The sequence below is a fragment of the Podarcis bocagei genome, assembly GCF_964188305.1.
Source record: "Podarcis bocagei genome assembly, contig: HAP1_SCAFFOLD_119, whole genome shotgun sequence".
NCBI classification, from domain to species: domain Eukaryota; kingdom Metazoa; phylum Chordata; class Lepidosauria; order Squamata; family Lacertidae; genus Podarcis; species Podarcis bocagei.
In genome coordinates, this window is record NW_027670313.1 from 9,547 (window position 1) to 151,388 (window position 141,842).

At 48.5% G+C, this 141,842-nt stretch overlaps 3 protein-coding genes and 2 long non-coding RNA genes across 25 annotated transcripts in view; 1 reads left to right on the top strand and 4 right to left on the bottom strand.

Moving 5' to 3' along the window:
• Window positions 1-12,286: 12,286 nt before the first annotated feature.
• Window positions 12,287-13,552, bottom strand: LOC308579524. Its single transcript, XR_014004517.1, has 2 exons — window positions 12,746-13,552; window positions 12,287-12,583 (listed from the first exon to the last, which is right to left on the bottom strand). It is a non-coding gene; the product is annotated as an uncharacterized lncRNA (long non-coding RNA).
• Window positions 13,553-26,804: 13,252 nt separating this feature from the next.
• Window positions 26,805-109,849, bottom strand: LOC308579517 (uncharacterized protein). Of its 21 annotated transcripts, none has more exons than XM_081214079.1 (7): window positions 109,643-109,849; window positions 79,543-79,608; window positions 77,610-78,102; window positions 42,346-42,427; window positions 41,974-42,056; window positions 34,739-34,865; window positions 26,805-29,227 (listed from the first exon to the last, which is right to left on the bottom strand). In XM_081214079.1, the coding sequence occupies exons 3-7, from the start codon at window positions 78,009-78,011 to the stop codon at window positions 27,507-27,509; spliced, it is 2,415 nt and encodes an 804-aa protein (XP_081070205.1). In that variant the 5' UTR covers window positions 78,012-78,102; window positions 79,543-79,608; window positions 109,643-109,849; the 3' UTR covers window positions 26,805-27,506. The 21 variants fall into 21 exon arrangements, with proteins under 21 accessions (XP_081070205.1, XP_081070197.1, XP_081070192.1 ...); XM_081214071.1 differs by lacking the exons at window positions 77,610-78,102; window positions 79,543-79,608; window positions 109,643-109,849 and adding exons at window positions 55,308-55,529; window positions 64,874-65,000; window positions 71,981-72,040; XM_081214066.1 differs by lacking the exon at window positions 79,543-79,608 and having other exon boundaries at window positions 109,524-109,849.
• On the top strand, window positions 26,901-88,749 carry LOC308579525. The gene is made up of 2 exons (XR_014004518.1): window positions 26,901-27,007; window positions 88,570-88,749. It is a non-coding gene; the product is annotated as an uncharacterized lncRNA (long non-coding RNA).
• LOC308579519 (uncharacterized protein) lies at window positions 87,830-109,605 on the bottom strand. The gene is made up of 6 exons (XM_081214086.1): window positions 109,497-109,605; window positions 107,826-108,318; window positions 100,049-100,130; window positions 99,676-99,758; window positions 98,381-98,507; window positions 87,830-90,437 (listed from the first exon to the last, which is right to left on the bottom strand). The coding sequence occupies exons 2-6, from the start codon at window positions 108,225-108,227 to the stop codon at window positions 89,107-89,109; spliced, it is 2,025 nt and encodes a 674-aa protein (XP_081070212.1). The 5' UTR covers window positions 108,228-108,318; window positions 109,497-109,605; the 3' UTR covers window positions 87,830-89,106.
• Window positions 109,850-127,468: 17,619 nt separating the features above from the next.
• Window positions 127,469-141,842, bottom strand: part of LOC308579520 (zinc finger and SCAN domain-containing protein 16-like) — a 21,916-nt gene continuing 7,542 nt past the window's right edge. The window contains exons 5-7 of the mRNA XM_081214087.1: window positions 136,494-136,620; window positions 129,813-130,382; window positions 127,469-129,225 (exon numbers count right to left, since the gene is read on the bottom strand). Of these exons, the coding sequence (XP_081070213.1) occupies window positions 129,215-129,225; window positions 129,813-130,382; window positions 136,494-136,620 (708 nt within the window). The 3' untranslated portion in view covers window positions 127,469-129,214. The remainder of the gene's footprint in view (window positions 129,226-129,812; window positions 130,383-136,493; window positions 136,621-141,842) is intronic.

A 141,842-nucleotide genomic window follows, 5' to 3' on the forward strand; every position in this document is an offset into this window, starting at 1 on the left:
CTGTTGCAACAGTTCAATAAAGGCCAAGCCTACAGGCTGCTGTTTTGCTCCAAGTTATCCTGGTTGGTGTCTTTGTTTTTGTCCAAGGGAGCCCTCGGATTTTTCCGTTAAGACCCCCAGGGCTGGACTCGAGGGGTGACTGCCGACCCCCCCGCTCCACTGCATGGCGCCCCTCCCACCCCTCCTCACAGGCGCTTGTCAAGGGGACGTTGCCTCACTGCCGGGAAGCCCAGGGAAGCCCAGCGCTGGTTGCCTTTCCTTGCCCGCAGGGGTCTCCACCCCTCACTTTCTGCGCAGACCCCATCCTAGGCTTGGCTGCGCTCGGGAGTCCAAGGCCCCTCCAGGGTGCAAAGATCTGCCCATTCCCCCAAATTTAGTTAATTTCAGTGCGCGGCACCGTGGAGAATTGTTAAGGGAGAAATCTGAGGCTCCCTTGGACAAAAAACAAGGACACCGGGCAGGAAGAGCAGAGCGAATTGGTCTGGATTGAAGACTGTCGCGACAGGACTCCCACCTGCCACCAGGTGGAACAGGATGGAAGCCCTGAACAAAAGAGAACCCAAAGTTTTATTAGCTGCTCATCCCCAAGTTACACCCCCCCCCAAAACTGCATCACTCCTACACCTGGTGGCAGTAATCATGAAAGGGGAGGTCTGGTGGCAGTAATCTGAGCATCCTGGACCCTGCCCCATGGTTCCCCTTGCCCTCCACCAAACACCCAGCGAGTGTCACAAAAGAGATCTTTACATTTCCCGGTTTCCCAGCCAAGTTCATCACCCCCTTTTGTCTTCCTCTGGGTTTGTTATTTCTGGAATGGCTACCTCTCTGGCACTCAGGTCTCAGGAGGCCAGGGATTATCCCTCAGGCAGAGGGGCTGCTGAGGAGCTGAGCTCACAGGTCTAGATGAATTTCTGAAGTTTCCCCAGTGAGCCAGTACATAGAGACATTGATCAGTGAATTCTTACATTTGGTATCGTGCAGCAGAGGCCCTTTGAACAGAGAGGTAGAAACTGCGATGAAGTGTTTTGTGGGGACAAGTCACAAAAGTGATGGTGCTGATTTTGGGGGTGGGCTGCATGTGCATGATGTCTGCTGGAGGGGCAACCCCTCCCTCCCCCAACCTAGACACAAATTCCTGCAACCGTTTGACAAGCGCAGCTGCTGGCGCGGCGCATCTTTGGTAAATGAGCACACCCAGTCTCAAGTCCTTTAGAGATAAAGTAGGTATACATCTCAGTAATACCTGGGTATATGTGTATTTTGTTTTTCTAGCTTGATCAAAATTATTTATTACTTCTTAACAGGTAGATGGCTAAGAGCTTAGGGGGCTTCAGTGGCCGCCCCTGGCCCCCACCCCTTGCACCCCCCAGGTAAAGACGGCCCTGGCCCTCTCCGAGGGTCCGTCCAGCTCTGGGCTGCTGCTGCTGCTGCTGCTACTCACTTGCAATCATAATTAAAGCCTGCTGCGTGTCCTCTGTTTTTTTCTTTTCAAGGGAGGGTAACAAAATCAGACCAATTGCATTTCTTCCCTTTGAATGGCGCAGAGCCAGCCAGGCAGGGAGGGGAGAGGGCAAAGCGACACATCAGCGCAGCTCCCCCTCCCCTCGAAGGCTCGGGGTACGCTTGGAGTTGCGGGCGCGGGCGGGCGGGCGGCAGGACGAATGTCACCCCCCTCAGGATGGCACCCGGGGTGGTCCAACCCCACCGCCCCCACCTTGTCCCCCCTCTGTTCCCCTGGCCTGGGGTTCCCTCCCTTGGGGGTGGGATAAACGTTTAGTTGGGGCTGGGGATTAGTTTAACTTGAGTATAAATGTAAGTTTTTCTGTGTTGTTGTTATTGTTAAAATTAGCTTCTACTGACTCTTTGGGTTATTGTATAGTTTGTATTTGGTTCTTAAGGGGAGCGGGCCAGGGCTGCCGGGAAGGGGGCCCCCGCCAACAGAACGGCTGGGACAGAACCCACCCGGCCATTCCAGCCGTGGAATATGATTACAGTGGTGCCTCGCAAGACGAAATTAATTGGTTCCGCAAGTTTTTTCTTCTTGCGAGTTTTTCGTCTTGCGAAGCATGGTTTCCCATAGGAATGCATTGAAAATCAATTAATGCGTTCCTATGGAAACCGCTTGCCAGGCTGGCGGTGCGGAGAAGGGCTTTTCTCCCCACCGCAAGCCTTCAGGACAGGTACGGGAACAGAGGGGAAGGCGCGCAGCGCTTTCCCTCTGTTCCCGGGGCTTTCGTGGGAGGAGGGTTTTTCCTCCCCGCCGCCAACATTCAGAACAGCATTGTGAATGTTGGCGGTGGGAAGGAAAACCCTCCTCCCACCCCAAGTCTTCAGGAAAGCCATCCGATGCCGCGCGGCGGGAGGAGGCGTCCCCCCCAGCCCGGCATCGGAGCTTCGTTCCGATGCCGCGCGGTGGGAGGAGGCGTTCCCCCCCACCCGGCATCGGAGCTTCGGAGGAGGTCCGAGGACAGTGGGGAAGACGCGCTGCGCTTCCCCGCTGTCCCGGAGATTTCCCTATGGGCTGTCGTCTTGCGAGGCAAGCCCATAGGGAAATTCGTTTTGCGAAGTGCCTCCAAAACGGAAAACCCTTTCGTCTAGCGGGTTTTCCGTCTTGCGAGGCGTTCGTCTTGCGGGGTACCACTGTATATTGAAACTGCCTTTTGCACAAAGGAGTAACATGACATGGAGCTGAATCCTGTTGAAATATAAAATAAATGAATAAATAATGCTTCAGTATCTGGGAAAAGATCACATGCGGAAGGCTTCAGTTTGGGCTGACGTATTTATGTATTTGGTGGTTTTACATTCCCATTAATGAAGCAAATTCTGCCCACACCTTTTGCTGTCACACAACCCCAGATCATCACACTAACTGGGTGCTTCAAGGTAGGTGTAATCCAAGTGGGATGTAAATCTTCTCCGATTCTTCTTCTCACATATTTTTCTTTTCTTCTATTATGTTCTTCAAACTCACAAAATGAAAGAAGACAAAAAAACAACCAACTTGTTAGGAAACACATAACAAGTCAACCTAAGCAAGTTGTGCTTCCTTATTTTATTTATTTGGCTATAAATTTTGATAGAATACAGGTAATTGCATTCTTGATTATATTATCTTTCCATTGATACATCATTTTATGATATTACTCCAAAAGAAGTAGTGTTATTGTCCGGAGCGCATGCCGGAGCCAGGCCCTGGGACCGGTAGGGCTTTGCAGGACTAGGGCTTTCCTAAGTTTGTTCTGAAGAGGCAAGGCAGGGCTGCACAGGTGAGGCCGATTGGTAACTCACAGCACCTGCTGGCAAGAAAGAGCCGGAAAGGGATATAAGGTCAGCATTTCCCTTTGGCTCTTTGCCACAGCAAAGCGTTTCCTTCCTTGGGCTTCTTGACTCCTGGCTTCCGGATCCTCGGACCCTTGGCTTCTTGACTCCTGGCTTCCGGATTCCCATTCCTGCTCCCACCCCACCGTCTTGCCCCCGGGTCCTGATGTCCTCCACCAGGACTTTGACCGCCCATAAACCGTAAAAGTTTGCTATGGCCAACCTATGTCCCGGCCAGGGGGTCAGATGGACGGAGCCCAGCCTATAGATCTCACCAGGGTGCTGCGGAACCTCTACACCCAGGGAGCTATGTTCTAGGGGGAGGTTCAAGCACTTTGAGCGGCCCCAGCCTGACGTGCTCCCCTGCCCCATAACCAGAGAGGTTCAGGGGGGAGCATGGTGTTGGGATTTGTCCAGCTCTGGCCCATCTGGAGCCTGTACTGGCTCGTCTTCTCTTTAGCCCAGCAGAGCGTAGTCCGCAGACGAAAGGATAAAGCAGTATGTGCCACATGCTAATCTTTATTTCTCAACTATACCGAGAACACGCAAACCTACATCTTGCCTCTGTGAGAGCAGAGAAGAAACTTACTCTCGACACAAAGAAACCGAGAGAACACTGAAAAACCGGAAACCAGTGTATGTCACATCCAGTCTCCCATTCCCGTGGGAACCCAACAGGAACTTGGACTGTGGAATGGAAACAATGTCTTGTGACATGCAAAATAAAAAAATTGCTTCTAGTAGCACCTTAAAGACCAACTAAGTTAGTTCTTGGTATGAGCTTTCGTGTGCATGCACACACTGAAGAAGTGTGCATGCACACGAAAGCTCATACCAAGAACTAACTTAGTTGGTCTTTAAGGTGCTACTAGAAGCAATTTTTTTATTTTGACTATGGCAGACCAACACGGCTACCTATCTACTATTGTGACATGCAGTTGCTGCTCAGTGAGGGAAATAGAAACCAACACATGGGGCCTGTTATGTAGTGTAGTTCACCCTGGGCCAACAGGGGGATACTGTATATAGTTTTCACTCAGGTCTGTAGGTAGTTTTCACTCAGGTCCGCGGCAGTTAGTTTAGGCGGGAACTCTGAGCTGTTGTGGTTACAATGTTGACAGCCGGCTGCCTATAAATACAGGCCGGTTGAGCTGTTCGCAGTCAGTTCTATTCCAGCTTATCTTAATAAAAGAGCTACTTGAAGAAATCGCTGTGCCGGCTGCTATGTCAATCCACTACTTAATACTGGCGACGAGGGTGGGATTGGATGGACATCAGAGCACAGCCAGATGCGGCCAGCCTCTGAACTGAGCTAAATCACAGAGCGAAATTACTGAGCGAAATCACTGAGCGAAATCACTGGGCAGAACCAATTCAGAGCTGACTGTTCTGGCTAGAGCACTGTGTTCCATCCATCGCCCTTCACGCCGGCATCGGAATCATGGCTTCATTTGTGCCTCTACCGCCGTTTGCGCCAGCCTCTGAGTCATGGGACTCCTACCTCGCTCGGTTCGACTGCTACCTCCAAGCCAACGAGCTGACAGCAGTATCAGTGGATCGGAAGCGGGGCCTATTTCTCAGCCTCTGTGGGCCTGAGGTGTTTCAGACGGCCCGAGCATTGGTTGCGCCTGAAGCAGTCCAGGAAACACCATGGGACACGATCCAAGAGAAGCTCCGCAACCACTACGCACCAAAGCCGTCCAAGATTGCTGCCCGCCATGCGTTCTACCACCGGAACCAGGCAGAGGGGGAGTCAATCAACAACTACGCCACCGCCCTGCGACAGGCTGCAATGCACTGTGAGTTCCGAGACTTAGACGATGCCCTGATGGATCGAATCGTCTGCGGGGTCCGGGACATCCATCTGCAACGGCGTCTCCTAGCCAAGCCAGACCTCACGCTACAGAAAGCCATTGAGGAGGCTGTGGCCTCAGAAGCTGCTGAACGCTCCGCCCAGGAGATCCGCAAGTCCAGCAGCCCGTGTCTTGCTAGGGGGCCAGTTCCGGTGCATCATGAAGAGGCCAGCAGTGATGAGGCATCCTCCAGTGAAGACGATGACGTGCACCAGACAAAGCGGGAGCGCAGGAAGCTCCAACAGAAGTCCAAGGGCCAACCGGAATGTGCTGGCTGCGGAGGCGACCATTCCCGTGCCAAGTGTCGATTCAGAGATGCCATCTGTAGGAGGTGTTCCAGAAGGGGCCACATCGCTAAGGTCTGCCGATCGGCTCCGTCTGACACCCCCCCTTCATCGACTCGCAAGTTCAAGTCTTCACTCCAGTCTGCCAAGGAAAGTTGTTTCGCTCTCACCAACTGCCGCTGCCCGTCTGGAACCACGATTGGCCAAACCGACTCGTCTACGCGATGCAAGCTGAACGTCACGGTGCTCATTGAAGGAGCTCCATGTGACATGGAGATCGACACCGGGTCTGCCCTGTCCGTCGTGTCATGGAGCACCATCAAAAGACTGGTACCCAGAGTATCCAAAAGGCAACTCGACTCTCACCGCGTACACCTGAGAGACTACCAGGGAAACGACATTCCCGTGGTAGGCGTTGGCCGGTTCCGGATCGCCTTCAAGGATTTTTCGGGCCTGCTCCGGTTGGTGGTGGTCGAAGGTCAGCGGCCAAGCCTCCTAGGGCTAGACTGGTTTGATGCCCTCGGCCTGGAAGTCACCGGCATCAACTGCATCTCTAACGCAGAGACTGAGGGTCTGGTCAAAGACTTTGCCGAGGTTTTTGACGGCACCTTGGGACAATATACTGGTACGCCCATCTCCTTTAGCCTTGATCCACAAGTCGCTCCCATCAAGCTTAAGCCACGCCGGGTTCCCTTTGCTCTCAAGGCTAAAGTGGACGAACAACTGGACAAACTGATCGTCCAAGGAGTTTTGGAGCCCGTTGACCACGCAAAGTGGGAAACCCCCATCGTCACGCCTGTCAAGCCAGATGGGTCGGTGAGAATCTGCGCTGACTACAAGTGCACAATCAACAAGGCACTTCAGCAGCACGCTTATCCGGTTCCTGTTGTCCAACACCTGCTGCATTCCCTAGGTGAGGGTAAGGTCTTCGCTAAGCTGGACCTTGCCCAAGCCTATCAACAACTGCCAGTCGATGATGCCACTGCTGAAGCCCAGACAATCGTCACCCACCGGGGGGCATTCCGTTGCCGCCGGTTGCAGTTCGGGGTGAGTGGGGCTCCTGGCATCTTCCAAAGCCTTATGGAGCGTCTCCTGCAAGGGCTTCCGGGCGTGGTACCATATTTTGATGACGTCTTGGTGTCTGCAGAATCACACCAGCAGCTGTTCGAGCGCCTCCGTGCCGTGCTGACCAGGTTCCAGGAGGCCGGGCTCAAGGTAAAGAGGGAGAAGTGCCTGATTGCCGTTCCACAGGTAGAGTTCCTGGGCTATCTTATCGATGCCTCCGGCCTTCATCCAACCACATCCAAGATCCGCGCTATCCAGCAGGCCCCCACCCCAAAGGACAAAACGGAGTTGCAGGCATTCCTGGGGCTGCTGAACTTTTATAACATGTTCCTGCCCCACAAAGCCACTGTGGCTGAGCCTCTTCACCGACTCCTTAGCACTAAGACGCCTTGGGCCTGGGGTCATCGAGAGACGGCGGCCTTCAACGCGGTCAAGGCTCTCCTTTCTTCAGACAGTGTGCTGGTACAGTACAGTGAATCCAGGCCGCTGGTCCTTGCCTACGACGCCTCACCTTTTGGCATCGGTGCTGTCCTTAGTCACCGTTTCCCAGATGGAAGAGAAGCACCGCTCGCCTACTTTTCCAGGACACTATCTCCGACGGAACGGAATTACAGCCAGCTCGACAAGGAGGCATTGGCACTTGTGGCTGGAGTGAAGAGGTTCCATGAATACCTCTATGGCAGGACTTTTGACCTCATCACTGACCACAAGCCACTCCTGGGCCTCCTCGCCGGTGATCGTCCAACTCCACCGGTCCTCTCACCACGCATGCTGCGATGGACTGTTTTCCTGGCTGCCTACCATTACCGGCTCATCCATCGCCCGGGGAAATCGATGGGCCATGCCGACGCCCTCAGCCGTTGCCCTCTTCCAGCATTTGTGGAAGACCCGGCTCCAGCTTCATCGCTCCTCCTGATTGAGGATCTTCCGGCAGCGCCTGTATCGGCTGCCACTGTGGCCTCCGCGTCTGCCCAGGATCGAACCATCAGCCAAGTGCTCAACTGGGTGTGGAGGGGGTGGCCACAAGGGCCTTTTGCATCGGAGTTCCAGCCCTTCGCAACCAGACAACATGAACTCTCAGCTCATTGCGGCTGTCTGCTGTGGGGAGACCGCGTCGTGATTCCCCAGGGACTCCGTCAGCGCGTCCTGGAGGCTCTGCACGTTGGCCACCCGGGAATTGTCAAAATGAAGGCGTTGGCTCGGTGTTACGTCTGGTGGCCTAATATGGACGATGCCATCACTGCCTGGGTATCCGCCTGTCAAGCGTGCCAAGAGTCGAGGCCTGCACCACCGGCAGCTAAGGGACACACCTGGAAGACGCCAAAGACACCCTGGTCGAGGGTGCACATCGATCTGGCTGGCCCCTTTCACGGCCGGACCTTTATGGTAGTGGTGGACGCCTATTCCAAATGGTTGGAGGTCGCCCTGATGCCCTCCACCACTACCGAAGCTGTCATCCGGGTGCTGCGAGGCCTGTTTGCAACGCATGGGTGTCCTGATGTCCTTGTCTCTGACAACGGACCGCAGTTCACGTCAGGCACGTTTGAGCGGTATCTTTTGGGACTGGGCATCCGCCATGCCCTAACGGCACCTTTTCATCCATCCAGCAACGGGCAAGTGGAAAGAATGGTGCGCTCGACAAAAGAGGCACTGGCGCGCCTGGACCGGGGAGACTGGCATGAGCGGGTCGCCGAATACTTGTTCGTGCAGCACATCACTCCTCATGCGGCCACAGGGAGGAGTCCTGCTGAACTGCTTATGGGCCGCCGCCTCAGGTCACCGCTCGACCGGCTACACCCAGACTTTGCCGTGGCTGAACCCCCAGGCTGTGCCAACGCACCACGGTCATTTGTCCCAGGAAACCAGGTCTTTGCCCGGAACTATGTGGGGGACATTCCTTGGGTGCCAGCCACAGTAGTGGGAGTCACTGGACCTCGCTCGTACCAGGTGGCACTCGAAGACGGACGTTTGTGGCGACGGCACATAGACCAGCTTAGGCGCAGGGTTGGCGACTTAGACACTACCGAGGTGCCCCCAACTGCGCTTGCGGCTCCAGAAGAGACACGTACAGATGGCGAGGCCCCACCTACACCTCCCTCGCAAACTGCCAGCGTGGAGCCGAACCAAGCCGTCTCAGAACAGACTCAGACCACTCCACTTGCGGAGGCTCCACCCACAGCAGCGGATCCAGGGGAGTTGGTTCCAACGCCACCTAGGGTTGCACCACAGCCTCAGCGAGAACTGTGTGGCCCTCCGGACTTGGCTACCAGTCCCCGGCGGTCTGGCAGAGTTTCCAAGCGCCCAACTCATTTAAAGGACTACGTTGTTGGACAGGTATCACTGTTGGTCTAAGTATGGGAAATGTAACCGATATGCTTTTGTGCCTAATTGAACCATTACGTGTAGTGCTGTATATAAGGAAACCATTACGATTGTAACTAACGCCTTATCTCGGTGGGGAGGGGTGTTATCTAGTGTAGTTCACCCTGGGCCAACAGGGGGATACTGTATATAGTTTTCACTCAGGTCTGTAGGTAGTTTTCACTCAGGTCCGCGGCAGTTAGTTTAGGCGGGAACTCTGAGCTGTTGTGGTTACAATGTTGACAGCCGGCTGCCTATAAATACAGGCCGGCTGAGCTGTTCGCAGTCAGTTCTATTCCAGCTTATCTTAATAAAAGAGCTACTTGAAGAAATCGCTGTGCCGGCTGCTATGTCAACCCACTACTTAATAGGGCCCTTCGAGGCTTTGTCAGCCAGTGTTGGCTGATGTCCGCCACCTGTGCAGCAGACTTTCCCACCCCACGGAGCCGCGTGTGCTTTATGGTCAGCCTCTTCGTGGGCCCGGCACTTTCTCGGGTCTCTCCGTACCTTGAGGGCAGCGACCATCTGATGGGGAATTTGGATGAATTGCCACCCTTCATTGCCACCCTGGAGGGCACGTTCGGGGAGCTGAATCGTGCCCTGGCGGCTGAGATGGCCCTGCAGAACCTCCGGCAGGGGGCTTGCCCAGTTACCGAGTCCGCCGCAGAGCTCCGTTGGTGGGCTGTGGACACCCTGCTATGCAGCTGCCTGACGGTTCCACTTCCATCAGGGCCTTCATCCCTGCCTTAAGGATCAACTGGCATGGGTGACCCCCCCTCACCATTTCAGTGGTGGGTCTGGAGGGGACCCCCCTCGCATCCGGACCCATTACCCGTGAGCCCTGTCCACTGGCCAGGTTAGTGGCACCCCTGCACCAGGAACTGTTAACGTTTCAACTAGTCCAGACGCCACATTTCCCTCTGGTCCATGGAAGTCCATGAATGTATCCTTTTGCCTTGACAGCTCAGGGAAGATATCTCACTTTATAAATCATATCAAATCAACTCCAGGAAGTGCCCAGAGGTGACAATTGCTGAGCTGATTATTGGAAAGCCTCATCCCATCCCCAGACTTCCCAAGGGGTCCAGACATGCAAAGGAAGTTCTGTTGTACTTTTGGGTGGTGGGTACTTGAGACTTGTTTGCCTATGCTAATCCTATCCTTGGGTCTTGCACTGACTCATTTTCCTTATGTTAATCTTGGGTAACCCTCCCCTTTCTGACGTTTTAGTGGTGTAGCAATGACGTATTGATGATGCTGTACGAACTGCATTCTGGGATATGGTGGGAAGCTTTAAAAGTCAATGTCGCCCCATTGCTCTGGGTTCCCTCGCTGCTCTTGAACCTGTTGCGCAACCAGAAAGGATCTCAGTCTACTGGCTGCTGTTTTGCTCCAAATTGCTTGGCGGGAATTTCCTTCTTTTACTGACCGCACGGACCCATGGGGGACTTTCCCCTCCATACTCACAGAAGCGTTGTTTAGAGTATGGAATGCTGATCATTGTTTTGTTGATTTCTAGGGAATCTAGTTCTCTCCGTTTTTGTTCTATAGCTTTAAGGACTTTTTTAAGATCCTGTTTGTTTGTAGCGTGATGAGAGGGCCGTGATGTCTTGTTCTGTCTTGCTAACTTTTAAGGGGGTTTGTTTTTTAAGGGATGCTTTTAGCAACTTGTAAGAGTCCCTAATTGTTGGGGTTTCCTTCGGAGGAAGGTTGCCCATGGGGTTGTAGGGGGGGTGTCTATCAGGGATATGCTTTTCATATTTAGGTTGAGGTCACCCCCCCCCCAGAATTGCTTCCCCTTCGGAGGAGAGGAACTTGTTTAATGTGTTTTGGATGAACTCTAGCTTTTTCAAGTTTGGGGCATATATGGAGCCAGTTGTCAGTTTAGTTTTGCCATCTAGTGTCCCTTTAGCAAAAATGAGTCTGCCTCTTTTGTCTTTGAGGACTGTTGTGGCTTTGAAGTTCAGGACTCTACTGAGTATTATGGCTACTCCACAGGACTTCGCTGAGCCAGATGACTGAAGCAGGGATCGCTCAGGAGTTTGGGAGGGTTGTGTATTGATTGTAGGAAGGCGATGTGTGGTTTCATGGTGTTTACATACAAGGTGATGCATTTTCTTTTGATGGGGTTTCCCAACCCCCTCACATTTAATGTAATTGCTTTTAAGCTAGCCATCTTGCTTATCTACTATATAGGGTGATTCCATGCCAGCCCGTCCGGGTTGCCCTGTGTCTCTCACCTTGTATTGTCTATCAAACCAGTGAAATTGCGCTGACCTAGAGGTTAAAATTAGATTTGGGTTAAAGAGTGGGGGGTGGGTTGCAGAAATTATCCCCTATGTAGTCATATAGGTGTTTATTATGGCTAGATGATGCCGCATTCTGGATTAGTTGTAGTTTCCGGGTCAGCTTCAAAGATAGCCCCACCCAGAGCGCATTGCAGTAGTCCAAGCGGAAGATAACCAGAGCATGCACCACTCTGGCGAGACAGTCCATGGGCAGGTAGGGTCTCAGCCTGCGTACCAGATGGAGCTGGTAAACAGCTGTCCTGGACACAGAATTGACCTGTGCCTCCATGGACAGCTGAGAGTCCAAAATGACTCCCAGGCTGCGCACCTGGTCCTTCAGGGGCACAGTTACCCCATTCAGGACCAGGGAGTCCTCCACACCTGCCCGCCTCCTGTCCCCCAGAAACAGTACTTCTGTCTTGACAGGATTCAACCTCAATCCATTAGCCGCCATCCATCCTCCAACCATCTTTGTGATGCCTATGTTGGATATTTTGGGGAAATTAATCCTGCGTCCAGTCAGCGCTTCACCTGCACAGCTCTGCTTGGGGCTTGAGGCCGACCTGAGCAGGAAGAGCAGAGTCACAGCGGTCCTGCCGTCCGTGTGAGATAGAGGGATAAATCAAGTCCAGAGACAGTTCGTTCTTATCTCTAGAAGCATTTATTTACAAGCCATAAATCAGTCACATTCCATTGGAGCTTTCCGGCATCTTTCCTGTGCTCCAAAAGCACACACGCAGCCTCTGAGCTGAGCTGCGTCTCTCAGTCTCAGTCAGAGAACTCTGAACAACAACACAGACAAAGACAGACAAAGCCTGTGACGTCCGGCCCTGTGTCAGGTGCCTCCCAGATACAGGACACCACGGAGTTTTAACCCTGTCAGTTCCAAACTCCACATAGGGTCCATAAGCAATGTTGCTCATGTTATTAACATCACTGGTAAGTTGGGGTAGGGACGAGGGTGTTGATATCCTCTGGCAGCCCCAATGTGCTGCTTGTTTGTCAGATTTTAGCCTGTTTGTGGATTGTTTTATTGAGGTTAGCGTGAAGCAGGACCACCTGGAGGAATTCTACCCTTATGCTTTTCATATAATCAGTTAGCCATATAACCATATATCCTTATAATGATTTTTATATAATCCATGTTTGAATCATGACGGCTTCTGCAAAAGCTTATAGCAAATTGCTTAGATCGGAAGAATCCGAAATGAACTCTGCCCCAGTTCGCTTCCCTTGTTCTTCTCAATGTCTCGCTAACATAAGAGGGAAGCAATAAATCTGCTGTGCTGGCACTTTCCCTCCTGTCCAGACAGGGTCCCGAGTAGCTCAAACAGGAAGATGCTAACCGCAGAATGTCCCGGTATAGCAGATGGCCGCGTAGGAGCGTAAGGGCCGAAGTTCCTTCTTCTTCCTTCTTACCATAAATCAGGGGAAAGGTTAAATGCATGTTCAGACTGAAAAAGCAGACGTTGGGAGGGAACTCTTTACATGATCAGGGGGCAAGGCTTGAATGCGCTCATTGGTTTTCTTTTTGCTGCTGTGTGCGATTGTATCGATTATTTCATGTATGTACTCAGGTATAAAGCCTCAGGGCGCTGGAGCCCGGGGCCCAGTCTTTGGGAAAGGATTCCACTGGGTCACTTATTGCTCAGCAATAAATATCACTTTCTTTTTCCCCACTGCTGCGTCTGTCAATTCTGGGACACAATTTGAGTGGCTCACTGGTACCTTAAAAATCCTGGCAACAAGGGGAATTATTTTACTTAGTAAGGAGTGGGGAGGGGTGCTGAGAGTGAGTTGTAGATTGTTGGGTAATGGGGAGTGTCTTTTTATGTACCTGGACTGGTGTTGGGTGGGGATCTCTGTGGAGGTGTGAGGCTGGGGGGAATATTGATCGTGTTAGCTGTATTGATGGCTTGGGGGAGAGGAAAAGGAGGAGGGGGTCACCAGTCCATCGGGTTGAGGTGATTTCTGGTTGCTTCATTCTGCCTTCTGCCACATTGGCCTCCGCTCCCCGTTTGGTGTCGTCTGCAAATGGGATGAGCACCCCCTCAGTTCCTTCATCCAGGTCGTTCATAAAGACGTTGAACAACAATGGGCCCAGGACAGAACCCTGCAGCACCCCTCTTGTCACTTTCCCCCAGGATGACGAGGAACCATGGAGGAGGACTGTTTGGGTTCGGTCAGTCAAATCCACCTAACAGTTTCCTCATTCAGACCACATTTTAGAAGCTTAATCACAAAAATATTATGGGGGACTTCATCAAAAGCCTTACTGAAATCAAGATGCATTATTTCCACAGCTATTCCCTGGTCAACAAAGTTTGTAACTCCATCCATAAAAAGGGGAGGAGAGATTTCTCTGGCTTGACTTGTTTTTGAGAAAGCCATGCTTTCGACTTCCGGTTCCGGTCGCGACCAGCGAGGAAGCGCGGAAAACCTGCTCTCGGTTTTTCGGGCTCTGCAGAGGCTTGGGGGAGACGCTAGGGCGCAGCGCACCCCAAAAACCCCAAGGGGGGCACCCTTGGTGGATAGGCACCCAGCAGCGAGGTAGCGGTCATGCCATTCTCCCGAGTTTGTGCGAGGAGAGACGAAGGTCCGCAAGCGCGAATTGGGCGAGGCAACGACTCTGCAGGGCAACGCCTCGAGCTTCAGCTGAGTTCAAGCGACAGGCCTCCTTAAGAAAGGAATGGAACCCCCAGCGTTTTTTTTTTTAACGTGTTTTTCTTTTAATGAGCAAGGCGTTAAGCTAGTTTTGTAGCTGGGCGATTCCTGGAGAACTTTGGACTGTGTATGGGAGTCCGTCCGGTGGAGGAAACAAGACGGTGCAGTCGGAAAGTTGATGATTTGAAGAGGTTTTTGAGAGTCTGACTGAGTAACATGTTGTGAGGACTTAAGAATTGCTAGAATCGGATATTTAGGACGAACTCGTCCCTGGTGAGTGTTACAGTTTGCTTTGTGGGGTTGTTTTCTTCGTCTTCTTTTGTTCACGTTGTGGCGCAGGGGCGAGTGGTCTCCGGTGTCTGCAGACCACAACTTTACAAGTAAGACCTGGAGCGTGTGTGATATCCTTGGAAGGGAGTCAAAGACAACAACAAAGGAGATAGCAGGCACAAGGCATAAAATGAAAGGACTTTAAAGACTGTAAAGACTTTATGCCTGCAGCTGCACTTTATCTGCTCTGCCTCCTCCTTCTTCCCAACTGTGTTGGTCACCCCTCCCCTGCGACGGGAGAATATGATACGATGGTTGGAGCTGAATAGGAAGATTTAATGCCTCTCCGCGGCTCAAGAGACTGGTGTACTTTATAACCTGGAATTTTGCTACAAGGGACAAAGTGGATTAACCCGGACTAGATACCCTTAAGACTTACTCACCTTCCTGTGGCTTAAAGAGGTTGGTGTAGTTTACCTGACTCGGATTTCTACTGGGGGGGGGGGTTTGGAACCTGAACTGTGATCATAACCTGGAAGTCATCTATAATTTTGAACTGGGCTACAAGGGCTGAAAGTGGATTAACTTGGACTAGATACTCTCAAGATTGGACCCCTTACGCACTGCCCAGGGTTGGGCTAGGTGGACCAGTCAGGGGTAAAGAACGAGAACGCTAGGAGGTGTAGGAGGCTCTCTCCCCAACCTCTCCTAGTGGATTGACTGCAGGATTTTCGCCCTAGGTTGCCTGAAAAATCTGCCTGGACATTGCTAAACTTCGAGGGGAGTATCCAACTCCGCCTGGGTTTTATTCTTATTTCTTGAGCTCACTTTGGGAGATTACTATTGACAATTCCTGCCGACGACGGTTATTAACAGGGGGGTCAAAAAGGGAAGGAAGTAACGGAAGGGGGGGAGTGAGGGAAGGGGGAAGGGGGCGTGAGATCAGGTGATGATGGGTAGGGAGGGGAAAGAGCCGAAGAAAGGGGGAGGGACCCCGGGAGAAAGAAAGATGTCGCGGCAGGAGGAAATTAAAGATTTAGATAACCTGTGGGCCAAAATAAAGGAGGAGTTTAAGCAAAATGTATTATACATGGAAAGTAAATTAGGAGAGGTCCAGGAGATGATCGACCAAAAGATAGAGGGAGCAGTGGGTGAACTCTCAGCCAAAATTCAAGACCTCTCAGTAAAGTCCAAAATGATTGAGGAATCTAACAAAAAGCTGCAGAAAGAAATGAGGGAACAAAAAAAGGAGACACTGAAGGTAAAGGAAGAACTGGGCGAGCTAAGCATCTCTCAAGACAGGATTTGGGATAATCTAGCCATGGCGGATATGCGGTCAAAACAGCTCCATCTTAAATTCAGGGGAGTAGCAGAGGGGAGAAACGAAGATATTAGAGGGAAAATGATAAAAGAACTCTCCAATTGGTTAAATTTAAAGGAAGAAGAGGTGGCAGCTACTGTGGATAATGTATACAGAATGAGTAGGCCTAATCATTTGAAAGCGAGTAAGTTCTTGGGGGATTGTTTGGTGATTTTTAACTCTCCGGAAATGAAAAATTTAATTTTGAGAAAGAGCTATAATAATAGACTTAGAATTGATGGAAGGCCTATTATCATTTATAAAGAAATACCGGTTAGGCTACTTCGTAAAAGAGAAGGATATAAACAGGTGGTAGCAGCTCTGAAGAGAAATGAGATCCCATTTCGCTGGGAGTTCCCGGAGGGGATCAGTTTCTTCTATAAAGAGAAAAAATTTAGACTGCTGGATACACAGGAGGCGGATAAGTTTTTGAGAAGATACGAAAAAGATCTGGGAAAGATAGAGAACAGACTAAGGAACAGGTTGGAAAAAGAGGATGGAGAGATAAGAAACATACACGAGGAGGAGAGGAGCGCAGAGGGGGAGGTGGTGGAGTCAGATGAAGAGGATGAGGAGACCGCAGTGGGAGCGGAGATTGCAGAAGAGGGGGAGCCCTCAGGAAACAGGGGAGAGAGACTATAGTTGTTGAATACGGTTAAAGGTTTAGAAGTAGATAAAAGGTAAAGCATTACACACTCATTGAAATTTTTATCTTGGTAATATAACCTAATGTTTGGGACCGCAAACCCGCACCTTTCTCTCGAATCTGTTAAATATTTTAGCTTTACTCTGGCCCTCTTCCCCTGCCAAATAAACTTGGTCAGGATTTTCTGCCAGTTCTTAAAGAGGGAGGTGCCTTTAATTATCGGAATATTTTGAAAAAGAAATAGTAATTTCGGGAGGATGCACATCTTAATAGCTGACATCCTCCCTGTCCAGGAGAGTTTTAATCTGTGCCAGGTATCTAAGTCCTTTTTAATTTCCTGCCACACCTTACTATAATTGTCCTCGACCAAGTTTATGTTTTTGGGTGATAACCAGATTCCCAAGTATTTTACTTTATTCACAACTTCAACGCCAATCTTTTCTTCCAATTGAAGTTTCTCCTGTTCGGTCATGTTTTTTGTTAGAATTTTTGTTTTCTTCCTATTTAATCTGAAACCGGACAGCCTACCAAAATCCTCTAAAAGTTCAACCACTCTACTTGCACTTTCCACTGGATTCTCCACCGACAGCACCAGATCATCGGCATAAGCCTTAAGCTTAAATTCTTTCTTCCCAATTTTTATCCCCTTCACATTCACTGCCTCCCTTATTCTATTTGCAATTACTTCTAAGACCATTATAAATAACAGGGGGGACAGAGGGCAGCCCTGCCTTGTACCCTTCTGGATCTTGAATGATTTCGTCAGATTGTCGTTTATGATCAGCCTGGCCTGTTGTTCTGAATATATTGCCCTGATACCTTTCAAATAAGAGCCTTCAATACCTGCCTTCGCCAGGCATTGTAGTAGAAATTCCCAGGAAACGTTATCGAAGGCCTTTTCGGCATCTATAAAGATTAGTGCTGCGGGAACATCTATTCTCATATCCAGGTATTCGATGATGTTTAATATGTGGCGGACATTTTCTTTTTGATGTCTGTTTGGGAGAAAACCCACTTGATCTTTGTGTATATACTTCATTAGAAGCTTCTTGAGTCTACTGGCCATAATGTCCGCAAAGATCTTATAATCGTTGTTAAGCAAAGAGATTGGCCTGTAGTTTTTTATATCTGTTTTTTCTTTCTCTGTTTTTGGGATTAAGGTTATATAAGCCTCCTTCCATGAGGCCGGGGTCTTCCCCCCCTGAAAGATATTGTTAATCACATCTTTTAAGACCGGGGCTAGATGTTCTTCTAATATTTTATAGTATTTTGCGGATAGACCATCCGGCCCAGGGGCTTTCCCGGTCTTCATTCTACTAATGGCCTCCTTGATCTCATTTATTGTGATCTCCTTATTCAATTCCGTTCTATCCTCTTCTAAAATGTATTTCTTTTCGTTTTGTTCCAGGTAGCTCTTAATCTCTACGTTACTTTCCCCTCCTTTTTCATATAGCTTTTCAAAAAATTGAGTAAACCTATTTTCTATTTCCTCTGGGTCTTCTATGATATTATCATCCTGTATTATTTTATTTATCATATTTTGTTTCTTTCTTTTTCTTAACTGCCAGGCAAGTAGCTTCCCCATTTTGTTTGCCGACTCAAAATACCTTTGCTTTGTGAATTTAATTTTCCACTCTATCTCCTGATTTAATATTGCTGAATATTGAGACTGTAGCACCTTGGAGGCCCGATTAGTAGCTTCGTCTGTTGGGTTTCTAGTTAGTTTTTTCTCAAGGTTCCTTAATTGGGAGAGGATCTCCTCTTTCTTACGCTCCCTTACCTTTCTTCTATAATTATTTTGTTGTATTAGGAGGCCCCTCAGAACCGCCTTACTGGCGTCCCAGACTACATCTATAGGGGTTTCTTTATTCAAGTTTAAGTTTAAATATTCTTTTAAAGTATCTTTAATTCTTTCCCTCACCTCTTCATTATCAAATAGATTCTCACACATCCTCCATCTATATTGTCCCTTCACTTCATTTTTTAATTCCAAATCTAAGGCACAGTGATCTGATAATGTCCTGGGATGGATCTCATATTTCCTAACTCTGATAGAGAGTATTCTTGTCATCCAAATCTGATCTATTCTACCCCAGCTCTGATGGGGTTCGGAGTAATGGGTGAACTGTTTAGAGGTGGGGTTTTGGTGTCTCCAGATATCAATTAAGTCTAGATTTTCTTCCATATCGCTAAATGATTTCGGCAATTTTCCCCTATTCTGTGTTCTCTTCTCTGTACTCCTATCCATATCCGGCGCTGGGACGCCGTTCATATCCCCAAGCAGAATTAATTTATTGGTGTCCAATTCTAGTAACATACTTTCTAGTTTTTCAAAGAACTCCATTCTGTTTGTATTTGGAGCGTATACCGTAACGACACTAATTTTCCCCCCCCCGGAAATTTAATTGGATCCCTAAAATTCTTCCTTCCTCGTCCTTACAAATCAAAGTTGGTTCCCATTTCTCTTTAACATATATTGCTACTCCTCTTTTTTTCTTAACATCCGAGTTGATAAATTCTACCCCTAGTTTTTTATTCACCAGGATATGTTTGTGTTTTTTAGCGATATGAGTTTCCTGAAAGCAGATTACATCATATTTCTTATTTTTCAAAACTTTCTCAATTTTATTCCTTTTCACTTTCTCGTTCAACCCATTTACATTCCAGGATAAAAATTTCAGAGATTGTGTTATGATTTACTTTTTGCCTGCCTCTAAACCTCTAACCTTATTCAGCGACTATACTCTCTCTCCCCTGCTAGCCGAATACTCCCCCTCCTCTACCATCTCCGCTCCCACTGCGGCTTCCTCATCATCTTCATCTGATTCCCCCACCTCCCCCTCCACGCCCCTCTCCTCCTCAAGTTTATTTCTTATCTCTCCATCCTCTTTTTCCACCCTGTTCCTTATTCTATTCTCTATCTTTCCCAAATCTTTTTCGTATCTTCTCAGAAACTTATCTGCCTCCTGAGTGTCCAATAGTCTAAATTTTTTCTCTTTGTAGAAGAAGCTTACCCCCTCCGGGAATTCCCAACGAAATGCGATCTCATTTTTCTTCAAAGCTGCTACCACTTGTTTGTATCCTTCTCTTTTACGAAGTAACCTGACCGGTATTTCTTTGTAAATAATGATAGGCCGTCCATCAATTCTTAATCTATTATTGTAGCTCTTTCTCAAAATTAAATTTTTCATTTCCAAAGAATTGAAGATCACCAGACAATCCCCCAAGAAATTTCTCACTTTCAAATGGTTAGGCTTAGTCATTCTGTATACATTATCTACCGTAGCTGCCATCTCTTCTTCCTTTACATTTAACCAATTAGAGAGTTCTTTTATCATTTTCCCTCTAATATCCTCGTTTCTTCCCTCCGCTACTCCCCTAAATTTAAGATGGAGCTGTTTTGACCGCATATCAGCCATGGCTAGGTTGTCCCAAATCCTCTCTTGGGAGATGCTTAACTCTCCCAGTTCTTCCTTTACCTTCAATGTCTCCTTTTTTTGTTCCCTCATCTCTTTCTGCAGCTTTTTGTTAGATTCTTCAATCATTTTAGACTTTACTGAGAGGTCTTGAATTTTGGCTGAAAGCTCCCCAACTGCTCCCTCAATCTTTTTGTCAATCATTTCCTGGACCTCTCCTAATTTACTTTCCATGTATAATACATTTTGCTTAAATTCCTCCTTTATTTTGACCCATAAATTATCTAGGTCTTTAATTTCTTCCTGGCGAGACAGCTTCCTCTCCCCTGGGGTCCCACCCCCTTTCTTCCAATCCTTTCCATCCCTTCCCGCCATATTCAAAACTCTCCCCCCAGAGTCTCTTCAACACAAGTTTCTTCGCCCTTTAAAGCCCCCAATTGTCGGCAATTATAAGCAGAAAAAAAAGGTAAGTTTCCAAACCAACTTAACCAGTCCTTTCGTAGCAATATCCAAACGTAATCCCCAAAACACCCCAGAGCGAAGATAAAAGTTAACCCAATAAAAGATACCAGCAAGGGGTTGCAGAGCAGTACCACCTAGTATATAAATGTTCTCTCTCAATTCTCAATTCACTCTTACTGAGCCGATTATCTCTGCCAATCTTGAGACCCCGGAGCGGTAAGGGTTAACTTCCTTGGTAACGGATTGTCCAGTTTAATCCTGTATATTCCAGTTAGTCCGGTTAAGGGTTTCTTTCTTTTCTATACTACAGTCCGGGTCCAGGTCGTGATGGTATACACAGTTCTTGTCTACTTTAGCTCCCCTTGGTCCAAATCTAGCCACCTTCTCACGAGGAGGCAAGCAGTGCAGGAGAGAGGCAGGGGGAGGCGACAGTGGACGAGTCTCTAGAGTCCTCTCACTTTAATCCTTTCTCTCTCCTCTTAACTATAGGTTACGCTGCCGCCTCAACTAATACTCCGTATTTCTTTCAGAGGAGGTAAAAGGGCTCCTGAGGGCTTAATTATAAACTATCGAAACCAGAGGTAGCCTATATAGCACGGAAACGTGAAAATACTTGAACCGCGTGAAAGCAAAGAGCGGCTTAAAAGCAAAAAGCAGCTTAAAAAGCGGCGTAATCCATATAGACGACTCACATATCCAAAAGAAACAGCAAAAAGAAAAGTCTCTATTAGTTTCGATTAGTCCTTAATGTCCCATAGTATTTTATAAGTCCTTATATCGACATATTTAAACCGTTCTCAGTCCTCCAACTAAGTCCATCTGAGTTGTACTCACTCCAGCAGACTTTCCAGGACTTCCTCATACCATCGACTTTTTCCTTGCGCCATTTTAAATCCGCCACCGAGTGAACTCCCCAAACACACACACACAAAAAAAACGGCCGGGCACCTCCCCGCTTCACTACTGGCTTTACGCTTTTTTTTTTTTAAAATACGTTTTATCAAAACGTTAAAAAGAGAACGCCGAGGGTCCCGTTCTTAGTTTAAAGAAGCCCGTCGCCCTACCAGCTGGAGCTTGAGGCGTCGCCCCGCGGAGTCGATGCCTTCCCAAATCGCGCTAGCGGCCCTTCGTCTTCTCGTCTTCTCGCCCTTCGGCAGCGAGAGACGGCACAGCCGCTTCCACGCTGCTGGGAACCTGTCCCCTAAGGGTACCCCCCTTAAGGTTTTTTGGGGTGCGCTACGCCTTAGCGTCTCCCCCAAGTCTCCGCAGAGCCCAGAGAACCAGGAGCCTGGTAATATAACCAGCAGCAGCGTGTATTTGCTGGATAAAGGAATGGGCCACCCTCAGAAACTCAGATCTCTTGGATTTGGAGGGATTTGATATAAGATTTGGGTGGCATGCCTACCTATGGCAAGAGAAAGGGCAGGTCCACAGAGGATTTTCTAATCATATAATCAGAGGCCCATTACTGGAAGTATGGAAGAGGTATAAAAATTTGATTGAGAAAGGTATCCCCTGGTGGCTCTCCCCATCCAACATCGTTAAAATAAAAAAAATAAATATGACGGAAGAAAAATGTACGTATGAGGACATTTTGGAAAAGATAGATACAGGATGGAGGCTGAAACCTTATGAAGAACTGAAAGACAAAATAAAAGAATGGCTCCATTTTCACCAAATCCATGCTTTATGGGGTGAACATAAGAGACTGGGTATGAAGGAAAAAAAATCGTGGTTTCAGGTTGAAATCCTGGAAAGTAATGATAAACTCCTCTCAAAAATGTATAAACGATTATTGGAATGGGACACCAAAGAAGATCGGGTGAAGGGGGCCATGGTAAAATGGGAGAAAGACCTTGGGCATAAGATAGACTATAACAAATGGCAAATACTTTGGACGAAAGGTATAAAATTCACAGCTTGTGTAGCCTTGCGGGAAAATTTGGAGAAAATGGTATACCGCTGGTATCTGACCCCAGCAAAGCTAGGAAAAATGTATAAAACTGCTGATAACACCTGCTGGAGATGTAGAGATAAGGCTGGGACCTTTTTCCATATTTGGTGGACCTGTGATGTAATAAAAGAATTCTGGAAGCAGATTCATGACGAAATGAAAAAATTTTTGAAATATAACATCCCTAAATCCCCAGAGTTGTTTCTCTTAGGGTTGATTGGTAAAGAAATAAAGAAAATAGACCAAAACTTTTTCCAATATGCCATGGCCGCGGCGAGGATCCAAATAGCACAAAAATGGAAAACCTCGGAACTACCGACGGTGGCAGAGTGGCAACTGAGGTTATACCAATATATTGAACTAGCGAGATTGACACAAAAAATAAGACAAAACAACACTAGTAAGTTTAAAGATGAATGGAACAAATTCTTAACCTATTTAGAAAACACACAGGGAATAAATAATTTATCAGTAGACGTTGGTTAAAATCATCGATGTGTATTTGCTTTGTTAGAACTGCAGAAGTAATGTAAGAATTGGAAACTCCAAAACCGAGTTGGACGGAAGTTCTGCTAACTGTATTTGTGTCTTTTATCTTTTATCTTCCTTTTTCTGCTTTTTTATTCTTTTTTCTTTTGTCTTTTTTTGCTCATTATCTTTTTGTTGGAACATTTTTTCTGATGAATTTCGTCTTTTCTGTATGTTGGTATTTGTAATTTGGTGTAAATTATGTATGCATGTGTGCTTTTTCATAAATAAAAATTTATTAAAAAAAAAGAAATTTTTATCTTGGAATGTAAATGGGTTGAATGAGAAAATTAAAAGGAATAAAATTGAGAAAGTCTTAAAAAATAAGAGATATGATGTAATCTGCTTTCAGGAAACTCATATTGCTAAAAAACACAAACATATCTTGGCGAATAAAAAACTAGGGGTAGATTTTATTAACTCCGATGTTGGGAAAAAAAGAGGAGTAGTAATATATGCTAAAGAAAAATGGGAACCGACTCTGATTTGCAAGGATGAGGAAGGAAGAATTTTAGGAATTCAACTAAATTTCCGGGGGGAAAAAATTAATGTCGTAACGATATACGCTCCGAACACAAACAGAGGGGAGTTTTTTGAGAAACTTGAAAGCATGTTATTAGAACTGGATAACCGAAAATTAATCTTGCTTGGGGATATGAATGGCGTCCCAGCGCCGGATTTGGATAGGAGTACAGAGAAGGGAAAACTGAACAGGGGTAAATTGCCGAAATCATTTAGGGATATGGAAGAAAACTTAGATCTAATTGATATTTGGAGACACCAAAACCCCACCTCTAAACAGTTTACTCATTATTCCGAACCCCATCAGAGCTGGGGTAGAATAGATCAGATCTGGGTGACAAGAGCACTCTCCATGAGAGTTAAGAATTGTGAAATTCACCCTAGGACATTATCAGATCATTGTGCTCTAGATATGGAAATAAAAAGTGAAGTGAAGGGACAATACAGATGGAGGATGTGCGAGAATTTATTTGATAGTGAAGAGGTGAGGGAGAGAATTAAAGGCACCCTAAAAGAATACTTAAATTTAAATCTGAACAAAGAAACCCCCATAGATGTAGTCTGGGACGCCAGTAAGGCGGTCCTGAGGGGTCTCTTAATACAACAAAATAATTATAGGAGAAAGGTAAGGGAGTGTAAGAAAGAGGAGATCCTCTCTCAATTGAGAAATTATGAGAAAAAATTAATTAAAAACCCAACAGATGAAGCTGCTAACCGAGCCTCTAAGGTGTTACAATCTCAATACTCAGCGATATTAAATCAAGAGATAGAGTGGAAAATTAAATTTACAAAGCAAAGGTATTCTGAGTCGGCAAATAAAATGGGGAAGTTACTCGCCTGGCAGTTAAGAAAAAGAAAGAAACAAAACATGATAAACAAAATAATACTGGAGGATAACATCATAGAAGATCCAGAGGAAATAGAAAATAGGTTTACCCAATACTTTGAAAAGCTATATGAAAAAGGAGGGGAAAACAGTGTAGAGATCAAGAATTATTTAGAACAAAACGAAAAGAAATACATGTCAGAAGAGGATAGAATACAACTGAATAAGGAGATCACAGTAAATGAGATCAAAGAGGCCATTAGTAGAATGAAGACCGGGAAAGCCCCCGGGCCGGACGGTCTGTCCGCAAAATATTATAAAACATTAGAAGAACATCTAGCCCCGGTCCTAAAAGATGTGATCAATAATATCTTTCAGGGGGGGGAAGATCCCGGCCTCGTGGAAGGAGGCCTACATAACTCTGATCCCCAAAACAGAAAAAGAAAAAACAGATATAAAAAATTACAGGCCAATTTCTTTGCTTAACAACGATTATAAGATCTTTGCTGATATTATGGCCAGTAGACTTAAGAAGCTCCTAACGAAGTATATACATAAAGACCAAGTGGGCTTTCTACCAAACAGACATCAGAAAGAAAATGTCCGCCACGTATTAAACATCATTGAATATCTAGATATGAGAATAGATGTCCCGGCTGCACTAATCTTTATAGACACCGAAAAGGCTTTCGATAATGTTTCATGGGAATTCTTATTACAATGCCTGGGAAAGGCAGGCATTGAAGGCCCTTACCTGAAAGGCATCAGGGCAATATACTCAGAACAACAGGCCAGGCTGATTATAAATGATAATCTGACGAAACCATTTAAGATTAAGAGGGGTACAAGGCAGGGCTGCCCTCTGTCCCCCCTGTTATTTATAATGGTTTTAGAAGTTATTGCAAATAGAATAAGGGAGGCAGTGAATGTGAGGGGGATAAAAATTGGGAATAAAGAATTTAAGCTTAAAGCCTATGCTGATGACCTGGTTCTGTCTGTGGAGAACCCAGTGGATAGTGCAAGCAGAGTGGTTGAACTTTTGGAAGACTTTGGTAGGCTGTCCGGTTTCAGATTAAATAGGAAGAAAACAAAAGTCCTAACAAAGAACATGACTGAGCAGGAGAAAACTCATTTGGAAGAAAAGATCGGCATTAAAGCTGTGAATAAAGTCAAATATCTGGGAATCTGGCTCTCACCTAAAAATATAAATTTGGTGGAGGATAATTACAGTAAGGTGTGGCAGGACATTAAAAAGGACTTAGATACCTGGCATAGATTAAAACTCTCTTGGACAGGGAGGATGGCAGCCATTAAGATGTGCATCCTCCCGAAATTATTATTCCTCTTTCAGAATATACCGATAATTAAAGGCACCTCCCTCTTTAAGAACTGGCAAAGAACCCTGACCAAGTTTATTTGGCAGGGAAAGAGGGCCAGAGTAAAGTTGAAAAATCTAACAGACTCGAGAGAAAGGTGCGGATTTGCGGTCCCAAATATTAGGTTATACTATGAAGCAGCTTGTATCTGCTGGATAAAGGAGTGGGCCACCCTCAGAAACTCAGACCTCTTAGATTTGGAGGGTTTCAATATAAGATTCGGGTGGCATGCCTACCTGTGGCAAGATAAAGGGGAGGTCCACAGAGGATTTTCTAACCATATTATCAGAGGCCCATTATTGGAAGTGTGGAAGAGGTATAAAAAACTGATTGAGAAAGGTACCCCATGGTGGCTCTCCCCAACCAATATTATTAAAATAAAAAAAATAAATATGGCAGATGAAAAATGCACGTATGAGGATATTCTAGAGAAGACAGAAACAGGATGGAGGGTGAAGCCTTATGAGGTACTGAAAGATAAAATAAAAGATTGGTTCCACTTCCACCAGATTTACGCCTTATGGGGTGAGCATAAGAGATTGGGCATGAATGAAAAAAAATCGTGGTTTCAGGTAGAAATCCTGGAAAGTAATAATAAATCCCTTTCAAAAATGTATAAACAATTATTGGAATGGGACACTAAGGAAGATCGGGTGAAAGGGGTTATGGTAAAGTGGGAGAAAGACATTGGTCATAACATAGATTATAAAAAATGGCAAATACTTTGGACGAAAGGAGTAAAATTTACAGCTTGCGTAGCTTTGCGGGAAAATTTAGAGAAAATGGTTTACCGTTGGTACTTGACCCCAGCAAAGCTAGGAAAAATGTATAAAACTGTTGATAACACCTGCTGGAGATGTAGAGATAAGGTTGGGACCTTCTTCCATATTTGGTGGACCTGTGATGTAATAAAAAAATTTTGGACGCAAATTCATGACGAAATGAAAATTTTTTTGAAGTATAACATCCCCAAAACCCCCGAGTTGTTTCTCTTAGGGCTGATTGGTAAAGAAGTAAAGAAAATAGATCAAACCTTTTTTCAATATGCCATGGCTGCGGCGAGGATCCAAATAGCACAAAAATGGAAAACCTCTGACTTACCTGATATAGGAGAGTGGCAATTGAAGCTATACCAATACGCTGAACTAGCGAGATTAACACAAAAAATAAGACAACACAACTCAAGTAAACTTAAAGACGAATGGAATAAATTTTTAATTTATTTTGAAAACACCCAGGGAATAAATAATTTATCAGTAGACGATAGCTGAAATCATCGATGTATTTTTGCTTTATTAGAACTGCAGTGGTAATATGGGAATTAGTAACTCCAAGACCGGGTTGGACGGAAGCTCTGTTAACTGTATCTGTATTTGTGGTTTTTTTGTTTCTCTTTTTTCTTTTTTCTTTTACTTTTCTCTCTTTTTACTTTTATCTTTTTTGTTTTTCTTCTTCATTTCTTGCCCTCCTGACGGGACGACTTTGTAGCCTGATGGAGGATTGTTCCTTTTTGATGGAACTTTTTTTTTTCTGTATGTTTGTACTTGTGGTACTTGTAGTATATTGTAATCTGTGCATTTTTTCTTAATAAAAAATTATTAAAAAAAAGAGAAAGCCATGCTTTCATCCTGTATGTTTCTGTTGTGAAATCTTCAGATGAAAGGCACATAAATATTAAAAATGATAATGAATAAGGATATTGACAAGCTGGAACATGTGCAAAGGAAGGCGATTTATGTCTATATTTAATTTATATACCACCCGACCCAGTGGTGCCAACTTGAATAAAATATTGGTGGGAGGGGAGGGAGGTAAGGCCTGCCTTGCATAATCAATCACATGATGCATAAAGGGCATTGGAATGGCATTGCCTATCAACTGGGGGGGGACCCTCAAATATACTATTGGGGGGCAAAAACTCCTTGGTCTCTAAATGTTGACTCCTGTTCCCACATGTCTCAGGACAGTTACAACATAAAAACAACATAAAAACACAAAATACACATCAGTAACTCAACTCTCCACCACATTTTAAAAGGGCATTAGATGTCAATCAGCCAAAAGCCTGGTTAACAAGGTGCGGATTTGCCTGGCTCCTAAAGCTACAGAATGAAATATTTTTCCGACCTTTGTATGAATTCTTTGATGGGAAGTGAGAGAGGAGTTGTGACTGAATATCTTTCCACATTCCACACACTGATAGGGTTTCTCTCCTGTATGAATTCTTCGATGGGAAGTGAGAGAGGAGTCATCAGTGAAGCTCGTTCCACATTCCATGCACTGATAGGTTTTCTCACCTGTATGAATTCTTCAATGTGAAGTGAGATCACTCTTGTGACTGAAGCTCTTTCCACATTCCCCACACTGATAGGGTTTCTCCCCTGTATGAATTCTCTGATGCTTATTGAGATTGGAGCCCTGACTGAAGCTCTTTCCACATTCCACACACTGATAGGGTTTCTCTCCTGTATGAATTTTTCGATGGGAAGTGAGAGAGGAGTCATCAGTGAAGCTCTTTCCACATTCCATGCACTGATAGGGTTTCTCCCCTGTATGAATTCTCTGATGGGAAGTGAGATCACTCTTATGACTGAAGCTCTTTCCACATTCCCCACACTGATAGGGTTTCTCCCCTGTATGAATTCTCTGATGCTTACTGAGATTGGCGCTCTGACTGAAGTTCTTTCCACATTCCCCACAATGATAGGGTTTCTCCCGTGTATGAATTCTCTGATGCTTAGTGAGATTGGCGCTCTGACTGAAGTTCTTTCCACATTCCCCACACTGATAGGGTTTCTCCCCTGTATGAATTCTCTGATGCTTAGTGAGATTGGCGCTCTGCCTGAAGTTCTTTCCACATTCCCCACATTGATAGGGTTTCTCCCCTGTATGAATTCTCTGATGGGAAGTGAAATCTGAGCTCTTCCTGAAGCTCTTTCCACATTCCCCACATTGATAGGGTTTCTCTCCTGTATGAATTCTCTGATGGGAAGTGAGAGTGGAGCTTCTAATGAATTTCTTTCCACATTCCCCACACTGATAGGGTTTCTCCCCTGTATGAAGTCTTTGATGGGAATTCAGACTTTGGCTGTGACTGAAGCTCTTTCCACATTCCATGCACTGATAGGGTTTCTCCCCAGTATGAATTCTCTGATGGGAAGTGAGAAAGGAGCTCGTACTGAAGCTCTTTCCACATTCCATGCACTGATAGGGTTTCTCCCCTGTATGAAGTTTCTGATGCTTAGTGACAGCAGAGCTGTGACTGAAGCTCTTTCCACATTCCCCACACTGATAGGGTTTCTCCCCTGTATGAATTCTCTGATGGGAAGTGAGACTGGAGCTTGTAATGAATTTCTTTCCACATTCCCCACACTGAGAGGGTTTCTCCCCTGTATGAATTCTCTGATGGGAAGTGAGATTGGAGCTCTGATTGAAGCTCTTTCCACATTCCCCACACTGATAGGGTTTCTCCCCTGTATGAATTCTCTGATGGGAAGTGAGACCCGAGCTCTGCCTGAAGCTCTTTCCACATTCCCCACACTGATAGGGTTTCTCCCCTGTATGAATCCTCTGATGATAAGTGAGATGGGAGCTCCAACTGAAGCTCTTTCCACATTCCCCACACTGATAGGGTTTCTCCCCTGTATGAATCCTCTGATGGGAAGAGAGATCATGGCTGTGACTGAAGCTCTTTCCACATTCCAAACACTGATAGGGTTTCTCCCCTGTATGAATTCTCTGATGCTTAGTGATATCAGAACTCTGACTGAAGCTCTTTCCACATTCCACACACTGATAGGGTTTCTCCCCTGTATGAATTCTCTGATGGTAAGTGAGATGGGAGCTCCAACTGAAGCTCTTCCCACATTCCATGCACTGATAGGGTTTGTCTCCTGTATGAATTCTCTGATGCTTAGTGAGATTGGAGCTCTGAGTGCAGCTGTCTCCACACTCCAAATTTTTGCATGGCTTCTCCTCTCTGGGGATTTTGTCGTGTTCACCTTTGTTCTCGATTTCCAATTCATCACAATCTGCAACGGAGACAAAAAGGGATTAGAGCCTCGGGAACAAATGAAGAAGAACTGAAGGGAGTTGGGTGTGTGTTCATTACCTTTGTGTTTTGTCATTAACCAACATATTTCTTATTAGATTCTGATGGGTTGTTGAATGTTATTTTCTTTGATATACTGTAGTGGTAAAATTGAGAAAGCCTTTCAGAAAAAAGTGCATTTCAGATGTTTGATGGCTCATAACACCACTTCCAACTGTAACCTGAGGTATGACTGTAATACCATAATATTATATAGCAATGGAAAGATAATTTAATCAAGAATGCAGTGTAACAAAGTTTGTTCAATTATCTGTATTCTATCAAAGGTTATAGACATATGACCCGAAAAGGGAAGCACAACTTGCTTAGGTTGACTTTTGTCAGTGTATTATGGGAATGCTATCAATTTGGTTGGTCTTTTTGGTTTTCATTTGGTGAGTTTGTAAAACGTAATAAAATAAAATAAAAGGTACAAAGAGTTGACTAGTTACCCAGAAAGAGATGTAAAATCGTACTATTAGGGACACGACAAGGCTGCCCAATTTCCCCACTACTTTTTATTTCGGTCCTGGAGGTTCTGTTAAATATGATTAGAAGGGACCATTTGAATAAGGGTATAACGGTCGGAGCTAAACAATATAAATTGAAAGCTTTTGCAGATGACTTAGTATTGACACTACAGGAGCCAGAATCTAGTAATAAAAGAGTATTAGAACTGATCCAAGAGTTTGGTCATGTGGCAGGATTTAAGTTGAACAAGTTAAAAACTAAATTCCTTGAGAAAAATTTAACAACGATTGAGAAAGAGAGGTTTCAGAATGAGACAGGTTTAACAGTGGTTAAGAAGGTGAAATACTTGGGGATTAATATGACAGCTAAAAATGGGAACTTATTTAAAGACAATTATGAGAAATGTTGGTCGGATGTTAAAAAGGATTTAGAAATATGGTCAAATCTGAAGCTTTCCTTGTTGGGTCGAATTGCTGTTATAAAGATGAATGTACTGCCAAGGATGTTGTTTCTGTTTCAATCATTACAAATTTTGGAAAAGATGGACTGTTTCAAGAAGTGGCAGAGAGACATTTCTAGATTCGTCTGGCAGGGCAAGAAGCCCAGAATTAAATTTTAAATACTAACTGATGCAAAAGAAAGAGGGGGATTTGCCCTGCCAGACCTTAAACTCTATTATGAATCAGCAGCTTTTTGCTGGTTGAAAGATTGGCTGCTTCTTGAGAACACAGACATTTTGGATTTAGAAGGTTTTAATAATGTTTTTGGGTGGCATGCATACTTGTGGTATGACAAGGTTAAAGCACATAAAGCATTTAAAAACCATATTGTCAGGAAAGCATTGTTTAATGTCTGGATAAGATATAAAACTTACTTGAAAATGAGAATTCCGGAGGCGGCGCCAACGGCAATGGCGGTCTCCTTCTAGCTCGGAGGGAGAAGCTCCGCGGAAACCTGGTCTTACCGCTACGGTGAAGTGGGGACCCTGTCAGAAACCACAGGCGGGTGAAGCCTGTGGCCGTGGGACTCGGCGGGCACCGAAAGCGCCTCCCCAATTTGCAAAGGGACCCCGTGAGGGGTTCCGGAGCGGAATGGGGGTGGCGCGGTGCTGAGAGTCGATCGCTACTTCCGTGGAGTGAAGCCGCGCAGCTGTTGCCGGAGAGCGCTGACCTTTTTTCCTCTGACAATTCGGCTGTCAAACAACAACCCGTGAGTAGGTCAAGCATTAAGACTGAAAGCTTAAGGAAAATTAAAGTAAAATTTGGTACTGAAGCGGGAAGGTGCAAAGAGGAAGTCCACCTTCTGGTTTGTATAAAGATCAAAGGAAAGACCGTCCAAGCCAAATACCGGGCGAGGAGTGTTAAAAAGATTTAAATCCTAAATGTCTAACTAAGGAACTCCCTCCCTAAAATGAAAGAGAGGGAGGGAAGAAGGGACAGTATTTCTTTTGCCTATTTAAAAATTTAAAAGAAAGGAAGAGACACAAGACCACCTCTCAATTCCTGGGAACAGACTGCCAAGACTGAATAGATTTGTTGCATTGAGAACAGCACTCTCTATGAACAATGTAACTTGCTGACAGTTAACCCTGCAAGTGAGACACTTTGAAACTGTTAAAACTGTTATTTGTTCTGCTGAAGGGGGCTTTTGAAAGTTTGGCAAGACATTTTGTTGCATTATTACTGACTATTACTGTGTCCCCCTAGAGGCTTATTGAAATTGTTACAACTGGCCGGGGAATTTTCCACTTAGCACCAGCCTGGGAAAGCCCAACAGCAAAACAAGTCTGACTGTGGGAGCGACCTTGACTTCCAGATAAAGTGCCATGGATGAAAAGCAAACAAATCGGATGAAAAGGTAACAAGATCAGGCAAAGTGAGACACCAACCGACCAGTGCAATACTGCAGCAGCGTGGGGCATCTGCCTCTGACCCTCCTGTGCCACAAGGGGAAGACCCAGTGCAAGCTGGGTCAAAAGGGATGACAGAAGAAGGATTTACTTCTGTTTAAAATAAGATTTATGAAACTTTGGACAAATCAAGTAATCAAGTTGCTAAAGCAACAAATAAAATTGACCAGAATACTACAAGTATTAACAATTTGGGGCAGAAGGTGAATTCTAATACAGATTCAATTGAAAAATTACTGCAACAGTCAGAATTAAACCAAAAGACGGCCCAGGAAGCAATAGAAAAAGCAGCTGCTGTAGAAGAAAGGATAACGCCGATAAGTAAATAGCTTGGGGACCATCAGGTACGGCTTGGGGACCATCAGGAACTTCTGTCTATGATTGAGTTGAAGGAAAAACAGACCAATTTGAGGGTCAGGGCGGTACCTGAACTTGAGAAAGATAGCTTGAGTGACTATTTGACACAGGAATTTGCAGACTTTTGGAAATTGGAGGACAAGCAAGACTTCAAAATAATAAACGCCTTTAGACTTGGGAAAGGAGGGAGAAAGAACAGAGTGAGAGACTGTTTGATTACTCTTCGATCTAAAGAGGAGCGAGATAAAATACTGAGTCTGCACTATCAGAATACCTTGATAATGCAAGAGTCAAGAGTAGAAATATTTAAGGACATCCCGAAACATCTACTGGAACTCAGCTCCAATTACGGAGACCTGGTGACTTTGCTGAGAGGAAACAGAATTATTTTCAGGTGGGAATTCCCTCAAGGCCTATCTTTTAGCTTTAAAGGCAAGAAGTTTAAAATAAGATCAGTGGAGGAGAAGGAATTTTTTTTGAGAGACCACCAAGAAGACCTGCAAAAAGGAGCGGAAGGAGAGCTTAGAGCCTTACCACCAGGATTACTAGACAAAGGACTACCACTTTTGGGAGTGGACAAGACAAAGAAAGTGATACCACCGTCAGAAGAAGAGGAATTATTGGGAGCAGTTGGAGGAGAGTAAATTTAAATACATCATGTCTCTGCAACTATTAAGTTGGAATATTCATGGATTTAATTCCCCGGAGAAAAGGAAAAAGGTCTTTCATATACTTAAAAAGGAACAATTGGACTTAATTTGTTTACAGGAAACACATGTGACAAGGCTACAGAGGAAAATATTGACTAACAAAAGGTTGGGCCAAGAATTTATCTCATCGGACAATGTTAAAAAGCGAGGAGTGGTCATATATGCAAAAGAGAGCCTGTCACCGAAATTTGTTTTTAAAGATGATCAAGGAAGATTCATAGCAATTGAAATTCAAACACAAGGAGAAAATTTTTTGATAGTAGGTGTTTATGCACCGAATGAGGGGAAATCTACATTTTATAAGAAGTTGCATGAGACACTATTGGACTATATGGACTATAACATCGTTTTGATGGGAGATATGAATGGGGCGGTATAAACAAACATGGATAAGTCACAGAGACAGGTAGTTACCAAAGATGGCAGACTACTAAAAACCTTTTTTGAATTGACTGACAATATGGACTTGATTGATATTTTGAGAATCAGGAATCCCTTGGGATGATTGAAAGATGGAGTTAATTTTAAACTTTTTCTGTTTTCTTTTTATATATAGCTATTGTCATTTCTTTTTTTATATATATTCACTTTTTCTATGTGTTTTTTTTTTACTCTTTTATATTTTTTAGACTGTTACTTATGATTTTTGTGAATTGTATTGTGTAGCTCTATGTCCGTTTTTAAAATATTAATAAATATTATATTAAAAAAAATGGGCACAGGATGTTGGACATAACATTATGTTTGCTGACTGGGAACAGCTGTGGACCACAGGTATGAAATTCACGGCATGTAATGCCTAAAGAGAGAATATTATGAAAATGATATACAGGTGGTACATGACACCAGTCAAGCTATCAATTTGGTTGGTCTTTTTGGTTCTTTCATTTGGTGAGTTTGTAAAACTTAATAAAATGAAAAAATGGTACAAAGAGTTGACTAGTTACCCAGAAAGAGATGTAAAATCGTACTATTAAGTGAACAAGGCTACAGGTATGAAGAAATTAGAAGAAAGATTGGGGAAAACTTAACCAAAGCTGGTCTATATTTTTGAAGAGGTATAAGAGACTCAGTCACTCCAAAATCAGACTGGTAAAGGCAGGAAAAGGTGCACAACAGCAAGTGATGATCGAAGACTGGAGAGACTGTGCCTGCATGACAGAAGAAAATCATTACATTCTTCATTAAATTATTTTTCCATTGATATGTAGTTTTATGCTGTTACTCCCAAAAAAGTGGTGTCATGAGGTATCAAAGCTCTGAAATACACTTTCTCCAAAAGGTTTCCACAATTTTGGCCACTAGTGTAAGTTGTTCATTTTAAAGTTAATGTACTTTTTATATGGGGACAGATTGTTATGATTAATGTTTCATGTTTTTATATGTGTTGGAAGCTGCCCAGAGCAGCTGGGGCAACCCAGCCAGATGGACAGAGTAAAAATAAAAATTATTATTACTATTATTATTATTATTACTTCTACTACTACCTGAGATTCAATAAGCCTGGCTCTTCTCTGGGACGGATTTTGTTTGGCCCAGTCATGGCATCCCCTCCATCTCCAATGTCAGTCGTCTCTCTGGTCAACCCAAGACTGACAGCAGCAAAAACAAAAACAGAAAACTTGACAGAAGCTACTTATCTTTCCGCACAACTCTGAAGCTAAATAAAAAAAATTCCTTCCAGTAGCACCTTAGAAACCAACTGAGTTTGTTATTAGTATGAGCTTTCGTGTGCATGCACACTTCTTCAGATACCAACACTGAAGCTGACATTTAAGATGCCTTGGCAGTTCAGAGACCCAACTGTGGTAGAAAAAGGCAGAACTGGAGGAAGATGGTTCACAGAAAAAACTGGAATTTGCTGTTCAAGGTTTATTGTGGGAGTGTTAGGTTCCCAGGTGTTGTATTGGGCACTGTTGAGCTATGTGGAAATGTATGAGGCTTGTCACACAGAGGTATTTTTTGAATATCCAGGCAGATAGGACGATCCCACAGGGAGCCTTACCAAGAGAGGCCAAGATCCCACGATTCTCCTCCATGACGTCCTTATGCAGAGCTCTCTGGTCAGGATCCAGCAATGCCCATTCCTCATCCGTGAAACAAACAGCGACATCTTCAAAGCACACTGGACCCTAAAAGAAAAAGGAAATGTCCTCTTCTGAGACATCAGAAATATGATCTGCTACACAATGCTCTGTTCTTTCCTTCCTCTTAATTGCTGTGTTGTTTTGATAGGATTGCTTTCAATAGGATTGACACTTTGACACGCATTCTGGAAACGTATGTCTAGATGCTTGGTTCTGGCCTTCAACTGCCCAGATTCTGCCAACTTCAGACAGGGTTGATTGTCTTCCCAAACAGTGATGGGCAGGCAACAATCCCCATAGATCTCTTGCACCAGGCATCTATAGAACTCCAATTCCCTGCACAATTCCGACAGTGCAATGAACTCAGCCTCAGTAGAGGACAGCGCAATGAAACTTTGCTTCCGGGACTTCCACCCAACTAGAGATTCCCCAAGGTTTATTACCATCCCAGATACGGACTTCCTGTCATCCAGATTCGCCCCGTCGCTATCTGCCCAGAAAGTAAGCGCCATCTCAACTGCAGCTGACAGCTTGAGACTGAAGTCCTTGGTATCCTGCAGGTAACGCAGCACCCGCTTGATACCATGCCAGGCATTTACACTGGGCTTTGATGCTTCCCTACTGAGCAGATTGGTAGCAAAAGCAATGTCCGGCCTGCTCCATTGGGACAGATACAACAGACTACCCAGAGCGGACTGGAAGAGCTCAGCGTTCTTGCACTCAATGCGTTCTGCTAGCCGACTGTCTTTCATGTAGCTTGTCTCCATGGGTGCCCTAACCCCTGCACAATCAGACATTCTGAACTTCTCAAGCAACTGCTCAATCTTGCCTTTCTGACTGAGCAAGAAGCTTCCATCTTCAGTCCTGTCTATCTGAACACCTAAGTAGATCCTTACTGCACCCAGGTTCTTGAGCTGAAACCGTTTTCCAAGCCCTTTGGCAAACTTCTGCACCTGTTTGTTTGCCCCTGAGATGTGAATGATGTCATCAACAAAGATCAACACCATTTCCTGTGACTCTCCTGACCTTTTAAGGTACAGGCAGCTGTCAGCAAGACTCTTCTTGAAACCTAGCTTCTCTAAGGCTTCATTCAGACTCTTCTTGAAACCTTGCTTCTCTATGGCTTTAAGCCATAAATGGACTTGTGAAACTTCCATACAGTATTCGGCTCATTGCCCTCAAATGCTGGAGGAGGAAGCATGTACAGATCCTCCTGGAGCTCTGAGTTCAAATAGGCCACATCCACATCAAAGAGATTCACCTGAAAAACTCTGTGCAGCAATGGCTAAGAGCATGTGCAGAGTTTCACTTTTGGAAGTGGGGGCATATACCTCAGTATAATGCAGCCCCTTTTGCTGCGTGAACCCTCTGGCTACTAGTCTAGCCTTGTACTGTGGTTCCCCTGTTGCTGTGGGTTTAAGACGGTAAACCCAGCGGCTGCTCACGGCCTGTTTGCCCACTGGCAACGTTGTGAGGGCGAACACACCTAGAGACTCCATTGAGCTCATCTCCTTCTGCATTGCCTCATGCCATTTCCTGGCTTCTTCCTGAGGCAGTTTCTGAACACCCTCAAAACTCTCGGGTTCACACTGTGCCATGCCAACCCACACACTTGTGACTGCAAACCTGTCAGGAGGTTTACCTTTTGTTGTGCGAGCTGAACATCTCAACCCAGTTTCAGGTACCCCCTCAGACCCACTAGGACCAGCTAGAACGTCCTTGGCCTCAGAGAGCTCCCCCTCTGACTTGCTGCGCCATTTAGATTTCTCAGCTGAACCTGTGGGTGAGGAAGGAGCACTTCTCTGTTCAAGCTTCACAGCTTTAGGAGAAGTTCTTCCCTCTACCTGCTCTGGGTCAGGACTCTGTGCCTCAGCAGCAGGTTCAACCTCTACCTCTTCCTCATCAGCAGAGTCTTGTAGACTCTCTGAAAGATCAGGGTTCCCATGTATGCGTGTCCATCCATTCTACTCACAGAACTCAGCACTGCTGCTGAGCAGAATCCTGGACTGACTGCCTGTTGGATAGGCAAATCTCCACCCCTTGGTCCGTGGCTCATACCCACAGAAAATCATCTTTTGGGACCTAGGGCCACCCTTTCTGAGCTTGGCCTTTGGCACAAGGACCCAGGCCTCACAGCCTGAGTACAGCTGGGTTAAAGTGGTTCTATTATGTCTTCTGTCAAGGTCATGCTGACTATAAGAAGAGGCCAGAAGGCCTATCACTGAAATTCTTATTTAAAGATGATCAAGGAAGATTTGTAGCAATTGAAATTCAATCACAAGGAGAGAAATTCTTGATTGTAGGTATTTATGCACCAAACGAAGGAAAATCGGAATTCTTTAAGAAGTTACATGAGACTCTGATGGATTACATGGACTATAATATGATCTTGATGGGAGATATGAATGGAGTGGTGTCTACAAATATGGATAACGCACAGAGACAGGTAGTCACCAATGATGGTAGACTACCAAAAACTTTTTTTGACATGACTGAAAATATGGACTTAGTTGACATTTGGAGAATGAAGAACCCTCTGGGAAGAGAGGGAACTTTCTTCTCTGAGGCTAAAATGACATGGACAGGAATTGACCAAATCTGGGTAACCAGGGGATTGGCTCCGAAGATCAGCAAAGTGGAGATTTGCCCCAAAACTTGTTCTGACCATAATGCGGTGAAGATGGAAATGAAATTGACGCCAATTGGTTCCTTTAGATGGAAGATGAACGACACTCTGTTTAGGAATGAAGAGGTGACCAAGAAGGCCCAAAAAACTCTAAGAGACTATTTTGAGATAAACATGAATACCACAGTGGAAAAAAGAGCAATTTGGGACGCAAGCAAAGCGGTTATGAGAGGATTCCTAATACAACGGAACGCAATTAAGAAAAGAACTCAGAATGAAAAAAAGGATAAAATCCTGGGAAAGATAAAGGAAGGAGAGAAGAAACTGAGAGCAAAACCAAAGTCACAGGAGATTCTGAAAGAGATACCGTTATATCAAGTACAATATGCGAAGCTGATGAATCAGGAAATAAAATGGAAGATTAAACAGATGAGGCAAAAGACATTTGAATCGGCAAATAAGTGTGGAAAATTGTTGGCCTGGCAAATAAAAAAAGACAAAAACTCAATACTATTACGAATTTGGAAGTGGAAGGAAAGAATATACAGAACCCAGTGGAGATAAGGAAGTGTTTTCAGAGGTATTTCAAACAACTTTATATACAGGAGAAGCAGAAAGAAATGGACATTGATCGATTTTTGAAAATAAATGGATTACACAAAAGCTCTCAGGAAAAACAGCTAATGTTGAATTGTAAAATAACAGATCAGGAGGTGGAAGGGGCCATCCAGAATATGCAATTAGGTAAATCTCCAGGACCAGATGGTTTGACTTCAAGATATTACACATCCTTGAAAGAATGGTTAATACAACCATTGAAGGAAGTCTGCAATGAAATATTGGAAGGGAGAAAGGCACCAGTCGTGGAAAGAGGCTTACCGTATTTTTCGCTCCATAGGGCGCACCTGACCATAGGGCGCACCTAGTTTTTAGAGGAGGAAAACATGGAAAAAAATATTCTGAATCAAATGTTGTACTAAACTATTTAAAGGAGCAAAGCAGGTGGCTCCTGTCCGCTTTGCTGCTTTAAAGCGAGCCTCAGAGGAGGGAAGGAAGGGGAACCATGGCTTATCTAAGTCCAGTTAATAATGCTGAGCCTGACTTTATATGCATCTCAAAGCCCTTGACATTTATACATTATAATGACAGGCCGAGATAGGCCTCCTGCAGAGGAGGAGGGGAGGGAGCCATCACAGCTCAATGGGCAGAGCATGGAGAAGATCCCAAGTCCAATCCTTGAAAGCTTCTCCGGGTAGGGCTGAGGGTGGGTCTCCTGAAACCCAGGTGAGCCTCTGCCCATCAGTGAAGACAAGACTGAGCTCAATGGGCTCAGGGGTCCTGACGTGGTACAGGGAAGGTCCCTCTGTTCCTCTTTAAATTAGCCCTTTCTTCAGAACCATGGGGACTACAATCTTTGTTTTTAAAGGGAACAGCTGTAACCTCAGTGGCTTTGCATGCAGAACACCACACGCTCAATCCCCGGCTTCTCCAGGCCTGAAACTCTGGCAAACTGCTACCAGTCAGTGTTGACGTTACTAAGCTAGATGGAGGAGTGGATCCAACTCCTTATCAGGCAGCTTCCTAGGTTCCCATTTATGCTTCTGATCTGGGCGTGAGGCCTGCTGTCACTTTTAGTGTCAAGAGGGTGGTTCTTTGCACATCTGGAAGACGACTGTGTCACCTCCCATCACCCTCTTGAAGGTGCTTTGACAGCTCAGGGGAAAGGGCAGGCAGTCCCAGCATCTGTAGACTGTAGCATCCTGAATTAAGGGAGGGAGGAATTCCCCTTGCAGCCAAAGGGTTGTTTGAGGCCACCACGAAAGAGCTGATCTTCAGCTTGAAACCAGGACTTGCTCTTTCACCAGGCCACTCCTCCAGCTGCCAATGCCATCCATGTAACCTGTGTGAATATCAAGTGTGGGTTGTGTCCAGGAACCTGGGAGGATGTCTTTCACATGAGTGCATGTTTTTGTCTTTAAATAAACAGCCCATGCAGGTTTCCAGCTCTTAGGGCCATGCCTGGCTGCCTCAGTGGAAATCTGAGGAGGCTGAGGTGGACTTTCCAGTGGTCAAAGTCTTCCTGCCCGGCATCTATTTCCTGCCCTCTTGCCCCACTGAACTCCCGCACCCGGCTTCAAAGCAAGCTACGGAGGGGATTCCCTCTGCTTTGAAGCAGGAAAGTGGGAGAGGAGCTGCTTACACGAGTGTAAGCTGCTCCCCTCCCACTTTCCTGCTTCAAAGGGAGTCACGGAGGAGGGAATCCGCTGCAGCCTCGAGCAGTGAGGAGGACCTCTTCCGTGGTTGCTCTGAAGCAGGAAAGTGGGAGAGGAGCTGCTTACACGAGTGCAAGCTGCTCCCCTCCCACTTTCCTGCTTGAAAGCGAGCCACGGAGGGGAGAGGGACCAACGGAATCCCCTTCCCTCCCTCCTCCCCGGCTCAGCTCAGCAGCCGCGGCTCTTGCTGGCTTTACAATGAGCCGGAAGGAGGGAAAGACGGCAGTCCCGCCTCCCGCCTCCCTGTAAACCCAGCCAGAGCCGCAGACACACTCTGCGCAGCTCTTGCTTTAAAGGGAGAGCCGCCCAGAGCTTGTCGGCGGCAGCGGCTCTTCCTGACTCCGCTCCATAAGACGCACAGGCATTTCCCCTTACTTTTTAAGGGGGGGGGAGTGCGTCCAATGGAGCAAAAAATACGGTACATAACACTTATACCGAAAACAGAGACTGAAAAGACACAGCTCAAGAACTACCGCCCCATATCGTTGCTTAATGTGGATTACAAAATTTTTGCAGATATTTTGGCTAAAAGATTAAAAAAGGTGTTAGTAGAAGAAATCCATAAAGACCAAGCGGGCTTTCTCCCGGGCAGACATCTGTCTGATAACATGAGGAATATAATTAACATTCTAGAAAAACTACAAGTGAATATCAACACTAAGGCAGTTTTGATATTTGTGGACGCGGAGAAAGCCTTTGACAATATTTCTTGGAGTTTTATGAAGAAGAATCTACAGGGGATGGGGGTAGGTCAAGGGTTTGAAAATGGTCTAGGTGCAATTTATTCAGAACAAAAGGCAAAATTAATTGTGAACAATGTAGTGACAGAAGAGTTTAAGATTGAGAAAGGGACACGGCAAGGCTGCCCAATTTCTCCATTGCTTTTTATATTGGTCCTTGAGGTTTTGTTAAACATCATAAGAAAGGACCAAGAGGTTAAAGGTATACAAGTGGGAGCTAAACAGTACAAACTGAAAGCATTTGCTGATGATTTAGTATTGACCTTACAGGAGCCAGAATCCAGTACTAAAAGGGTATTGGAACTGATTCAAGAATTCGGACAGGTAGCAGGTTTTAAGCTGAATAAGACGAAAACTAAGGTTTTAGAGAAAAACTTAACTGTGAATGAGAGAAGTTTCAGGAGGAGACAGGACTAACACTGGTTAAGAAAGTGAAATATTTAGGGGTTAACATGACTGCCAAAAATGTGAATTTAGTTAAGGATAATTATGAAAAATGTTGGATTGAGGTGAAAAAGGATTTAGAAATATGGACAAATTTGAAGTTATCATCGTTAGGCCGAATTGCTGTGATAAAAATGAATGTGCTGCCAAGGATGCTGTTTTTGTTTCAAACATTACAAATTTTGGATAAGATGGATTGTTTCAAGAAGTGGCAGAAAGATATTTCTTTGGCAGGGCAAGAAGCCTTGAATAAAATTTAAGATATTAACTGATGCTAAAGAAAGAGGCGGATTTGCCCTGCCAGACCTTAAACTTTATTATGAATCAGCTGCTTTTTGTTGGCTGAGAGAATGGCTGCTTCTTGAAAACACTGATGTGTTGGATCTAGAAGGTTTCAATAATGTATTTGGCTGGCATGCATATTTGTGGTACGATAAGGTAAAAGTACATAAAGCGTTTAAAAATCATATTGTTAGAAAAGCATTGTTTAATGTTTGGATAAGATATAAAGATTTGCTGGAAAAGAAAACCCCAAGATGGTTGTCACCAATGGAAGCGAAGGCACAGAAAAACTCAATATGGAGGCCAAGTCCCCTCCTCTCTGGGGTTTCTGGCAAGCGATCCAACAGTGCGCCAGTGTGCAGCCTGCCTTTGCTCCTCCATGTTAAACCTCTCTTCCCTCAGAGAGACAAGGAGGGAGGGTGGTTTATGGCAGAAGGAGAGGGAGCCCCCAGTGGCTCCTCCTTCTCCTGACTCACCTCTGCCTCTTGACCTCCCTCCTCCCACTCGCCTCCTTCCTCTTCTGCCTCCGATTCTGGACTGCATTCTGCAACAGAGTCTCCCAGACCCCATGCCCTGTTGCCCCTTCAGCTTCTGACACCTCCTCTTCCCAGACTTCTCCCTCTTCTCCCTTTCACTGCTCATCCTTCCTCCACCTCCACTCCTTCGGCTGAGACATCTTCCCTTCCTGGTTCCCCGGCTGCTTCCTCCCACCATTCCTCTGTGCCCAACCAGTCCATGACATTGCTCCATCCCTCGGCCTCTGTCCCCACAAGGCAGCTTCCCCTGACCTGATCTGGTTCCACAGCCGCTGCTTCCCTTCTGCCCCCATGAAAAGACGGATCAGGAGGTCTTGCTGGCATCATTCTGTCTCCTGAAAGAGAAAACAGGTAAGCAGGATGCCAGGCATGCCCATGTCTCTCACAGGGGAAACAGGGCATCTCTAACTATAGATGGGCCTTTCAGAAAGCCTTACCTGCTGAGTGCAGTTGGACGTTTGTGCCCATTTCATATGTTAGTCATGCAGAAATACATCTCTCCTCCTCTGGACCCTTCCTCCCAACTACCCCCCCCAAAAAAAAAACTTGATGAAAAGAACCCAGAGATTATATGGGAAACCAACAGAATGAGACCAAATGGAGAAAAACCTCCTTCTTCCTTACCCAGTGGCCTCTCTCTGGTGTCCAACAGAGGCCTCTCTGCCTCACAGGAATCCATGTCCATTTCCTCAAAACAATCCTTTTCCTGAAAAAGCAACAAGGATTCAAAACAGAGAATGAATGACAAGAAATAGCAGAAAGATAATGGAAAAGTAAAAAACTTTAAGGGTGTGAGATCTCATTCCATGGATGCCTTCCCAGAAAAAGCATGGGCCATCAGCAGAGCATTATGGGATGTTCTCCATCCTCTTTGGAGCCCCTAATAATAATAATAATAATAATTTATTATTTATACCCCGCCCATCTGGCTGGATTTCCCCAGCCACTCTGGGCGGCTTCCAAAAGAATATTAAAATACTGTGATACATCAAACATTAAAACCTTCCCTAAACAGGGCTGGCTTCAGATGTCTTCTAAAAGCCTGGTAGTTGTTCTTCTCTTTGACATCTGGTGGGAGGGCGTTCCACAGGGCGGGCACCACTACCGAGAAGGCCCTCTGCCTGGTTCCCTGTAACTTGGCTTCTCGCAGTGAGGGAACCGTCAGAAGGCCCTTGGTGCTGGATCTCAGTGTCCGGGTAGATCGATGGGGGTGGAGACGCTCCTCCAGGTATACTGGACGGAGGCTGTTTAGGGCTTTAAAGGTCAGCACCAACACTTTGAATTGTGCTTGGAAACGCACTGGGAGCCAATGTAGGTCTTTCAAGACTGGTGTTATATGGTCTCGGCGGCCGCCCCCAGTCACCAGTCTGGCTGCTGCATTCTGGATTAGTTGTAGTTTCCGGGTCTCCTTCAAAGGTAGCCCCACGTAGACCACATTGCAGTAGTCCAAGCGGGAGATAACCAGAGCATGCACCACTCTGGCGAGACAGTCTGCAGGCAGGTAGGGTCTCAGCCTGCGTACCAGATGGAGCTGGTACACAGCTGCCCTGGACACGGATTTAACCTGTGCCTCCATGGACAGCTGTGAGTCCAAAATGACTCCCAGGCTGCGCACCTGGTCCTTCAGGGGCACAGTTACCCCATTCAGGACCAGGGAATCCTCCACACCTGCCCGCCTCCTGTCCCCCAGAAACAGTACTTCTGTCTTGTCAGGATTCAATCTCAATCCATTAGCCGCCATCCATCCTCCAACTGCCTCCAGACACTCACACAGGACCGTCACCGCCTTCACTGGTTCTGATTTGAAAGAGAGGTAGAGCTGGGTATCATCTGCATATTGATGGACACCCAGCCCAAACCCCCTGATGATCTCTCCCACCGGCTGCATGTAGATGTTGAAAAGCATGGGGGACAAGACAGAACCCTGAGGCACCCCACAAGTGAGAGCCCAGGGGTCTGAACACTCATCCCCCCCCACCACTTTCTGAACACGGCCCAGGAGGAAGGAGCAGAACCACTGTACGACAGTGCCCCCAGCTCCCAGCCCCTCAAGATGGTCCAGAAGGATGCTATGGTCGATGGTATCAAACGCCACTGAGAGATCCAGCAGAACTAGGAAACAGCTCTCACCTTTGTCCCGCCGGAGTTCATCCACCAGTGCGACCAAGGCAGTTTCAGTCCCGTGATGAGGCCTGAATCCCGATTGGAAGGGATCCAAATGGTCCGCTTCTTCCAGGCGTGCCTGGAGTTGTTCAGCAACCACTCGCTCAATCACCTTGCCCAAGAATGGAAGATTTGAGACTGGGCGATAGTTGGCCATCGTGGCCGCATCTAAAGATGGTTTTTAAAGAAGTGGTTTAAAGCATCCCCTACCACTCTCTGGAAACCATTTGGATCCATTAAGTGGCGGGGGCGGACCATCCGAATTTGTTCCACCTCCCTGCAGAGGGGAAGGGTCGCGGAGAAGTCAAGTTGCACCAGGAAGTGATCTGACCATGGCACTTCTTTCGTTTCGCTTTTACTTAGTGTCAGATCACCAACATCCATAGAGGTAAACACCAGGTCCAAGGCATGTCCGTGGCTATGAGTTGGGCCAGACTTATTCAGGGACAGCCCCATGGAGGCCATGCTTTCCACGAAGTCCCGAGCAGCCCCTTGTAAGGTCGTGTCGGCATGGATGTTAAAATCCCCCAGGACAACCAAGCTAGGTGTCTCCAGGAGAACATCCGCCACGACCTGAAGCAGCTTGGGCAGGGAATCCTTGGTGCAGCGGGGAGGTCGGTACAGCAAAAGGAATCCTGTACTGCCCCTATTGCCCAACTTCCAGAACATGCACTCAGAGAACTGGGTCTTCCCAATAGGACGCCTGGTGCAAACTAATGACTTCCTAAAAATCACTGCAACCCCCCCCCCCGCCCACGTGACCTGGGTTGCTGTGCGTAAGAGAAATCTGGTGGACAAGCAGCGGCAAGGACAGGCCCATCTGCTTCATCCAACCAAGTCTCTGTCACACATGCCAGGTCAAATCCTCCATCCATGATCAAGTCAAGTAAAAATGAGAGTGGTTATTATTCGCTAGGGCCAACTACTGTTACCACCGGTCTTATAAAGGAGGTGTGAGCGGGCTAGGAAGCCTCTTTAATGCTTATTCTTGTACTGAAAGAAAAGAATCAGACTGAACCCTGAACCCTGAAGGCCTGGCAGAACAGCTCTGTCTTGCATGCTCTGAGGAAAGATGTCAAATCCCACAGTGCCCTGGTCTCTTGTGAGAGAGCGTTCCACCAGGACGGTGCCACATCCGAAAAGGCCCTGGCTCTGGTCAAGGTAGTATCCAGAGGAAAGTCTCTCTCACCTGCTTCCTCTCCTCTGCCTGACTCAGGAGGAAACCTTCGGCCAGGGCCACTGCCTGGGAACTGGTCTCCGCTCCGCATTCCCTCACCCAGCTCTCCATCTCCGGGGGAAGGACAGCCAGGAACTGCTCCAAGATCACCAGGTCCAGCATCTCAGCTTTCGTGTGCCTTTCCGGCTTCAGCCACTGAAGGTCAAGGTGGTAGAGTCGGCTGCAAAGCTCTCGGGGTCCCTTGGCCTCCTGGAAGCAGAATTGCCTCACCTGCTGGCTCTGCCCCTCTGAGCGGAGGGTGTCTTCCTCACCCAGGATCTTCAGCACAGAGTTTTCCCAGAATCCCCCACTGCTCCCAGTTTGGTTGGCATGGCCTCTTCCTGCTTCAGGGCCAGCTGGGTCTTGCTCATCCATCTGGGCTCTCAGGAAGCCTCGGAGAGATCAGAAGGAACCCTTTGGTCTTCTGCCAAGTTCTGTCCGTCTTAATGAGAAGCTCTAGCAAATCCTAGAAAGCAAATACATTGTTCTGTTACAGAATTTGTAGGTCAGGAGAAGAAACAGATCCCTGAACAAGCATGGATGAGTCTTGCCAGGAATCAGGACTGGACGGTACCAGAGCCCAAACCATGAGATCCCTTTTTGAAAAGAAAGAGGAGGAGGAAGGGGAGAAGAAGTAAGTCTCCAGCCCTCTAGCAATGCAGAATGTGGAGGCAACTGAAGGGATTTCTGGGAGATGAGTCAGCCTGGTTGCTCCTGCCTTCCAGTCAATGCATGAAGTCAGAACTGACTGACAAGGGAGTCATTTGAAAAATGGATGCTTGGCTCTAGTGGGGGTCCTCATCCGGGGGTCCTCAGGAGTTGCTCTCCCCCCCACCCCCACTCCCCTGCTTCTGTCTCCTTTTCTTGCACTTGGACTCTCTGCCGCTCTCAAGACAGACTCCTGGGGTGGGGTCCCTTTTTCTTTCTCTTGAGGGCCAGAAATGTATCTAGTCAACCCCCTGAGGGCCAAGTGGGCGGGGCCAAAGACATCTCCCTTGAAACTCAGAGTAAAGGATGGGTAGTTTGATGATGATGATGGTGATGATTATTCTCTTAGATGGCTTAACACACACACAGCCCTTGATGCCCAGGTCCCTGGAGGCTCAGGGAGTAGCAGCGCCCATTTCCGGCTGCTTTGCCAGCAACAATCCCTTTGGGAGAGAGAGGACGTGGTCCTGGGATGCCCTGCTCTGGGTGCGAGGGGATGGCTGCCGTGGCCTCCGTGGGGAGCTGCCCTGGGAGACACTGGGAAACTGGTCCCCAATGCAGCAGCCAGACTCTGGGCTGGGATCCCTCTCTTTATCCCTGGCCTTTCTCTCCCACCTTTTTTTTTGGGGGGGGGGTGTCTAGTCCACCTCCTTGTCCAGCTTTGGAAAACCATTTGCAGATGTTTCCTCTGTTCTGCAATGCTGCCGAGCGATGTCACACCGAGTTAAAGTCCCAGGGACTCCTTTGTTTAAAGAAGGGAGATTTCGGGGGGGGGGTCATTGATTTTCTGAAGGGGGGGGCGGAAGGCCAAATGAGTTTGGGATACTCTGATCTGCAGGAAGGAGAGCGTGGCAGACCTGGCCCCTCCCTGGCAGGACCCTCTCCTCCCTGACTTGGGGTCCCCCCCCTGCAGGAGCAGATCCTCCCCTGCTGCAGCCCTGGGACCCCCACCAGATCCCAGAGAGAGAGGAGACTCACCAGATCCCAGAGAGAGAGGAGACTCACCAGATCCCAGAGAGAGAGGAGACTCACCAGATCCCAGAGAGAGAGGAGACTCACCAGATCCCAGAGAGAGAGGAGACTCACCAGATCCCAGAGAGAGAGGAGACTCACCAGATCCCAGAGAGAGAGGAGACTCACCAGATCCCAGGAGAGACACCAACGCAGGGAAGGACTGGGGAGGGGGGGCCTTGGCTCTGGAGGACCTGCCCCCCCCCCGCTTCCTGTCCTCTCTAGGAAGGCAGCTCGGTTCCCTTTAACCCTTGCCAAGCCGAGTCCCCCTTGGCAAAACCTCAGATTCTTCTTTTTCTATGGATTTCGGGGGGGGGCAGCTGCCCCCCTGGCTCCCTCAATGCCCAGATATCCTTTTGGGGGCGAGGCTATCGGTTGGGCTCAGAGCATCTCCTTCCCTTGGCCAGAAGCCGGAGGAACAGCTTGCAGGGAAAAGGGCTTTGCAGGAAGGAAGGAAACTCATCCCAGAATTCAGGAAGGGGAGGAAGGGGGCTGGTCTTGATCTACGGGGGGGGGGGGAATTTCAAAAGTCTTGAGAAGGCCTTGCACCCCATTTTCCTGGGTCCCTCCCCTCTCCTGCAAGTGAGGGGAGCCCCCTGTTGCAACAGATCAATCAAGACCAAGCCCACAGGCTGCTGTTTTGCTCCAGGTTCTCCTGGTTGGTGTCTTTCTTTTTGTCCAAGGGAGCCCTCGGATTTCTCCCTTAAGACCCCCAGGGCTGGACCCCCTCCCGCCCCTCCTCCCAGGCGCTTGTCAAGGGGAAGCCCAGGGAAGCCCCGCGCTGGTTGCCTTTCCTTGCCCGCAGGGGTCTCCACCCCTCCCTTTCTGCGCAGACCCCATCCTAGGCTTGGCTGCGCTCGGGAGTCAAAGCCCCCTCCAGGGTGCAAAGATCTGCCCATTCCCCCAAATTTAGTTAATTTCAGTGCGCGGCACCGTGGAGAATTGTTAACAGAGAAATCTGAGGCTCCCTTGGACAAAAAACAAGGACACCGGGCAGGAATAGCAGAGCAAATTGGTCTGGATTGAAGACTGTCGCGACAGGACTCCCACCTGCCACCAGGTGGAACGGGATGGAAGCCCGGAACAAAAGAGAACCCAAAGTTGTATTAGCCGCTCATCCCCAGGTTACACCCCCCAAAAAATACATCACTCCTACATCTGGTGGCAGTAATCTGAGCATCCTGGACCCTGCCCCATGGCTCCCCTTGCCCTCCACCAAACACCCAGCGAGTGTCACAAAAGAGCAGTGGCGTAGCGTGGGGGGTGCCAGGGGTGCCAGCCGCACCGGGCGCAACATCTGGGGGGGGCGCAAGTCCAGAGGGAAGGGACAAATTCCTTCCTCCGCGGGCTCCCCCCCCCCGGTGCCGCCAGCCTTGCGCCCTAGCGCGCGCGCCCCCCCGCTGCTGCTGCGGCTGTGCTCCACTCACTGCTCGCAGGAGGAGCAGCCGCTGCAGCAGCGCCGCCGCCACCACCGACGCCTGGCCGGGCACAGGCAGCCTCCGCACCCCGCCGCTGCCGCCATCCCCTCGGCCCAGCCGCAGGCGGCGGCTGCTTTTGCCGACTGGGAGGGAGGAGAGCTCCGAGGGGCCTCACCGCGCCCTACGCTCCCCAAAACCCTCCGAGAGGAAGCCGGCGGGCGGGCGAGGGTCTCCCTGCAGAAGGGGGCGCCGCTGGCTCCGGCTCTGAGCCGCGGGGGGGGGGGGGCGAGGACGGAGCACGGCTGGAAGCCCCCAGACCCGGCCGGGAGGAGGAGAGGCGCTGGCCAAGCCCGGATCTGGAGCTCCACCTACAGCCCAAGGAGAAGAGGGGGCGGGGAGGCGCCCGAGGGGAAGGGGCTTCGGTTGCCTCGGCCCGCGGCGGCTCCGCTAATAATAAATTTAATAAATCCCTGCTGAGCCCTTGAGGGGGTCCTTCGCTCCTTCGCTCGCCCCCAGCCCCAGTGGCGTAGCGTGGGAGGGTGCAGGGGGGCCGGGCGAAACATCTGCGGGGGGGCGCGCTCGCACTCGAGTGCTAAAATCCACGGGTTAGGGGGCGCAAATTACTTGCCTTGCCCCGGGTGCTGACAACCCACGCTACGCCACTGCAAAAGAGATCTTTACATTTCCCTGTTTCCCAGCCAAGTTCATCACCCCCTTTTGTCTTCCTCTGGGTTTGTTCTTTCTGGCATGGCTACCTGCCTGGCACTCAGGTCTCAGGAGGCCAGGGATTATCGCTCAGGCAGAGGGGCTGCTGAGGAGCTGAGCTCACAGGTCTAGATGAATTTCTGAAGTTTCCCCAGTGAGTCAGTACATAGAGACATTGATCAGTGAATTCTTACATTTGGGATCGTGCAGCAGAGGCCCTTTGAACAGATAGGTAGAAACTGCGATGAAGTGTTTTGTGGGGACAAGTCACAAAAGTGATGGTGCTGATTTTGGGGGTGGGCTGCATGTGCATGATGTCTGCTGGAGGGGCAACCCCTCCCTCCCCCAACCTAGACACAAATTCCTGCAACCGTTTGACAAGCGCAGCCTCTGGCGCGGCGCATCTTTGGTAAATGAGCACACCCAGTCTCAAGTCCTTTAGAGATAAAGTAGGTATACATCTCAGTAATACCTGGGTATATATGTATTTTGTTTTTCTAGCTTGATCAACATTATTTATTACTTCTTAACAGGTAGATGGCTAAGAGCTTAGGGGGCTTCAGTGGCAGCCCCTGGCCCCCACCCCTTGCCCCCCCCAGGTAAAGACGGCCCTAGCCCTCTCCGAGGGTCCGTCCAGCTCTGGGCTGCTGCTGCTACTCACTTGCAATCATAATTAAAGCCTGCTGCGTGTCCTCTGTTTTTTCTTTTCAAGGGAGGGTAACAAAATCAGACAAATTGCATTTCTTCCCTTTGAATGGCGCAGAGCCAGCCAGGCAGGGAGGGGAGAGGGCAAAGCGACACATCAGCGCAGCTCCCCCTCCCCTCGAAGGCTCGGGGTACGCTTGGAGTTGCGGGCGCGGGCGGGCGGGCGGCAGGACGAATGTCACCCCCCTCAGGATGGCACCCGGGGTGGCCCAACCCCACCGCCCCCACCTTGTTCCCCCTCTGTTCCCCTGGCCTGGGGTTCCCTCCCTTGGGGTGGGATAAACGTTTAGTTGGGGCTGGGGATTAGTTTGAGTATAAATGTAAGTTTTTCTGTGTTGTTGTTATTGTTAAAATGAGCTTCTACTGACTCTTTGGGTTATTGTATAGTTTGTATTTGGTTCTTAAGGGGAGAGGCCAGGGCTGCCGGGGAGGGGTGGAAGGTGGAACGGAAATATCCTAACAGACAGAACCCACCAGGCCATTCCAGCCGTGGAATACGATTATATTGAAACCGCCTTTTGCACAAAGGAGTAACATGACATGGAGCTGAATCCTGTTGAAATATAAAATAAATGAATAAATAATGCTTCAGTATCTGGGAAAAGATCACATGCGGAAGGTTTCAGTTTGGGCTGACGTATTTATGTATTTGGTGGTTTTACATTCCCATTAATGAAGCAAATTCTGCCCACACCTTTTGCTGTCACACAACCCCAGATCATCACACTAACTGGGTGCTTCAAGGTAGGTGTAATGCAAGTGGGATGTAAATCTTCTCCGATTCTTCTTCTCACATATTTTTCTTTTCTTCTATTATGTTCTTCAAACTCACGAAATGAAAGAAGGCCAAAAAACCAACCAAGTTGTTAGGAATCACATAACAAGTCAACCTAAGCAAGTTGTGCTTCCTTTTTTTATTTATTTGGCTATAAATTTTGATAGAATACAGGTAATTGCATTCTTGATTATATTATCTTTCCATCGATACATCATTTTATGATATTACTCCAGAAGAAGTAGTGTTATTGTCCGGAGCGCATGCCGGAGCCAGGCCCTGGGACCGGTAGGGCTTTGCAGGACTAGGGCTTTCCTAAGTTTGTTCTGAAGAGGCAAGGCAGGGCTGCACAGGTGAGGCCGATTGGTAACTCACAGCACCTGGTGGCAAGAAAGAGCCGGAAAGGGATATAAGGTCAGCATTTCCCTTTGGCTCTTTGCCACAGCAAAGCGTTTCCTTCCTTGGGCTTCTTGACTCCTGGCTTCCTGATCCTCGGACCCTTGGTTTCTTGACTCCTGGCTTCCGGATTCCCATTCCTGCTCCCACCCCACCGTCTTGCCCCCGGGTCCTGATGTCCTCCACCAGGACTTTGACCGCCCACAAACCGTAAAAGTTTGCTGTGGCCAACCTATGTCCCGGCCAGGGGGTCAGATGGACGGAGCCCAGCCTATAGATCTCCCCACGGAGCTGCGGAACCTCAACACCCAGGGAGCTATGTTCTAGGGGGAGGTTCAAGCACTTTGAGAGGCCCCAGCCTGACGTGCCCCCCTGCCCCATAACCAGAGAGGTTCAGGGGGGAGCATGGTGTTGGGATTTGTCCAGCTTTGGCCCATCTGGAGCCTGTACTGGCTCGTCTTCTCTTTAGCCCAGCAGAGCGTAGTCCGCAGATGAAAGGATAAAGCAGCATGTGCCACATGCTAATCTTTATTTCTCAACTATACCGAGAACACGCAAACATACATCTTGCCTCTGTGAGAGCAGAGAAGAAACTTACTCTCGACACAAAGAAACCGAGAGAACACTGAAAAACAGGAAACCAGTGTATGTCACATCCAGTCTCCCATTCCCGTGGGAACCCAACAGGAACTTGGACTGTGGAATGGAAACAATGTCTTGTGACATGCAGTTGCTGCTCAGTGAGGGAAGTAGAAACCAACACATGGGGCCAATCAATCAAAATGTTTATTCGGCTTTACGCCCATCATAAAGCACAACACACAAAACAAATCAAATAAAACCGCGGTCTCGTACAAGCCGCGAGTAATATAACACAATTCACAGCTCACAAGGACAAATATTGGCAATTCAAAAGAAAAATTTAAGGTTAAGATTAAAAATTTAGACACTCCGCTAAAATCAATATCTGATGTCATTATCGAAAATTCTTATAACTATCAATAATCAGCTAGCATTCCATTCCGTCTCTTGTACGAGAGGACGGCTGTTAGGAATTTAGCAATCTGCAGGCTAAGATAAGGATCCACATCTTGAAGAACCCAGGCAAGCTGTAGGTCTACTGGTTTGTCAGCCATAGGCTGGATTATGGAGTTTAGTATACTAGCACGAATTGAACTGTATATAGGGCGCTCCCCTGCGAGAACCTCCAAACAAGCTCAACACATGGGGCCCTTCGAGGCTTTGTCAGCCAGTGTTGGCTGATGTCTGCCACCTGTGCAGCAGACTTTCCCACCCCACGGAGCTGCGTGTTCTTTATGGTCAGCCTCTTCGTGGGCCCGGCACTTTCTCGGGTCTCTCCGTACCTTGAGGCCAGCGACCATCTGCTGGGGAATTTGGATGAATTGCCACCCTTCATTGCCACCCTGGAGGGCACGTTCGGGGAGCTGAATCGTGCCCTGGCGGCTGAGATGGCCCTGCAGAACCTCCGGCAGGGGGCTTGCCCAGTTACTGAGTCCGCCGCAGAGCTCCGTTGGTGGGCTGGGGACACCCTGCTATGCAGCTGCCTGACGGTTCCACTTCCATCAGGGCCTTCATCCCTGCCTTAAGGATCAGCTGGCGTGGGTGACCCCCCCCCCAGCAGCCCTGCCAGACTTTATCACGTTGCGTATTAACATTGAAACGTGCCTGTCTGAGATTCCGAGCTCCGATCGAGGGAGTCCCCGGGGTCCAGCGCTGCAGTGGGGCTGGAAGTGGAGCCCCTGCAAGTAGGTGCGGCCCACCGCTCTCTCTAGCCAAGAGAAGAGTCTGATGCGGGCCCTGGGACTGGGCTTGTATTTCGCAGCAGAGTGTCCGGCGAAGAGGTTGGGAAACGCCAAGCCCCAGCTGTGCTAGGAGGGGCTCAGGTGAGGCTCAATCCCTGTGCGCCCCATTTCCTTCTCCCTATCCATATTCTCTTTCTCCAGGGGGGCATGCTGGCCCTGGAGGCAATGATTGACTCTGGCGTCTTCATGGACATCAGTTTCACTGAGAAGTATCAAGTAGCATCAGTGGTGAAAGCCTCGACCATTTCAGTGGTGGGTCTGGAGAGGGGACCCCCCTCGCATCCGGACCCATTACCCGTGAGCCCTGTCCACTGGCCAGGTGAGTGGCACCCCTGCACCAGGAACTGTTAACGTTTCAACTAGTCCAGACGCCACATTTCCCTCTGGTCCATGGAAGTCCATGAATGTATCCTTTTGCCTTGACAGCTCAGGGAAGATATCTCACTTTATAAATCATATCAAATCAACTCCAGGAAGTGCCCAGAGGTGACAATTGCTGAGCTGATTATTGGAAAGCCTCATCCCATCCCCAGACTTGCCAAGGGGTCCAGACATGCAAAGGAAGTTCTGTTGTACTTTTGGGTGGTGGGTACTTGAGACTTCTTTGCCTATGCTAATCCTATCCTTGGGTCTTGCACTGACTCATTTTCCTTATGTTAATCTTGGGTAACCCTCCCCTTTCTGACGTTTTAGTGGTGTAGCAATGACGTATTGATGATGCTGTACGAACTGCATTCTGGGATATGGTGGGAAGCTTTAAAAGTCAATGACGCCCCATGGCTCTGGGTTCCCTCGCTGCTCTTGAACCTGTTGCGCAACCAGAAAGGATCTCAGTCTACTGGCTGCTGTTTTGCTCCAAATTGCTTGGCGGGAATTTCCTTCTTTTACTGACCGCACGGACCCCCGGGGGACTTGTGCCCAGACGAGCTGGGATCTTTTTGGTGATGCAATGTATTCCTTTTTTCCTACACCTCTTTGCTAATAATCTGGAGCTTTCCCCTCCATACTCACAGAAGCGTTGTTTAGAGTATGGAATGCTGATCATTGTTTTGTTGATTTCTAGGGAATCTAGTTCTCTCCGTTTTTGTTCTATAGCTTTAAGGACTTTTTTTAGATCCTGTTTGTTTGTAGCGTGATGAGAGGGCCGTGATGTCTTGTTCTGTCTTGCTAACTTTTAAGGGGGTTTGTTTTTTAAGGGATGCTTTTAGCAACTTGTAAGAGTCCCTAATTGTTGGGGTTTCCTTCGGAGGAAGGTTGCCCATGGGGTTGTAGGGGGGATGTCTTTCAGGGATATGCTTTTCATATTTAGGTTGAGGTCACCCCCCCCGAATTGCTTCCCCTTCGGAGGAGAGGAACTAGTTTTTTGGATGAACTCTAGATGTTTCATGTTTGGGGCATATATGGAGCCAATTGTCAGTTTAGTTTTGCCATCTAGTGTCCCTTTAGCAAAAATGAGTCTGCCTCTTTTGTCTTTGAGGACTGTTGTGGCTTTGATGTTCAGGACTCTACTGAGTATTATGGCTACTCCACAGGACTTCGCTGAGCCAGGTGCAACTCATTGTTGACTGAAGCAGGGATCGCTCAGGAGTTTGGGAGGGTTGTGTATTTATTGTAGGAAGGCGATGTGTGGTTTCATGGTGTTTACATACAAGGTGATGCATTTTCTTTTGATGGGGTTTCCCAACCCCCTCACATTTAATGCAATTGCTTTTAAGCTAGCCATCTTGCTTATCTACTATATAGGGTGATTCCATGCCAGCCCGTCCGGGTTGCCCTGTGTCTCTCACCTTGTATTGTCTATCAAACCAGTGAAATTGCACTGACCTAGAGGTTAAAATTAGATTTGGGTTAAAGAGTGGGGGGTGGGTTGCAGAAATTATCCCCTATGTAGTCATATAGGTGTTTATTATGGCTAGATGATGCCGCATTCTGGATTAGTTGTAGTTTCCGGGTCAGCTTCAAAGATAGCCCCACCCAGAGCGCATTGCAGTAGTCCAAGCGGAAGATAACCAGAGCATGCACCACTCTGGCGAGGCAGTCCATGGGCAGGTAGGGTCTCAGCCTGCGTACCAGGTGGAGTTGGTAGACAGCTGTCCTGGACACAGAATTGACCTGTGCCTCCATGGACAGTTGAGAGTCCAAAATGACTCCCAGGCTGCGCACCTGGTCCTTCAGGGGCACAGTTACCCCATTCAGGACCAGGGAATCCTCCACACCAGCCCGCCTCCTGTCCCCCAAAAACAGTACTTCTGTCTTGTCAGGATTCAACTTCAATCCATTAGCCGCCATCCATCCTCCAACCATCTTTGTGATGCCTATGTTGGATATTTTGGGGAAATTAATCCTGCGTCCAGTCAGGCTTCCCCAGCGCAGCTCTGCTTGGGGCTTGAGGCCGACCTGAGCAGGAAGAGCAGAGTCACAGCGGTCCTGCCGTCCGTGTGAGATAGAGGGATAAATCAAGTCCAGAGACAGTTCGTTCTTATCTCTAGAAGCATTTATTTACAAGCCATAAATCAGTCACATTCCATCGGAGCTTGTAATGAATTTCTTTCCACATTCCCCACACTGATAGGGTTTCTCCCCTGTATGAATTCTCTGATGGTTAGTGAGATGGGAGCTCTGACTGAAGCTCTTTCCACATTCCACACACTGATAGGGTTTCTCACCTGTATGAATTCTCTGATGGTAAGTGAGATGGGAGCTCCAACTGAAGCTCTTCCCACATTCCACACACTGATAGGGTTTGTCTCCTGTATGAATTCTCTGATGCTTAGTGAGATTGGAGCTCTGAGTGTGGCTGTCTCCACACTCCAAATTTTTCCATGGCTTCTCCTCTCTGGGGATTTTCTCTTGTTCAGCCTTGTTCTCGATCTGCAATTCATCACAATCTGCAACGGAGACAAAAAGGGATTAGATCCTCAGGAACAAATGAAGAAGAACTGAAGGGAGTTGGGTGCTTGTTCATTACCTTTGTTGTTTGTCATTAACCAGCATATTTATTATTAGATTCTGATGGGTTGTTGAATGTTGCTTTCTTTGATATACTGTAGTGGTAAAATTGTGAAAGCCTTTTAGAAAAAAGTGCATCTCAGATGTTTGATGGCTCATAACACCACTTCTTTTGGAGGACAGTGGATGCTCGGGTTGCAAACATGATCCGTGTGGGAGACATGTTCACAACCCGCAGCGTTCGCAACCTGCAGCGTTGCATCTGCGCATGCGTGGGTCGTAATTTGGTGGTTCTGCGCATGTGCAAGCACTGAAACCTGGAAGTAAGCCATTCCGGTACTTCCAGGTTCAGCTCAGGGCACAACCTGAAAACACACAACCTAAAGTGACTGTAACCCGAGGTATGACTGCAATACCATAATATTATATAGCAATGGAAAGATAATTTAATCAAGAATGTAGTGTGTCACAGTAAATGGGGTTGCTTGTGTGTAAATCTCCAGCCGTTCCAAACTGCTTAGGGGTGGTTGTGTCTTTCCCTGACTGAGCAGCCCTGCCGCTGCTGCTCAGTCACTAGCAGAATCCGTGAGTGGGCGTCTCCTTAATTTCCTCCAGCATAAGAATTCCTTAACGGACAACCTTCACCTCGCCTCTCTGCGCAGAAGCCTTCTGCGCAGAGTGGGCGTGCCGAGTGGTGGTCCTCCACCCTACTCACTGACTTCACTGGAAGAGTCTCGGAGCCTCACCTCCGAGATGCTCTCTGCCTCTCCCTTCTTCCCGGTGTCACCTGGACTTCCTTCCCCAGATGACGTTCTCTCTCTTCCCTTACTCGTTCCCTCTCCTGCAGAATCTGGGAGCCTCGCCTCTCCCCTCTGCTCTGATATCAGTTCCCTGACATCTACCTCCCTCCCAGGGCCCTCCACCCCCCCATCCTTTCCTCCGATGGTGAGGCAGGAAACCCCCGGAAGGAACTCTCCTCTCCGTCCGATGTTTCAAACACCCCTCTCCATTTGCTGCTGTCTCTTCTCTCTCCCCAATCTCCCCAGTCGGATTCTTCTCCGGACAAATCCCATTCCTCCTCTTCGGAGGCGGAAAAACCCGCAAACTCTTCCTCTTCATCGGTGGTGCCAAATTGCTCCCCCTAGAACCTCTCTGGTGGTTTGGGCTTTCTCGGATACCTGCTATGAAACTCCTCCTGCAGATACTCATCCCTAATCTCTTCTGCTGGGACCCATGCGTTTTCCTCTTCTGGCTCCCCCTCCCATGCCACCAAATATTCCACTCGCCCCCCTTTCCACCTGGAATCGAGAATTTCAGCTGCATGGCCACTGAGTTCCCTTTCCTCCATCTGTGGATGCAAGGGTGTTTCACTTTGCTGACCCAGAAATTCCCTCCCTTCCCTGAACGGTGGTGTAAAGCCTCCATCTCTTCCACAAATTTTTCAGCTGCGGGAACACTCCAACTTCCCTCCCCTTCCCCTGGGAAAGCCCTGGGGTGACACCCGTAATTCGCCATAAACGGACTCATCCCTGTGGACACATGTTCTGCATTATTGTATGCAAACTCAGCCAGTGCTAATTTGTCCACCCAATCATTCTCACTCTCGTTGACGTAGCAGCGTAGATATTGTTGAAGAATGCTGTTAGCTCTCTCTGCTTGTCCGTTGGTTTCGGGATGTCTGGCCGTTGAGAAACTAACCTTGACGTCCAGCAGACTCATAAGCTTCCTCCAGAATCTGGACGTAAATTGCCGGCCTCTGTCGGATAAAATCCTCAAGGGGGTGCCATGCAACCTGAAAACATGCTCTACAAACAGCTTTGCTGTTTCTTCTGCAGTCACCGCATGCGAGCACGCAATGAAATGGCACATTTTGGTCATCAAGTCAACTACCACCATTACTGCCGTTTCCCCCCTCGCTTTGGGTAAATCTGTCATAAAATCAATTGATACCACCTCCCATGGCCTCTCTGGTGTTGGTAAGGGCTCCAGTAACCCCGCAGGTGCTGTCCTCTCCCCCTTCGCTCTCTGGCAGCAGTGGCACCCGCGTACATACTCCTTCACATCTTCCCTCACCCGTGGCCACCAAAACTGCCTGGTGACCAGTAACATTGTCTTATGTTGGCCAAAATGTCCCGTCGTGGGGTTGTCATGCAGTTGTTTGAGTATTCTGCTCCTCAAATTCCCCTCAGGTATGTACAAAGCACCCTTATAGTACAATGCCCCGTCCTTTACTTCAACCCCCCCCCCGAGTTTCCCCAGTAATACCAATTTCCCTGATCTTGGTTTGTGCATACTGATCATCCCTTGTCAACCCGGCCAGCTCTTGCCTCCCTGCGAACACTCCCCCACACACCCATTTGTCCTCGGGTATGACATAACATGCTTCTGGCCCTCCCTCCCCTTCCTCGTATTCGGGCTTGCGGGAGAGGGTGTCTGCTCTGACATTTTCCTTCCCAGGCACGTACCTAATCTCAAAATTAAACTTGGAAAACTCCTGTGCCCACCGCACCTGTCGTTGGTTCAGCACTCTCGCCATTCTCCAATATTCCAGGTTCTTGTGGTCAGTACACACCTGGACTTTGTGCTGTGCGCCTATGAGAAAATGTCTCCATCGTCGAAAGGCCTCGTGAATTGCCAGCAGTTCCCGATCGTACACCGTACAGTTTTGCTCTGACTTGTTCAGCTTCCTGGAAAAGAAGGCACACGGCTTCCACTCCCCATTTCCCTGCTGGAGCAATATGCCTCCTACAGCTCTGTCTGACGCGTACGTCTCTAGCCTCATCGGCTTCCGCAAATCCACATGTAGGAGCTGCTCTTCCGACGCGAAAGCCCTCTTAAGCTTCTCAAAGGAACGCTGGGCCTCTTCTGTCCATTCGAACTTCTTCTTGCTGCTGAGACAATCCGTTATGGGTGCCGTTAGATGGGCGAAGTTCTTGATGAACTTCCTGTAGAAATTTGCAAACCCCAAGAACCTCTGCACGTCCTTCCTGTTCTTGGGAGGCTTCCATTCTAGCACGGCCTGCACGTTGCCTGGGTCCATTGCCAGACCTTTGTCTGACAACCTGTAGCCCAGGAACTCCACCTCTCGGGCATGGAATTGGCATTTCTCCAGTTTGACCCACAGCTGATGCTCCTGCAGCCTTTTCAGCACTTCCCTGACATCTGTGATGGCCTGGGATTCCGATTCGGAGGATGAAACAGAGGAATCCCAGCCTGCACAGGAGTCCCCGCCTCCAGGGCCGGCTGAACTGGGGCAAGGCCTAGATGCTGAAGAGCCTGCACCTGTGGCAGTGCATCAGGAGCTGGCCCCAGGTGAAGCCCTTCTGGCCCCAGAGGGGCTTGTTGACTCAGTGGCCACAGGTGAGCCTCCTCCAGGGCCCAGTAACCCTTCGGCTTCTCCTGATCTGCAGAGGCTTAGGGCAGAGAGGCAAAGGGAACTGGTTGCCCCCAGGAGGAGTGCTCGCCTTAAGGCCAGAGGAGGCGGGGCTCCTGGGGGCCGGGACCGCCCCTGGCCTTAGAAGAAGATAAAGCCCGGTCAACCCGGCCCCAGGTTGCGGGAGCAACATCGTTGTTGGCTTCGGACCTTCCTGTGTTCCTGATCCCTGCTCGGCCTCCTGTTCCTGACTATCCGGTACTCCTGTTCCCTGCTCGGCTTCCTGTTCCTGACTATCCAGTACTCCTGTTCCCTGCTCGGCCTCCTGTTCCCGACCATCCGGTGTTCCTGTTACCTGCTCAGCCTCCTGTTCCAGTGTTCCTGTTCCCCGCCCGGCTCTCTGCATCGGACCTCGCTCCTCTTCGTGTGGACTCTGCTACACTCGCGGTACCTTACCCCCGGGACCAGCACAGTTTGCTCCCGCCACACCCGCACTCCCCCTTCGTAGGGGTGCGTTCGGGAAGAGCCAGAGGCCATGGCTGACCAGGCGGCTACACTGGTGGCTTTGGCCCAGGAGAACCAGGCCTTGACTCACACCGTGCAGCAGCTCAGTGACACGGTTGTGGCACTTCAGCAACGCTTGGAAGCCCTACCGGCTCCTGGGGCCGACGCCCCGGCTCCTGGCAAGTATCCAGTGGCTTTGCCGGAGAAATTTGATGGAGCCCCGGCCAGCTTTCCCATGTTCCTGGCCCAGGCCAAGCTGTATATTCAGGGGCGAGCCCGGAACTTTCCTGACGACCGCACCAAGGTGCACTTTTTGATTAGTTTGTTAAAGGACCAGGCGGCCAAGTGGGCGTTGCCGCTACTCAGGCAAGACTCCCCCTTGCTGGCAGACTATACGGGGTTTTGCAATCGTTTGGAGGCCGCGTTCGGCAACCCCGAGAAAGGGAGTCAAGCCAACCGGGCGATTCGGCGTGTGAAACAGGGCAAGTCCACGGTGGCCGCATATACCACGGAGTTTCGGCTGTTGGCACAGGACTTGACCTGGAATGATTCGGCACTGCGGGACCAGTATCTCGAAGGACTTTCGGACGAGGTACTGGACCAGTTGGCCACAATGGATCGCCCCACCACGCTAGACACTCTCATTCAACGGAGTCTACAAATACACTTCCGTGACATCTTTCACATGCTGCTCCTCGTTCTCTGAGTAGATAAGCACGTTGTCCAGGAAGGCCACACAATTCTTGTACAGCAGGGACCCCAGCACGTGGTGCATGAATGCTTGAAATGTGCTGGATCCCGATTGTAATCCGAAGGGCATAACGAGATACTCAAAGGCTCCCAGAGGGGTGAACATCGTGGTTTTCCATTCATCCCCCTCCCTCATCCTTATCAAATTGTACGCCCCTCGAAGGTCCAACTTGGTAAAAACCTTCCCTTTCCTTACCCTGGCCAAAATGTCATCAATCCTGGGCATTGGGAAGGTCACCGGTTCCGATACCCGGTTGACGGACCTGTAATCTACGACTAAGCGTGGTTCTTTGGAGTCTCTCTTGTCCACAAAGAACACTGGACTGCCCCCCACCGCCCTTGATTCGCGTATAAAGCCCCTCTTGTCAATGAACTTCTGCAACTCCTGCATCTCCCTGTCTGACATGGCGTACAGCTTACCCACTGGTAACTGGGCCCCTGGGAGTAGGTTGATCTGACAGTCAAAGGGCCGGTGAGGGGGTAGTCTATCCGCCTCTCTCTCGCTGAAGACTTCTTCCAGGTCTGCATACTGAGGTGGTACTCTCCCCTTTTCTCCCACCGCCATCCCTGCCACCCTGGCTACTGCCATCCTCAGGGTTTCCCCTTCTTGGCAGTGCTCTACGCAGTGAGCTGACCCAAAGGTGACTGTCCGCTGGTGCCACCCTACTACTGGGTCGTGCAGTGCCAGCCAACTCATTCCCAGTAAGATAGGTGGTCCTGCTAAGGTGGCTACGTGAAAGGCAATTGTCTCAGTGTATCTGGAAACTGTCATTTTCATGGGCGGGGTCTGGTGGGTCACTTCCCCTCCCAAAAGTTCTCTCCCATCAATAGTGGTTACTTGCAGTGGATGTTCTAGGGGCACCACCTGTAGCTGGTGTTCTAGCACAAAATACTTGCTAAAGAAGTTGCAAGAGCTGCCTGAATCCAGCAGCGCCTTCACTTTGATGGGGTGTCCGTTTGGCAGCTCTAGCACCACCTCAATTGCGATGGCTGCTCGGGGAGGGTCTGGTTTGGGCACTTCTACTGGTTGCTCGCCTGGCTGCTGTGCCCTCCTTCCTGCAGCCAAGCACTGCCGTTTCCCGGCACCTCCTTCTTTTCCTCCTCACTCCCCACTGCCCCCACCATTCCTTGCCACGCCTTCTTCTGAGGGCATGCTCTGGCAAAATGTCCCGGCTGCTGGCATAGGAAACACCTCTTACTGGTTTTCCCCTCCTTCTTACGCACCTTGCTGGAGTTTGAAAACCCGCGCGCACTCGCTCCTCCAATCTCCATTGGCTCCTCGGGCGGCACAGTAGACGCTGGCGTGTCTGGAATGCGGTTGTCATGCCAACGCTCTGCTCTCCCTTCCCGCCTTTCCACCGCGCGCGTCTCTTGTCGGACTCCCACAGCGAGCGCCAACTTGGTCAGCTGGTCCATCGATTGAGGGCGGGGTGAGCGGGAAAGTTCGTCTCTCACCCAAGAGGATAAGCCCTCCTCAAACAACATTTGTACTGGTTGAGAACTCAGATCCCACCCAAGTTTATGGATCAGCATAGCAAATCTCGACCAGTACTCTCTCACTGACTGGTTCCCTTGCTTGCACCCCATCAGTTCTTTACGAGTCACACTCTCTTCAACATCGCTCGAGAACATGTGATCCATCGCGCTAAAAAACTTTCTCAAGTCCTTCAGAGCCGCGTTCTCCGCCGCCATTAAGGGTCGGACCCAATCTCTGGCCCTCCCCTGCAGGTGCTCCACCACGAAAGCGACTCTTCCCCCATCGTCGGCAAAGTCATCGTGCTGCAGATCCAGCGCATACTGCACTTCTGTCTTAAAAGCGTTATAATCCCTGGGGTTGCCCCCAAACGTCTGCACAAGTCCCGGTACCTTTCTTGCGATGGGGGTAATCTTCCCCTGGGCGTCATGTGTCCTCCTTTCATCCAGCCGCGCCGCTAGTAAAGCCAGTTGCTGCTCCAAGTCTCGGTTTCTCTCCTCCAGACTCTGTCCGCCTTTGGCCCCCTCTCCTGCACCAGCTCCTCCGGTTTGACTCATGACTGTACCCCGGTCCTCTTGCACACAAGCAACGTAAAGGACTCACGGATTGCTGTCATGGGAAATGGGGTTGCTTGTGTGTAAATCTCCAGCCGTTCCAAACTGCTTAGGGGTAGTTGTGTCTTTCCCTGACTGAGCAGCCCTTTGCGCTGCTGCTCAGTCGCTAGCAGAATCCGTGAGTGGGCGTCTCCTAAATTTCCTCCAGCATAAGAATTCCTTAACGGACAACCTTCACCTCGCCTCTCTGCGCGAAAGCCTTCTGGGCAGAGAGGGCGTGCTGAGTGGTGGTCCTCCACCCTCCTCACTGACTTCACTGGAAGAGTCTCAGAGCCTCACCTCCGAGATGCTCTCTGCCTCTCCCTTCTTCCCGGTGTCACCTGGACTTCCTTTCCCAGATGACGTTCTCTCTCTTCCCTTACTCGTTCCCTCTCCTGCAGAATCTGGGAGCCTCGCCTCTCCCCTCTGCTCTGATGTCAGTTCCCTGACATAGTGCAACAAATTTGTTCAATTATCTGTATTCTATCAAATGTTATAGACATATAACCAGAAAAGGGAAGCACAACTTGCTTAGGTTGACTTTTGTCAGGGTATTATGTGATTGCTATCAATTTGGTTGGTAGTTACCCAGAAAGAGATGTAAAATCGTACTACAGTGGTGCCTCGCAAGACGAAATTAATTCGTTCTGCAAGTTTCTTCGTCTTGCGAGTTTTTCGTCTTGCGATGCACGGTTTCCCATAGGAATGCATTGAAAATCAATTAATGCGTTCCTAGGGAAACCGCCTTCAGACCAGGTCCGGGGACAGTCTGTCCCCGGACCTCTTCTGAAGGCTTGGGGGGGGGGACACAAGGGCTTTTCTTCCCACCCCCAGCATTTTTAAAAAACCCGGGACAGCGGAGGACTTCTCCGCTGTCCGGGCGATCTTAAAATGCTGGCGGGCGGCATTTTAAAATCGCCCCGGGACAGCGGAGGACTTCTCCACTGTCCGGGGCGATTTAAAAGCCCCTGGGAAGGCAGGCAGGGGGGACAAAGACTTTTGCCCCCCGCCCGCCTTCAGAAGAGGTCCTGGACCTCCTCTGAAGGCGGGCGGGGGGTGAAAGTCTTTGCTCCCCCCCTGCCTTCAAAAGCCCTCAGGCAGGCAGGGGGGAGCAAAGACTTTCGTCCCCCGCCCGCCTTCAGAAGGTCTTCCCGCCCTGCCGCCCAGCTTCGGAGCACTGTTCCGAAGCCGGGCGGCGGCGGGAGGTGTTCCCTCCCCACCGCCCGGCTTTGGAGGAGCCTTCCGAAGCCCGGCGGCAGGTGGAGGTGTTCCCGCCCCACTGCCCGGCTTCGGAGGAGCCTTCCGAAGCCCGGCGGCGGCGGGAGGTGTCTCCGCCCCGCCGCCAGGCTTCGGAGGAGGTCCGAGGACAGTGGGGAAGACGCGCTGCGCTTCCCCGCTGTCCCTGAGATTTCCCTATGGGCTGTCGTCTTGCGAAGCAAGCCCATAGGGAAATTCGTTTTGCGAAGCGCCTCCAAAATGGAAAACCCTTTCGTCTAGCGGGTTTTCCGTCTTGCGAGGCGTTCGTCTTGCGGGGTACCACTGTATTAAGTGAACAAGGCTACAGGTATGAAGAAAATAGAAGAAAGATTGGGGAAAACTTAACCAAAGCTGGTCTATATTTTTGAAGAGGTATAAGAGACTCAGTCACTCCAAAATCAGACTGGTAAAGGCAGGAAAAGGTGCAGAACAGCAAGTGATGATCAAAGAATGAAGAGACTGTGCCTGCATGACAGAAGAAAACCATTACATTCTTCATTAAATTATCTTTCCATTGATATAGTTTTATGCTATTACTCCCCAAAAAGTGGTGTCATGAGGTATCAAAGCTCTGAAATACACTTTCTCCAAAAGGTTTCCACAATTTTGGCCACGAGTGTAAGTTGTTCATTTTAAAGTTAATGTACTTTTTATATGGGGACAGATTGTTATTATTAATGTTTCATATTTTTATATGTGTTGGAAGCTGCCCAGAGCAGCTGGGGCAACCCAGCCAGATGGACAGAGTAAAAATAAAAATTATTATTATTACTATTATTATTATTATTATTATTATTATTACTTCTACTACTACCTGAGATTCAATAAGCCTGGCTCTTCTCTGGGATGGATTTTGTTTGGCCCAGTCATGGCATCCCCTCCATCTCCAATGTCAGTCGTCTCTCTGGTCAACCCAAGACTGACAGCAGCAAAAACAAAAACAGAAAACTTGACAGAAGCTACTTTTCTTTCCACAAAACTCTGAAGCTAAATAAAAAAAAATCCTTCCAGTAGCACCTTAGAGACCAACTGAGTTTGTTATTAGTATGAGCATTCGTGTGCATGCACACTTCTTCAGATACCAACACTGAAGCTGACATTTAAGATGCCTGGGCAGTTCAGACACCCAACCATGGTATAAAACGGCAGAACTGGAGGAAGATGGTTCACAGAAAAAACTGGAATTTGCTGTTCAAGGTTTTTTGTGGGGGTGTTAGGTTCCTAGGTGTTGTATTGGGCACTGTTGAGCTATGTGGAAATGTATGAGGCTTGTCACACAGAGGTATTTTTTGAATATCCAGGCAGATAGGACGATCCCACAGGGAGCCTTACCAAGAGAGGCCACGATCCCACGATTCTCCTCCATGACGTCCTTATGCAGAGCTCTCTGGTCAGGATCCAGCAATGCCCACTCCTCGTCCGTGAAACAAACAGCAACATCTTCAAAGCACACTGGACCCTAAAAGAAAAAGGAAATGTACTCTTCCGAGACATCAGAAATATGATCTGCTACACAATGCTCTGTTCTTTCCTTCCTCTTAATTGCTGTGTTGTTTTGATAGGATTGCTTTCAATAGGATTGACACTTTGACACGCATTCTGTAAACGTATGTCTAGATGCTTGGTTCTCGCCTTCAACTGCCCAGATTCTGCCAACTTCAGACAGGGTTGATTGTCTTCCCAAACAGTGATGGGCAGGCAACAATCCCCATAGATCTCTTGCACCAGGCATCTATAGAACTCCAGTTCCCTGCACAATTCCGACAGTGCAATGAACTCAGCCTCAGTAGAGGACAGCGCAATGAGACTTTGCTTCTAGGACTTCTACCCAACTAGAGATTCCCCAAGGTTTATTACTATCACAGATACGGACTTCCTGTCATCCAGATTCACCCCATCGCTATCTCCCCAGCAAGTAAGCGCCGTCTCACCTGCAGCTGACAGCTTGAGACTGAAGTCCTTGGTATCCTGCAGGTAACGCAACACCCGCTTGATACCATGCCAGGCATTTACACTGGGCTTTGATGCTTCCCTACTGAGCAGATTGGTAGCAAAAGCAATGTCCGGCCTGCTCCATTGGGACAGATACAACAGACTACCCAGAGCGGACTGGAAGAGCTCAGCGTTCTCAAACTCAACGCGTTCTGCTAGCCAACTGTCTTTCACGTAGCTTGTCTCCATGGGTGCCCTAATCCCTGCACAATCAGACATTCTGAACTTCTCAAGCAACTGCTCAATCTTGCCTTTCTGACTGAGCAAGAAGCTTCCATCTTCAGTCCTGTCTATCTGAACACCTAAGTAGATCCTTACTGCACCCAGGTTCTTGAGCTGAAACCATTTTCCAAGCTCTTTGGCAAACTTCTGCACCTGTTTGTTTGCCCCTGAGATGTGAATGATGTCATCAACAAAGATCAAACCATTTCCTGTGACTCTCCTAACCCTTTAAGGTGCAGGCAGCTGTCAGCAAGACTCTTCTTGAAACCTAGCTTCTCTAAGGCTTCATTCAGACTCTTCTTGAAACCTAGCTTCTCTAAGCCTTTAAGCCATAAATGGACTTGTGAAACTTCCATACAGTATTCGGCTCATTGCCCTCAAACGCTGGAGGAGGAAGCATGTACAGATCCTCCTGGAGCTCTGAGTTCAAATAGGCCACATCCACATCAAAGTGATTCACCTGAAAAACTCTTTGTGTAGCAATTGCTAAGAGCATGTGCAGAGTTTCACTTCTGGAAGTAGGAGCATATACCTCAGTATAATGCAGCCCCTTTTGCTGCGTGAACCCTCTGGCTACTAGCCTAGCCTTGTACTGTGGTTCCCCTGTTGCTGTGGGTTTAAGACGGTAAACCCAGCGGCTGCTCACGGCCTGTTTGCCCACTGGCAACGTTGTGAGGGCGAACACACCTAGAGACTCCATTGAGCTCATCTCCTTCTGCATTGCCTCATGCCATTTCCTGGCTTCTTCCTGAGGCAGTTTCTGAACACCCTCAAAACTCTCGGGTTCACACTGTTCCAATGCCAACCCACACACTTGTGACTGCAAACCTGTCAGGAGGTTTACCTTTTGTTGTGCGAGCTGAACATCTCAACCCAGTTTCAGGTACCCCCTCAGACCCACTAGGACCAGCTAGAACGTCCTTGGCCTCAGAGAGCTCCCCCTCTGACTTACTGCGCCATTTAGATTTCTCAGCTGAACCTGTGGGTGAGGAAGGAGCACTTCTCTGTTCAAGCTTCACAGCTTTAGGAGAAGTTCTTCCCTCTACCTGCTCTGGGTCAGGACTCTGTGCCTCAGCAGCAGGTTCAACCTCTACCTCTTCCTCATCAGCAGAGTCAAGCAGACTCTCTGAAAGAACATCAGGGTTCCCATGTATGTGTGTCCATCCATTCTACTCACAGAACTCAGCACTGCTGCTGAGCAGAATCCTGGACTGATTGCCTGTTGGATAGGCAAATCTCCACCCCTTGGTCCCTGGCTCATACCCACAGAAAAGCATCTTTTGGGACCTAGGGGCACCCTTTCTGAGCTTGGTCTTTGGCACAAGGACCCAGGCCTCGCAGCCTGAGTACAGCTGGGTTAAAGTGGTTCTGTTATGTCTTCTGTCAAGGTCATGCTGACTATAAGAAGAGGCCAGAAGGCCTATCACTGAAATTCTTATTTAAAGATGATCAAGGAAGATTTGTAGCAATTGAAATTCAATCACAAGGAGAGAAATTCTTGATTGTAGGTATTTATGCACCAAACGAAGGAAAATCGGAATTCTTTAAGCAGTTACATGAGACTCTGATGGATTACATGGACTATAATATGATCTTGATGGGAGATATGAATGGAGTGGTGTCTACAAATATGGATAACGCACAGAGACAGGTAGTCACCAATGATGGTAGACTCCCAAAAACTTTTTTTGACATGACTGAAAATATGGACTTAGTTGACATTTGGAGAATGAAGAACCCTCTGGGAAGAGAGGGAACTTTCTTCTCTGAGGCTAAAATGACATGGACAAGAATTGACCAAATCTGGGTAACCAGGGGATTGGCTCCGAAGATCAGCAAAGTGGAGATTTGCCCCAAAACTTGTTCTGACCATAATGCGGTGAAGATGGAAATGAAATTGACGCCAATTGGTTCCTTTAGATGGAAGATGAACGACACTCTGTTTAGGAATGAAGAGGTGACCAAGAAGGCCCAAAAAACTCTAAGAGACTATTTTGAGATAAACATGAATACCACAGTGGAAAAAAAGAGCAATTTGGGATGCAAGCAAAGCGGTTATGAGAGGATTCCTAATACAACGGAACGCAATTAAGAAAAGAACTCAGAATGAAAAAAAGGATAAAATCCTGGGAAAGATAAAGGAAGGAGAGAAGAAACTGAGAGCAAAACCAAAGTCACAGGAGATTCTGAAAGAGATACCGTTATATCAAGTACAATATGCGAAGCTGATGAATCAGGAAATAGAATGGAAGATTAAACAGATGAGGCAAAAGACATTTGAATCGGCAAATAAGTGTGGAAAATTGTTGGCCTGGCAAATAAAAAAAGACAAAAACTCAATACTATTACAAATTTGGAAGTGGAAGGAAAGAATATACAGAACCCAGTGGAGATAAGGAAGTGTTTTCAGAGGTATTTCAAACAACTTTATATACAGGAGAAGCAGAAAGAAATGGACATTGATCGATTTTTGAAAATAAATGGATTACACAAAATCTCTCAGGAAAAACAGCTAATGTTGAATTGTAAAATAACGGATCAGGAGGTGGAAGGGGCCATCCAGAATATGCAATTAGGTAAATCTCCAGACCAGATGGTTTGACTTCAAGATATTACAGATCCTTGAAAGAATGGTTAATACAACCATTGAAGGAAGTCTGCAATGAAATATTGGAAGGGAGAAAGGCACCAGTCGTGGAAAGAGGCTTACCGTATTTTTTGCTCCATAGGGCGCACCTGACCATAGGGCGCACCTAGTTTTTAGAGGAGGAAAACATGAAAAAAAATATTCTGAATCAAATGTTGTACTAAACTATTTAAAGGAGCAAAGCGGGTGGCTCCTGTCCGCTTTGCTGCTTTAAAGCGAGCCTCAGAGGAGGGAAGGAAGGGGAACCATGGCTTATCTAAGTCCAGTTAATAATGCTGAGCCTGACTTTATATGCATCTCAAAGCCCTTGACATTTATACATTATAATGAAAGGCCGAGATAGGCCTCCTGCAGAGGAGGAGGGGAGGGAGCCATCACAGCTCAATGGGGAGAGCATGGAGAAGATCCCAAGTCCAATCCTTGAAAGCTTCTCCGGGTAGGGCTGAGGGTGGGTCTCCTGAAACCCAGGTGAGCCTCTGCCCATCAGTGAAGACAAGACTGAGCTCAATGGGCTCAGGGGTCCTGACGTGCTACAGGGAAGGTCCCTCTGTTCCTCTTTAAATTAGCCCTTTCTTCAGAACCATGGGGACTACAATCTTTGTTTTTAAAGGGAACAGCTGTAACCTCAGTGGCTTTGCATGCAGAACACCACACGCTCAATCCCCGGCTTCTCCAGGCCTGAAACTCTGGCAAACTGCTACCAGTCAGTGTTGACGTTACTAAGCTAGATGGAGTAGTGGATCCAACTCCTTATCAGGCAGCTTCCTAGGTTCCCATTTATGCTTCTGATCTGGGCGTGAGGCCTGCTGTCACTTTTAGTGTCAAGAGGGTGGTTCTTTGCACATCTGGAAGACGACTGTGTCACCTCCCATCACCCTCTTGAAGGTGCTTTGACAGCTCAGGGGAAAGGGCAGGCAGTCCCAGCATCTGTAGACTGTAGCATCCTGAATTAAGGGAGGGAGGAATTCCCCTTGCAGCCACAGGGTTGTTTGAGGCCACCACGAAAGAGCTGATCTTCAGCTTGAAACCAGGACTTGCTCTTTCACCAGGCCGCTCCTCCAGCTGCCAATGCCACCCATGTAACCTGTGTGAATATCAAGTGTGGGTTGTGTCCAGGAACCTGGGAGGATGTCTTTCACATGAGTGCATCTTTTTGTCTTTAAATAAACAGCCCATGCAGGTTTCCAGCTCTTAGGGCCATGCCTGGCTGCCTCAGTGGAAATCTGAGGAGGCTGAGGTGGACTTTCCAGTGGTCAAAGTCTTCCTGCCCGGCATCTATTTCCTGCCCTCTTGCCCCACTGAACTCCCGCACCCGGCTTCAAAGCAAGCTACGGAGGGGATTCCCTCTGCTTTGAAGCAGGAAAGTGGGAGAGGAGCTGCTTACACGAGTGCAAGCTGCTCCCCTCCCACTTTCCTGCTTGAAAGCGAGCCACGGAGGGGGGAGGGACCAACGGAATCCCCTTCCCTCTCTCCTCCCCGGCTCAGCTCAGCAGCCGCGGCTCTTGCTGGCTTTACAATGAGCCGGAAGGAGGGAAAGACGGCAGTCCCGCCTCCCGCCTCCCTGTAAACCCAGCCAGAGCCGCAGACACACTCTGTGCAGCTCTTGCTTTAAAGGGAGAGCTGCGCAGAGCTTGTCGGCGGCAGCGGCTCTTCCTGACTCCGCTCCATAAGACGCACAGGCATTTCCCCTTACTTTTTAAGGGGGGGAAAGTGCGTCCAATGGAGCGAAAAATACGGTACATAACACTTATACCGAAAACAGAGACTGAAAAGACACAGCTCAAGAACTACCGCCCCATATCGTTGCTTAATGTGGATTACAAAATTTTTGCAGATATTTTGGCTAAAAGATTAAAAAAGGTGTTAGTAGAAGAAATCCATAAAGACCAAGCGGGCTTTCTCCCGGGCAGACATCTGTCTGATAACATGAGGAATATAATTAACATTCTAGAAAAACTACAAGTGAATATCAACACTAAGGCAGTTTTGATATTTGTGGACGCAGAGAAAGCCTTTGACAATATTTCTTGGAGTTTTATGAAGAAGAATCTACAGGGGATGGGGGTAGGTCAAGGGTTTGAAAATGGTCTAGGTGCAATTTATTCAGAACAAAAGGCAAAATTAATTGTGAACAATGCAGTGACAGAAGAGTTTAAGATTGAGAAAGGGACACGGCAAGGCTGCCCAATTTCTCCATTGCTTTTTATATTGGTCCTTGAGGTTTTGTTAAACATCATAAGAAAGGACCAAGAGGTTAAAGGTATACAAGTGGGAGCTAAACAGTACAAACTGAAAGCATTTGCTGATGATTTAGTATTGACCTTACAGGAGCCAGAATCCAGTACTAAAAGGGTATTGGAACTGATTCAAGAATTCGGACAGGTAGCAGGTTTTAAGCTGAATAAGACGAAAACTAAGGTTTTAGAGAAAAACTTAACTGTGAATGAGTGAGAGAAGTTTCAGGTTCTTAACACTGGTTAAGAAAGTGAAATATTTAGGGGTTAACATGACTGCCAAAAATGTGAATTTAGTTAAGGATAATTATGAAAAATGTTGGATTGAAGTGAAAAAGGATTTAGAAATATGAACAAATTTGAAGTTATCATTGTTAGGCCGAATTGCTGTGATAAAAATGAATGTACTGCCAAGGATGCTGTTTTTGTTTCAAACATTACAAATTTTAGATAAGATGGATTGTTTCAAGAAGTGGCAGAAAGATATTTCCAGATTTGTTTGGCAGGGCAAGAAGCCTCGAATAAAATTTAAGATATTAACTGATGCTAAAGAAAGAGGCGGATTTGCCCTACCAGACCTTAAACTTTATTATGAATCAGCTGCTTTTTGTTGGCTGAGAGAATGGCTGCTTCTTGAAAACACTGACGTGTTGGATCTAGAAGGTTTCAATAATGTATTTGGCTGGCATGCATATTTGTGGTACGATAAGGTAAAAGTACATAAAGGGTTTAAAAATCATATTGTTAGAAAAGCATTGTTTAATGTTTGGATAAGATATAAAGATTTGCTAGAAAAGAAAACCCCAAGATGGTTGTCACCAATGGAAGCGAAGGCACAGAAAAACTCAATATGGAGGCCAAGTCCCCTCCTCTCTGGGGTTTCTGGCAAGCGATCCAACAGTGCGCCAGTGTGCAGCCTGCCTTTGCTCCTCCATTGTCAGACAACTCCTGGCTCAGAGAGACAAGCAGGGAGGGTGGCTTCTGGCAGAAGGAGAGGGAGCCATCGGTGGTTCCTCCTTCTCCTGACTCACCTCTGCCTCTCGACCTTCCTCCTCCCACTCGCTTCCTTCCTCTTCTGCCTCCGATTCTGGACTGCATTCTGCCACAGAGTCTCCCAGCTCACTAAGCCCTGTTTCCCCTTCAGCTTCTGACACCTCCTCTTCCCAGACTTCTCCCTCTTCTCCCTTTCACTGCTCATCCTTCCTCCACCTCCACTCCTTCGGCTGAGACATCTTCCCTTCCTGGTTCCCCGGCTGCTTCCTCCCACCATTCCTCTGTGCCCAACCAGTCCATGACATTGCTCCATCCCTCGGCCTCTGTCCCCACAAGGCAGCTTCCCCTGACCTGATCTGGTTCCACAGCCGCTGCTTCCCTTCTGCCCCCATGAAAAGATGGATCAGGAGGTCTTGAAAAAGATATTAAAGTACACGTTTAAAAAAGAACCAGAAACTTTTCTATTAGGAATATTACAACGAGAGATAAGAAAGGAGGATTGCAGAATGGTATACTATGCGGTCACGGCAGCAAGGATCTTAATAGCTCTAAGATGGAAACAGCAGGAAACTCCAACAGTGGAGGAGTGGAGATCCAAACTAACAGAATATGCAGAGCTAGACAAATTAACGGGAAAAATTAGATATATAAAAGACCAAGTGTTCATCAAAGACTGGGGAAAATATGCAAATTATCTGGAAAACATTAGTGACGGACAAATAACGCTAACGGGGTTTAGAGATGTACTGTAACAGACTAAGGTTATTGTATAAGGAAAATAGAGAACAAAATTGGACACAACGACAATATAAAAAATGAAACGTGCGACTTTATTTATTTGTTTCGTATGATTTGCGGACAGGCTGAAGGAAGTCCCAAAAGAAAGAAATAAGTTATGAGAAAATTATGGAAACAAGAATTTTGTGTACTGTTTTGTTTTTTTTTTTCTTCTGTATATGTTTGTGTTTTGTTTATTTTATGTGTATGTTTGTCTTTATGGAACAAAAATAAAAAGAATTTGAAAAAAAAAAAAACTTTAAGGGTGTGAGATCTCATTCCATGGATGCCTTCCCAGAAAAAGGATGGGCCATCAGCAGAGCATTATGGGATGTTCTCCATCCTCTTTGGAGCCCCCAATAATAATAATAATAATAATAATAATAATTTTTTATTTCTACCCCACCCTCCCTAGCGGGAGCCAATCTTTTGGCGGCTAACATCATAAATCTAACACAGTATAGATAGAACATAAGAACAGGCAATCGATTAATTAAAATACTTCTTAAAATTAGTTCAAAACAAATTAAAATCTGGACAGATGGCAGTCCACTGGTATAATAATAATAATAATAATAATAATAATAATAATAATAATAATAATAATAATAATAATAATAATTTATGATTTATACCCCGCCCATCTGGCTGGATTTCCCCAGCCACTCTGGGCGGCTTCCAAAAGAATATTAAAATACTGTGATACATCAAACATTAAAAACTTCCCTAAACAGGGCTGCCTTCAGATGTCTTCTAAAAGTCTGGTAGTTGTTCTTCTCTTTGACATCTGGTGGGAGGGCGTTCCACAGGGAGGCCGCCACTACCGAGAAGGCCCTCTGCCTGGTTCCCTGTAGCTTTGCTTCTCGCAGTGAGGGAACCACCAGAAGGCCTTCGGAGCTGGACCTCAGTGTCTGGGTAGAACGATGGGGGTGGAGACGCTCGTTCAGATATACTAGACCGAGGCCGTTTAAGGCTTTAAAGGTCAGCACCAACACTTTAATTTGTGCTCGGAAACGTACTGGGAGCCAATGTACAGTGGTGCCTCGCAAGACGAAATTAATTTGTTCCGCAAGTCTCTTCGTCTTGCGGTTTTTTCGTCTTGCGATGCACGGTTTCCCATAGGAATGCATTGAAAATCAATTAATGCGTTCCTAGGGAAACCGCCTTCAGACCAGGTCCGGGGACAGTCTGTCCCCGGACCTCTTCTGAAGGCTGGGGGGGGGGGAGAAGGGCTTTTCTTCTCACCCCCAGCATTTTAAAAAACCCCGGGAAAGCGGAGGACTTCTCCGCTGTCCGGGCAATCTTAAAATGCTGGCGGGCGGCATTTTAAAATCGCCCCGGACAGCGGAGGACTTCTCCGCTGTCCAGGGCGATTTAAAAGCCCCTGGGAAGGCAGGCAGGGGGGACAAAGACTTTCGCCCCCTGCCCGCCTTCAGAAGGTGTTCCCGCCCCCCCCTCCCCGCTTCGGAACAGCGTTCCGAAGTGGGGCGGCTGGGGCAGATGTTCCCGCCCCCCCTCCCCGCTTCGGAACAGCGTTCCGAAGTGGGGCGGCTGGGGCAGATGTTCCCGCCCCCCCTCCCCGCTTCGGAACAGCGTTCCGAAGTGGGGCGGCTGGGGCAGGTGTTCCCGCCCCCCCTCCCCGCTTCGGAACAGCGTTCCGAAGTGGGGCGGCTTGGGCAGATGTTCCCGCCCCCCTCCCCGCTTCGGAACAGCGTTCCGAAGAGGGGCGGCTGTGGCAGCTGTTCCCGCCCCCCCTCCCCGCTTCGGAACAGCTTTCCGAAGTGGGGCGGCTGGGGCAGCTGTTCCCGCCCCCCCTCCCCGCTTCGGAACAGCGTTCCGAAGTGGGGCGGCTGGGGCAGATGTTCCCGCCCCCCTCCCCTCTTCGGAACAGCGTTCCGAAGTGGGGCGGCTGGGGCAGATGTTCCCGCCCCCCCTCCCCTCTTCGGAACAGCGTTCCGAAGTGGGGCGGCTGGGGCAGCTGTTCCCGCCCCCCCTCCCCACTTCGGAACAGCGTTCCGAAGTGGGGCGGCTGGGGCAGCTGTTCCCGCCCCCCTCCCCGCTTCGGAACAGCGTTCCGAAGTGGGGTGGCTGGGGCAGATGTTCCCGCCCCCCCGCCCCACTTCGGAACAGCGTTTTAAAATGCTGGGGGTCGGCAGCGAACGCTTCGCTCCCGCCCGCCAGCATTTTAAGATCGCCCGGGGCAGGCGGGGGGGAAGGCAGGCGGGGGGGAGCAAAGACTTTTGCCCCCCGCCGGCCTTCAGAAGAGGTCCTCTTCTGAAGGCCCGCTGTGGGCGAAAGTCTTTGCTCCCGACCGCCAGCATTTCCCTATGGGCTTTCGTCTTGCGATGCAAGCCCATAGGGAAATTCGTCTTGCGAAGCGCCTCCAAAACAGAAAACCCTTTCGTCTTGCGGGTTTTCCGTCTTGCGAGGCATTCGTCTTGCGGGGTACCACTGTAGTTCTTTCAAGACCGGTGTTATATGGTCTCGGCGGCCGCCCCCAGTAGCCAGTCTGGTTGCTGCATTCTGGATTATTTGTAATTTCCGGGTCACCTTGAAAGGTAGCCCCACGTAGAGCACATTGCAGTAGTCCAAGCGGGAGATAACCAGAGCATGCACCACTCTGGGGAGGCAGTCCGCAGGCAAATAGGGTCTCAGCCTGCTTACCAGATGGAGCTGGTACATAGCTGCCCTGGACACGGATTTAACCTGTGCCTCCATGGACAGCTGTGAGTTCAAAATGACTCCCAGGCTGCGCACCTGGTCCTTCAGGGGCACAGTTACCCCATTCAGGACCAGGGAATCCTCCACACCTGCCCGCCTCCTATCCCCCAGAAACAGTACTTCTGTCTTGTCAGGATTCAATCTCAATCTGTTAGCCACCATCCATCCACCAACCAACTGCCTCCAGACACTCACACAGGACCTTCACCGCCTTCACTGGTTCTGATTTGAAAGAGAGGTAGAGCTGGGTATCATCCGCATATTGATGGACACCCAGTCCAAACCCCCTGATGATCTCTCCCAGCGGCTTCATGTAGATGTTGAAAAGCATGGGGGAGAGGACAGAACCCTGAGGCACTCACAAGTGAGAGCCCAGGGGTCTGAACACTCACCCCCCCCACCACTTTCTGAACACGGCCCAGGAGGAAGGAGCGGAACCACTGTATAACAGTGCCCCCAGCTCCCAGCCCCTCAAGACAGTCCAGAAGGATGTTATGGTCGATGGTATCAAACGCCGCTGAGAGATCCAGCAGAACTAGGAAACAGCTCTCACCTTTGTCCCGCCGGAGATCATCAACCAGTGCGACCAAGGCAGTTTCAGTCCCGTGATGAGGCCTGAATCCCGACTGGAAGGGATCCAAATGGTCCACTTCTTCCAGGCGTGCCTGGAGTTGTTCAGCAACCACTCTCTCAATCACCTTGCCCAAGAATGGAAGATTTGAGACTGGGCAATAGTTGGCCATCGTGGCCGCATCTAAATATGGTTTTTAAAGAAGCAGTTTAATAACCGCCTCTTTCAGCGAGTCTGGAAAGGCTCCCTCACGGAGGGAAGCATTCACCACCCCATGAAGCCCATCGCCCAGCCCTTCCCGGCTAGCTTTTATAAGCCAGGATGGGCAAGGATCCAGGAGACAGGTGGTTGGCTTCACTCGTCCAAGCAGCCTGTCCACATCCTCAAAGGTAACAGATTGGAATTGATCCCACGCAATTTGACTAGACAGGACTCTAGCACTCTCCCGCCCCGGCCCTGCTCCCATGGTGGCGTCTACCTCTTCCCGAATCTGAGCAATTTTATCTGCAAAAAAACTTTGCAAAATCATTGCAGGAGATCACGTGGCCCGTACTGGGCCCCGATGTAGCAGGTGGTTCCGCTAAACTGCGGACCACCTGAAAAAGTCTCCTGCTGCTGTTTTCTGCAGATGCAATAGAGGCGGTGAAGAACCTCTTCTTCGCCGTCGCTACCGCCACTTGGTAGGCTCGACATTGAGCTCTAACCTGTGTCCAGTCAGCTTCTGAATGCGTCATCCGCCACCGGCGCTCTAGCCGTTTCAACGATTGTTTCATTGCCCTCAGATCCGTGGAAAACCACGGGGCTGTCCGTGCTCCATGCAATCGGAGAGGGCGCTTCAGAGCCAAACAGTCAATAGCCCTGGTTAACTCCACATTCCAGTGGGACACCAGGGAATCGGCTGAAAGGCCATCAACATGGGATAAAACATCCCCTACCACTCTCTGGAAACCATTTGGATCCATTAAGTGGCGGGGGCGGACCATCCGAATTGGTCCCACCTCCCTGCAGAGGGGAAGGGTCGCAGAGAAGTCCAGTTGCACCAGGAAGTGATCTGACCATGGCACTTCTTTTGTTTCGCTTTAGTTGGTGTCAGATCACCAACATCCATAGAGGTAAACACCAGGTCCAAGGCATGTCCGCGGCTATGGGTTGGGCCAGACTTATTCAGGGACAGCCCCATGGAGGCCATGCTTTCCACGAAGTCCCGAGCGGCCCCTTGTAAGGTCGTGTCGGCATGGATGTTAAAATCCCCCAGGACAACCAAGCTAGGTGTCTCCAGGAGAACATCCGCCACGACCTGAAGCAGCTCAGACAGGGAATCCTTGGTGCAGCGGGGAGGTCGGTACACGAAAAGGAATCCTGTACTGCCCCTATTGCCCAACTTCCAGAACATGCACTCAGAGAACTGGGTCTTCCCAATAGGACGCCTGGTGCAAACTAATGACTTCCTAAAAATCACTGCAACCCCCCCTCCCCGCCCACGTGACCTGGGTTGCTGTGCGTAAGAGAAACCTGGTGGACAAGCAGCGGCAAGGACAGGCCCATCTGCTTCATCCAACCAAGTCTCTGTTACACATGCCAGGTCAAGTCCTCCATCCATGATCAAGTCAAGTAAAAATGAGCGTGGTTAATATTCGCTAGGGCCAACTACTGTTACCACCGGTCTTATAAAGGAGGTGTGAGCGGGCTAGGAAGCCTCTTTAATGCTTATTCTTGTACTGAAAGAAAAGAATCAGACTGAACCCTGACCAAAGGCCTGGCGGAACAGCTCTGTCTTGCATGCTCTGAGGAAAGATGTCAAATCCCACAGTGCCCTGGTCTCTTGTGAGAGAGCGTTCCACCAGGATGGAGCCACATCCGAAAAGGCCCTGGCTCTGGTCAAGGTAGTATCCAGAGGAAAGTCTCCCTCACCTGCTTTCTCTCCTCTGCCTGACTCAGGAGGAAACCTTCGGCCAGGGCCACCGCCTGGGAACTGGTCTCCGCTCCACACTCCCTCACCCAGCTCTCCATCTCCGGGGGAAGGACAGCCAGGAACTGCTCCAAGATCACCAGGTCTAGCATCTCAGCTTTCGTGTGCCTTTCTGGCTTCAGCCACTGGTGGCAAAGGTTGTAGAGTCGGCTGCAAACCTCTCGGGGTCCTTTGGCCTCCTGGCAGCAGAACTGCCTCACCTGCTGGCTCTGCACCTCTGAGCGGAGGGTGCCCTCCTCACCCAGGATCTTCAGCACAGAGTTTTCCCAGAATCCCCCACTGCTCCCAGTTTGGTTGGCATGGCCTCTTCCTGCTTCAGGGCCAGCTGGGTCTTGCTCATCCATCTGGGCTCTCAGGAAGCCTCGGAGAGATCAGAAGGAACCCTTTGGTCTTCTGCCAAGTTCTGTCCGTCTGAATGAGAAGCTCTAGCAAATCCTAGAAAGCAAATACATTGTTCTGTTACAGAATTTGTAGGTCAGGAGAAGAAACAGATCCCTGAACAAGCATGGATGAGTCTTGCCAGGAATCAGGACTGGACGGGACCAGAGCCCAAACCATGAGATACCTTTTTGAAAAGAAAGAGGAGGAGGAAGGGGAGAAGAAGTAAGTCTCCAGCCCTCTAGCAATGCAGAATGTGGAGGCAACTGAAGGGATTTCTGGGAGATGAGTCAGCCTGGTTGCTCCTGCCTTCCAGTCAATGCATGAAGTCAGAACTGACTGACAAGGGAGTCATTTGAAAAATGGATGCTTGGCTCTAGTGGGGGTCCTCACCCGGGGGTCCTCAGGAGTTGTTCTCCCCCCACCCCCCTTCAGGGCACATTTCCCCCCTGCTTCTGTCTCCTTTTCTTGCACTTGGACTCTCTGCCGCTCTCAAGACAGACTCCTGGGGTGGGGTCCCTTTTTCTTTCTCTTGAGGGCCAGGAATGTATCTAGTCAACCCCCTGAGGGCCAAGTGGGCGGGGCCAAAGACATCTCCCTTGAAACTCAGAGTAAAGGATGGGTAGTTTGATGATGATGATGATGATGATGATGATTCTCTTAGATGGCTTAACACACACACAACCATTGAAATTTCTCCTTTGGAATTTAGGCAGCTAATTTATTATTATTATTCTCTTAGATGGCTTAACACACGCACAGCCCTTGATGCCCAGGTCCCTGGAGGCTCAGGGAGGAGCAGCGCCCATTTCCGGCTGCTTTGCCAGCAACAATCCCTTTGGGAGAGAGAGGACGTGGTCCTGGGATGCCCTGCTCTGGGTGCGAGGGGATTGCTGCCGTGGCCTCCGTGGGGAGCTGCCCTGGGAGACACTGGGAAACTGGTCCCCAATGCAGCAGCCAGACTCTGGGAAACTGGGATCCCTCTCTTTAGTCCTGGCCTCCCTCTCCCACCCTTTTTTTTGGGGGGGGTGTCTAGTCCACCTCCTCGTCCAGCTTTCGAAAACCATTTGCAGATGTTTCCTCTGTTCTGCAATGCTGCCGAGCGACGCCACACCGACCTAAAGTCCCAGGGACTCCTTTGTTTAAAGAAGGGAGATTTCGGGGGGGGGGTCATTGATTTTCTGAAGGGGGGGGGCGGAAGGCCAAATGAGTTTGGGATCCTCTGATCTGCAGGAAGGAGAGCGTGGCAGACCTGGCCCCTCCCTGGCAGGACCCTCTCCTGCCTGATCAGGCCCCCCCCGGCCCCCTCCCCTGCTGCAGCCCTGGGACCCCCACCAGATCCCAGAGAGAGGGGAGACTCACCAGATCCCAGAGAGAGAGGAGACTCACCAGATCCCAGAGAGAGAGGAGACTCACCAGATCCCAGAGAGAGAGGAGACTCACCAGATCCCAGAGAGAGAGGAGACTCACCAGATCCCAGAGAGAGAGGAGACTCACCAGATCCCAGGAGAGACACCCAAGCAGGGAAGGACTGGGGAGGGAGGGGCCTTGGCTTGGGAGGACCTGCCCCCCCCCCCGCTTCCTGGCCTCTCTAGGAAGGCAGCTCGGTTCCCTTTAACCCTTGCCAAGCCGAGTCCCCCTTGGCAAAACCTCAGATTCTTCTTTTTCTATGGATTTGGGGGGGGGCAGCTGCCCCCCTGGCTCCCTCAAGGCCCAGATATCCTTTTGGGGGCGAGGCTATCGGTTGGGCTCAGAGCATCTCCTTCCCTTGGCCAGAAGCCGGAGGAACAGTTTGCAGGGAAAAGGGCTTTGCAGGAAGGAAGGAAACTCATCCTAGAATTCAGGAAGGGGAGGAATGAATGGGGTGGTCTTGATCTACAGGGGGGGGGGATTTCAAAAGTCTTGATAAGGCCTTGCACCCCATTTTTCTGGGTCCCTCCACTCTCCTGCAAGTGAGGGGTGTTGTGTATTGAGTCAAAGGATTTTATATTTGTATTATTATTGTCTGTATTTGCATTAGGGTAAAGTAACTGCCTTTTGGTTTCAAAGGGTACAGCTACTATTGGTTCATTTAAGCTGCTGTATTTGGATCCTCTGTCTTATTGGTTTCCTCCAAAAGGCAGGACTGTGATTGCCTGATATTGTTCCCTCCAAAATGTATCCTTTCTAGCTAGTTCCCTGTCCCTATAAATGTAGCTTTCCCCTCCTCAGGCTTCAGTCTTGTTTGCCTTAATAAAGAAGTGTTACGAGAGAACTGTCTCCAGCATATTATGTCAAGAGAGCTGAAATCACAAACCCCATGTCACAACAAGGGGAGCCCCCTGTTGCAACAGATCAATCCAGACCAAGCCCGCAGGCTGCTGTTTTGCTCCAGGTTCTCCTGGTTGGTGTCTTTCTTTTTGTCCAAGGGAGCCCTCGGATTTCTCCGTTAAGACCCCCAGGGCTGGACCCCCCCCGCCCCTCCTCCCAGGCGCTTGTCAAGGGGAAGCCCAGGGAAGCCCAGCGCTGGTTGCCTTTCCTTGCCCGCAGGGGTCTCCACCCCTCCCTTTCTGCGCAGACCCCATCCTAGGCTTGGCTGCGCTCGGGAGTCCAAGCCCCCTCCAGGGTGCAAAGACCTGCCCATTCCCCCAAATTTAGTTATTTTCAGTGCGCGGCACCGTGGAGAATTGTTAAGGGAGAAATCTGAGGCTCCCTTGGACAAAAAACAAGGACACCGGGCAGGAATAGCAGAGCAAAACAGCAGCCAGTCGGCTTGGTCTTGATTGAAGACTCTGGCGACAAGCTGGAACAAGAGAACCCAAAGTTTTATTAGCTGCTGTTAATGCCCCCCCCACTACATCACTAATACATCACGGTTACATCATGAAAGGGGAGGTCTGGTGGCAGTAATCTGAGCATCCTGGACCCTGCCCCATGGTTCCCCTTGCCCTCCACCAAACACCCAGTGAGTGTCACAAAAGAGATCTTTACATTTCCCGGTTTCCCAGCCAAGTTCATCACACCCTTTTGTCTTCCTCTGGGTTTGTTCTTTCTGGCATGGCTACCTCTCTGGCACTCAGGTCTCAGGAGGCCAGGGATTATCGCTCAGGCTGAGGGGCTGCTGAGGAGCTGAGCTCACAGGTCTAGATGAATTTCTGAAGTTTCCCCAGTGAGTCAGTACATAGAGACATTGATCAGTGAATTCTTACATTTGGTATCGTGCAGCAGAGGCCCTTTGAACAGATAGGTAGAAACTGCGATGAAGTGTTTTGTGGGGACAAGTCACAAAAGTGATGGTGTTGATTTTGGGGGTGGGCTGCATGTGCATGATGTCTGCTGGAGGGGCAACCCCTCCCTCCCCCAACCTAGACACAAATTCCTGCAACCGTTTGACAAGCGCAGTCGCTGGCGTGGCGCATCTTTGGTGAATGAGCACACCCAGTCTCAAGTCCTTTAGAGATAAAGTAGGTATACATCTCAGTAATACCTGGGTATATATGTATTTTGTTTTTCTAGCTTGATCAACATTATTTATTACTTCTTAACAGGTAGATGGTTAAGAGCTTAGGGGGCTTCAGTGGCCGCCCCTGGCCCCCACCCCTTGCACCCCCCAGTAAAGACGGCCCTGGCCCTCTCCGAGGGTCCGTCCAGCTCTGGGCTGCTGCTGCTACTCACTTGCAATCATAATTAAAGCCTGCTGCGTGTTCTCTGTTTTTTCTTTTCAAGGGAGGGTAACAAAATCAGGCAAATTGCATTTCTTCCCTTTGAATGGCGCAGAGCCAGCCAGGCAGGGAGGGGAGAGGGCAAAGCGACACATCAGCGCAGCTCCCCCTCCCCTCGAAGGCTCGGGGTACGCTTGGAGTTGCGGGCGCGGGCGGGCGGGCGGCAGGACGAATGTCACCCCCCTCAGGATGGCACCCGGGGTGGTCCAACCCCACCGCCCCCACCTTGTTCCCCCTCTGTTCCCCTGGCCTGGGGTTCCCTCCCTTGGGGTGGGATAAACGTTTAGTTGGGGCTGGGGATTAGTTTGAGTATAAATGTAAGTTTTTCTGTGTTGTTGTTATTGTTAAAATGAGCTTCTACTGACTCTTTGGGTTATTGTATAGTTTGTATTTGGTTCTTAAGGGGAGAGGCCAGGGCTGCCGGGGAGGGGTGGAAGGTGGAACGGAAATATCCTAACAGACAGAACCCACCAGGCCATTCCAGCCGTGGAATACGATTATATTGAAACCGCCTTTTGCACAAAGGAGTAACATGACATGGAGCTGAATCCTGTTGAAATATAAAATAAATGAATAAATAATGCTTCAGTATCTGGGAAAAGATCACATGCGGAAGGTTTCAGTTTGGGCTGACGTATTTATGTATTTGGTGGTTTTACATTCCCATTAATGAAGCAAATTCTGCCCACACCTTTTGCTGTCACACAACCCCAGATCATCACACTAACTGGGTGCTTCAAGGTAGGTGTAAGGCAAGTGGGATGTAAATCTTCTCCGATTCTTCTTCTCACATATTTTTCTTTTCTTCTATTATGTTCTTCAAACTCACGAAATGAAAGAAGGCCAAAAAACCAACCAAGTTGCTAGGAATCACATAACAAGTCAACCTAAGCAAGTTGTGCTTCCTTTTTTTATTTATTTGGCTATAAATTTTGATAGAATACAGGTAATTGCATTCTTGATTATATTATCTTTCCATCGATACATCATTTTATGATATTACTCCAGAAGAAGTAGTGTTATTGTCCGGAGCGCATGCCGGAGCCAGGCCCTGGGACCGGTAGGGCTTTGCAGGACTAGGGCTTTCCTAAGTTTGTTCTGAAGAGGCAAGGCAGGGCTGCACAGGTGAGGCCGATTGGTAACTCACAGCACCTGCTGGCAAGAAAGAGCCGGAAAGGGATATAAGGTCAGCATTTCCCTTTGGCTCTTTCCCACAGCAAAGCGTTTCCTTCCTTGGGCTTCTTGACTCCTGGCTTCCGGATTCCCATTCCTGCTCCCACCCCACCGTCTTGCCCCCGGGTCCTGATGTCCTCCACCAGGACTTTGACCGCCCACAAACCGTAAAAGTTTGCTATGGCCAACCTATGTCCCGGCCAGGGGGTCAGATGGACGGAGCCCAGCCTATAGATCTCCCCAGGGTGCTGCGGAACCTCTACACCCAGGGAGCTATGTTCTAGGGGGAGGTTCAAGCACGTTGAGCGGCCCCAGCCTGACGTGCTCCCCTGCCCCATAACCAGAGAGGTTCAGGGGGGAGCATGGTGTTGGGATTTGTCCAGCTCTGGCCCATCTGGAGCCTGTACTGGCTCGTCTTCTCTTTAGCCCAGCAGAGCGTAGTCCGCAGACGAAAGGATAAAGCAGTATGTGCCACATGCTAATCTTTATTTCTCAACTATACCGAGAACACGCAAACCTACATCTTGCCTCAGTGAGAGCAGAGAAGAAACTTACTCTCGACACAAAGAAACCGAGAGAACACTGAAAAACAGGAAACCAGTGTATGTCACATCCAGTCTCCCATTCCCGTGGGAACCCAACAGGAACTTGGACTGTGGAATGGAAACAATGTCTTGTGACATGCAGTTGCTGCTCAGTGAGGGAAATAGAAACCAACACATGGGGCCAATCAATCAAAATGTTTATTCGGCTTTACGCCCATCATAAAGCACAACACACAAAACAAATCAAATAAAACCGCGGTCTCGTACAAGCCGTGAGTAATATAACACAATTCACAGCTCACAAGGACAAATATTGGCAATTCAAAAGAAAAATTTAAGGTTAAGATTAAAAATTTAGGCACTCCGCTAAAATCAATATCTGATGTCATTATCGAAAATTCTTATAACTATCAATAATCAGCTAACATTCCATTCCGTCTCTTGTACGAGAGGACGGCTGTTAGGAATTTAGCAACCTGTAGGCTAAGATAAGGATCCACATCTTGAAGAACCCAGGCAAGCTGTAGGTCTACTGGTTTGTCAGCCATAGGCTGGATTATGGAGTTTAGTATACTAGCACGAATTGAACTGTATATAGGGCGCTCCCCTGCGAGAACCTCCAAACAAGCTCAACACATGGGGCCCTTCGAGGCTTTGTCAGCCAGTGTTGGCTGATGTCCGCCACCTGTGCAGCAGACTTTCCCACCCCACGGAGCCGCGTGTTCTTTATGGTCAGCCTCTTCGTGGGCCCGGCACTTTCTCGGGTCTCTCCGTACCTTGAGGCCAGCGACCATCTGCTGGGGAATTTGGATGAATTGCCACCCTTCATTGCCACCCTGGAGGGCACGTTCGGGGAGCTGAATCGTGCCCTGGCGGCTGAGATGGCCCTGCAGAACCTCCGGCAGGGGGCTTGCCCAGTTACTGAGTCCGCCGCAGAGCTCCGTTGGTGGGCTGGGGACACCCTGCTATGCAGCTGCCTGACGGTTCCACTTCCATCAGGGCCTTCATCCCTGCCTTAAGGATCAACTGGCATGGGTGACCCCCCCTCACCATTTCAGTGGTGGGTCTGGAGGGGACCCCCCTCGCATCCGGACCCATTACCCGTGAGCCCTGTCCACAGGCCAGGTTAGTGGCACCCCTGCACCAGGAACTGTTAACGTTTCAACTAGTCCAGACGCCACATTTCCCTCTGGTCCATGGAAGTCCATGAATGTATCCTTTTGCCTTGACAGCTCAGGGAAGATATCTCACTTTATAAATCATATCAAATCAACTCCAGGAAGTGCCCAGAGGTGACAATTGCTGAGCTGATTATTGGAAAGCCTCATCCCATCCCCAGACTTTCCAAGGGGTCCAGACATGCAAAGGAACTTCTGTTGTACTTTTGGGTGGTGGGTACTTGAGACTTGTTTGCCTATGCTAATCCTATCCTTGGGTCTTGCACTGACTCATTTTCCTTATGTTCATCTTGTGTAACCCTCCCCTTTCTGATGTTTTAGTGGTGTAGCAATGACGTATTGATGATGCTGTACGAACTGCATTCTGGGATATGGTGGGAAGCTTTAAAAGTCAATGTCGCCCCATGGCTCTGGGTTCCCACGCTGCTGTTGAACCTGTTGCGCAACCAGAAAGGATCTCAGTCTACTGGCTGCTGTTTTGCTCCAAATTGCTTGGCGGGAATTTCCTTCTTTTACTGACCGCACGGACCCATGGGGGACTTTCCCCTCCATACTCACAGAAGCGTTGTTTAGAGTATGGAATGTTGATCATTGTTTTGTTGATTTCTAGGGAATCTAGTTCTCTCCGTTTTTGTTCTATAGCTTTAAGGACTTTTTTAGATCCTGTTTGTTTGTAGCGTGATGAGAGGGCCGTGATGTCTTGTTCTGTCTTGCTAACTTTTAAGGGGGTTTGTTTTTTAAGGGATGCTTTTAGCAACTTGTAAGAGTCCCTAATTGTTGGGGGTTTCCTTCGGAGGAAGGTTGCCCATGGGGTTGTAGGGGGGGTGTCTTTCAGGGATATGCTTTTCATATTTAGGTTGAGGTCAACCCCCCCCCCCCCAGAATTGCTTCCCCTTCGGAGGAGAGGAACTTGTTTAATGTGTTTTGGATGAACTCTAGCTTTTTCAAGTTTGGGGCATATATGGAGCCAGTTGTCAGTTTAGTTTTGCCATCTAGTGTCCTTTTAGCAAAAATGAGTCTGCCTCTTTTGTCTTTGAGGACTGTTGCGGCTTTGAAGTTCAGGACTCTACTGAGTATTATGGCTACTCCACAGGACTTCGCTGAGCCAGATGACTGAAGCAGGGATCGCTCAGGAGTTTGGGAGGGTTGTGTATTTATTGTAGGAAGGCGATGTGTGGTTTCATGGTGTTTACATACAAGGTGATGCATTTTCTTTTGATGGGGTTTCCCAACCCCCTCACATTTAATGCAATTGCTTTTAAGCTAGCCATCTTGCTTATCTACTATATAGGGTGATTCCATGCCAGCCCGTCCGGGTTGCCCTGTGTCTCTCACCTTGTATTGTCTATCAAACCAGTGAAATTGCGCTGACCTAGAGGTTAAAATTAGATTTGGGTTAAAGAGTGGGGGGTGGGTTGCAGAAATTATCCCCTATGTAGTCATATAGGTGTTTATTGTGGCTAGATGATGCCGCATTCTGGATTAGTTGTAGTTTCCGGGTCAGCTTCAAAGATAGCCCCACCCAGAGCGCATTGCAGTAGTCCAAGCGGAAGATAACCAGAGCATGCACCACTCTGGCGAGGCAGTCCATGGGCAGGTAGGGTCTCAGCCTGCGTACCAGATGGAGCTGGTAAACAGCTGCCCTGGACACAGATTTGACCTGTGCCTCCATGGACAGCTGAGAGTCCAAAATGACTCCCAGGCTGCGCACCTGGTCCTTCAGGGGCACAGTTACCCCATTCAGGACCAGGGAGTCCTCCACACCTGCCCGCCTCCTGTCCCCCAAAACAGTACTTCTGTCTTGACAGGATTCAACCTCAATCTGTTGGCCGCCATCCATCCTCCAACCATCTTTGTGATGCCTATGTTGGATATTTTGGGGAAATTAATCCTGCGTCCAGTCAGGCTTCCCCAGCGCAGCTCTGCTTGGGGCTTGAGGCCGACCTGAGCAGGAAGAGCAGAGTCACAGCGGTCCTGCCGTCCGTGTGAGATAGAGGGATAAATCAAGTCCAGAGACAGTTCGTTCTTATCTCTAGAAGCGTTTATTTACAAGCCATAAATCAGTCACATTCCATCGGAGCTTTCCGGCATCTTTCCCGTGCTCCAAAAGCACACACGCAGCCTCTGAGCTGAGCGGCGTCTCTCAGTCTCAGTCAGAAGTGAAAGCAACTCTGAACAACAACACAGACAAAGACAGACAAAGCCCCTCCCAGATACAGGACACCACAGAGTTTTAACCCTGTCAGTTCCAAACTCCACATAGGGTCCATAAGCAATGTTGCTAATGTCATTAACATCACTGGTAAGTTGGGGTAGGGATGAGGGTGTTGATATCCTCTGGCAGCCCCAATGTGCTGCTTGTTTGTCAGATTTTAGCCTGTTTGTGGATTGTTTTATTGAGGTTAGGGTGAAGCAGGACCACCTGGAGGAATTCTACCCTTATGCTTTTCATATAATCAGTTAGCCATATAACCATATATCCTTATAATGATTTTTATATAATCCATGTTTGAATCATGACGGCTTCTGCAAAACCTTATAGCAAATTGCTTAGATCGGAAGAATCCGAAATGAACTCTGCCCCAGTTCGCTTCCCTTGTTCTTCTCAATGTCTCGCTAACATAAGGGGGAAGCAATAAATCTGCTGTGCTGGCACTTTCCCCTCGTCCAGACAGGGTCCCGAGTAGCTCAAACAGGAAGATGCTAGCCGCAGAATGTCCCGGTATAGGAGATGGCCGCGTAGGAGCGTAAGGGCCGAAGTTCCTTTTTCTTCCTTCTTACCATAAATCAGGGGAAAGGTTAAATGAATGTTCAGACTGAAAAAGCAGAAGTTGGGAGGGAACTCTTTACATGATCAGGGGGCAAGGCTTGAATGCGCTCATTGGTTTTCTTTTTGCTGCTGTGTGCGATTGTATTGCTTATGTCATGTATGTACTCAGGTATAAAGCCTCAGGGCGCTGGAGTCTTTGGGAAAGGATTCCACTGGGTCTCTTATTGCTCAGCAATAAATATCACTTTCTTTTTCTCCACTGCTGCGTCTATCAATTCTGGAACACAATTGGAGTGGCTCACTGGTACCTTAAAAATCCTGGCAACAAGGGGAATTATTTTACTTAGTAAGGCGTGGGGAGGGGTGCTGAGAGTGAGTTGTAGATTGTTGGGTAATGGGGAGTGTCTTTTTATGTACCTGGACTGGTGTTGGGTGGGGATCTCTGTGGAGGTGTGAGGCTGGGGGGAATATTGATCGTGTTAGCTGTATTGATGGCTTGGGGGAGAGGAAAAGGAGGAGGGGGTCACCAGTCCATCGGGTTGAGGTGATTTCTGGTTGCTTCATTCTGCCTTCTGCCACATTGGCCTCCGCTCCCCGTTTGGTGTCGTCTGCAAATGGGATGAGCACCCCCTCAGTTCCTTCATCCAGGTCGTTCATAAAGACGTTGAACAACAATGGGCCCAGGACAGAACCCTGCAGCACCCCTCTTGTCACTTACCCCCAGGATGACGAGGAACCATGGAGGAGGACTGTTTGGGTTCGGTCAGTCAAATCCACCTAAGAGTTTCCTCATTCAGACCACATTTTAGAAGCTTAATCACAAAAATATTATGGGGGACTTCGTCAAAAGCCTTACTGAAATCAAGATGCACTATTTCCACAGCTGTTCCCTGATCAACAAAGTTTGTAACTCCATCCAAAAAAAGGGGAAGAGAGATTTCTCTGGCTTTTCTTGCTTTTGAGAAAGCCATGCTTTTATCCTGTATGTTTCTGTTGTGAAATCTTCAGATGAAAGGCACATAAATATTAAAAATGATAAAAAATAAAGATATTGACAGGCTGAAACATGTGCAAAGGAAGGTGATTTATGTATTTATTTAATTTGTCTACCACCCGACCCAGGGGTGCCAACTTGAACAAATATTGGTGGGGGACAGGTAAGGCCTGCTTTGCACAATCAAACACATGACGCATGCAGGCCATTGGAATAGCAATGGCTATCAACTGGGGAATGCCCCCTCAAATATATCATTGGGGGGCAAAACCCCCTCAGCCTCTAAGTGTAGACTCCTGTTCCCACATGTCTCAGGACGGTTACAACATAAAAACACAAAATACACATGATAACTCAACTCCCCACCACATTTTAAAAGGGCCTTAGATGTCAATCAGCCAAAGGCCTGGTTAAAAAGGTGCATATTAACAAGGCTCCTAAAGCTATAGAATGAAGGGTTTCTCCCCTGTATGACGTTTCTGATGCTTAGTGACAGCAGAGCTGTGACTGAAGCTCTTTCCACATTCAAAGCACTGATAGGGTTTCTCCCTGTATGAATTCTCTGATGGGAACTGAGATTGGAGCTCTGACTGAAGCTCTTTCCACATTCCCCACACTGATAGGGTTTCTCTCCTGTATGAATTCTCTGATGGGAAGTGAGATTGGAGCTTGTAATGAATTTCTTTCCACATTCCCCACACTAATAGGGTTTCTCCCTTGTATGAATTCTCTGATGGGAAGTGAGATTGGAGTTCATATTGAAGCTCTTTCCACATTCCCCACACTGATAGGGTTTCTCCCCTGTATGAATTCTCTGATGGGAAGTGAGATCCGAGCTCTGCCTGAAGCTCTTTCCACATTCCCCACACTGATAGGGTTTCTCCCCTGTATGAATTCTCTGATGCTTAGTGAGATCAGAGCTCACCCAGAAGCTCTTTTCACATTCCCCACACTGATAGGGTTTCTCTCCTGTATGAATTCTCTGATGGGAAGTGAGACTGGAGCTTGTAATGAATTTCTTTCCACATTCCCCACACTGATAGGGTTTCTCCCCTGTATGAATTCTCTGATGGGAAGTGAGACTGGAGCTTGTAATGAATTTCTTTCCACATTCCACACAATGATAGGGTTTCTCCCCTGTATGAATTCTCTGATGGGAAGTGAGATCCGAGCTCTGCCTGAAGCTCTTTCCACATTCCCCACACTGATAGGGTTTCTCTCCTGTATGATTTCTCTGATGGGAAGTGAGTTCCGAGCTCTTGCTGAAGCTCTTTCCACATTCCCCACACTGATAGGGTTTCTCTCCTGTATGAATTCTCTGATGGGAACTGAGATTGGAGCTCTGACTGAAGCTCTTTCCACATTCCCCACACTGATAGGGTTTCTCCCCTGTATGAATTCTCTGATGGGAAGTGAGATCCGAGCTCTGCCTGAAGCTCTTTCCACATTCCCCACACTGATAGGGTTTCTCCCCTGTATGAATTCTCTGATGGGAACTGAGATTGGAGCTCTGACTGAAGCTCTTTCCACATTCCCCACACTGATAGGGTTTCTCCCCTGTATGAATTCTTTGATGGGAAGAGAGATCATGGCTGTGACTGAAGCTCTTTCCACATTCCAAACACTGATAGGGTTTCTCCCCTGTATGAATTCTCTGATGCTTAGTGACATCAGAACTCTGACTGAAGCTCTTTCCACATTCCACACACTGATAGGGTTTCTCCCCTGTATGAATTCTCTGATGGTTAGTGAGATGGGAGCTCTGACTGAAGCTCTTTCCACATTCCACACACTGATAGGGTTTCTCACCTGTATGAATTCTCTGATGGTAAGTGAGATGGGAGCTCCAACTGAAGCTCTTCCCACATTCCACACACTGATAGGGTTTGTCTCCTGTATGAATTCTCTGATGCTTAGTGAGATTGGAGCTCTGAGTGCGGCTGTCTCCACACTCCAAATTTTTCCATGGCTTCTCCTCTCTGGGGATTTTCTCTTGTTCAGCCTTGTTCTTGATCTGCAATTCATCACAATCTGCAACGGAGACAAAAAGGGATTAGATCCTCAGGAAGAAATGAAGAAGAACTGAAGGGAGTTGGGTGCTTGTTCATTACCTTTGTTGTTTGTCATTAACCAACATATTTATTATTAGATTCTGATGGGTTGTTGAATGTTGCTTTCTTTGATATACTGTAGTGGTAAAATTGTGAAAGCCTTTTAGAAAAAAGTGCATTTCAGATGTTTGATGGCTCATAACACCACTTCTTTTGGAGGTCAGTGGATGCTCGGGTTGCAAACATGATCCGTGTGGGAGACATGTTCACAACCCGCAGCGTTCGCAACCTGCAGCGTTGCATCTGCGCATGCGTGGGTCGTAATTTGGTGGTTCTGCGCATGTGCAAGCACTGAAACCTGGAAGTAAGCCATTCCGGTACTTCCAGGTTCAGCTCAGTGCACAACCTGAAAACACACAACCTAAAGTGACTGTAACCCGAGGTATGACTGCAATACCATAATATTATATAGCAATGGAAAGATAATTTAATCAAGAATGTAGTGTGTCACAGTAAATGGGGTTGCTTGTGTGTAAATCTCCAGCCGTTCCAAACTGCTTAGGGGTGGTTGTGTCTTTCCCTGACTGAGCAGCCTTGCCGCTGCTGCTCAGTCACTAGCAGAATCCGTGAGTGGGCGTCTCCTAAATTTCCTCCAGCATAAGAATTCCTTAACGGACAACCTTCGCCTCGCCTCTCTGCGCGGAAGCCTTCTGCGCAGAGTGGGCGTGCCGAGTGGTGGTCCTCCACCCTCCTCACTGACTTCACTGGAAGAGTCTCGGAGCCTCACCTCCGAGATGCTCTCTGCCTCTCCCTTCTTCCCGGTGTCACCTGGACTTCCTTCCCCAGATGACGTTCTCTCTCTTCCCTTACTCGTTCCCTCTCCTGCAGAATCTGGGAGCCTCGCCTCTCCCCTCTGCTCTGATATCAGTTCCCTGACATCCACCTCCCTCCCAGGGCCCTCCACCCCCCCATCCTTTCCTCCGATGGTGAGGCAGGAAACCCCCGGAAGGAACTCTCCTCTCCGTCCGATGTTTCAAACACCCCTCTCCATTTGCTGCTGTCTCTTCTCTCTCCCCAATCTCCCCAGTCGGATTCTTCTCCGGACAAATCCCATTCCTCCTCTTCGGAGGCGGAAAAACCCGCAAACCTCTCCTCTTCATCGGTGGTGCCAAATTGCTCCCCCTAGAACCTCTCTGGTGGTTTGGGCTTTCTCGGATACCTGCTATGAAACTCCTCCTGCAGATACTCATCCCTAATCTCTTCTGCTGGGACCCATGCGTTTTCCTCTTCTGGCTCCCCCTCCCATGCCACCAAATATTCCACTCGCCCCCCTTTCCACCTGGAATCGAGAATTTCAGCTGCATGGCCACTGAGTTCCCTTTCCTCCATCTGTGGATGCAAGGGTGTTTCACTTTGCTGACCCAGAAATTCCCTCCCTTCCCTGAACGGTGGTGTAAAGCCTCCATCTCTTCCACAAATTTTTCAGCTGCGGGAACACTCCAACTTCCCTCCCCTTCCCCTGGGAAAGCCCTGGGGTGACACCCGTAATTCGCCATAAACGGACTCATCCCTGTGGACACATGTTCTGCGTTATTGTATGCAAACTCAGCCAGTGCTAATTTGTCCACCCAATCATTCTCCCTCTCGTTGACGTAGCAGCGTAGATATTGTTGAAGAATGCTGTTAGCTCTCTCTGCTTGTCCGTTGGTTTCGGGATGTCTGGCCGTTGAGAAACTAACCTTGACGTCCAGCAGACTCATAAGCTTCCTCCAGAATCTGGACGTAAATTGCCGGCCTCTGTCGGATAAAATCCTCAAGGGGGTGCCATGCAACCTGAAAACATGCTCTACAAACAGCTTTGCTGTTTCTTCTGCAGTCACCGCATGCGAGCACGCAATGAAATGGCACATTTTGGTCATCAAGTCAACTACCACCATTACTGCCGTTTTCCCCCTCGCTTTGGGTAAATCTGTCATAAAATCAATTGATACCACCTCCCATGGCCTCTCTGGTGTCGGTAAGGGCTCCAGTAACCCCGCAGGTGCTGTCCTCTCCCCCTTCGCTCTCTGGCAGCACTGGCACCCGCGTACATACTCCTTCACATCTTCCCTCACCCGTGGCCACCAAAACTGCCTGGTGACCAGTAACATTGTCTTATGTTGGCCAAAATGTCCCGTTGTGGGGTTGTCATGCAGTTGTTTGAGTATTCTGCTCCTCAAATTCCCCTCAGGTATGTACAAAGCACCCTTATAGTACAATGCCCCGTCCTTTACTTCAACCCCCCCCCCGAGTTTCCCCAGTAATACCAATTTCCCTGATCTTGGTTTGTGCATACTGATCATCCCTTGTCAACCCGGCCAGCTCTTGCCTCCCTACGAACACTCCCCCACACACCCATTTGTCCTCGGGTATGACATAACGCGCTTCTGGCCCTCCCTCCCCTTCCTCGTATTCGGGCTTGCGGGAGAGGGCGTCTGCTCTGACATTTTCCTTCCCAGGCACGTACCTAATCTCAAAATTAAACTTGGAAAACTCCTGTGCCCACCGCACCTGTCGTTGGTTCAGCACTCTCGCCGTTCTCCAATATTCCAGGTTCTTGTGGTCAGTACACACCTGGACTTTGTGCTGTGCGCCTATGAGAAAATGTCTCCATCGTCGAAAGGCCTCGTGAATTGCCAGCAGTTCCCGATCGTACACCGTATAGTTTTGCTCTGACTTGTTCAGCTTCCTGGAAAAGAAGGCACACGGCTTCCACTCCCCATTTCCCTGCTGGAGCAATATGCCTCCTACAGCTCTGTCTGACGCGTACGTCTCTAGCCTCATCGGCTTCCGCAAATCCACATGTAGGAGCTGCTCTTCCAACGCGAAAGCCCTCTTAAGCTTCTCAAAGGAACGCTGGGCCTCTTCCGTCCATTCGAACTTCTTCTTGCTGCTGAGACAATCCGTTATGGGTGCCGTTAGATGGGCAAAGTTCTTGATGAACTTCCTGTAGAAATTTGCAAACCCCAAGAACCTCTGCACGTCCTTCCTGTTCTTGGGAGGCTTCCATTCTAGCACGGCCTGCACCTTGCCTGGGTCCATTGCCAGACCTTTGTCTGACAACCTGTAGCCCAGGAACTCCACCTCTCGGGCATGGAATTGGCATTTCTCCAGTTTGACCCACAGCTGATGCTCCTGCAGCCTTTTCAGCACTTCCCTGACATCTTTCACATGCTGCTCCTCGTTCTCTGAGTAGATAAGCACGTTGTCCAGGAAGGCCACACAATTCTTGTACAGCAGGGACCCCAGCACGTGGTGCATGAATGCTTGAAATGTGCTGGATCCCGATTGTAATCCGAAGGGCATAACGAGATACTCAAAGGCTCCCAGAGGGGTGAACATCGTGGTTTTCCATTCATCCCCCTCCCTCATCCTTATCAAATTGTACGCCCCTCGAAGGTAAAAACCTTCCCTTTCTTTACCCTGGCCAAAATGTCATCAATCCTGGGCATTGGGAAGGTCACCGGTTCCGATACCCGGTTGACGGACCTGTAATCTACGACTAAGCGTGGTTCTTTGGAGTCTCTCTTGTCCACAAAGAACACTGGACTGCCCCCCACCGCCCTTGATTCACGTATAAAGCCCCTCTTGTCAATGAACTTCTGCAACTCCTGCATCTCCCTGTCTGACATGGCGTACAGCTTACCCACTGGTAACTGGGCCCCTGGGAGTAGGTTGATCTGACAGTCAAAGGGCCGGTGAGGGGGTAGTCTATCCGCCTCTCTCTCGCTGAAGACTTCTTCCAGGTCTGCATACTGAGGTGGTACTCTCCCCTTTTCTCCCACCGCCATCCCTGCCACCCTGGCTACTGCCATCCTCAGGGTTTCCCCTTCTTGGCAGTGCTCTACGCAGTGAGCTGACCCAAAGGTGACTGTCCGCTGGTGCCACCCTACTACTGGGTCGTGCAGTGCCAGCCAACTCATTCCCAGTAAGATAGGTGGTCCTGCTAAGGTGGCTACGTGAAAGGCAATTGTCTCAGTGTATCTGGAAACTGTCATTTTCATGGGCGGGGTCTGGTGGGTCACTTCCCCTCCCAAAAGTTCTCTCCCATCAATAGTGGTTACTTGCAGTGGATGTTCTAGGGGCACCACCTGGAGCTGGTGTTCTAGCACAAAATCCTTGCTAAAGAAGTTGCAAGAGCTGCCTGAATCCAGCAGCGCCTTCACTTTGATGGGGTGTCCGTTTGGGAGTTCTAGCACCACCTCTATGGCGATGGCTGCTCGGGGAGGGTCTGGTTTGGGCACTTCTACTGGTTGCTCGCCTGGCTGCTGTGCCCTCCTTCCTGCAGCCAAGCACTGCCGTTTCCCGGCACCTCCTTCTTTTCCTCCTCACTCCCCACTGCCCCCACCATTCCTTGCCACGCCTTCTTCTGAGGGCATGCTCTGGCAAAATGTCCCGGCTGCTGGCATAGGAAACACCTCTTACTGGTTTTCCCCTCCTTGCTGGAGTTTGAAAACCCGCGCGCACTCGCTCCTCCAATCTCCATTGGCTCCTCGGGTGGCACAGTAGACGCTGGCATGTCTGGAATGTGGTTGTCATGCCAACGCTCTGCTCTCCCTTCCCGCCTTTCCACCGCGCGCGTCTCTTGCCGGACTCCCACAGCGAGCGCCAACTTGGTCAGCTGGTCCATCGATTGAGGGCGGGGTGAGCGGGAAAGTTCGTCTCTCACCCAAGGGGATAAGCCCTCCTCAAATAACATTTGTACTGGTTGAGAACTCAGATCCCACCCAAGTTTATGGATCAGCATAGCAAATCTCGACCAGTACTCTCTCACTGACTGGTTCCCTTGCTTGCACCCCATCAGTTCTTTACGAGTCACACTCTCTTCAACATCGCTCGAGAACATGTGATCCATCGCGCTAAAAAACTTTCTCAAGTCCTTCAGAGCCGCGTTCTCCGCCGCCATTAAGGGTCGGACCCAATCTCTGGCCCTCCCCTGCAGGTGCCCCACCACGAAAGCGACTCTTCCCCCATCGTCGGCAAAGTCATCGTGCTGCAGATCCAGCGCATACTGCACTTCTGTCTTAAAAGCGTTATAATCCCTGGGGTTGCCCCCAAACGTCTGCAGAAGTCCCGGTACCTTTCTTGCGATGGGGGTAATCTTCCCCTGGGCGTCATGTGTTCTCCTTTCATCCAGCCACGCCGCTAGTAGAGCCAGTTGCTGCTCCAAGTCTCGGTTTCTCTCCTCCAGACTCTGTCCGCCTTTGGCCCCCTCTCCTGCGCCGGCTCCTCCGGTTTGACTCATGACTGTACCCCGGTCCTCTTGCACACAAGCAACGTAAAGGACTCACGGATTGCTGTCATGGGAAATGGGGTTGCTTGTGTGTAAATCTCCAGCCGTTCCAAACTGCTTAGGGGTAGTTGTGTCTTTCCCTGACTGAGCAGCCCTTTGCGCTGCTGCTCAGTCGTTAGCAGAATCCGTGAGTGGGCGTCTCCTAAATTTCCTCCAGCATAAGAATTCCTTAACGGACAACCTTCGCCTCGCCTCTCTGCGCGGAAGCCTTCTGCGCAGAGTGGGCGTGCTGAGTGGTGGTCCTCCACCCTCCTCACTGACTTCACTGGAAGAGTCTCGGAGCCTCCCCTCCGAAGTGCTCTCTGCCTCTTCCTTCTCCCTAGTGTCACCTAGACTTCCTTCCCCAGATGACGTTCTCTCTCTTCCCTTACTCGTTCCCTCTCCTGCAGAATCTGGGAGCCTCACCTCTCCCCTCTGCTCTGATGTCAGTTCCCTGACATAGTGCAACAAATTTGTTCAATTATCTGTATTCTATCAAATGTTATAGACATATAAGCAGAAAAGGGAAGCACAACTTGCTTAGGTTGACTTTTGTCAGGGTATTATGTGATTGCTATCAATTTGGTTGGTAGTTACCCAGAAAGAGATGTAAAATCGTACTACAGTGGTGCCTCGCAAGACGAAATTAATTCGTTCTGCAAGTCTCTTCGTCTTGCGAGTTTTTCGTCTTGCGATGCACGGTTTCCCATAGGAATGCATTGAAAATCAGTTAATACGTTCCTAGGGAAACCGCCTTCAGACCAGGTCCGGGGACAGTCTGTCCCCGGACCTCTTCTGAAGGCTGGGGGGGGGGGACACAAGGGCTTTTCTTCCCACCCCCAGCATTTTAAAAAAACCCGGGACAGCGGAGGACTTCTCCGCTGTGCGGGCGATCTTAAAATGCTGGCGGGCGGCATTTTAAAATCGCCCCGGGACAGCGGAGGACTTCTCCACTGTCCGGGGTGATTTAAAAGCCCCTGGGAAGGCAGGCAGGGGGGACAAAGACTTTTGCCCCCCGCCAGCCTTCAGAAGAGGTCCTGGACCTCCTCTGAAGGCGGGCAGGGGGCGAAAGTCTTTGCTCCCCCCCTGCCTTCAAAAGCCCTCAGGCAGGCAGGGGGGAGCAAAGACTTTCGTCCCCCGCCCGCCTTCAGAAGGTCTTCCCGCCCTGCCGCCCAGCTTCGGAGCACCGTTCCGAAGCCGGGCGGCGGCGGGAGGTGTTCCCTCCCCACCGCCCGGCTTCGGAGGAGCCTTCCGAAGCCCGGCGGCAGGTGGAGGTGTTCCCGCCCCACCGCCCGGCTTCGGAGGAGCCTTCCGAAGCCCGGCGGCGGCGGGAGGTGTCTCCGCCCCGCCGCCAGGCTTCGGAGGAGGTCCGAGGACAGTGGGGAAGACGCGCTGCGCTTCCCCGCTGTCCCTGAGATTTCCCTATGGGCTGTCGTCTTGCGAAGCAAGCCCATAGGGAAATCCGTTTTGCGAAGCGCCTCCAAAATGGAAAACCCTTTCGTCTAGCGGGTTTTCCGTCTTGCGAGGCGTTCGTCTTGCGGGGTACCACTGTATTAAGTGAACAAGGCTACAGGTATGAAGAAAATAGAAGAAAGATTGGGGAAAACTTAACCAAAGCTGGTCTATATTTTTGAAGAGGTATAAGAGACTCAGTCACTCCAAAATCAGACTGGTAAAGGCAGGAAAAGGTGCAGAACAGCACGTGATGATCAAAGAATGAAGAGACTGTGCCTGCATGACAGAAGAAAACCATTACATTCTTCATTAAATTATCTTTCCATTGATATATAGTTTTATGCTATTACTCCCCAAAAAGTGGTGTCATGAGGTATCAAAGCTCTGAAATACACTTTCTCCAAAAGGTTTCCACAATTTTGGCCACTAGTGTAAGTTGTTCATTTTAAAGTTAATGTACTTTTTATATGGGGACAGATTGTTATTATTAATGTTTCATATTTTTATATGTGTTGGAAGCTGCCCAGAGTAGCTGGGGCAACCCAGCCAGATGGACAGAGTAAAAATAAAAATTATTATTACTATTATTATTATTATTATTATTATTATTATTATTATTATTATTACTTCTACTACTACCTGAGATTCAATAAGCCTGGCTCTTCTCTGGGACGGATTTTGTTTGGCCCAGTCATGGCATCCCCTCCATCTCCAATGTCAGTCGTCTCTCTGGTCAACCCAAGACTGACAGCAGCAAAAACAAAAACAGAAAACTTGACAGAAGCTACTTTTCTTTCCACAAAACTCTGAAGCAAAATAAAAAAAAATCCTTCCAGTAGCACCTTAGAGACCAACTGAGTTTGTTATTAGTATGAGCTTTCGTGTGCATGCACACTTCTTCAGATACCAACACTGAAGCTGACATTTAAGATGCCTGGGCAGTTCAGACACCCAACCATGGTATAAAACGGCAGAACTGGAGGAAGATGGTTCACAGAAAAAACTGGAATTTGCTGTTCAAGGTTTATTGTGGGAGTGTTAGGTTCCCAGGTGTTGTATTGGGCGCTGCTGAGCTCTGTGGAAATGTATGAGGTTTGTCACACAGAGGTGTTTTTTGAATTTCCAGGCAGATAGGACGATCCCACAGAGAGCCTTACCAAGAGAGGCCACTATCCCACGATTCTCCTCCATGACGTCCTTATGCAGAGCTCTCTGGTCAGGATCCAGCAACGCCCACTCCTCGTCCGTGAAACAAACAGAGACGTCTTCAAAGCACACTGGACCCTGAAAGAAAAAGGGAAATGTCCTCCTCTGAAACAGGATCAATATGAGGGTTTGTCAGTTTACATGTCTTAGTGCAGAAATTATGGATCTGATATTGATCTTTTCTATTCTAGTTAGTTCAAGAGGGTTCCGGAAGCTTCTCTGTGTAAAAGAAACAAGCAGAAAGTTCCTGATCTTTCTGTTACTCCTTCAGAGAAGCTGAGTACAGCTGGGTTAAAGTGGTTCTGTCATCTCTTCTGTCAAGGTCAGGCTGACTATAAGAAGAGGCCAGAAGGAGACTGGGTTTCACTTTCTCTTTCTATACTTCTCTCTCTCTTCCTTCTGGTGTTCTGTACATAGTATGATGAGTGTTAAGGTTTAGACTTATTATAAGTTTTGGTAAATTTAGGTAAGTTTAGGTTAAGTCGGCTGCAACTGGATTTCTTATGCACAAGGACAATCCTGAACGTTTTGGATTTGTGACCATTATGCTTATTTGCCTTCAGTAGCAGTTAAAGCTCCGCCGGATGAAATACAATTGCCTCTGGTCTATTTCTGGGAATCCTGTAACATGTTTAGGTTTTACTCTGCTAACTATACATTGGAGTTCTGCCTGGATCAATACTGAGTAGAATTCCATGACAGGGTCTTCCTCCATGAAATCAGCTGCCAAAAGAGAAGGCCCCTAGCTCCCCACAGCTTTCCAAGTCCCCTCCTCTCTGGGGTTTCTGCCAAGTGATCCAACAGTGCGCCAGTGTGCAGCCTGCCTTTGCTCCTCCATTGTCAGACGTCTCCGGGCTCTGAGAGACAAGCAGGGAGGGTGGCTTATGGCAGAAGGAGAGGGAGCCATCGGTGGTTCCTCCTTCTCCTGACTCACCTCTGCCTCTCGACCTTCCTCCTCCCACTCGCCTCCTTCCTCTTCTGCCTCCGATTCTGGACTGCATTCTGCCTCAGAGTCTCCCAGCTCACTAAGCCCTGTTTCCCCTTCAGCTTCTGACACCTCCTCTTCCCAGATTCTCCCTCTTCTCCCTTTCACTGCTCATCCTTCCTCCACCTCCACTCCTTGGGCTGAGACATCTTCCCTTCCTGGTTCCCCGGCTGCTTCCTCCCACCATTCCTCTGTGCCCAACCAGTCCATGACATTGCTCCATCCCTCAGCCTCTGTCCCCACAAGGCAGCTTCCCCTGACCTGATCTGGTTCCACAGACGCTGCTTCCCTTCTGCCCCCATGAAAATACGGATCAGGAGGTCTTGCTGGCATCATTCTGTCTCCTGAAAGAGAAAACAGGTAAGCAGGATGCCAGGCGTGCCCATGTCTCTCACAGGGGAAACAGGGCATCTCTATCTACAGATGGGCCTTTCAGAAAGCCTTACCTGCTGAGTTCATTTGGACATTTGTGCCCATTTCATATGTTAGTCATGCAGAAATACATCTCTCCTCCTCTGGACCCTTCCTCCCAACTCCCCCCCCCCAAAAAAAAAACTTGATGAAAAGAACCCAGAGATTATATGGGAAACCAACAGAATGAGACCAAATGGAGAAAAACCGCCTTCTTCCTTACCCAGTGGCCTCTCTCTGGTGTCCAACGGAGGCCTCTCTGCCTCACAGGAATCCATGTCCATTTCCTCAAAACAATCCTTTTCCTGAAAAAGCAACAAGGATTCAAAACAGAGAATGAATGACAAGAAATAGCAGAAAGATAATGGAAAAGTAAAAAACTTTAAGGGTGTGAGATCTCATTCCATGGATGCCTTCCCAGAAAAAGGATGGGCCATCAGCAGAGCATTATGGGATGTTCTCCATCCTCTTTGGAGCCCCTAATAATAATAATAATAATAATAATAATTTTTCATTTCTGCCCCACCCTCCCTGGCCGGAGCCAATCTTTTGGCGGCTAACATCATAAATCTAACACAGTATACAAAGAACATAAGAACAGGCAATCGATTAAAATACTTCTTAAAATTAGTTCAAAACAAATTAAAATCTGGACAGACGGCAGTCCACTGGTATAATAATAATAATAATAATAATAATAATAATAATAATAATAATAATTTATACCCCGCCCATCTGGCTGGGTTTCCCCAGCCACTCTGGGCGGCTTCCAAAAGAATATTAAAATACTGCGATACATCAAACATTAAAAACTTCCCTAAACAGGGCTGCCTTCAGATGTCTTCTAAAAGTCTGGTAGTTGTTCTTCTCTTTGACATCTGGTGGGAGGGCGTTCCACAGGGAGGGCGCCAAGACCGAGAAGGCCCTCTGCCTGGTTCCCTGTAGCTTGGCTTCTCGCAGTGAGGGAACCGCCAGAAGGCCTTCGGAGCTGGACCTCAGTGTCTGGGTAGAACGATGGGGGTGGAGACGCTCCTTCAGATATACTAGACCGAGGCCATTAAGGGCTTTAAAGGTCAGCACCAACACTTTGAATTGTGCTCGGAAATGCACTGGGAGCCAATGTAGGTCTTTCAAGACCGGTGTTATATGGTCTCAGCAGCCGCTCCCAGTCACCAGTGTGGCTGCTGCATTCTGGATTAGTTGTAGTTTCCGGGTCACCTTCAAAGGTAGCCCCACGTAGAGCACATTGCAGTAGTCCAAGCGGGAGATAACCAGAGCATGCACCACTCTGGCGAGGCAGTCCGCAGGCAAATAGGGTCTCAGCCTGCGTACCAGATGGAGCTGGTAAACAGCTGCCCTGGACACGGATTTAACCTGTGCCTCCATGGGCAGCTGTGAGTCCAAAATGACTCCCAGGCTACGCACCTGGTCCTTCAGGGGCACAGTTACCCCATTCAGGACCAGGGAATCCTCCACACCTGCCCGCCTCCTGTCCCCCAGAAACAGTACTTCTGTCTTGTCAGGATTCAATCTCAATCTGTTAGCCACCATCCATCCACCAACCAACTGCCTCCAGACACTCACACAGGACCGTTACCGCCTTCACTGGTTCTGATTTGAAAGAGAGGTAGAGCTGGGTATCATCTGCATACTGATGAACACCCAGCCCAAACCCCATGATGATCTCTCCCACCGGCTGCATGTAGATGTTGAAAAGCATGGGGGAGAGGACAGAACCCTGAGGCACCCCACAGGTGAGAGCCTAGGGGTCTGAACACTCATCCCCCACCACCACTTTCTGGACACGGCCCAGGAGGAAGGAGCGGAAGCACTGTATGACAGTGGCCCCAGCTCCAAGCCCCTCAAGACAGTCCAGAATGATGTTATGGTCGATGGTATCAATCGCCGCTGAGAGATCCAGCAGAACTAGGAAACAGCTCTCACCTTTGTCCCTAGCCCGCCGGAGATCCTCAACCAGCGCGACCAAGGCAGTTTCAGTCCCATGATGAGGCCTGAATCCCGACTGGAAGGGATCCAAATGGTCCGCTTCTTCCAGGCGTGCCTGGAGTTGTTCGGCAACCACTCGCTCAATCACCTTGCCCAAGAATGGAAGATTTGAGACTGGGCGATAGTTGGCCATCGTGGCCGAAATAAAGATGGTTTTTAAAGAAGCAGTTTAATAACCGCCTCTTTCAGCGGGTCTGGGAAGGCTCCCTCACGGAGGGAAGCATCCACCACCCCACGAAGCCCATCGCCCAGCCCTTCCCGGCTAGCTTTTATAAGCCAGGATGGGCAAGGATCCAGGAGACAGGTGGTTGGTTTCACTCGTCCAAGCAGCCTGTCCGCAAAGATATATCACCTGCCTGATAACAAACGTTGGAAATGTAAGGAAACTGAAGGAACATTCTTTCACCTCTGGTGGACCTGCCCTAGGGTTAAGGCTTTCTGGGAAATGATATATAATGAGTTGAAAAAGGTATTTAAGTATACCTTCCCTAAGAAACCAGAGGCCTTCCTTTTGGGCATTGTTGGCCAGAGGTTGTTAAAGAAGGACCGAACTTTCTTTATGTATGCAACAACAGCAGCAAGAATACTTATCGCAAAACTCTGGAAGACCCAAGAGTTGCCCACTCTGGAAGAATGGCAGACGCAACTGATAGACTATATGGAATTGGCAGAAATGACTGGCAGAATCCGAGACCTGGGAGAAGAGGCAGTGGAAGAGGACTGGAAAAAGTTTAAGGACTATTTACAAAAACATTGTAAATTGTATGAGTGTTAAGAAGGATGCAGGACTGAAAACAACACGGCACCAGCAATTTAGTTGAAAGAAACATGAGAATAAGTGAGATTTGAGAAATAAGATAAATTTTGGAATGACATTATGTCTAAATTAAGTATTTAAGTATTTGATAAAAATGTTTAAAGTTGGGGACATAATATTTGAAAACTACAAAATAAGAGTTGAAATAAGGTGATAAATTGCTGTTTATGATTCTATAACTGGGAACGCAGGGATGGGAGATGCGAGGAAGTCCAAAAGTTTAAGAAAAGATGGATGTTAGATATTTGATTTTGTGGTGTGTTTGTTACTATATGTTTGTTTGTTTTTTGCTTTTTTCTATTGTTCTTTGTTTGTTGTATTTGGGTGAGGGTGTTATATGTGTTTGGTGAATTTAATGTTTAAAATCTTTAATAAATATCTTTAAAAAAAACAACAAGCAGCCTGTCCACATCCTCGGAGGTAACAGATTGGAACTGATCCCACGCAATTTGACTAGACAGGACTCTAGCACTCTCCCGCCCCGGCCCTGCTCCCACGGTGGCGTCTACCTCTTCCCGAATCTCAGCGACTTTATCTGCAAAAAACTTTGCAAAATCATTGCAGGAGATCATGTGGCCCGTACTGGGCCCCGATGTAGCAGGTGGTTCCGCTAAATTGCGGACCACCTAAGAAAGTCTCCTGCTGCTGTTTTCTACAGATGCAATAGAGGTGGTGAAGAAATTCTTCTTCGCCGGCGCTATCGCCACTTGGTAGGCTCGACATTGAGCTCTAACCTGTATCCGGTCAGCTTCAGAATGGGTCATCCACCACCGGTGCTCTAGCCGTCTCAATGATTGTTTCATTGCCCTCAGATCCGTGGAAAACCACAGGGCTGTCCAGGCTCCATGCAATCGGAGAGGGCGCTTCAGAGCCAAACAGTCAATAGTTCTGGTTAACTCCACATTCCAGCGGGCCACCAGGGAATCAGCTGAAAGGCCATCAACATGGCATAAAGCATCCCCTACCACTCTCTCCCCTTCATGGATCACTGCCTTGCTGTGGCGAAGGGGCTTGAAGAACTCAGAGAAGCTATGAACTATGCCGAGCAGGGCACCCAAGATGAACAGGTCATAGTGGAGAGTTTTGACCAAACGTGATCCACCTGGAGTAGGAACCGGCAAGCCACTCCAGTATCTCTGCCAAGAAAACTCCATGGACAAAGACAACAGACATATAAAAGTTATGACGCTGGAAGATGAGCCCCTCAGGTCGGAAGGTGTCCAACTTGCTACTGGGGAAGAGCGGAGGACAAGTACAAGTAGATCCAGAGCTGATGAAGCGGCTGGGCCAAAGCCGAAAGGACGCTCAGTTGCGGATATGCATGGAAGTGAAAGGAAAGTCCAATGCTGTAAAGAAAAATATTGCATAGGAACCTGGAATGTAAGAACCATGAACCTGGGTAAGTTGGATGTGGTCAAAAATGAGATGGCGAGAATAAATATTGACATCCTGGGCATCAGTGAGCTAAAATGGACGGGAATGGGCAAATTCAGTTCGGATGACCATCACATCTACTACTGTGGGCAAGAAACCCGTAAAAGAAATGGAGTGGCCCTCATAGTCAACAAAAGAGTGGCGAAAGCTGTACTGGGATGCAGTCTCAAAAATGATAGAATGATCTCGATATGAATCCAAGGCAGACCTTTTAACATCACAGTAATCCAAGTTTATGCACCAACTACTGGTGCTGAAGAAACTGAAATTGACCAATTCTATGAAGACTTACAAGACCTTATAGAAGTGACACCAAAGAAGGATGTTCTGCTCATTATAGGGGATTGGAATGCTAAAGTAGGGAATCAAGAGATAAAAGGAACAACTGGCAAGTTTGGCCTTGGAGATCAAAACGAAGCAGGGCAAAGGCTAATAGAGTTCTGTTAAGAGAACAAGCTGGTCATCACAAACACGCTTTTCCAACAACACAAGAGACGACTCTACACATGGACATCCCCAGATGGGCAACATCGAAATCAGATTGATTATATTCTCTGCAGCCAAAGATGGAGAAGCTCTATACAGTCAGCAAAAACAAGACCTGGAGCTGACTGTGGCTCAGATCATCAGCTTCTTATAGCAAAATTCAAGCTTAAACTGAAGAAAGCAGGAAAAACCACTGGACAGGTAAGATACAATCTAAACCAAATCCCTTATGAATACACAGTGGAAGTGAGGAACAGGTTTAAGGATTTAGATTTGCTGGACAGAGTGCCTGAAGAACTATGGGTGGAGGCTCGCAACATTATACAGGAGGCAGCAACTAAAACCATCCCAATGAAAAAGAAATGCAAGAAAGCAAAGTGGCTGTCCAACGAGGCCTTACAAATAGCGGGGGAGAGAAGGCAAGCAAAATGCGAGGGAGATAGTGAAAGATACAGGAAATTGAATGCAGATTTCCAAAGAATAGCAAGGAGAGACAAGAAGGCCTTCTTAAACGAGCAATGCAAACAAATAGAGGAAAGCAACAGAATGGGAAGAACCAGAGATCTGTTCAAGAAAATCGGAAATATGAAAGGAACATTTCGTACAAAGATTACCATAATAAAGGACAAAAGTGGTAAGGACCTAACAGAAGCAGAAGACATCAAGAAGAGGTGGCAAGAATACACAGAAGAATTATACCAGAAAGATATGGATGTCTCATACACCCCAGGTAATGTGGTTGCTGACCTCGAGCCAGACATCCTGGAGAGTGAAGTCAAATGGGCCTTAGAAAGCACTGCAAATAACAAGGCCAGTGGAAGTGATGGTATTCCAGCTGAACTGTTTAAAATTTTAAAAGATGATGCTGTTAAGGTGCTCCACTCAATATGCCAGCAAGTTTGGAAAACTCAGCAGTGGCCAGAGGATTGGAGAAGATCAGTCTACATCCCAATCCCAAAGAAAGGCAGTGCCAAAGAATGCTCCAACTACCGCACAATTTCACTCATTTCACACGCTAGCAAGGTTATGCTTAAAATTCTACAAGGAAGGCTCAAGCAGTATGTGGACTGAGAACTCCCAGAAGTGCAAGCTGGATTTAGAAGAGGCAGAGGAACCAGAGACCAAATTGCAAACATGCGCTGGATTATGGAGAAAGCTAGAGAGTTCCAGAAAGACATCTACTTCTGCTTCATTGACTATGCAAAAGCCTTTGACTGTGTCGACCACAGCAAACTATGGCAAGTTCTTAAAGAAATGGGAGTGCCTGATCACCTCATCTGTCTCCTGAGAAATCTCTATGTGGGACAAGAAGCTACAGTTAGAACTGGATATGGAACAACTGATTGGTTCCAAATTGGGAAAGGAGTACGGCAAGGCAGTATATTGTCTCCCTGCTTATTTAACTTATATGCAGAATTCATCATGCGAAAGGCTGGGCTGGATGAATCCCAAGCCGGAATTAAGATTGCCGGAAGAAATATCAACAACCTCAGATATGCAGATGACACAACCTTGATGGCAGAAAGTGAAGAGGAATTAAAGAACCTTTTAATGAGGGTGAAAGAGGAGAGCGCAAAATATGGTCTGAAGCTCAACATCAAAAAAACAAAGATCATGGCCACTGGGCCCATCACCTCCTGGCAAATAGAAGGGGAAGAAATGGAGGCAGTGAGAGATTTTACTTTCTTGGGCTCCATGATCAGTGCAGATGGTGACAGCAGTCACGAAATTAAAAGACGCCTGATCCTTGGGAGAAAGGTGATGGCAAACCTAGACAACATCTTAAAAAGCAGAGACATCACCTTGCCAACAAAGATCCGTATAGTAAAAGCCATGGTTTTCCCAGTAGTGATGTATGGAAGTGGGAGCTGGACCATAAAGAAGGCTGATCGCCGAAGAATTGATGCTTTTGAATTCTGGTGCTGGAGGAGACTCTTGAGAGTCCCATGGACTGCAAGAAGATCAAACCTCTCCATTCTGAAGGAAATCAGCCCTGAGCGCTCACTGGAAGGACAGATCGTGAAGCTGAGGCTCCAATACTTTGGCCACCTCATGAGAAGAGAAGACTCCCTGGAAAAGACCCTGATGTTGGGAAAGATGGAGGGCACAAGGAGAAGGGGACGACAGAGAATGAGATGGTTGGATGGTGTTCTTGAAGCCACAAACATGAGTCTGACCAAACTGCGGGAGGCAGTGGAAGACAGGAGTGCCTGGCGTGCTCTGGTCCAGGGGGTCACGAAGAGGCGGACACGACTAAACGACTAAACAACAACAACCGCTCTCTGGAAACCATTTGGATCCATTAAGTGGCGGGGGCGGAGCATCCGAATTGGTCCCACCTCCCTGCAGAGAGGAAGGGTCGCAGAGAAGTCAAGTTGCACCAGGAAGTGATCTGACCATGGCACTTCTTTCGTTTCGCTTTTACTTAGTGTCAGATCACCAACATCCATAGAGGTAAACATCAGGTCCAAGGCATGTCCGCGGCTATGGGTTGGGCCAGATTTATTCAGGGACAGCCCCATGGGGGCCATGCTTTCCATGAAGTCCCGAGCGGCCCCTTGTAAGGTCGTGTCAGCATGAATATTAAAATCCCCTAGGACAACCAAGCTAGGTGTCTCCAGGAGAACATCTGCCACAACCTGAAGCAGCTCGGGCAGGGAATCCTTGGTGCAGCGGGGAGGTCGGTACACCAAAAGGAATCCTGTACTGCCCCTATTGCCCAACTTCCAGAACATGCACTCAGAGAACTGGGTCTTCCCAATAGGACGCCTGGTGCAGACTAATGACTTCCTAAAAATCACTGCAACCCCCCCTCCCCGCCCACATGACCTGGGTTGCTGTGCGTAAGAGAAACCTGGTGGACAAGCAGCGGCAAGGACAGGCCCATCTGCTTCATCCAACCAAGTCTCTGTTACACATGCCAGGTCAAGTCCTCCATCCACGATCAAGTCAAGTAAAAATGAGAGTGGTTAATATTCGCTAGGGCCAACTACTGTTACCACTGGTCTTATAAAGGAGGTGTGAGCGGGCTAGGAAGCCTCTTTAATGCTTATTCTTGTACTGAAAGAAAAGAATCAGACTGAACTCTGAACCCTGAAGGCCTGGCAGAACAGCTCTGTCTTGCATGCTCTGAGGAAAGATGTCAAATCCCACAGTGCCCTGGTCTCTTGTGAGAGAGCGTCCCACCAGGACGGAGCCACATCCGAAAAGGCCCTGACTCTGGTCAAGATAGTATCCAGAGGAAAGTCTCCCTCACCTGCTTCCTCTCCTCTGCCTGACTCAGGAGGAAACCTTCGGCCAGGGCCACCGCCTGGGAACTGGTCTCCGCTCCGCATTCCCTCACCCAGCTCTCCATCTCCGGGGGAAGGACAGCCAGGAACTGCTCCAAGATCACCAGGTCCAGCATCTCAGCTTTCGTGTGCCTTTCTGGCTTCAGCCACTGGTGGCAAAGGTGGTAGAGTCGGCTGCAAACCTCTCGGGGTCCTTTGGCCTCCTCGAAGCAGAACTGCCTCAACTGCTGGATCTGCACCTCTGAGCGGAGGGTGCCCTCCTCACTCAGGATCTTCTGCCCAGAGTTTTCCCAGAATCCCCCACTGCTCCCAGTTTGGTTGGCATGGCCTCTTCCTGCTTCAGGGCCAGCTGGGTCTTGCTCATCCATCTGTGCTCTCAGGAAGCCTCTGAGAGATCAGAAGGAACCTTTTGGTCTTCTGCCAAGTTCTGTCCGTCTTAATGAGAAGCTCTAGCAAATCCTAGAAAGCAAATACATTGTTCTGTTACGGAATTTGTAGGTCAGGAGAAGAAACAGGATCCCTGAACAAGCATGGATGAGTCTTGCCAGGAATCAGGACTGGACGGGACCAGAGCCCAAACCATGAGATACCTTTTTGAAAAGAAAGAGGAGGAGGAAGGGGAGAAGAAGTAAGTCTCCAGCCCTCTAGCGATGCAGAATGTGGAGGCAACTGAAGGGATTTCTGGGAGATGAGTCAGCCTGGTTGCTCCTGCCTTCCAGTCAATGCATGAAATCAGAAATGACTGACAAGGGAGTCATTTGAAAAATGGATGCTTGGCTCTAGTGGGGGTCCTCATCCGGGGGTCCTCAGGAGTTGTTCTCCCCCCACCCCCACTTCTGGGCACATTTCCCCCCTGCTTCTGTCTCCTTTTCTTGCACTTGGACTCTCTGCCGCTCACAAGACAGACTCCTGGGGTGGGGTCCCTTTTTCTTTGCTCTGAGGGCCAGGTATGTATCTGGCCAACCCCCTGAGGGCCAAGTGGGCGGGGCCAAAGACATCTCCCTTGAAACTCAGAGTAAAGGATGGGTAGTTTGATGATGATGATGATGATGATGATGATGATTCTCTTAGATATCTTAACACACGCACAGCCCTTGATGCCCAGGTCCCTGGAGGCTCAGGGAGTAGCAGCGCCCATTTCCGGCTGCTTTGCCAGCAACAATCCCTTTGGGAGAGAGAGGACGTGGTCCTGGGATGCCCTGCTCTGGGTGCGAGGGGATTGCTGCCGTGGCCTCCGTGGGGAGCTGCCCTGGGAGACACTGGGAAACTGGTCCCCAATGCAGCAGCCAGACTCTGGCCTGGGATCCCTCTCTTTATTCCTGGCCTTTCTCTCCCACCTTTTTTTTTGGGGGGGGGGGGTAGTCCACCTCCTCGTCTGGTTTTGGAAAACCATTTGCAGATATTTCCTCTGTTGTGCAATGAGGCTGAGCGACGTCACACTGACTTAAAATCCCAGGAACTCCTTAGTTTGAAGAAGCAGATTTTGGGGGAGTCAATGTTTTTCTGAAGGGGGGGGGGCGGAAGGCCAACTGAGTTTGGGATCCTCTGATCTGCAGGAAGGAGAGCGTGGCAGACCTGGCCCCTCCCTGATCAGGCCCCCCCGGCCCCCTCCCCTGCTGCAGCCCTGGGACCCCCACCAGATCCCAGAGAGAGAGGAGACTCACCAGATCCCAGAGAGAGAGGAGACTCGCCAGATCCCAGGAGGGAGCAGCGAGGCAGCCCTTGCAGGAGAGACACCCAAGCAGGGAAGGACTGGGGAGGGGGGGCTTTGGCTCTGGAGGACCTGCCCCCCCCGCCCGCTTCCTGGCCTCTCTAGGAAGGCAGCTCGGTTCCCTTTAACCCTTGCAAGGCCAGTCCCCCCCCTCCTCAGCCCTCTCTCGCCCAGAATTGGGCTCTGAGAAGAGAAGCCTCCCTGGGAAAGAGAGGAGGGTCCCGGGGGGGGGGGGGACGAAGAGGAGGACACGACTAAGGAAGAAGAGGAGCCTTGCTGCCTGGGAAGCCGGAAACCTCATCCTGGCCTCTCTAGGAAGGCAGCTCGGTTCCCTTTAACCCTTGCAAGGCCAGTCCGCCCAGCTCCGCCCCCCCCCCTCCATTGCACACTCGCTTAGCCAGGGCAGAACTCTGATTTCTATTATTTTCTGCAATTCTGAATGGCTCTAAGGGGGCAGCTTCCTCCTGGCTCCGCCTATGGCAAGGGGTGCTTTGGGGGGGGCCTTTGGCTCTTGGCTGGGCTCTGAGCATCTCCCTCGGTCCCTTTTTTGGGGGGGGGCTTTGGCTCTTGGCTGGGCTCTGAGCATCTCCCTCGGTCCCTTTTTTTGGGGGGGGCTTTGGCTCTTGGCTGGGCTCTGAGCATCTCCCTCGGTCCCTGTGGGGGGGCCTTTGGCTCTTGGCTGGGCTCTGAGCATCTCCCTCGGTCCCTTGGGGGGGGGCCTTTGGCTCTTGGCTGGGCTCTGAGCATCTCCCTTGGTCCCTTTGGGGGGGCCTTTGGCTCTTGGCTGGGCTCTGAGCATCTCCCTCGGTCCCTTGGGGGGGGGCCTTTGGCTCTTGGCTGGGCTCTGAGCATCTCCCTCAGTCCCTTTTTTGGGGGGGCCTTTGGCTCTTGGCTGGGCTCTGAGCATCTCCCTCTGTCTCTTTTTTGGGGGGCCTTTGGCTCTTGGCTGGGCTCTGAGCATCTTCCTCGGTCCCTTGGGGGGGGCCTTTGGCTCTTGGCTGGGCTCTGAGCATCTCCCTCGGTCCCTTTTTTTGGGGGGGCCTTCGGCTCTTGGCTGGGCTCTGAGCATCTCCCTCGGTCCCTTTGGGGGGGCCTTGGGCTCTTGGCTGGGCTCTGAGCATCTCCCTCGGTCCCTTTGGGGGAGGGCCTTTGGCTCTTGGCTGGGCTCTGAGCATCTCCCTCGGTCCCTTTGGGGGGGCCTTTGGCTCTTGGCTGGGCTCTGAGCATCTCCCTCTGTCTCTTTTTTGGGGGGCCTTTGGCTCTTGGCTGGGCTCTGAGCATCTTCCTCGGTCCCTTGGGGGGGCCTTTGGCTCTTGGCTGGGCTCTGAGCATCTCCCTCGGTCCCTTTTGGGGGGGCCTTTGGCTCTTGGCTGGGCTCTGAGCATCTCCCTCGGTCCCTTTGGGGGGGCCTTTGACTCTTGGCTGGGCTCTGAGCATCTCCCTCGGTCCCTTTGGGGGGGCCTTTGGCTCCTGGCTGGGCTCTGAGCATCTCCCTCGGTCCCTTGGGGGGGGCCTTTGGCTCTTGGCTGGGCTCTGAGCATCTCCCTCGGTCCCTTTTGGGGGGGGGGCCTTTGGCTCTTGGCTGGGCTCTGAGCATCTCCCTCGGTCCCTTTGGGGGGGCCTTTGGCTCCTGGCTGGGCTCTGAGCATCTCCCTCGGTCCCTTTGGGGGGGCCTTTGGCTCCTGGCTGGGCTCTGAGCATCTCCCTCGGTCCCTTTGGGGGGGCCTTTGGCTCCTGGCTGGGCTCTGAGCATCTCCCTCGGTCCCTTGGGGGGGGGGGCTTTGGCTCTTGGCTGAGCTCTGAGCATCTCCCTCGGTCCCTTTGGGGGGGCCTTTGGCTCTTGGCTGGGCTCTGAGCATCTCCCTCGGTCCCTTGGGGGGGGGCCTTTGGCTCTTGGCTGGGCTCTGAGCATCTCCCTCGGTCCCTTTTTTTGGGGGGGCCTTCGGCTCTTGGCTGGGCTCTGAGCATCTCCCTCGGTCCCTTGGGGGGGGCCTTTGGTTCTTGGCTGGGCTCTGAGCATCTCCCTCGGTCCCTTTGGGGGGGGGCCTTTGGCTCTTGGCTGGGCTCTGAGCATCTCCCTCGGTCCCTTTGGGGGGGGCCTTTGGCTCTTGGCTGGGCTCTGAGCATCTCCCTCGGTCCCTTTGGGGGGGGGCCTTTGGCTCTTGGCTGGGCTCTGAGCATCTCCCTCGGTCTCTTTGGGGGGGGGCCTTTGGCTCTTGGCTGGGCTCTGAGCATCTCCCTCGGTCTCTTTGGGGGGGGCCTTTGGCTCTTGGCTGGGCTCTGAGCATCTCCCTCGGTCTCTTTGGGGGGGGCCTTTGGCTCTTGGCTGGGCTCTGAGCATCTCCCTCGGTCCCTTTGGGGGGGCCTTTGGCTCTTGGCTGGGCTCTGAGCATCTCCCTCGGTCCCTTTGGGGGGGGGCCTTTGGCTCTTGGCTGGGCTCTGAGCATCTCCCTCGGTCCCTTTGGGGGGGCCTTTGGCTCTTGGCTGGGCTCTGAGCATCTCCCTCGGTCCCTGGGGGGGGCCTTTGGCTCTTGGCTGGACTCTGAGCATCTCCCTCGGTCCCTTTGGGGGGGCCTTTGGCTCTTGGCTGGGCTCTGAGCATCTCCCTCGGTCCCTTTGGGGGGGCCTTTGGCTCTTGGCTGGGCTCTGAGCATCTCCCTTGGTCCCTTTGGGGGGGCCTTTGGCTCTTGGCTGGGCTCTGAGCATCTCCCTCGGTCCCTTTTTGGGGGGGGCCTTTGGCTCTTGGCTGGGCTCTGAGCATCTCCCTCGGTCTCTTTGGGGGGGGGCTTTGGCTCTTGGCTGGGCTCTGAGCATCTCCCTCGGTCCCTTTGGGGGGGCCTTTGGCTCTTGGCTGGGCTCTGAGCATCTCCCTCGGTCCCTTTGGGGGGGCCTTTGGCTCTTGGCTGGGCTCTGAGCATCTCCCTCGGTCCCTTTGGGGGGTCCTTTGGCTCTTGGCTGGGCTCTGAGCATCTCCCTCGGTCCCTTTTGGGGGGGCCTTTGGCTCTTGGCTGGGCTCTGAGCATCTCCCTCGGTCCCTGGGGGGGGGGGCTTTGGCTCTTGGCTGGGCTCTGAGCATCTCCCTTGGTCCCTGGGGGGGGGGCTTTGGCTCTTGGCTGGGCTCTGAGCATCTCCCTTGGTCCCTTTGGGGGGGGCCTTTGGCTCTTGGCTGGGCTCTGAGCATCTCCCTCGGTCCCTTTGGGGGGTCCTTTGGCTCTTGGCTGGGCTCTGAGCATCTCCCTCGGTCCCTTTTGGGGGGGCCTTTGGCTCTTGGCTGGGCTCTGAGCATCTCCCTCGGTCCCTGGGGGGGGGCTTTGGCTCTTGGCTGGGCTCTGAGCATCTCCCTCGGTCCCTGGGGGGGCCTTTGGCTCTTGGCTGGGCTCTGAGCATCTCCCTTGGTCCCTTTGGGGGGGGGCCTTTGGCTCTTGGCTGGGCTCTGAGCATCTCCCTCGGTCCCTTTTTGGGGGGGCCTTTGGCTCTTGGCTGGGCTCTGAGCATCTCCCTCGGTCCCTTTGGGGGGGCCTTTGGCTCTTGGCTGGGCTCTGAGCATCTCCCTCGGTCTCTTTGGGGGGGGCCTTTGGCTCTTGGCTGGGCTCTGAGCATCTCCCTCGGTCCCTTTGGGGGGGGCCTTTGGCTCTTGGCTGGGCTCTGAGCATCTCCCTCGGTCCCTTGGGGGGGGGGGCTGAAGAAGTGTGAATCTGAAGAAGTGTGCATGCACACGAAAGCTTATACCAAGAACTAACTTAGTTGGTCTTTAAGGTGCTACTGGAAGGAATTTTTTTGTTTTGACTATGGCAGACCAACACGGCTACCTATCTGTAACTTGTCCCACTATTTACTGCTGACAATACTTCTCCATTTTTACAGTGCCTCTTGAAATCCCACTAGCGTTGTGTTCGTACCACATATGTTTTTCAGATAATCTACAAACTTTCCCCAGTCTTCGATGAACTTTTGGTCTTTGGTATATCTAATTTTCCCAGTTAATTTATCCAATTCCACATAGTCTGTCAATTTCGGTCTCCATTCTTCTATTGTCTGTATTTCTTCTTGTTTCCATTTCTGGGCAATTAAGATTCTGGCTGCCGTTGCCGCATATTGAAAGAGTTTACAGTCTTTTCTTCTTATATCCTTTCCTACAATCCCTAAGAGAAAAGCCTCCGGTCTTTTTACAAAAGTATATCTTAATATTCTTTTTTCATTTCATTGTATATCATTTCCCAAAAGCTTTTCACTTTCTTACATTCCCACCACACATGAAAGAACGTTCCTTCTTTTTCTTTACATTTCCAACATTTGTTACACATCTTATACATCTTAGCTAACTTTACTGGTGTAATGTACCATCTATAAAACATTTTCATAACATTTTCTTTCAGTAACGTACATGCAGTAAATTTTAACCTCTTCATCTTTGGTATGCCATTCCAACAATACCTTATACATTTTTGACAGCGTTTTATATTCATTGTTTATTATATCCCTTTGAAAGTTAGATTCTTTTTCTACATAGCCCTTTTCCTTCAAATCTTTTTTAAACATTTCATTTACTTGAAAATAAAACTTCCCGAGACATCTTGTCAGGCCCACAGATCACTGCTTCTGTTCCCCTCAGTAGGGAATCCCCATCACCACTACACGCCTCCTCTTAGGTTTGGTCGGGGTTCTTCCGTGAGCTGTCCGTTCCAAGGTCGCCTGCACATTCCCTGAGGACTGACTTTGCTGCTCGTCTTCATATACCTGATCGACTGTAATAAGGGAGAGATCCTCAAATGGAGTCTGCTCTTCGTCTTCCATGCTAGGGGAGAGGACCTCAAAGCGATTGTGTATTTCTAAACAATCAGAGCGAACCCTGGGCCTCCTACTTCTTTGAGTCACGTTTCTCCATATATCTGGCTCCTGTGTTGGTGAACTAGCCTCCTTCTCAGAGGAGTCCCCTGTCTCCTCCTTGGTGGAGATGTTGTGCTCTGTTGCTTCCAAGAAGAGCTGCAGCTCTCTAATTCTTTGGAGCGTAGCTACACGTTCCTCCAGTTGCTGGACTTTGTATTTTAAGAGGGCAATCAACATGCAATTGCTGCAGTAAAGCTGCCTGCAACCTTTGGCAAGATGGCAAACATTGCGCTGGAACCGCAGGCGACTGCAGCTGTTCCCTCCCCCTCCATCTTGAGAACGTGTCGTTGGGGGTGGCTACAGCGGTCCTCCATCAAAAAAAGCGTGAAGACAGGACAAATAACCCCCCCCCCAAAAAAAACACCTTGGTCTCCCCCAACAAACGTTTGAGACTAGCTACCCTGAATCTAAACGATGGATCAAACTGCACAGGGAGAGCAGCTAATCAGCCACAAAGAAACACACACACAAGAAAACCCTTTTTCTCCTTCTTCAGCTGCTGCCCTGCAAGCTCCGCCCTGCAAGGTCAGGCCATCCTCCCTGTTGTTTGCGATAGAAAGGGGTCAGTGAAACGGTGTTAAGTGTCTTAATAATAATAATAATTTATTATTTATACCCCGCCCATCTGGCTGGGCTTCCCCAGCCACTTTGGGCGGCTTCCAACAAAATATTAAAATATCATAATGCATCAAACATTAAAAGCTTCCCTAAACAGGGCTGCCTTCAGATGTCTTCTAAAAGTCTGGCAGTTGTTCTTCTCTTTGACATCTGGTGGGAGGGCGTTCCACAGGGCGGGCGCCACCGAGAAGGCCCTCTGCCTGGTTCCCTGTAACTGGGCTTATAGATAGATAGATAGATAGATAGATAGATAGATAGATAGATAGTTTATTACGGCCATAGGCCCACATTCAATACATCATACAGCAGAACAGGTATAACAAGATAAAATTAATAAATTAAATTACATTTAAATCAAGTATATCTCAATCCGTAAGTTTCTAAATTCCATTAAAATAAGAACAATATAGCGCTTAAAATATCAAATTATCAGTATAAATCAATATTATTTAGGCAAAATCAATAATCATAGAGTAATCCATTTTTCCTTTTATAGGCTAATACTGTTATCAGAAATCTGGCAACAGAAAGGGACCTACTCGTATCAGAATCTTGCAATAAATGTATTAGCTGTGTTTCCAAGGAGTCACCTAAGATTTCCAATAATAAAGGGGACAAAAATCTGATCCGAGAAACCTAATGTAGTGAACAACAGAATAGCATATGTTGTAAAGATTCTATAGATCTATTATCACATACACACACCGCTGAGATCCGACCATTGGAAAATCTATTATTCAAGACATTGGAAGGAAAGGCGTTAAATCTTGCCTTAATAAAGGCATATCTGTGGGCCGCTACAGACAAAGAAGTCAAATAAGATGGTATCTGTGAAGGGAACCTGAGCTTACAGGGTTAAACAGCTCAGAGTGTACGCCCTGCCTACTGTTGGGAGGGGGGAGACTCTGCGTCATTTCCGAGTCTCTCAAGTCTTTGTTCTGTCTCTCTACTTTCGCTTTTGAGGAGAGTGGACGTGTTTTCAAGATGCTGTTCGTCAATGGATAGTCTGCTGTAAATAAAACTGCTTTTAGCTGCTAAGATCCTGAGTGGACTTTATTTGAGCACACTGAAGCAAGCACTGGAGTTTTTGAAGCTTTCTCTTACTGCTGCTGATCTCTGCGTTTTGCTCAGTGCATTGGAATGTGGCCTTTGAAGTCCGAGGCCTGGCCAGGAGCTGCACAGCCGAAGCGGGCTGGACGCCAAGATTTATCTGAGCAATAAATCAATCACCTTTAACAGGTTATGGACGTTAGTTACCGCACTTAGAGAAAGCTTTGAAGTGCTGTGTGTAAAGGCTGTGAAAGTTGAGAAGCTGCTGTTTTTGCTGCCGGAGGAAAAAGTCCTGCGTTGAGGCTCTGCCTGGGAGAACGCAGGGAGGCTGGCTGCAAGCTGTGTGCTGCAAAGGGACGCCGGAAGCCTTTCCTTGAAGCTGGCTGGTACGCGTGAGTACTTGAAAAGCCCCAATGGGAGCACTGGGGGAGGAGATGGCTGAGCTCCAGAACTTTTATGATGTCCCGTTCGAAAAGCTCACAACCCAGTCCTGGGATATCTGGGTTAGAAGAGTAAGGGGGTGGTTTTTGGCCACAGGGCTCTGGAGTATAGCCCAACAGGAGCCGGCCCCACCCATGCCAGTTGCTGCTGAAGATGGCGGAGCAGACCTGGAGCCTGCTTTGCTGGAAGATAGAGAACAAAGGAATAGCTGAAGAGGGAGCTGTGAGAGCTGTTGCTACGCGCCGCCGCTGTTATCGCTGTGGCTCCCCCTCCCATCTGGTGAGAGAATGTCCAGTGGAGGCACAGGAACAGCCGAAGGCCGTCTCCCGTAGCAACCAGATAAAGGGCTCTTCTTCAAAGCGTGGGAAAGGCAAGCCGAAGGCAGCTGGCAGAGACACTGAACATAAACATTTGGCAGCATCTATGGCTGTAGTCAAGAGCTGTCAACAGGATGCTGTGCTGACTTTTGTCATAGTCAGTGGAGCTTCCCATCATCTCGTGCCATCTGCAGGATTCCTGGAGAACTGCACCTCTGTAACTGCTGGGAAGACTGTAGTAGATAGGTAGCCGTGTTGGTCTGCCATAGTCAAAATAAAAATTCCTTCCAGTAGCACCTTAAAGACCAACTAAGTTAGTTCTTGGTATGAGCTTTCGTGTGCATGCACACTTCTTCAGATACCAACTAAGTTAGTTCTTGGTATGAGCTTTCGTGTGCATGCACACTTCTTCACTTCTGGGAAGACTGTCTGTTTAGCAGATGGGACTCGACACCCACTCACGCAGACTGGCTCACTGTTTTGTTCTTTCTTACAGGATTCAATCCAGGCTTTTGTTGTTCCAGGACTGTCTTGCGCGTTGCTGTCTGTCAGCGCACTTCTTGCTGAGAACTACAGAGTGTGTTTTGAAGACAATAAGTGCTCTATTTCTAAGAATGGACAGCACCTAGTCAGTGTTGAATGTAAAGACAGGTTGTTTGTATTGAATGCTTCTTTTGCAGGTCCAGGTGACACGGAGGAGGCGCAAGCACAGTGTGCCAACGTTCCAGTTCATGATGCGTGTGCTCACCTCTGGCACAGACGCATGGCACACGTGTCCTGGGGGTCAGTGAAAAAGATCCCAGAGTGTACGCAAGGGTGCAAAATGAAATCATGTGCTAAGTTTCTAGATTGCAGAGCGTGCAAGTCCGCAAAGGGGAAAACGTGCACATACCCTAGGTCTGAGAGGGTGACCACTAGGGCTTTTCAGTTAATTCATGCAGATTTGTCTGGTCCGATGTCTGTGACCAGTATGGGAGGAGCCAAATGTGCGCTGGTTCTGATTGATGACCATACGCGCAACTCCTGGACCTTCACGATCCGACACAAAAGTGAAGCTGCACCGCTAATCAAAGACTGGATTGCGGCTGTGGAACTGCAGTTTTCCACACGGGTGCAAAACTTTCAGAGCGATCGCGGTGGGGAGTTCACCGGGTCTGCACTGCAAAGTTTCTTCCGCAAAAAGGGGATTCAACACAGATTGTCCTCTCCGCACAGTCCCCAACAGAATGGGATTGTGGAAAGACGGAACAGGACTCTAGGGGAGATGTCCGCAGCTCTTTTGTTTGATGCCGGGCTCCCACAGCGCTTTTGGGGGGAGGCTTGGCGAACGGCCAACTTTATTCTGAACAGGTCGTTCAATTCAGTGGTAGGTGACACCCCGTACTTTTTGCTGCATGGAAAGAAACCGAAAGTACACTACTTCCGCGTTTTCGGATGTGAGGCGTGGGTTCTCATACCAAAGGCCAAACGCAAGAAAGGTGAACCCAAGTCCCAAAAGATGATTTTTTGTGGGTATGAGCCAGGGACCAAGGGGTGGAGGTTTGCGTATCCGTCAGGGAATCAGTCCAGGATTCTGCTCAGCAACAGTGCTGAATTCTGTGAGCAGAGTGGCTGGGCAAGGATACATGGGAATCCTGACATCCTGTCAGAGAGTCTGCTTGACTCTGCTGATGAAGAAGAGGAAGAGGTTGAACCTGCTACTGTGGCTCAGAGTCCAGACCCAGTGCAGGCAGAGGGGAGAACTTCTCCCAAGGCTGTGAAGATTGAGCAACGCAGTGCTCCATCTTCCCCCACAGGTTCGGCTGAGAAGTCCAGAAGGCGCAGTAAGTCAGAGGGGGAGCTCTCTGATGCCAAGGACGTTCTGGCTGGCCCTAGTGGGTCAGAGGGGGTTCCTGAAGTAGTGCTGCGTCGATCAGCTCGGACGACCAAGGGGAAACCTCCTGATAGGTTTGCCGTCACTAGCGTGTGGGTCGGAATGGCACAGTGTGAACCCGAGAGTTTTGAGGATGTTCAGAAACTGCCTCAGGAAGAAGCCAGAAAATGGCATGAGGCGATGCAGAAGGAAATGAACTCAATGGAGTCTTTAGGTGTGTTCTCCCTCACGAAGTTGCCGGTGGGCAAAAAGGCAGTGGGTAGCCTCTGGGTTTACCGTCTTAAGCCCACAGCGACAGGAGAACCGCAGTATAAGGCCAGATTAGTGGCGAGAGGATTCACGCAGCACAGGGGATTGCATTATACGGAAGTTTATGCTCCCACCTGTAGGAGTGAATCTCTACATTTGCTCTTGGCCATCGCTGCACAAAGAGGGTTGCTGGTGCATCACTTTGATGTGGACGTTGCTTACTTGAACTCAGACCTCCAGGAGGATCTGTACATGCTTCCTCCTCCAGGGTTTGAGGGCATTGAGCAAGGTACTGTGTGGAAACTTCACAAGTCAATTTACGACTTAAAGCAGTCGGCCAGGAATTGGAACTTGTGCCTGAATGAAGCTTTGGAGAAGCTAGGTTTCAGGAAGAGTCTTGCTGACAGTTGCCTGTTCCTAAGAGGATCAGGAGACTCACAGGAACTGGCTTTGTTTTATGTTGATGACATCATCCACATTGGAAAGGCAGACAAACAGGTGCAGAAGTTTGCCAAAGAGCTTTGGAAACAGTTTCAGCTCAAGGACCTGGGTGCAGTAAAGATCTACCTAGGCGTCCAGATAGCGAGAACTGAGGATGGTAGCTTCTTGCTCAGTCAGAAAGGCAAGATTGAGCAGTTGCTTGAGAAGTTCAGAATGTCCGATTGTGCAGGAGTTCGGACACCCATGGAGACGAACTTCGTGAAAGAGAGCCAGCAAGCAGAAAGTGCAGAGTTCGAGAATGCTGAGCTCTTTCAGTCAGCTCTAGGTAGTCTGCTGTATCTATCCCAATGGAGCAGACCAGACATTGCCTTTGCTACCAACCTGCTAAGTAGGGAAGCGTCAAAGCCCAGTGTGAGTGCTTGGCACGGTATCAAGCGGGTACTGCGCTACCTGCAGCATACCAAAGACTTCTGTCTTAAGCTGCCAGCTGAAGGTGAGGCAAAGCTCACATGCTATGCGGACAGTGACTGGGCGAATTTGCAGGACCGCAAGTCTGTGTCTGGGTTGGTGGTAAAGTTTGGGAAGTCACTAATTGGGTGGAAGTCCCGGAAGCAAAGTCTCATTGCGCTGTCTTCTACTGAGGCTGAATTCAGTGCACTGTCAGATTTGTGCCGGGAACTAGAGTTCTATAGATGCTTGGTGCAAGAGATCTATGGAGATTGTAGCTTGCCCATCACGGTTTGGGAAGACAATCAACCTTGTTTGAAATTGGCTGAATCTGTGCAATTTAAGGCCAGAACCAAGCATCTGGACATACGTTTCCAAAATGTGTGTCAGAGTGTTCAGTCAGGTTTGATACGGCTGAAGTATTGTGCCAGTCACAATAACTTGGCCGATGGCTTTACCAAACCTTTAAGCTTCCAGCGTCATGGGGAGTTTTGTGGTGGTTTGGAGTTGGGGGTAAGTTCTGTACATACTTTCCCCACAGTAGCGCAGGACGAGAGGGGGTGTGAAGGGAGCCTGAGCTTACAGGGTTAAACAGCTCAGAGTGTACGCCCTGCCTACTGTTGGGAGGGGGGAGACTCTGCGTCATTTCCGAGTCTCTCAAGTCTTTGTTCTGTCTCTCTACTTTCGCTTTTGAGGAGAGTGGATGTGTTTTCACGATGCTGTTCGACAATGGATAGTCTGCTGTAAATAAAACTGCTTTTAGCTGCTAAGATCCTGAGTGGACTTTATTTGAGCACACTGAAGCAAGCACTGGAGTTTTTGAAGCTTTCTCTTACCGCTGCTGATCTCTGCGTTTTGCTCAGTGCATCGGAATGTGGCCTTTGAAGTCCGAGGCCTGGCCAGGAGCTGCACAGCCGAAGCGGGCTGGACGCCAAGATTTATCTGAGCAATAAATCAATCACCTTTAACAGTATCTGCTGTGAGGGCACTATGCCAAGATTTAATGATGAGCAAGTGCCACTACCCAAAATGGTGTTTTGTTGTAGGTCAATCTCCTCAAGTTTTTGAGTGAGGGTTTTTTTTTTTCTGTGGCTAGGTCCATTTCCAATAATTCTGATGGAGACAATCCATAGGTCACTACTTTGGAATGGATCTCTTTTGCCCCTAGGACGGGAAAATTATCTCTCCAGAGGCATTGGATCAAATACAGATTCGGGAGCCTATGCCTAAGGACAACCAGTAACAAAGGCTGCGCCTCCAAAGAATATTTTCTAAAGATGTAGTTTTTAATTCTAAGCGAATAGCTGCATTACTAACGCACTGAGGAAGTTTTAGCAGTCGTCTTAGAAATTGGTTTTGAATTACCTCCAAGGACATCTAGTTTACTGCGGTCCCCCATAAAGGAACAGCATATGCCAATGTTGCAATTACTTTAGCTTTGAATACTTTCAGGGCAGATGGAACATGAAGAGCCCCGTCCGAAAAGAAAAAGTGCAAAAATGCAAAGGATAGGGCCTTGGCCTTGTTTAAAATATGTGCAATATGTGCCTTCCAACCCAGATTATATTGGAGAAAAACTCCCAGGTATTGAAATTTATAGACCTGTTCAATAGGTTTTCCATCTAATTGCCACTTATAGGATTTCCGATTTTTTGAGAAAATTAGTACTTTTGATTTAGATTGATTTATAGTGAGGGAATTTGTTTTACAATATGAAACAAAGAATTTTAATGCTCTCCTGAGGCCAATTCTTGAGAAGGATAAAATCACAGCATCATCAGCATAGAGTAATAGTGGGCAACGATAGTTTGCGAGGCGGGGGGCATGGGTGATTTCCTGAGATTCAGCCAATGGTATCCTCATGTCACTAATGAATAAATTGAAAAGAAAAGGAGCTAGGATACATCCTTGCCGGACTCCTCTGTTGATGGGCACAGAGTTTGTGAGATCGCCGGCTGGGGTTATTCTCACCCTAGCAGCCGACCCCTCATGCAGCTGGATTATTAACCATAAAAGTCTTCTATCAATTCCCCATTGGGCCAACTTTTCCCAGAGCAACCTTCTGGGGATGCTGTCAAATGCAGCCTTAAGATCGATAAAAGCCGCACAAAGTTGGCCTCGGTTTGAAGAGGAATATTTCCGGGCTAGATGGTGCAAGACTAAAACATGGTCCGTAGTTGACTGGTTCGGTCTGAATCCTGCTTGCTCGGGGCCTATCAGTTTCTTTTCTTCAGCCCATTGGGTAAGTCTATTCAGCAGAAAACGTGTGTATATCTTTCCATCTATTGACAGTAAACTAATATTCCTATAATTCTCCGGATCGTCTGGGGAGCCTTTTTTATATATTGGAATTATAATAGCGTCCTTCCATATTTTTGGCACCCTTCCAGTTGCATTAATAGCATCGAAAGTAACAGCCAGGATTTTTGCCCACCAGTTGGAATGTAGTTTTATGGCTTCCGCCGGAACCAAATCTGGCCCAGGGGCTTTGCCGATTTTAAGTTTAGAGATTAAATTCAAGATTTCATCAGGGTCAGTAGGGGGCCAGATGGGGAGATGGTCAAATACATCATCAAGAGCGTTGGTATTGGAATCTGGCGACGCAAAATATTTCCTTAAAAAGGATTCCCAGACCGGGGCAGGAATTATTGTTAAGGGATATCTCCTTGATCTTCTATTAACCAGTTGCCAAAATTGCCGTGAGCTACATGAACTAGAGGCGACTATAAGCGCCTGCCAGCGATTTTGTTGCCACTCTTGCTTAGCCATTCTCTGGGCTTGCTTATATGCTGTTTTTGCTTGTTGGTAATTCCTAGGTAATACTAAGGCACCAGAAGATTTGTATTCATTGTAAATGGCACAGAGATGTCGTCTAGCTTGTTTGCATTTTAAGTTAAACCAAGGGGCACCGGTCTTAAAATGGGCCCGATTTACTTGGATGGCTGGTACTGCAAAAAAGGACATAAGATCTTCTGTAAGCAGAGAGAATGAATTAATAATTTGTTCATGCCCATACAGACCTAAATCTAAAACATGAGTTTGAATTTTCTCTTGTTGGAAGAATTCCATATATTTTTGGGCTTGAGTTACTGACCATTTTATTCCCCTCACTTGTTCTGCAGTATTTATTCTCATATATATGGGGTGTCTGGACTTGATAGACTGCCAGTCTAGGGAAAGCTTGGCACTCAAGGGGAGATGGTTGCTCATTTGGACGTTTTCTATTTTAAAATAAGAAAAATTTGAGAATAAATCTCTGGAAACAATAAAATAATTGAGAACACTATTTGTAAGTGTGCTCAAATGACTAAACTCACCCGGAATATCCGGGGGACAATTTCCGTTTTAAATTATCAAATTCAAACGTAAAATCAGTTGATAAAGAAGGGTTCCCGCTTCGTTAACCCTATTATCTTTCGGTTTTCTCTGTATATGGGGGGAGAAATCCAAGTTCTGGTGATCAGGTATGACCCACCATTTGGCCTTGCCTAGCGCTTCCCAGTTTGCAGCTGTACGAGCATTAAAATCACCTCCCATGACTGCTGAAATGTTTGGGAACTTAGTATAACAGAAAACTAGATGTTCTTCAAGTGTTTCCCATTTGGAATGGAGGTCCACTACCTGCCCCCCCGGGGGGGGGAATAAACATTTGTTACCAGTAATTCAAATTTCCCTCCTGAAATCAGTCCTGTAATCGGGTAAGGAGAGGAAGATTTAACAAGTGTAAGTTTTGCTTGCAATTTGAGGGAAATGGCTATTGCCAAACCTCCCCTAGGGCGTCCACCTTTAAGAGAGGGGCTAGCTGGAAGCAAAATGGTATCGTATCCATTTATGTCAATCACCTCCTCTTCCCAAGTATCTTGCAGGAGAATTACTTGGAATAAATTAACAAATTTTAAGAAGTCTGGATCAGATTTCTTCCCCCTCCATCCCGCAATATTCCAGCATAAAAATGACATCAAAGGGTGGCTGGGTTGGTCGTTAGGTAGTCAGATCATGTGGGAATGGGATTCTAACTTTGGGGGAGTTTCAGCTTCAAAAAAATCGGTAATTTTCCTTTGAGAAGGTGGCAATCGTGCTATACATCCCAACTGTTTAGATTTATTGGGGTGGTTTGGCTGTAAAGTCGTGCCACTCGTCTCGCTAAAGGCAGATGTTTGGCCTAAGATAGTCGCCTTTTCAGAGCCAGATGGTAGAATTAGGGGGGTATTACTTACAGAGAGCGAATTTAAGTCAACAGGTATCGTGCCACTAGTTGAGTGATCATTAATTGTTTGGATAGTTTTGTTAATACGACCTGTCGGGTCTTCAACCAGATCATTCTTCGGGGCTAAAAATAAAATGGAGTCGTCTCTCATTTGTTGGTCTGGTTCAGCTGGTTCTGTTACCGGTTCGATGGTATCTATGGATTTATTCAACTTGCACACGTTAGAAGAGAGTGGGTTAATAAAGTTACAAGTAAGTGGACCCATATGGGGCACTTTACATGGAGAGCCTAATTCAGATTCGTTAAGTTCCCTCATTTTGTCCCAGGCAGATGTTGTAGTCATATTTGCCTCAGAGATGGGGTGCATGATAGATGGGTCTGGTGATGGGGTTTCCGCCTCCAGAGTATGGAAGAGTGGATTCATCTCTGCAACAACCTGTTGGCTGGTAGGGGTGGGTGCCTTCCCAACCCACAGGTCCAGTTCTTGGTGGTATAAGCGTGGGACAGAATCTGAACCACAGTCTCTATCAAGCATATTTTGTTTAGGTAATCTCAGCTGTTCCTCCGTCACTTTTGTCAGGCAGAAGTAAAGGGTATCAATTTTATGAAGTATTTCTTTCTGAACTTCTTGCGGGAGAGCGCTATAAGAGTGGAGTAAGTTATTATCAAAGCTATCAAGGTCGATTCTCTGATTCTCCGCATACCTGGGCCCAAGGGAGTCCAACTTTTGAGAGTCCTTGGCAACCAGACCAGTAGGATGTTTGGAGATGTCTTCCGCAGAGTTTATATCAATTAGAACATGTTGGTCAATCTCATGTTGAGTTTTTGGCAAATTTACAATATGGGGGATAAGTGGAATTGGAGGTGCTTCATTTTTAAAGTACCTTGAGATTCTTATACCACTCGTCTCCAGTTGTTCTCTACATTTGTACACTAGTTTTGCCAGTCTCCCCTCATAGAATGAGACCACCGCTCTGGCAAGGAATCAATTGAAGTATAGATATTCCACTTGGGCCAAATCAGTAGGGTTATTAAGGATACCCGGCATATAGATCTTTAAAAGGTTCAATAGATGGGCTTTACGCTCTTCTTGTGACAGGAGTCCTAGGGGTTTAGGATAATTTGATAAAACGAGTTTGTTTCGGTACAGCACCAGATTCCAGTTTTTATTTGTTAGATTTGTCAGATTTCTCTTCTTAGAGGGATTGGTTTCATCTACAGATAGAATGTAAGACCATGGATCTTGGATCAAAATGTCTTGCTTGGAGTTAGGTGTTGGGGTAGGTGTTAAGGGTTCCAAGCAATCCAACGCAGCGTCAGGGCAATGGTTTATAGAACGTTCTTGCTTAGAAGATTTCCTAGTTAGAAGTTTCTCAGTGTTCCCACTGTTCTCGGTTATTGGGATACTCTTGAGAAGATTAAAGAGCTTTTTAAAATCCATTTTTTTGTAACGCACTGCCTTAAAATTTTTAACATTTCTGCTCTTTTTTACCCTTATGGGCCTCCTTTTCAAGGCAGTAGCCCTACAAGATCTCTTGGCCTTCCTTGGTGATCTGTTTTTGCAGGTGGTAGGAAGGAAGTTGTTATTACTTTCCAATTCTACAGTCACCCCGCTGGATTCCCTACAGAGAGTTTTGCAAGTGTCCATCATTATAGTGAGGATTTTTGTACAGGTGGCCAGATGAGATTTTATATTTTCGATATCCTCAGTTAAAAGCACAAGCCATTTGATAACTGATAAATCCTCATCCTCATTTGTCTCAAGTTGGAAGCAGGAGTCTCTTGATGTTTTAGGGTTTCCCGAAGACATCTCTGCAATTTGTTTTAACATTAGTTCTTCCACTTCTCGGACTTGGGATGGTTCAGGAGAAGCTTGGGATTTAAGTCTCTGTTTTGGGAGTACTTCAGTGACTGTACCAATTATGTTTGAATTTACTTTGGGCTTTATTGGCCCTTTGTTGTGGCATTCTTCTACACAATCCTCTCTCTGCACAGCCGGCCCTTCAGTGCAGGAGGGAGAAGTTTCAGTTTCCTGCTGATTCTCACTCGGCTTGACTTTACCCCTATTCTTAAAGGGTAGCTCTTTTAGAGAGAGGTCTTAGATCACTCCGGTAAAAGGCTGGTGTTCTACAGCCACTCCTGGTCGTCACCATTATTTATCTTGTAATGGTCAAGTTGGTAAAAATCTCACCTCGGTTCATTAGCTCCGTCGGGTGTTACAGCAGGCTTCTCCGCGAGACTACTTCCAAGGTAGGCAAGTAATTGAGACCAATTTGCTGAGCTCCTTTGCCGTGGCGATGGAGGCCACGGCGGCGTCAACGGCACCTTTCTGGGCCGTGTCGCCCTCCTAGCTCAGTGGGAAAGCATCCGAGATAACAAGGAAGTAAAACCATGAAATGATAAAATAGGGCAGTAAAACAATAAAAGGAATATAAAACTATAAAATGGTGAGAGCAGCTGCCTCACCCTGCCTCACAAATCGGTGGCCATCTTGGATCTCCCTGTAACTGGGCTTCTCGCAGTGAGGGAACCGCCAGAAGGCCCTCGGTGCTGGACCTCAGTGTCCAGGCAGAACAACGGGGGTGGAGACGTTCCTTCAGATATACGAGACTGAGGCAGTTTAGAGCTTTAAAGGTCAGCACCAACACTTTGAATTGTGCTCGGAAACGCACTGAGAGCCAATGTAGGTCTTTCAAGACCGGTGTTACGTGGTCTCGGCAGCCGCTCCCAATCACCAGTCTAGCTGCCGCATTCTGGATTAGTTGTAGTTTGCGGGTCAGCTTCAAAGATAGCCCCACCTAGAGCGCATTGCAGTAGTCCAAGCGGGAGATACCCAAAGCATGCACCACTCTGGCGAGACAGTCCGTGGGCAGGTAGGGTCTCAGCCTGCGTACTAGATGGAGCTGGTAAACAGCTGCCCTGGACACAGAATTGACCTGTGCCTCCATGGACAGCTGAGAGTCCAAAATGACTCCCAGGCTGCGCACCTGGTCCTTCAGGGGCACACTTACCCCATTCAGGACCAGGGAGTCCTCCACACCCGCCCACCTCCTGTCCCCCCAAAACAGTACTTCTGTCTTGACAGGATTCAACCTCAATCTGTTGGCCGCCATCCATCCTCCAACCGTCTTTGTGATGCCTATGTTGGATATAGGGTCCATAAGCAATGTTGCTCATGTTATTAACATCACTGGTATGTTGGAGTAGAGAGGAGGGTGTTGATATCCTCTGGCAGCCCCAATGTGCTGCTTGTTTGTCAGATTTTAGCCTGTTTGTGGATTGTTTTATTGAGGTTAGGGTGAAGCAGGACCACCTGGAGGAATTCTACCCTTATGCTTTTCATATAATCAGTTAGCCATATAACCATATATCCTTATAATGATTTTTATATAATCCATGTTTGAATCATGACGGCTTCTGCAAAAGCTTATAGCAAATTGCTTAGATCGGAAGAATCCGAAATGAACTCTGCCCCAGTTTGCTTCCCTTGTTCTTCTCAATGTCTCGCTAACATAAGGGGGAAGCAACAAATCTGCTGTGCTGGCACTTTCCCCCCTGTCCAGACAGGGTCCCGAGTAGCTCAAACAGGAAGATGCTAACCGCAGAATGTCCCGGTATAGGAGATGGCCGCCTAGGAGCGTAAGGGCCAAAGTTCCTTTTTCTTCCTCCTTACCATAAATCAGGGGAAAGGTTAAATGCATGTTCAGACTGAAAAAGCAGAAGTTGGGAGGGAACTCTTTACATGATCAGGGGGCAAGGCTTGAATGCGCTCATTGGTTTTCTTTTTGCTGCCGTGTGCGATTGTATCGATTATGTCATGTATGTACTCAGGTATAAAGCCTCTGGGCACTGGAGCCCGGGGCCCAGTCTTTGGGAAAGGATTCCACTGGGTCTCTTATTGCTCAGCAATAAATATCACTTTCTTTTTCTCCACTGCTGCGTCTGTCAATTCTGGGACACAATTGGAGTGGCTCACTGGTACCTTAAAAATCCTGGCAACAAGGGGAATTATTTTACTTAGTAAGGCGTGGGGAGGGGTGCTGAGAGTGAGTTGTAGATTGTTGGGTAATGGGGAGTGTCTTTTTATGTCACCTGGACTGGTGTTGGGTGGGGATCTCTGTGGAGGTGTGAGGCTGGGGGGGAATATTGATCATGTTAGCTGTATTGATGGCTTGGGGGGAGAGGAAAAGGAGGAGGGGGTCACCAGTCCATTGGGTTGAGGTGATTTCTGGTTGCTTCATTCTGCCTTCTGCCACATTGGCCTCCGCTCCCCGTTTGGTGTCCTCCACAAATGGGATGAGCACCCCCTCAGTTCCTTCATCCAAGTCGTTCATAAAGACGTTGAACAACAACGGGCCCAGGACAGAACCCTGCAGTACCCCTCTTGTCACTTTTCCCCAGGATGATGAGGAACCATGGAGGCGGACTGTTTGGGTTCGGTTAGTCAAATCCACCTAAGAGTTTCCTCATTCAGACCACATTTTAGAAGCTTAATCACAAAAATATTATGGGGGACTTCGTCAAAAGCCTTACTGAAATCAAGATGCACTATTTCCACAGCTGTTCCCTGATCAACAAAGTTTGTAACTCCATCCAAAAAAAGGGGAAGAGAGATTTCTCTGGCTTTTCTTGCTTTTGAGAAAGCCATGCTTTTATCCTGTATGTTTCTGTTGTGAAATCTTCAGATGAAAGGCACATAAATATTAAAAATGATAAAAAATAAAGATATTGACAGGCTGAAACATGTGCAAAGGAAGGTGATTTATGTATTTATTTAATTTGTCTACCACCCGACCCAGGGGTGCCAACTTGAACAAATATTGGTGGGGGACAGGTAAGGCCTGCTTTGCACAATCAAACACATGACGCATGCAGGCCATTGGAATAGCAATGGCTATCAACTGGGGAATGCCCCCTCAAATATATCATTGGGGGGCAAAACCCCCTCAGCCTCTAAGTGTAGACTCCTGTTCCCACATGTCTCAGGACGGTTACAACATAAAAACACAAAATACACATGATAACTCAACTCCCCACCACATTTTAAAAGGGCCTTAGATGTCAATCAGCCAAAGGCCTGGTTAAAAAGGTGCATATTAACAAGGCTCCTAAAGCTATAGAATGAAGGGTTTCTCCCCTGTATGACGTTTCTGATGCTTAGTGACAGCAGAGCTGTGACTGAAGCTCTTTCCACATTCAAAGCACTGATAGGGTTTCTCCCTGTATGAATTCTCTGATGGGAACTGAGATTGGAGCTCTGACTGAAGCTCTTTCCACATTCCCCACACTGATAGGGTTTCTCTCCTGTATGAATTCTCTGATGGGAAGTGAGATTGGAGCTTGTAATGAATTTCTTTCCACATTCCCCACACTAATAGGGCTTCTCCCTTGTATGAATTCTCTGATGGGAAGTGAGATTGGAGTTCATATTGAAGCTCTTTCCACATTCCCCACACTGATAGGGTTTCTCCCCTGTATGAATTCTCTGATGGGAAGTGAGATCCGAGCTCTGCCTGAAGCTCTTTCCACATTCCCCACACTGATAGGGTTTCTCCCCTGTATGAATTCTCTGATGCTTAGTGAGATGGGAGCTCCAACTAAAGCTCTTCCCACATTCCACACACTGATAGGGTTTCTCCCCTGTATGAATTCTTTGATGGGAAGAGAGAGAGTAGCTCTGACTGAAGCTCTTTCCACATTCCCCACACTGATAGGGTTTCTCCCCTGTATGAATTCTCTGATGGGAAGTGAGATCCGAGCTCTTCCTGAAGCTCTTTCCACATTCCCCACACTGATAGGGTTTCTCCCCTGTATGAATTCTTTGATGGAAAAAGAGAGAGGAGCTCTGACTGAAGCTCTTTCCACATTCCCCACACTGATAGGGTTTCTCCCCTGTATGACTTCTCTGATGCTTAGTGAGATGAGAGCTCGTCCTGACGCTCTTTCCACATTCCCCACACTGATAGGGTTTCTCCCCTGTATGAGTTCTCTGATGCTTAGTGAGATGGGAGCTCCAATTAAAGCTCTTCCCACATTCCATGCACTGATAGGGTTTGTCTCCTGTATGAATTCTCTGATGCTTAGTGAGATTGGAGCTCCAACTAAAGCTCTTCCCACATTCCATGCACTGATAGGGTTTGTCTCCTGTATGAATTCTCTGATGCTTAGTGAGATTGGAGCTCTGAGTGCAGCTGTCTCCACACTCCAAATTTTTGCATGCCTTCTCCTCTCTGGGGATTTTGTCGTGTTCACCTTTGTTCTCGATTTCCAATTCATCACAATCTGCAATGGAGACAAAAAGGGATTAGAGCCTCAGGAACAAATGAAGAAGAACTGAAAGGAGTTGCGTGTGTGTTCATTACCTTTGTGGTTTGTCATTAACTGACATATTTCTTATTAGATTCTGATGGGTTGTTGAATGTTGCTTTTTTTATATACTGTATGTCCAGAGACCTGTTGCCGCGAAGAGGGCCATATGGAGTCCTGCAGGCTTCCGTTGTGCACCCCTGCTCCATGCCTCTCTGCCCTCCTTGGCTGGCTTAGCAGAGTAATTGCAGTGGCGAGAAGCGAATGCAGTGTGGGGTAATAAATGTCAGACTTGACTCAGCCTGTTTTGCTTATCTCCAAGTCTTTCTTCGTGTAGTAAGACAGCTCATAAAATTCCTGGTGAGAGAGCGCACATTTTCTCTCTCGCCTTCCGTCCGAGCAAACAACAGACTAACACACTCAGAGTAAAACCCTCCCGAATGTGTCTGTAACCACGCCTCAAGAAAGAGACGTCATTCAGAACGTCACTCAGAACTCTTTAACCCTGTAAGTTCTGAATCCCTTAACACCCCCTCTCGTCTTGCATCTTGAGGGAAACTGAGGACACCTATTTACAGACCTCTTTGAGTTCAACTCACCTCCCATTGCCTTTTGCCTCCCACTGGCATCTGTCCCAGGCAACTGTTGAACCCCTTCCACACTCCCAGAATCACACTGTGCGAAACCAACCCACGCACTGGTGACCTGAAACCTCTCAGGTGGAATCCCCTTTGTGGTGCGAGTTGACTGCCTGAGCACAATCTCAGGTGCTCCTCCTGACCCACTGGGATCAGCAAGTGTGTCTCCTAGCACAGAAGACTCCCCCTCTGATTTGCTGTGTCTTCGGGCCTTCTGCACTTGGCTAACAGGAGATGAAGGCTCACTCTTGGGTTCTCTCTTAACAGCCTGTGGAGAAACCCACCCCTGTGCTTGACCCTCTTCAGCAACCTGGTCTTCAGCAACAGGCTCCGCCTCTGTCTCTCCTTCCTCCCTTTCCTCCCCCTCAGAATCAGACAGACATTCTGAGAGAACATCAGGACCATCCCTAGGTTTTTGACCAACCACCCTGCTCACAGAACTCAGCATGCTTGCTGACCAGCAGCTTGGTCTGATCACCCTCTGGGTATGCAAACTTCCACCCATTTGTTGCAGGATCATACCCACAGAAGATCATTTCCTGGTACCTTGGACCACCTTCCTTCCATTGAGCTGTTGGTATTGGCACTGACGCCCTGGAACCAAACGCACGAAAGAAATGCACCTGTGGCTTTTTCTTGTGCAACAGAAAAAACGGTGTGTCACCTACAGCGTGATTGTAGGACCTGTTAAAAACAAAGCTGGCAAATTTCCAAGCTTCACTCCAAAAGCTCTGAGGCAGCCCAGAGTCACACAGCAAAACCCTGACAGCTTCAGCCAGTGTTTCACTCCTGTGCTCTGCCACGCCTCTCTCTTGAGGAGACTTAGCATCCGTCACCTGGTGACAAATTCCCTTTTGCTTGAAAAACTCCTTCAGAGCAGACCCAGTGAACTGTGACCCACGGTCGCTCTTGAACCCTTGCACTTTGGTGGAGAACCTTAGTTCCACCTCCACAACCCAATCCTGGATCAGTTGCGCCGCCTCCCCCTGTGTTCTGAGAAAGACCATCCGTTCTGTGAAAAATCATCTGTCACTGTCAGCACATACCTGGCTCCACCCAGACTCTTACACTCCATGGGACCTGCAAGGTCTGTGTGAACAAGTTCAAAAGGTTTTGTGGTTACCCTCTCCACCCCGGGATAACTGCACCTTTGTACCTTTCTGCATGCCCTGCACTCTAGGGATCTCTCACATGGTGTGATTCTGCAACCCTTAGTGCAGCTGGGCAACCTCTGAACATCTTCCAAACAAGCATGAGACATTCTCCTGTGCCATACATGAACACATGAATCATGGCTGGGAACACTAGCACACTGCGCCTGTGCTTTTCCGGCATTCCCCCCACCCTCCAGAGGTGTTTCCAGAACAAAGAGATTGTTCTTGCATTCCACGTTGACAAGTTGTTTCCCCCCTCTGAAAATGGAACAGGCATCATTTTCAAAGCAAACTTTGTACCCTTGCTTTACAAGAGCAGGTACAGATAACAGGCAACAATGCATCTCTGGCACAACGTAGCACTCCAGCTCCGCCTGCAAAAAGGAAACATAAACATTTGCAACGTTAGAAACTGGCTTTTGTGTCCCATTAGCAAATGTAACAGTTGTCCCAGCTGAAACAGCCCTGCAGTTCCGCAGCCCCCCAGCAGGTGGCGTTCCAATCAGGTGATGACTCGCTCCGGAATCCACCACCCACTGCACAGCTGTGTCCCTGCTGGAATTGTTTTTCAAAGTTGCCAGAGAAGCCGTGAGATGATAACAGTCTCCCTTCTCTGAGTCACGTCCTTCCTTCGCGTTCCCACGCTGGCCTCCTCTCCGAGACTGGTTCCCATGGGAAACGACCTTGGAGACATCCTGCCCGGCCTCTCTGCTCCTCTGTGGACAAGCCCTTTTCAAATGGCTGTTGGACCCACAGAGATAACACCGGCGAGTGGAAAAAGCCTGAACAGAGCTCTCATCTGGCTTGGCCCCCCCTCTGCAACTGGTGGAGCTCCCTGCGCCAGACCTGCCCTCTTTGACACGCCTTTCCTGTTCGTCCGATAAGCGTCCTGTCACGTACTGAAGAGTCATAGAATCATAGAATCATAGAATCATAGAGTTGGAAGAGACCACAAGGGCCATCGAGTCCAACCCCCTGCCAAGCAGGAAACACCATCAGAGCACTCCTGACATATGGTTGTCAAGCCTCTGCTTAAAGACCTCCAAAGAAGGAGACTCCACCACACTCCTTGGCAGCAAATTCCACTGTCGAACAGCTCTTACTGTCAGGAAGTTCTTCCTAAAGTTTAGGTGGAATCTTCTTTCTTGTAGTTTGGCTCCATTGCTCCGTGTCCGCTTCTCTGGAGCAGCAGAAAACAACCTTTCTCCCTCCTCTATGTGACATCCTTTTATATATTTGAACATGGCTATCATATCACCCCTTAACCTCCTCTTCTCCAGGCTAAACATGCCCAGCTCACTTAGCCGTTCCTCATAAGGCATCGTTTCCAGGCCTTTGACCATTTTGGTTGCCCTCCTCTGGACACGTTCCAGTTTGTCAGTGTCCTTCTTGAATTGTGGTGCCCAGAGTCAAATCCTGTGGACCCATCGATTCCAAAGACAGACACAAATTGTCCTAGCTTTTGTCCAGAGAGCTGAGCAAAATATAAACCTTCAGCTCCTCTGAAAAGTTGACATGCAACAGCCTCAACTCATTGAAAACAGAGAGCATCTCAGTAACATGCTGCCTGATGTTCCCACCGGGACGCAGCTTCATCTCAAACAAGCGCCTGGTGGTGTGGATCTTTGCACCAGCCGTGGTTCTGTGGTGCACCCTCTCAAGAGCTGTATAAGCCTCCTGAGCAGTGTCAAGCCCTTCAACCAAGGGTAGCTGGGAACCCTCCAAACTGAGCACTATAGCTCCCAGGGCCTTCTGTTTCTTCCTCTGCGACGCGTGAGCAGCTGCTACGTCTGCCGCTGATGCGACTGCTGCAGCCGGTGGTAGTGGGGGCCCTTGGACCGCCTCCCACAGCCCCTTGGCTACCAGCCAGGCCTTCAGCTTCCTGCTCCATTCTTGCCAATTTTGTCCATTTAATTTTTCGAAGGGGACGGAATATGATTCATGACTGTCTGCCATCTCCTCCCCCGGGGTTAAGCGTACTCACGTCTGGCAGCAGCTTCCTCCGGCTTCCGGCAGATCAGCCCCTTCTCCCAGCGAGCTCCTTTCAGCCTCAGAAAGCTCTAGCTGGCCCCAGCATCTTCACAGCTGGCTCTCCCCCACACCTGGGACGTTGCTTCTGCAAAGGCTTCAAAGCGTTACAAAAGCTCCATAACCTGTCCAGAGACCTGTTGCCACCAAGAGGGCCATATGGAGTCCTGCAGGCTTCCGTTGTGCACCCCTGCTCCATGCCTCTCTGCCCTCCTTGGCTGGCTTAGCAGAGTAATCGCAGCGGCGAGAAGCAAATGCAGTGTGGGGTAATAAATGTCAGACTTGACTCAGCCTGTTTTGCTTATCTCCAAGTCTTTCTTCGTGTAGTAAGACAGCTCATAAAATTCCTGGTGAGAGAGCACACATTTTCTCTCTCGCCTTCCGTCCGAGCAAACAACAGACTAACACACTCAGAGTAAAACCCTCCCGAATGTGTCTGTAACCACGCCTCAAGAAAGAGACGTCATTCAGAACGTCACTCAGAACTCTTTAACCCTGTAAGTTCTGAATCCCTTAACACTGTAGTGGTAAAATTGTGACCAAGCTGCGGGAGGCAGTGGAAGACAGGGGTGCCTGGCGTGCTCTGGTCCATGGGGTCACGAAGAGTCGGACACGACTAAACGACTAAACAACAACAAAATTGTAAAAGCCTTTTAGAAAAAAGTGCATTTCAGATGTTTGATGGCTCATAACACTACTTCTTTTGGAGTACAGTGGATGCTCGGGTTGCAAACATGATCTGTGTGGGAGACATGTTCACAACTCGCAGCATTCGCCACCAGCAGCATTGCATCTGCGCATGCGTGGGTCGTAATTTGGTGGTTCTGCGCATGTGCGAGCACTGAAACCTGGAAGTAACCCATTCCGGTACTTCCAGGTTCGGCTCAGTGCGCAACCCGAAAACATGCAACCTTAAGTGACTGTAACCCGAGGTATGACTGTCATACCATAATATTATATAGCAATGGAAAGATAATTTAATCAAGAATGTAGTGCAACAAAGTTTGTTCAATTATCTGTATTCTATCAAAGGTTATAGACATATGACCAGAAAAGGGAAGCACAACTTGCTTAGGTTGACTTTTGTCAGTGTATTATGGGAATGCTATCAATTTGGTTGGTAGTTACCCAGAAAGAGATGTAAAATCGTACTATTAAGTGAACAAGGCTACAGGAATGAAGAAATTAGAAGGAAGATTGGGGGAAACTTAACCAAAGCTGGTCTATATTTTTGAAGAGGTATAAGAGACTCAGTCACTCCAAAATCAGACTGGTAAAGGCAGGAAAAGGTGCACAACAGCAAGTGATGATCGAAGAATGGAGAGACTGTGCCTGCATGACAGAAGAAAACCATTACATTCTTCATTAAATTATTTTTCCATTGATATATAGTTTTATGCTGTTACTCCCAAAAAAGTGGTGTCATGAGGTATCAAAGCTCTGAAATACACTTTCTCCAAAAGGTTTCCACAATTTTGGCCAATAGTGTAAGTTGTTTATTTTAAAGTTAATGTACTTTTTATATGGGGACAGATTGTTATGATTAATGTTTCTGGTTTATATAAGTGTTGGAAGCCGCCCAGAGCAGCTGGGGCAACCCAGCCAGATGGGCAGAGTAAAAATAAAAATAAAAATTACTATTATTATTATTCTTATTGTTGTTGTTGTTGTTGTTGTTGTTGTTGTTGTTGTTGTTGTTGTTATTATTATTATTATTATTATTATTATTATTATCACTGCTACTACTACCTGAGATTCAATAAGCCTGGCTCTTCTCTGGGATGGATTTTGTTTGGCCCAGTCATGGCATCCCCTCCATCTCCCATGTCAGTCGTCTCTCTGGTCAACCCAAGACTGACAGCAGCAAAAACAAAAACAGAAAACTTGACAGAAGCTACTTATCTTTCCGCACAACTCTGAAGCTAAATAAAAAAAAATCCTTCCAGTAGCACCTTAGAGACCAACTGAGTTTGTTATTAGTATGAGCTTTCGTGTGCATGCACACTTCTTCAGATACCAACACTGAAGCTGACATTTAAGATGCCTGGGCAGTTCAGACACCCAACCGTGGTATAAAACGGCAGAACTGGAGGAAGATGGTTCACAGAAAAAACTGGAATTTGCTGTTCAAGGTTTATTGTGGGAGTGTTAGGTTCCCAGGTGTTGTATTGGGCACTGTTGAGCTATGTGGAAATGTATGAGGCTTGTCACACAGAGGTATTTTTTGAATATCCAGGCAGATAGGACGATCCTACAGGGAGCCTTACCAAGAGAAGCCACGATCCCACGATTCTCCTCCATGACGTCCTTATGCAGAGCTCTCTGGTCAGGATCCAGCAATGCCCACTCCTCGTCCGTGAAACAAACAGCAACATCTTCAAAGCACACTGGACCCTAAAAGAAAAAGGAAATGTACTCTTCCGAGACATCAGAAATATGATCTGCTACACAATGCTCTGTTCTTTCCTTCCTCTTAATTGCTGTGTTGTTTTGATAGGATTGCTTTCAATAGGATTGACACTTTGACACGCATTCTGGAAACGTATGTCTAGATGCTTGGTTCTCGCCTTCAACTGCCCAGAAACGATGCCTTATGAGGAACGGTTAAGGGAGCTGGGCATGTTTAGCCTGGAGAAGAGGAGGTTAAGGGGTGATATGATAGCCATGTTCAAATATATAAAAGGATGTCACATAGAGGAGGGAGAAAGGTTGTTTTCTGCTGCTCCAGAGAAGCGGACACGGAGCAATGGAGCCAAACTACAAGAAAGAAGATTCCACCTAAACATTAGGAAGAACTTCCTGACAGTAAGAGCTGTTCGACAGTGGAATTTGCTGCCAAGGAGTGTGGTGGAGTCTCCTTCTTTGGAGGTCTTTAAGCAGAGGCTTGACAACCATATGTCAGGAGTGCTCTGATGGTGTTTCCTGCTTGGCAGGGGGTTGGACTCGATGGCCCTTGTGGTCTCTTCCAACTCTATGATTCTATGATTCTATGATTCTATGATTCTGCCAACTTCAGACAGGGTTGATTGTCTTCCCAAACAGTGATGGGCAGGCAACAATCCCCATAGATCTCTTGCACCAGGCATCTATAGAACTCCAGTTCCCTGCACAATTCCGACTCACCCTCAGTAGAGGACAGCGCAATGAGACTTTGCTTCTAGGACTTCCACCCAACTAGAGATTCCCCAAGGTTTATTACTATCACAGATACGGACTTCCTGTCATCCAGATTCACCCCGTCGCTATCTCCCCAGCAAGTAAGCGCCGTCTCACCTGCAGCTGACAGCTTGAGACTGAAGTCCTTGGTATCCTGCAGGTAACGCAGCACCCGCTTGATACCATGCCAGGCATTTACACTGGGCTTTGATGCTTCCCTACTGAGCAGATTGGTAGCAAAAGCAATGTCCGGCCTGCTCCATTGGGACAGATACAACAGACTACCCAGAGCGGACTGGAAGAGCTCAGCGTTCTCAAACTCAACGCGTTCTGCTAGCCAACTGTCTTTCACGTAGCTTGTCTCCATGGGTGCCCTAACCCCTGCACAATCAGAAATTCTGAACTTCTCAAGCAACTGCTCAATCTTGCCTTTCTGACTGAGCAAGAAGCTTCCATCTTCAGTCCTGTCTATCTGAACACCTAAGTAGATCCTTACTGCACCCAGGTTCTTGAGCTGAAACCGTTTTCCAAGCTCTTTGGCAAACTTCTGCACCTGTTTGTTTGCCCCTGAGATGTGAATGATGACATCAACAAAGATCAACACCATTTCCTGTGACTCTCCTGACCCTTTAAGGTGCAGGCAGCTGTCAGCAAGACTCTTCTTGAAACCTAGCTTCTCTAAGCCTTTAAGCCATAAATGGACTTGTGAAACTTCCATACAGTATTCGGCTCATTGCCCTCAAATGCTGGAGGAGGAAGCATGTACAGATCCTCCTGGAGCTCTGAGTTCAAATAGGCCACATCCACATCAAAGAGATTCACCTGAAAACCTCTTTGTGCAGCAATGGCTAAGAGCATGTGCAGAGTTTCACTTCTGGAAGTAGGAGCGTATACCTCAGTATAATGCAGCCCCTTTTGCTGCATGAACCCTCTGGCTACTAGCCTAGCCTTGTACTGTGGTTCCCCTGTTGCTGTGGGTTTAAGACGGTAAACCCAGCGGCTGCTCACAGCCTGTTTGCCCACTGGCAACGTTGTGAGGGAGAACACACCTAGAGACTCCATTGAGCTCATCTCCTTCTGCATTGCCTCATGCCATTTCCTGGCTTCTTCCTGAGGCAGTTTCTGAACACCCTCAAAACTCTCGGGTTCACACTGTTCCAATGCCAACCCACACACTTGTGACTGCAAACCTGTCAGGAGGTTTACCTTTCGTTGTGCGAGCTGAACGTCTCAACCCAGTTTCAGGTACCCCCTCAGACCCACTAGGACCAGCTAGAACGTCCTTGGCCTCAGAGAGCTCCCCCTCTGACTTACTGCGCCATTTAGATTTCTCAGCTGAACCTGTGGGTGAGGAAGGAACACTTCTCTGTTCAAGCTTCACAGCTTTAGGAGAAGTTCTTCCCTCTACCTGCTCTGGGTCAGGACTCTGTGCCTCAGCAGCAGGTTCAACCTCTACCTCTTCCTCATCAGCAGAGTCTTGTAGACTCTCTGAAAGAACATCAGGGTCCCCATGTATGAGTGTCCATCCATTCTACGCACAGAACTCAGCACTGCTGCTGAGCAGAATCCTGGACTGATTGCCTGTTGGATAGGCAAATCTCCACCCCTTGGTCCCTGGCTCATACCCACAGAAAATCATCTCTTGGGACCTAGGGCCACCCTTTCTGAGCTTGGCCTTTGGCACAAGGACCCAGGTCTCGCAGCCTGAGTACAGCTGGGTTAAAGTGGTTCTGTTATGTCTTCTGTCAAGGTCATGCTGACTATAAGAAGAGGCCAGAAGGCCTATCACTGAAATTCTTATTTAAAGATGATCAAGGAAGATTTGTAGCAATTGAAATTCAATCACAAGGAGAGAAATTCTTGATTGTAGGTATTTATGCACCAAACGAAGGAAAATCGGAATTCTTTAAGAAGTTACATGAGACTCTGATGGATTACATGGACTATAATATGATCTTGATGGGAGATATGAATGGAGTGGTGTCTACAAATATGGATAACGCACAGAGACAGGTAGTCACCAATGATGGTAGACTACCAAAAACTTTTTTTGACATGACTGAAAATATGGACTTAGTTGACATTTGGCTAAAATGACATGGACAAGAATTGACCAAATCTGGGTAACCAGGGGATTGGCTCCGAAGATCAGCAAAGTGGAGATTTGCCCCAAAACTTGTTCTGACCATAATGCGGTGAAGATGGAAATGAAATTGACGCCAATTGGTTCCTTTAGATGGAAGATGAACAACACTCTGTTTAGGAATGAAGAGGTGACCAAGAAGGCCCAAAAAACTCTAAGAGACTATTTTGAGATAAACATGAATACCACAGTGGAAAAAAGAGCAATTTGGGACGCAAGCAAAGCGGTTATGAGATAATACAACGGAACGCAATTAAGAAAAGAACTCAGAATGAAAAAAAGGATAAAATCCTGGGAAAGATAAAGGAAGGAGAGAAGAAACTGAGAGCAAAACCAAAGTCACAGGAGATTCTGAAAGAGATACCGTTATATCAAGTACAATATGCGAAGCTGATGAATCAGGAAATAGAATGGAAGATTAAACAGATGAGGCAAAAGACATTTGAATCGGCAAATAAGTGTGGAAAATTGTTGGCCTGGCAAATAAAAAAAGACAAAAACTCAATACTATTACGAATTTGGAAGTGGAAGGAAAGAATATACAGAACCCAGTGGAGATAAGGAAGTGTTTTCAGAGGTATTTCAAACAACTTTATATACAGGAGAAGCAGAAAGAAATGGACATTGATTGTTTTTTGAAAATAAATGGATTACACAAAATCTCTCAGGAAAAACAGCTAATGTTGAATTGTAAAATAACAGATCAGGAGGTGGAAGGGGCCATCCAGAATATGCAATTAGGTAAATCTCCAGGACCAGATGGTTTGACTTCAAGATATTACAGATCCTTGAAAGAATGGTTAATACAACCATTGAAGGAAGTCTGCAATGAAATATTGGAAGGGAGAAAGGCACCAGTCGTGGAAAGAGGCTTACCGTATTTTTCGCTCCATAGGGCGCACCTGACCATAGGGCGCACCTAGTTTTTAGAGGAGGAAAACATGGAAAAAAATATTCTGAATCAAATGTTGTACTAAACTATTTAAAGGAGCAAAGCGGGTGGCTCCTGTCCGCTTTGCTGCTTTAAAGCGAGCCTCAGAGGAGGGAAGGAAGGGGAACCATGGCTTATCTAAGTCCAGTTAATAATGCTGTGCCTGATTTTATATGCATCTCAAAGCCCTTGACATATATACATTATAATGACAGGCCGAGATAGGCCTCCTGCAGAGGAGGAGGGGAGGGAGCCATCACAGCTCAATGGGCAGAGCATGGAGAAGATCCCAAGTCCAATCCTTGAAAGCTTCTCCGGGTAGGGCTGAGGGTGGGTCTCCTGAAACCCAGGTGAGCCTCTGCCCATCAGTGAAGACAAGACTGAGCTCAATGGGCTCAGGGGTCCTGACGTGGTACAGGGAAGGTCCCTCTGTTCCTGTTTAAATTAGCCCTTTCTTCAGAACCATGGGGACTACAATCTTTGTTTTTAAAGGGAACAGCTGTAACCTCAGTGGCTTTGCATGCAGAACACCACACGTTCAATCCCCGGCTTCTCCAGGCCTGAAACTCTGGCAAACTGCTACCAGTCAGTGTTGCCGTTACTAAGCTAGATGGAGTAGTGGATCCAACTCCTTATCAGGCAGCTTCCTAGGTTCCCATTTATGCTTCTGATCTGGGCGTGAGGCCTGCTGTCACTTTTAGTGTCAAGAGGGTGGTTCTTTGCACATCTGGAAGATGACTGTGTCACCTCCCATCACCCTCTTGAAGGTGCTTTGACAGCTCAGGGGAAAGGGCAGGCAGTCCCAGCATCTGTAGACTGTAGCATCCTGAATTAAGGGAGGAATTCCCCTTGCAGCCAAAGGGTTGTTTGATGCCACCACGAAAGAGCTGATCTTCAGCTTGAAACCAGGACTTGCTCTTTCACCAGGCTGCTCCTCCAGCTGCCAATGCCATCCATGTAACCTGTGCGAATATCAAGTGTGGGTTGTGTCCAGGAACCTGGGAGGATTTCTTTCACATGAGTGCATGTTTTTGTCTTTAAATAAACAGCCCATGCAAGTTTCCAGCTCTTAGGGCCATGCCTGGCTGCCTCAGTGGAAATCTGAGGAGGCGGAGGTGGACTTTCCAGTGGTCAAAGTCTTCCTGCCCTCTTGCCCCACTGAACTCCCGCACCCTGCTTCAAAGCAAGCTACGGAGGGGATTCCCTCTGCTTTGAAGCAGGAAAGTGGAGGAGGAGCTGCTTACACGAGTGTAAGCTGCTCCCCTCCCACTTTCCTGCTTCAAAGGGAGTCACGGAGGAGGGAATCCGCTGCAGCCTCGAGCAGCGAGGACCTCTTCCGTGGTTGCTCTGAAGCAGGAAAGTGGGAGAGGAGCTGCTTACACGAGT

What these genes read in the sequence shown, in the direction of transcription:
- LOC308579517 (XM_081214079.1), bottom strand. Translation starts at nt 78,011, where the DNA reads ATGGATGAGCAAGACCCAGCTGGCCCTGAAGCAGGAAGAGGCCATGCC. An exon ending in AGGCAGAGGAGAGAAAGCAG is followed by an intron (nt 42,428 to 77,609) that starts GTGAGGGAGACT and finishes TTGCTTTTTCAG; the next exon opens with GAAAAGGATTGTTTTGAGGA. An exon ending in CACCAGAGAGAGGCCACTGG is followed by an intron (nt 42,057 to 42,345) that starts GTAAGGAAGAAG and finishes TTTCTCTTTCAG; the next exon opens with GAGACAGAATGATGCCAGCA.
- LOC308579519 (XM_081214086.1), bottom strand. Translation starts at nt 108,227, where the DNA reads ATGGATGAGCAAGACCCAGCTGGCCCTGAAGCAGGAAGAGGCCATGCC. An exon ending in AGGCAGAGGAGAGGAAGCAG is followed by an intron (nt 100,131 to 107,825) that starts GTGAGGGAGACT and finishes TTGCTTTTTCAG; the next exon opens with GAAAAGGATTGTTTTGAGGA. An exon ending in CACCAGAGAGAGGCCACTGG is followed by an intron (nt 99,759 to 100,048) that starts GTAAGGAAGAAG and finishes TTTCTCTTTCAG; the next exon opens with GAGACAGAATGATGCCAGCA.